The sequence below is a fragment of the Leucoraja erinacea genome, chromosome 30 (genome assembly GCF_028641065.1).
Source record: "Leucoraja erinacea ecotype New England chromosome 30, Leri_hhj_1, whole genome shotgun sequence".
In the NCBI taxonomy this organism is placed as follows: Eukaryota; Metazoa; Chordata; class Chondrichthyes; order Rajiformes; family Rajidae; genus Leucoraja; species Leucoraja erinaceus.
The window spans coordinates 8,250,883-8,395,061 of record NC_073406.1 but is presented as its reverse complement, the minus strand read 5'-3'; the positions used below and the strand labels follow the sequence as shown (position 1 = coordinate 8,395,061).

The 144,179-nt window shown below is 45.2% G+C and overlaps 5 protein-coding genes and 1 long non-coding RNA gene across 15 annotated transcripts in view; 3 read left to right on the top strand and 3 right to left on the bottom strand.

The window, feature by feature from the left end:
• Window positions 1–12,345, top strand: part of plch2a (phospholipase C, eta 2a) — a 211,684-nt gene extending 199,339 nt beyond the window's left edge. For 5 of the 7 annotated variants that reach the window (XM_055659370.1, XM_055659369.1, XM_055659367.1 and 2 more), the window contains 2 exons: window positions 824–1,160; window positions 10,439–12,345. In XM_055659370.1, the coding sequence (XP_055515345.1) occupies window positions 824–1,160; window positions 10,439–12,138 (2,037 nt within the window). In that variant the 3' untranslated portion in view covers window positions 12,139–12,345. Of the gene's footprint in view, window positions 1–823; window positions 3,811–10,438 lie in introns of all 7 variants that reach the window. The other 2 variants (XR_008725873.1, XR_008725872.1) reach the window with 1 other exon arrangement.
• A 16,072-nt stretch (window positions 12,346–28,417) lies between these two features.
• si:ch211-251b21.1 (uncharacterized protein LOC571720 homolog) lies at window positions 28,418–56,943 on the top strand. The gene is made up of 11 exons (XM_055659365.1): window positions 28,418–28,580; window positions 32,126–32,202; window positions 38,266–38,297; window positions 41,572–41,631; window positions 44,010–44,192; window positions 45,481–45,707; window positions 46,846–46,943; window positions 49,272–49,489; window positions 52,891–53,116; window positions 54,048–54,295; window positions 56,393–56,943. Exons 2-11 carry the CDS (start codon window positions 32,136–32,138, stop codon window positions 56,474–56,476), a joined length of 1,443 nt encoding a protein of 480 aa, XP_055515340.1. The 5' UTR covers window positions 28,418–28,580; window positions 32,126–32,135; the 3' UTR covers window positions 56,477–56,943.
• Window positions 56,944–64,460: 7,517 nt separating this feature from the next.
• Window positions 64,461–97,464, bottom strand: pank4 (pantothenate kinase 4 (inactive)). Of its 4 annotated transcripts, none has more exons than XM_055659362.1 (19): window positions 97,281–97,464; window positions 95,644–95,726; window positions 93,878–94,086; window positions 91,719–91,902; window positions 90,394–90,486; window positions 89,400–89,553; window positions 88,856–89,037; window positions 88,528–88,627; window positions 87,793–87,893; window positions 82,666–82,821; window positions 79,239–79,351; window positions 77,764–77,851; window positions 74,005–74,156; window positions 73,724–73,779; window positions 73,062–73,111; window positions 71,115–71,219; window positions 69,033–69,133; window positions 67,150–67,218; window positions 64,461–64,926 (listed from the first exon to the last, which is right to left on the bottom strand). In XM_055659362.1, the coding sequence occupies exons 1-19, from the start codon at window positions 97,420–97,422 to the stop codon at window positions 64,713–64,715; spliced, it is 2,352 nt and encodes a 783-aa protein (XP_055515337.1). In that variant the 5' UTR covers window positions 97,423–97,464; the 3' UTR covers window positions 64,461–64,712. The 4 variants fall into 4 exon arrangements, 3 of the variants coding, with proteins under 3 accessions (XP_055515337.1, XP_055515338.1, XP_055515339.1); XM_055659363.1 differs by having other exon boundaries at window positions 88,546–88,627; XM_055659364.1 differs by having other exon boundaries at window positions 64,788–64,926; window positions 68,999–69,133.
• A 24,273-nt stretch (window positions 97,465–121,737) lies between these two features.
• LOC129711421 (transcription factor HES-3-like) lies at window positions 121,738–124,843 on the bottom strand. The gene is made up of 4 exons (XM_055659030.1): window positions 124,153–124,843; window positions 123,719–123,814; window positions 123,130–123,211; window positions 121,738–122,397 (listed from the first exon to the last, which is right to left on the bottom strand). The coding sequence occupies exons 1-4, from the start codon at window positions 124,402–124,404 to the stop codon at window positions 121,940–121,942; spliced, it is 888 nt and encodes a 295-aa protein (XP_055515005.1). The 5' UTR covers window positions 124,405–124,843; the 3' UTR covers window positions 121,738–121,939.
• Window positions 124,844–128,931: 4,088 nt separating this feature from the next.
• vamp3 (vesicle-associated membrane protein 3 (cellubrevin)) lies at window positions 128,932–143,075 on the bottom strand. The gene is made up of 5 exons (XM_055659361.1): window positions 142,917–143,075; window positions 134,465–134,558; window positions 132,372–132,530; window positions 131,828–131,879; window positions 128,932–131,302 (listed from the first exon to the last, which is right to left on the bottom strand). Coding segments are annotated over exons 1-5 (324 nt in total). The 5' UTR covers window positions 142,919–143,075; the 3' UTR covers window positions 128,932–131,285.
• Window positions 143,076–143,548: 473 nt separating this feature from the next.
• LOC129711603 (uncharacterized) overlaps window positions 143,549–144,179 on the top strand; it is a 4,220-nt gene continuing 3,589 nt past the window's right edge. The window contains exon 1 of the long non-coding RNA XR_008725870.1: window positions 143,549–143,746. This is a non-coding gene — a long non-coding RNA (uncharacterized LOC129711603). The remainder of the gene's footprint in view (window positions 143,747–144,179) is intronic.

Here is a 144,179-nt window from a genome sequence, read left to right as displayed (position 1 = left end):
CTTTAGCCACAAGGGCCACATCTAACTCCCTCTTAAATATAGCCAATGAACTGGCCTCAAGTACCTTCTGTGGCAGAGAATTCCACAGATTCACCACTCATTGGCATAGCTGATCCTTGAAACCTGTTGAAGACCCCCCCCCCATTCAATGGACTTAAGACCGCATCAAATGCTTGACTTCCCACGTCCCACCGGAGGATGAGATGAGCAAAATTAGGATGCGTTTTGATAGTGGAATATAGCAGAGGGCGTTTCCAATGCAGGAAGATCAGTAAAGAGGAGACGTGGCTAACAAAATTGATTAGGTATTTAAAGAACTAGAGTTCTTGCAAGGGAAATGGATTAAATTGGACAATGCCAATGAAAGCATTGTAGACAGATAAATGAATTGGAAGGCGTAGGAAGGAACTGCAGATGCTGGTTTATATTGAAGAGAGGCACAAAATGTTGGGGTAACTCAGCGTGTCAGGCAGCATCTCTGGTGAAAAGGAACAGGTGACATTTTGGGTTGGAACCCTTTCTCAAACTGCAATAGGAAGAGTTTGGCTATGGGGCAAATGCAGGCAAATGGGACCTGCCCAATATGCCAACTTAGTCAGCATGGGCAAGGTGGGCCGAAGGGCTTGTTTCCGTGCCATACAGCTTCATGACCCTTAAGAGGCAGGTATGTATAAAATGGTTGCAAATCCCTTTCAATGTTGTGTGAATCATTGACTCAATGGGCATAACTTCAGATAGATCTACTGTTAGATTTGCAGCCACATTGGGGCCTAAGATTAATCCTCAAAATGAGTCTTTTGTTTTGTTTTCTCTCTTCCCGCAGATCAAGCAAGTCATGGGATTAAAGGGGCTTTTCCACAGAAATCCAAAGCAGTCTTCGCTGGACAGTCATGTTGCTGTAATGCTCACCCGCAAACACTCTTTTAGTAGTCACATCCTGCGCCGGACAGCGAGCGCTCCCACCAAAGGGCAGCAGAAGGGCAAGAAGGGCTTCCCGCACATTGTTCTAGACACCAAGGATTGCAGCTCGGAGGGAGCAAGTGAGTCTGACGACACCTCGCAGCCCCGCTTCGAGCAGGAGGCAGAAGGCGTGGAGGCAGCTCCAGAAGGTGGTGACAGGGCCGGCCCCCATAGGGAGGTGCCGACGGAGGCCGTCAAAGGTAAGGGGTCAGGCCGGGGGTCGGGGGAAGGTCAGAAGCAACGTGTGACTAATGTGCCAGCGGGTGTGGTGTTTAGCGAGCCCTTAAGGCGGGCAAACCGAGTGCGCATTGTGGAGCCCGAGGAGCAGAGGCAAGGAGTGTTCACCAGGTGTGCCATAAATGGCTGCGGTAGGATTGGCGTGGCCACCAGTTGCATGAAATGCGTCATTGGTTCCCGGGAGAGCCCTGACCTAGAACGCAAGTGGAGAGATCACCTGCACAAGCCGGCCTCCCTGGCGGCGCCAAAGCGGGTACGTCAGTGTGCCTCCTCTGAGGGCGAGTGGCTGATTTCCTCTGGGCAGGCCGTCCAGTGCCAACCCCAGCAGAGGTGGCGACGCCAGGTTGCTCGCAGTGTCGGCTGCAGCGGCGGAGAAGTCCAGCGGTCGAAGGTCACCACCAAGGGCTGTGACTCGCCCGGGTCTGCACGCCCGGAGGGTGTGGGTGATCTGGAGCACTCTCACCACTTGGCACGGGACCCAGCAAAGTGTCCAGGCACCCTGCAACGCGAAATGAACTCTTTGTTTGTACAAAAGATGGAGGAAATCCGAAGCAAGTCTCCAATCTTTTCCACGGGTAAGACCTGAATGGACCATTTTGTTGACCTGTCTTTTGCTTTGTAGATCGACTTGTTCCTCTGGCTAGCAACTCCTTGCCCAGCCAAAGCCTGAACCCACTGCCCAACACTGAACACCTTGCCTAGTGTAGATCCCCCATCTCCTTCACTTTGAGCAAATTGTCACAAGGAGGATATGGGACTGTTTGCTCTCTAGTTTCTCATTCCCTGCCCACCTAATGTTTCAAAGCTCATTTCTTTCTCCCTCTAAGACGTCGAAATGGTTCATAGCAGCAAATGCATGAGTTCAGAAGGATGAGGGAGGGTCTCATTGAAACTTACCAAATAGTGAAAGGCCTGGATAGAGTGGATGTGGAGAGGATGTTTCAACCAGTGGGAGAGTCAAGGACCAGAGGGCATAGCATCGCAATAAAAGGACGTACCTTTAGAAAGGAGATGAGGAGGAAGTTCTTTAGTCAGAAGGTGTAAATCTGTGGAATTCATTGCCACAGACAGCTGTGGGGGCCAAGTCATTGGGTATTGTGCAAGGAGAGATTGACAGGGTCTTGATTAGCAAGGGGCTCAAAGATTATGGGGAGAAGGCAGGAGAATAGGTTGAGGAGGAAAAATGGATCAGCCATGATTGATTGATTGATGAAGAAGACTTGATGGGCCAAATGGCCTGATTCTGCTCATATGACTTACCTGCAGTTGGGTTTGAGGGCTTAACATACCTCACGGTTTGAGTGAGTGGAGATTGAAATAATTTCCGTAAAACTGACCTGGGTACCAGCACATTTAGCAATGGCAAACCAACCACTCTGAACTAGTAACGGCAAACCAACTGCTCCCAGTGAGAGATGGCAAAGCAACCATTACCAGCTAGTAATGGTAAGCCAACCGCTCCCAACTAGTGATGACAAACCAACCGCTCCCAACTAGTGATGCCAAACCAACCGCTCCCAACTAGTATTGGCAAACTGACCATTACCAACTAGCAATGAAATGCCAAACACCACCAACTAATGGCAAACCAATCACTCCCAACAGATTCCCATATGACAAGAAGGAAGTATTTACATTTTAAGGCCGGGTTTAACACTTGCTTCAGTTTCCCAATGTTCGCCCACTGTTATGCACAGATCAGTAATGGGTCAATCTCCACATCCAACTGTGAGAGGGGAGGGGGTGGTGTAAAGCGGGGGATTCTAATTCTCAGGCCACATTGTCACGTATCCCCCTCACCCCTGACAAAGCCTTCCTCTGTCAGTGTGGGACAGAGACCCTCAGACTAAAGGAACTAGAGTAGCTGCAAGTGCTGGCCTGAGGGGAGGGGTGACCACAGTGGTGCCTCGCCCTGCCCCTTGCACGCTCCAGAGACACATCTACTCCGTCTGACCCACAGGAAGTCTCAGCTTGGCATCCTCTGCGCACAATGTGCCTGTAACTGGCTTCCTGCAGCAGGACACGGCTTGGCAAGTCTCTGTCAGCCAAGCATAAATACACAAGCAAGTTCCCCATCATGTCACCACACGGGCCACAGCTTTATTATGTAACTGGCCCAGCACTCTCACAGGAGATGACCATCCCAAAATGGCCAGTTAAAAATCCGAAGAGCCGTGAGCTATTCTGACCTCGACAGAGTTAAAATGATGTTGAACATCTGCAATGGACCCATGGAGGGTGAATCGGAACAAAATAGGAGAAGCTTTAACGTGGCTCTGAAATGGGGGGTAACCAGGAGATGGTGGTGGTGGAGACGGAGCTAAGGTTTGACGCCCGATCAACATTGCAGCCAGGTCAGGTGGGATGTAGAAGCAAAGTAGTTTCCCAGCCAACAGGTTGAGTTACAGATGCCTTTACCGTCCCACCTGTCACCACGGGAAGAACACGTGGCAATCTGATCTGTCAGCGACTGCCTCCTTAGATTAGCGTGTGACATGTCTGCCTTCCCCTGTGTCTCTCCTCTCTCTTCTCTCTCACTGAGTTTAACTGTTTGCAATGTTCTGCCCTTGCTGCCACACGCAGTGGACAACTGATCTGGAGAGCAACACCAAGGTAAACATCCGTTCCCCTCCGACCTCCGACCTCCGCCCCCGACCCCAACATCCCGCAGGGAATGCCCTGCTTCATTGAACCTGTTGCCCATGCCTTCCACACAAGGAGTTATGCAAAGATGTCCCAGCCCCGGGCAGATTCAGGGGGAGGGCTGGAAAGCGAGAGCTCTACACACACACACACATCTTTCTGTGGATTTGTGTTACTTGCTGATGAGGAGAAGGACACCCCCTGGGTACAGCATTTATTAGGGCATACTGTATGCTTGACTGGTAAATAATATAACTCAATCAAAAAGATGTGCCCAGCAAGGGTTTATATACTAATAATAAATACCAGGGCCCCTGGAGGCTTAGTTACTCTATTTAGTTGGTTGCACTCTGATTTGTGTGTGGGACCATTCTGTGTGTAGGGGGCCGTTCTGTGTGGGGGGCCGTTCTGTGTGGGGGGGGCTGTTCTGTGTGGGGGGCCGTTCTGTGTGTGGGGCCGTTCTGTGTGGAGGACCGTTCTGTGTGGGGGGCCGTTCTGTGTGGAGGACGCCGTTCTGTGTGGGGGGCCGTTCTGTGTGAGGCCGTTCTGTGTGGGGGGCCGTTCTGTGTGTGGGGGGCCGTTCTGTGTGGGGGACCGTTCTGTGTGGTGGACCGTTCTGTGTGGGACTTCTCTGTTTGTTGTTTCAAACAGAATCACCACAATAAAGAACACTCTGTCGGGTGTAAAGTTCTTTGAAGCACCTTGAGATTGTGGAAAACACGACCAAAAGAAGATTAGTCGGAGGAGCAGATGCAGGACTGTCAAAATCTGTGCCCACAGTTACAGCCTTGATATCCCACCAAGCATCGGAGGAGTAGAATTCTGACGATCCACACCCTCCAAGTGCAGAGCTTTCCCCTTCCCCTGTCCTAAAGGACTGACCTGACCGTCTATTCCCAACTGCAATGCCCCCTCATACTGCACATGCTGCAAATCTGACTAAAAGCAGAAAAAATAGACAAGGCAGGACAGGCAGCATCTGTGGACAGACGTGGATGACTTCTGATCCATGTTGTTGTTTGGTGCAAATGTTTAACCTTGTCTCAGCCCAACTGCTGAGTTTTCCCATTCCCAGCATTCCCATTTATTTCGGAAGCTCATAGCCAATCCACGCCGGTCACGGGGAGAACGTACAGACAAGCTCCCGTAGTCAGGATCGAACTCGGGTCTCTGACGCCGTAAAGCAGCAACTCTACCGCTGGGCCTGACCTATGAAAGAACTTGGATTCACAGAAGGCAGCCATTCAGCCCATCGAATCGATGCCGTGCAAACCCACCAGCCCTATTCCCTGCCCTTTCCCATGGGCCCACAAACTATCCCCCCCCCTTCTCAGTGCCTTTCCCATTTCCTTTCAGTCAATGAAGCCAGAATCGTAAACATATTTAGGTTTACAAAGTATTTCAGACCTCATCAGCTAAATGCAGTAAAGAATGGCTTGCCTTCGCATTTTTTCTGTCCCAAACTCAGCAAGGCACAAATTGCCTTATCCGTGTCAGACTGTGGGAGCTCCCAGCAACCACGGTGAGCAGAGAAAGTTCCCAAGAGTCGCATTGTGATGGAGGGTCTGTGGAGAGTTAGTGACAGATCTGTGTCGACTATGTAATACAGTCTCATTGCAACGTGTGATATATTCAGGCCCTCAGCCTGCACAGTACACCATTGTGTTCCCCACAACTGACACCCCTTTGTCTGAGCCCAGGGTCGGGTGCTGTTCGACGTGTTTGTCGTGTTCAGTGCTGTCCGGGCTGTCCGTGATACAGTAATTATGATGTTACTTTCAGAGTGGAGTGGCTTCCCGCAATCATTGGCCACAGCTTCCTCTCCCATCATCTGTTAGGCCCCAGGATCAGGTTACCAGTACAAGCACGATGGACAGAATGGACTCCCTACTTTATTGCAAGATTCTATGACTGGGACATCTTTGCTGAAACTCACTTCTACTTTTATTCCAACAATATGTGTCCAAATATTCGGATTGAAATCCATCTGATTTGAAACATTGGATTTTATTGTGGATGACATCTTCAATGAAGCATTTGAATTGGACTGCATGTTCCAAGTTTCTGTGTGTGCTTATTGACATTTCACCAATCACAATAATGTTGTTACTCAGTGAATCAAAGAGTCAAAGGAATCCTATGGGTAGAGGCCAGATCGTTGTTGCTGTTGATGAACGTTTCTGTGTAGAGAACGCTGCAGTAATATGAGGCGGTTACACAGACCACAAACCATCAGTAACCTAGTCCCTGGCTTAACTCAATAGTGTTGGATCAGTTGAAGCTGTTCCATGTAGATAAAGAGAGATACAATATTGCCTCTGTGTGGAAGGTTTCGTTCAACTGCACCGTTATGTTTAATGGGGGAGAACGTGCTGTGTTTGTTTGTGCATGGTCGCATATGAGCACAAGTGTGTGTGTGTGTGTGTGTCTGCATTCCCTTTAACTATTGAGCTGTAGTGCATCCTGTTAAAATTCAAAAGTTTGGGATGCTGTTTTAGTGCATTATGATGCCTTAATTCCACTAGTTGCCAGCTTGGCCCTGGGGTGATGCTTGCTGGGATACGTGTCATCGAGCCTTACAGCGTGGAAACAGGCCCCTCAGCCCAACTTGCCCACACCGGCCAACATGTCCCATCTACGATCATCCCACCTTCTTGCTTTTGGCCCACATCTCTCTAAACCTGTCGTATCCACGTACCTATCTAAATGTTTCTTAAAAGTTCCGATAGTACCTGCCTCATCTACCTCCTCCGGCAGCTCGTTCCATACACCCACCACACTTTGTGTGAAAAGGTTACCCCTCAAATCTTTCCCTCCCCCCCTCACCTTCAATCTATATCCTCTGGTTCTCAATCCCCCTACTCTGGGCAAGAGACTCTGGGCATCTAGCTGAGTGTTCTGAGCTAAAGCACTGCTGTACTATGCTGTAGACTGATTCAATTCCATTCAAAGCACTTTATTCGGCCCCGAGGGGCAATTTAAAAGGGCGCATTACAGTAGCTTTTTTAAAAGGGACACAATCAACAAACATAAGCAGCACGCATACTGCACAATCAACCAGCACACGCATTTCACAGACACACTGCACAATCACACAACACACACCGCACCTCAACATTCAACGCATGAGCCTCCTCCAGATAGATCCAACCATATTATGCGCATGCACCACTGATCACCGTGATCCTCATTGTAGGTGAGAGTCTGATTTATCCACGTGTCCAGAATAGCCAAGCACAGTCAACATCCACAATAGTGTTGGAACGTCATGAAATCCTCAGCAATAAAGGTCAGAACAATAATGCAAAGGACATGCACACAAAACAAACACCCTTCAATCGATTCTATCTGAATCACCCCAAGGCAAGCAGCAGGCAAACTTCAAGATTATATCTTCACAAAAAGGTCACGCGTGGGGGACATAGTTCTACATATCAGTCAAAATACTAATGTGCCCCAGTCACATTGAAGATTTAGAATATCTAGTGCCCAGACAGTCATAGAGTCGTACAGTAAGGAAACAGATCCATCCATTCCATGAAAACCGAGGTGCCCCATCTAAACTGTTCCCGTTTGCCTGCATTTGGCCCATATCCCTCTAAACCTGTCCTATCCACATATCGCTCCAAGTGTCTGATAAGGCGATACAACAGAAATGTTGAGGAGCCACCGCGTGTATGTGTTGGACAAATGGAAGTTCCAGCTTCAAGACATCTGGTGTAGATACAGCAGACACGTCTAATATACATGGCCTTTGTGTTGACCTGAGGCCAAGCCATTTGAATAATAGTCAATGCAGAGTAAACTTAATCAAAGGAGGCTCAGTCTACTGCACAGCAGAGCAGTGGTTTAGCTCAGAACACTCAGCTTCGATGCACAGAGCATATCAATTGTTAAACGCATGACAATTGCCATCTGGGCTGTTCCGTGTTGGGGTGAATCTTACAGGAAGATGCCCTGGTATATCTTGCAACGGACTACTTTGATGATGGTGTGCATAGGGCATGGCTAGGACACTCATTATCAGTAAGCCCAAGAGATGAGTAGTAAGAACCAAGTTGCAAATCTCCAGGGTGTAGCTGCCTGCTTCCAACAAGCAACATTCCCCCTTGGTCTCAGTGGTGCTTTTAAATAGCTGCTGGATTTGTACATTACTCGCTCATGTTATACACTGCAAAATGTTGGAGTTCTAATGTGTTCCTTTTCTGGCCTGATAATTCTTCAGAATAACCAACTATTCCACTGGTCCAGTGAAAAAAATGAAACCGCTGATGTAATTCTGCATTTCCTTTCCATTTTCCTCATAATCCAAGCTCCCCTTTCTTCCCCGTTTCAATTCATTCGGGAATACCTGACCTGAATTTAATTATCCTCCAGTTCCATCGTTCTGTTTTCCTTCTCGGTTCCGAGCTCACATTGGTCATCATTTGGGGTCCTCATTCACTGAGATCCCATTTGCCCAGTTTCCATTGGGATCAGCCCGTGCATCATCTCGTCATGGCGCTGAGCAATTTCAGGGGAAAGCTTCAATGAACAGTGCACATGTTGACCTGCTCGATCGCAACACGATGTGCTGTGCTGCATTGCACCATTGCTTGCTGCATTGCACCATTGCTTGCTGCATTGCACCATTGTTTGCTGCATTGCACCATTGTTTGCTGCATTGCACCATTCTTGCTGCATTATACCATTGCTTGCTGCATTATACCATTGCTTGCTGCATTGCACAATTGCTTGCTGCATTGCACCATTGCTTGCTGCATTGCACCATTGCTTGCTGCATTGCATTGCACCATTGCTTGCTGCATTGCACACTGCATTGCACCATTCTTGCTGCATTATACCATTGCTTACTGCATTGCACCAAGCTGTGTTGCACAGTACCATGCTTGCTGAATTGTACCACGCTGTGCCGCATGGCACTGCCGTGCGATTTCCAGTTGATACAGAACGAGGTCAATGCTGGGCCTTGGAGCATTTCCAACAGTCCCGTTCCACACCTAATTCCCTGCAGATTGCTCTTTAACCCCCTGGTTCTGTCACTGTCCATTTGCACCAAGGATGATTTACCATTATCTTTGCTGCCTATGCTGTGCGGGCTGTGCAATGCTGAACCATGCCACAGCGAGAGTGGTGTATTCCCTCCCGTTTGACCGTGTCGGAGAGTGTTGCAGTGCAGTGTTGCATGGGTGCATGGTGTTGTGTCGCTGTGTGACTGCAATATGCGGTGTCACCGTGTGCTGTGCAGCGTTAGTTTGTGTCTGGTTTGCGGGTGGCACACTGCCAGTGTTGGGATACGTTGAGTTCGTGCTGGGACTGTACTCCGCTCCAGCGTGTGTGTTGAGGTTGCAGTGCACGGCGTTGGGGGCATATAACGATGAGTTGGTGTAGAATGTGTGCAGTGTGTGCTATTTAAATGTGCTACTGGAGCGCTCTGTGTTCTCCATTCTGGGAGCCGCGACCAACGTTAAATTAAGTCTCAATTTCTCCGGAGCCCAATTGTGGTTACTAATCATTAGTGGCTGTGTCTATAGCTTGCTGGTTTATTGAAAGTTCATTAACTACCTTGAGGGGAAGACTTCTCCAGATCAATGACATTTTCAAATTGAAAGAGACAACGTAATTGATTTAGGAACGATCCTTAACAGAGCCAATATCTTTCAAAAATAACACGGCGTTTTTTCAACGGTGTGTGTAATTTAAGCCACAAAGGAACAACTCTTTTTGATGTCGAGGTTTATTGGGTAGGGAGGCAGTGAATTGTCGAGGAAGTGGATGTGTGGTCCGCCAGGGGGTGTAGGGAGGTTAACACCGCTGTCAATTCTCTGACAAGATAAGATGGACACAAAATGCTGGAGTAACTCAGCGGGACAGGCAGCAAGCATCTCCGGAGAGGAGGAATGGGTCAATAAGTGACCTTTCGGGTCGAAGAAGGGTCTCGGCCCAAAACGTCACCCATTCCTTCCATCCAGAGATGCTGCCTGTCCCGCTGAGTTACTCCAGCATTTTGTGTCTATCTTCAATGTAAACCAGCATTTGCAGTTCCTTCCTGACAAAGTAAAGGTGCATGTCTCCCTCTGCCACTTTCAGAGACGTGGGCCGGTGGCACTGGCATTCCCAGCGAATGGCCCACCTCTGCCTGGTTACACTCTCGCTCGCAGAACTCTATAAGACAGGAGGGAGGGAATACTTGCCCTCCCACACTTGTGCCCGCGGTTAGGCACTCATCCTGCCCGGATTAGCGGGCACTGGGTGGTCCATCAGCTGATGCTGAACCCACCTCCTCCCTGGTGTCAAAGCCCGAAGACAGACACATGATGCTGGGGTAACGCGGTGGGTCAGGCAGCTCTATGTAGTGCCGCTCTTTGCTCTGTGACTTTGGCTGCCTTCCATTCCTTGTTTTGACCCCACACTCCGGCTGTAGAATGGGGGTGGGGGTCTCCACTCCCGATATGTAGTGGGGGGGGACTTTGGGCCTTCCATTCCTTGTTTTGACCCCACACTCCGGGGATGGGGGTGGGGGGGGGGAAGGGGGGGGGGGGGGGGGGGAGAGGGTCAGTCGATAGTTTCTGATGGTCTCCTCCTCTTCCTCCTGCAGGCGCCCAGCCATTCTCACATCCACTTCCAAGCGTTCCCATGCACAGTCTTGCAACCATCACTGAAGAATCTATGCATTCCGAGGATAAACCTTGCACTGACTCCCCGTTGACCCCCTCATCTACTGCGAGCAGCTCAAGCGAAGAAACCGCCGACTCAGCACAACATCCACTTCCAGGAAGCCCAGGATCCCAGAAGGTCCAGGCCGCTGACAACGGAACGATAAAGGCCCCGAGTGAGGAGCGGACGGGAGACGGAGCCGTTGTCACCAGCGTGGATGCCTCCAAGCCAGTGGCCGCTCCGGCTCTCACTCACGCTGCTCCTACATCAAGTCTGCCCCCGGACTCTGAGGACGGCGCCGCCAATCTCTCCTCCAACACGACCAGTCCTTCCCCAAATGCTGGTAGCCGGAAGAAGGAGAGGGCCGGACAGGCCAGTGGTGGCCCGGGCCAAGCTGGGGCTTTGCCCACTGCCCAGTCTCCGCTACTGGGAGCACTTTGTGAAAAGCCGGACAACACAGAGGCGGCTAAACCCACAACGGGACCTGCTGGTCCAATGGCCGGAGTAACACAAGGCGGTGATCACGGCAGCGTTGCCGGCTGCTTCATCCAGAGGGATATCGCTGCCCAGGACGTGGTGCGAAGTGTGAGTTGTGACGGGCGCCTCATTCTAGGTTCACAGCCGTTGTTGCTGCTCCGCGCATCGCCAGTGCCGGCGGTGACATCGGATGTGACCATTAACGACAGGATCTGGTGCAAGCTGGAAGGCGAGAGCCACCGGGACAGCATGTCCTCGTCCTCCAGCATGTCCTCCAACGACACGGTCATTGACCTGTCCCTGCCCAACCTGGCGCGGAACAGCCTGTCCGACCTGAGCGCCGGCCAGGGCGACCCCGGGGACAATCGCACACGGACCCGGCCTCGGTCGGCCACCACCGGACACGAGATGTTGGCTAAAGTCAACACGAGCAAGTCCAACCCAAACCTGAGACGCGACGGCGACCAGCAACCCGTGGATGAGTTGCAGCCCAAGCCCTTGACCAAGTCATCGCCGCCTCCTGTCCACGCCAGTCCCAGGAGACACAGTTGGTGCAGGCTGTACATTGAGAGCCTCCAGCGGGCATCTTCACCCGTGCAGCCCAGGGCCAATACTCAGAGCACAAAGGCGGCGCTGAACAGCGACAAGTCCAAGAGTCTGGGCGACCTGACCTCCGAGGACATCGTGGCCAGCTTCGACAGCAAGTACAAGAGCATCAGCCGAACCTTCATCTCCAGACCCATGAGGGAGCAGCGCCGGGCCAACGCCACCGCCGCCGGTAGGAGAGTGTCCGCTCACGACAACCTGACCGAGCAGCTGAAGAGGATCACCAGCTTCGAGCGGGAGGACGACATCAGCTCTCCCACGGCTGAGGTGCAGCGGGAGGGGGAGGATGGGGAGAGCAGTCCCGTGGTCCTGCGCCGCTGCTCGTCCAGGAGTCAGAGCCGAGTGCGGTACATCGCCAACCGGGCGAGGCAGGCGGAGGCTCGGCGGCGGCTGAGTGAGCAGGGACATGCCGGGGGGGGCAGCCAGCTGGGGGAGAGGGGCAACCCAGAGGGGGCATGTTCCGTCCCCAAAAGCATCTGCACCGACTCAACCCCAATGGACAAAGTCCCAGCCGCCAATGGCAACGACGCCGAGGTCTTCTTCATGTTGAAACTATAACGCTCATCTTCAAACGAGCAAATCCCACCGGCGTTAAACCCACTCACTGCCTTGTCAGTAGATTTCAAACGAGTTGTTTCACTCCTAAAGACCAGGACCAGAGCGATGGGTCCAAGTTTTCAAAGCTGCAATTCGTGCTCTCGTTTTGTTGCACCTTTTTTTTAACGTGCCAAACTTTGCACAAGTCACACCGTTTGCACTGGAAATTGGAACAGAGAGAGAGAGAGAGAGAGAGGGAGAGAGAGAAAGAGAGGAAGGAAGAAAGAGAGAGAGAGAGAGAGAGAGAGAGAGAGAGAAAGAGAGAGAGAGAGAGAGAGAGAGAGAGAGAGAGAGAGAGAGAGAGAGAAAAAAAGAGAGAGAAACTGAGAGAAAGAAAGAGAATGAAAGAAAGAATGTTAAAAATATATACATAGCAAGAAACTAAGAAGGAGAGAAAGTGAGAGATAAATAAAGAAAGAAAAAGACAGACACTCGGAGATAGAAAGATAGAGGACAGACAGACAGACAGGAAGACAGGAGAGGAATAAGAAAGAGAGAAAATAAATGTGGCTTTTAAGAACAAATCCAGCATGAGGTCTTTCATTGGGGCCGTGGGTCCTGTGACTGTAGGTGCTCAGTCTTGAGTCAGAGGTCAGGCACAATGTCTTAAATACCCCAAAGCTCATCCTGCTCAAAAACCACCCCTACCCCAACCACCCACATCCCCTCCCCACCCCACCACCTCAATTTGATCACTGACAAAAGTTTCCAATTATCTTTTTAAATTGTGTACACTTATGTGAATAGAATTCTGCACGATATTACTGTTTATATTTAAAATATAATTCTTGAGATTGTTCTTAACAAAACACCACCAAAAAACCTTGAAAAGTTAATAAATGTGCGGTCGTGTTTATGAAGAATACTTCCAAAAACGAAAATATTTTTAATGTTGCATGTTTTCTCCGTGTTTGATTTGTGGTTTTAACACACAGTGGAGATTTGGTTTAAAGCAGCGCTGGCTCCAGCTGTGCTGGTTAGTGCATTCACCTCTCTGTTTGCAGCTGTGGCTGGACTGATGTTTCCATGGACACTCTGGTTAACATTCAGCTGCTGATGCTTCCTGGAAGCTGATGCATGAAGGCTGCTTAGAGATATCTGGTGGAGCTCACCAAGAATCCAATCCAAGTCAGCCGTGGAGTCAGCTGATGGGAAATTAAGGTGCTGGTTTGGGGAAAAGAGACGAGAGAGAGAGTCCTTCTCATCTGTTCTGCTGCATTCAGAGTTCTACCTGTGGACATTCAGAGTAAGGGATGGGCATTCAGCCCATTCAGCCTGTACTGTCACCCAATTACATTTTGTTCCTCTAGTAACCTCTAGTTACCTGCTATTTCTGTATCAAAAAAAACTCCATCGATCCGGCATTGTGAAAGTTTCACTTGATCCACCCCAATCTCCGCAGAGGTTCCTGAATCCTTTACATGAAGCGATGCTTCTTGGTCTAACCTGCGGACAATTTTAAGGTTGCCCCCTTTTCCAGAACACAACCTGCCACCAGGCAAAATCATTTCTACTTACTGCATTGACTCCTGTTCATTCAGCATCATCAACAATTGCCCGAGAGTTGACAATTTCCAATGGAATAAAAGTGATGAAAATGTGGAAATCAGCCATCATTCCCGGGTCAAATGTCAGCCATCCCGAACCAGGCAGAGAAAGCCCACTATAAATACCGGCACCTGACATTGCCTGGCATCAGATCCTTCAGTGGAAGCCTCAGATGTTAGTGGAAATCAATTCCTGGAGAACTTGTTGTCCTAACATGTAGAGAAAGATGCAACGTTGGTACAAGTATTTTTAAGAGCTTTGTTCTGGTGTCCAATCGACATTCTATAAAGAGGGTAGGTGATCCCAAGCTCAACCATGTCTCACTCTGGATCAATGGGCGTGGGGAACCAGAACCTGGAAGTACAACAGATACTGTCTACCTCCTCCTGGAGGTGAAGCGAGGCTCCTCTGGACCTCTCGCTTGGATCAGGGACGTTCTGTCTGAGCCACGCTTAGTTGCTCATTGCTGCATGGTGGGGAGATGGTCAAGTCCAGGAGATCCCTGTGCCTCTGTCCCAATGTATGGGGCCCAGCACAAGCTGAGGAGATGCAGCAATCACGCAGCCCTTGTTGAAGAGGCTTTCAGATAGGAAATGGGTGTGCAGGGAATGAAGGAATATGGATCAGGTGGAGGCAGAGGTGATTAGTTTTGGCATCATGTTCAACACGGATATTATGGGCCAAAGGGCCTGTTCCTATACCGTACTGTTCCATGTTCAATGACTCAGCCACTCCCTATCAACGGATACATTACCACAGGTTACTGGCTTTCAACCTCCTTTGCCTCTCTGTGGCCAGTGATCAGCTGCTATGTCAGTTATCATCAACGTATCCATTCCTATCTGCTGGACCCAGTAACCATGGCTACACCAGGCTTCATTGATGGAGGTTCCATCACATTTAGTAAGGGTGTCAAGGGTTATGGGGAGTAGGCGGGAGAATAGGGTTGAGAGGGTAAGATAGATCAGACGATTGAATGGCGGAGTAGACTCGATGGGCCGAATGGCCTAATCTTCTCCTATGACTCATGAAGTTATGAACAAGGCAAGGCATTTTACCTGAAGATGAGCAGATGACAGTCAGACGTACAAAGCTAGGCCAACAAGGCCGTGGGCAGGTTAACGAAGGAAATCCCGGGAATTTGAAGGCCCAGCCACTGGTAGGAGCCAATGGGATTGTCTCGGAAGAGAGTAGAGGTCTCGGAACATTGCGAACATTAGCTGGGGAGACTGGCAAAGATGGAGAAATCCTGCGAAGAATATATGAGGCATGAATCAGGCTTCCTAGACTCTGGTGGGGGCCCTCCTGCTAATCCCACCCACCCTGCTCTCCCCCATCTACCCATCCAGCTGACCAGCAACATTCCAACCCAAACTCCCTCCATTCAGTGTAAGAAAGAACTGCAGATGTTGGTTTAAATCGAAGGAAGACACAAAATGCTGGAGTAACTCAGCGGGACAAGCAACATCTCTGGAGATTCCTCTGCCTGCCTCTGCTGCCTGTCCCGCTGAGTTACTCCAGTGTCTTCCTCCCTCCATTCAGTCTGCTTCCATTTCACACACATTCCTCTTGATTTTTTTAAAGGATATTTTCCCATTAATTCCCCTTTGGATTTATTACTTGCAATAAGGCAGGACTCGTGATTCCTGCAAATAGTTTCTCCGATTCATAATATTAAAATATTTTGTCTGGTCACCCCTCATCCTCTCTCCTGGGACAATACCTTATGGCTTTGCTGTACCTTCCAGTGTACCTTCCTGTTGCTCATCCGGCCACCATCCAGCAAGAAGGGATGATGTTCTCAATCAATGCTCACCTCATCTGCACCTCCAAAGATCTCACAGATACCCAAGGTCCCTAGGGGATGCCTCAGTGTACATGTCACATTTCCTCCACCTCACTGATGTCAATGATTCACATATGGTGGGTTTAATCTTGCTCTACAGGAATGAGCAAAATCTCAGAGCCCAGAAATTGATGAATGTTTTAATTCAGTAACCAATTCCAACAAAAATGTCCACCTTTTCAATTGTTCGAGTTTAGTTTGCTGCTGTGACCTTCAGTAACTCAGTGACTGGCCCCATGCATGAGATTTCGTTTCAACCAGAGGTTTTACATATTGTTAATATTTAAGCTTTTCACACAAAAACAAATGGTTGAAGGAACCATTTTAGGACTGAAATGTACACTGGAAATATTTTTAATTTTATTTGTTTGTTTATAATGTGTCTATTCAAAAGTAATAATTGAATGTTTCAGCAAATGAAATGAGAATGTTTTGTTTCCAGATATCTTGGATGTAATATTTCATATGAAACACAGTATCTTCCATGTACATTAATGAGGGATGTGAATGTCAAATGTCCACATTGCAAAAAACTACAAGATAAAAATATGTATCTACTTTGATAATTCTGCAGCATCCGAGATTTTGAACACTATTTGTAATTGAAATATTATATCAATCTAATAAAATGTATTGGTTTGCTGTAATTGTCCTTGTTTAAGGTTGGTTGTGGAGATGCCCCACACTCACCCAACAACACAGACTTAACGTGTAGGAAGGAACCGCAGATGCTGGTTTACACCGAAGATAGACATAAAATGCTGGAGTAACTCAGCGGGTCAGGCAGCATCTCTAGGGAAAAGGAATAGGTGATGTTTCAGGTCAAGACCCTTCTTCTGACTGAGAGTCAGGGGAGAGGGAGACTAGAGGCATGAAAAGGTTCAAACCAAATCGGAGCCGGCACTGATCACCAAGGAATGGTGGAGCCCACAATGATCCATTGTTGACTGTGAAAGAGGTGATAACGAAGGGATATATAAACAGTGGAACTAGCAGGACAACAAGGGTGGGGGGAGAGAGAGAGAGGTAATGCAAGGGTTACTTGAAGTTAGAGAAGACAATGTTCATACTGCCCAATGTAAGCTGCCCAAGCAAAATCTGCGGTGCTGTTCTTCCAATTTGTGTTGGCCTCACTCTGACAGTGGAGGAGGCCCAGGACTGAAAGGTCAGTGTGGGAATGGGAAGGGGAGTTTAAATATTTGGCAACTGGGAGATCGTGTAGGCCAAGACGGACTGGGCATTGGTGTCTACCTAAACAATCACCCACGCTGCACATACTTAACATGGGACAGCCGTAGCTTTTAGAAGCAAGAGGATGTGAAGATTAAAAAAGCATCAACAGAGGTAACAGATAACACAAAATCAGATGTACTGCAAAGCCCATCGAAACTGGCAAGAAATACCACAGATTTAAATATAAATGGCAGCTTGCAATGAATATCAAAATCGGAACAAAAATCTTTAATAGACTAAATTAGGAAAATGTGGTTTGAAGCAAGTGGAACTGATAATGTTAATAATATCGTCAGGGAATTATAGTTCAACTAGATACATGAATGGAATTAAAGACAGTGAATACTGTGGGAATTGATCAGATGTAAGCATATTAGATTTGCAAAGGGATGGTCATGCCTAATGAAATGGATAGAATTTTTTGAGGAGGTGATAGAGGATAGGCACTTGTATGAACCTCCCAAAGGCATTTAATAGGAGGCATTGACCAAAGTTAATGCTCATGTGCAGAGGCAAACTAGTTGTAGGCCAGGGCGCAGAAAAAACTGAAGAGGGGTTTTGCATTTACCTATGTTTCTTATGGCACCCGACTGGTGCTTCATAAGATATAGGAGCAGAATGACCCAGTTTGGCCCCATCAAGTCAACTCCACCATTCAATCGTGGCTCCTCCATCTTTCCATCAAGGACTGATCTCGTCATTTCTCGTGAAGTTTTAACGGGTCACCACATTCTGAAAAAGGATTCCTGGCTAGATAGTCGTCAACACAAAAGGACACAAAGTGCTTGTGTAACTCAGCAGGTCAGGCAGCAGCGCCGGAGAACATGGATAGGTGAGGCTTAGGGTCAGGACCGTTCTTCAGAAACACAACCTATCCATGTTCTCCAGAGATGCTGCCGGACCCGCTGAGTTACTCCAGCACTTTGTGTCATTTTGTGTGAAGCAACATCTAATGCTCCTTGTTTTTACTCCTCATAAGTTCATAAGATACAGGAGCAGAATTAGGCCATTCGGCCCATCAAGTCTATGCCATCATTCAATCATGGTTGATCTGTCTTTCCCTCTCAACCTCATTCTCCTACCTTCTCCCCATAACCCCTAACATCCGTACTTGGCTTGTATACTCTAGAGTTTAGAAGGATGAGAGGGAATCTTATTGAAACATATAAGATTATTAAGGGTTTGGACATGCTAGAGGCAGGAAACATGTTCCCGATGTTGGGGGAGTCCAGAACCAGGGGACACAGTTTAAGAATAAGGGGTAAGCCATTTAGAACGGAGACGAGGAACCACTTTTTCTCACGGAGAGTTGTAAGTCTGTGGAATTCTCTGCCTCAGAGGGCGGTGGAGGCCGATCCTCTGGATACTTTCAAGCGAGAGCTAGATAGGGCTCTTAAAGATAGCGGAGTCAGGGTGTATGGGGAGAAGGCAGGAACGGAATACTGAGTGGGGATGATCAGCCATGATGATCACATTGAATGGTAGTGCTGGCTCGAAGGGCCGAATGGCCTACTCCTGCACCTATTGTCCATTGTCTATTGTCTATAATCAAGAATCTATCAATCTCCACCTTAAAAATATCCATTGACAGCCTCCCTAGCCGAATTTCTTCTGGGCTGTCACCTTTCACAACAAATGGCTTAGATCAAGGCACAGTAAGTTATATGTTTTCCTCCTCTTTCCAAATTTGAAGGTGACATAAAGGAAGGTGGAATTATAAGTGGCATAGGTAGCAATAAATTATGTATTAACCAGTTAAATGAATGGGTAGAATTACAGTAAAATGATTCAATATGTAAGGAAATGTTGGTCAGGTACAAGGTGTTTAATTAGAATGCTTAAGTGCTCACGAGTGCAATGTTGGAAGCGTTGGCGGGGGCTACAGGGGGTCCATGTATACTGTATATATCATTAAAATTTAATGGATAGGTGTAAATATTTAATATGACAATGGCATGTTGCTCTTTATAACTAGAGGATTGGAATCAAACGTTTGGAAGTTCTGTTGCATTTGTACAATGCCTGATTTGGCTCCACATTGAAGACTCTAATTAAAATAGGAAATGCGGGAAATACTTGGTCATTCAGGGAAGCATCTTTGGAAACACAAACTTCAAGCATGAGGTTATTCATCTTTGGAAGATAGAAAAATCAGGAGTTTATTTTTAAAACAAGGAAAAATCAGGGGCTGGAAAAGTTGATCTTCAGGAGCGTAGACTCCAGAAAATACACAAGATACAGCAAGCAATAAAGGGTGGCAGGATGGCACAGCGGTAGAGTTGCTGCCTTAAGGGCCTGTCCCACTGTGATTTTATGGGCAACGACGTCAAGGTACGTCACTCTGCGTCACCATGCGTCACCAATTTCCACGTGTCACCGTGCATCACCATGGGTCAGGACACGCATCACCATAGGACAGCGACTGTGACGTCATATCCGTCACGCGGCGTCAATGTACGGCCACTCGCGATACGATACCGCAAGATACGACAGGTTGCGTCATCTGTGGCGCGTGACGTCATTTGATTAACCAGGTTCCCTATAATGGGACGTGCCGCGACGCATCGTGACGCATCATGACGTGGTGATGCACAGTGACGCAAAATAAATGAGCATAGGGAATGACCGTGTGTCACCGTGTGTCACCGTCACCATACGTCATTGTGCGAAAGGGCGCACGACATGAAAAGACACGCAGATGTCTCGTGAGGATTTTGAACATTCCAAAATCCTGGGGCGGCAGGGAGACACCGCACGTTACCGCGCGTCACGACCGCGTCACGACCCGACCACGACGCGACCACCTCTTTTTAGGCTGTTGCCTAAAATGTCGCCTAAGTGGGACAGGCCATGCTGCCTTACCACGCATGCAGCTCCGGAGACCCGGGTTCCATCCCAACTACGGGTGTTGTTTGTACGGAGTTTGTACATTCTCCCACCGCATGGGTTTTCTCCGAGATCTTCGGTTTCCTCCAACACTCCACAGGTTGTTTGTAGGTTAATTGGCTTGGTATAAATGTAAATTGTCCCCAGGGTGTGTAAGATAGTGTTGGTGTGTGGGGGTCGCTGGTCGGGTCGTACTCGGTGGGCAGAAGGGCCTGTTTCCGCGCTGTATCTTTAAAGTAAACTAAGCAATCAGGTGATAATTTGGTTTTTATTATAAGGAGAGTTAGAGTAGGCAAATCTTTCAATACTCTGCAGAGAGTTGATGAGGCTGCATGTGTGCAGTTCTGGTCTTTGCAACTTAGATAGGAAGGAAGTCCTTGCCTGGGCGATGGGCAGAGTTGAGATGAAGACTGGAGTGATTCCACAGACACAGGCGGCCTGGAGTTTAAGTGTGGCAGCTAACTTCAGTGTCAAACTCTTTACCAGATACTGAGTGGGATTAACAGGTAGAAACTGGGAGATCCACAGGACAAGGAATCCAGAACTAGGAGGGAGGCTAGTTGCAGAATAAGGGGTCGTTGCTTTAGGGTGTCTTCATTCAGATGGTGGAGGGTCTTTGGAATTATTGACTCTCTCAGTGATGCCCCATCACTGTCCATTGTCAAGGCTGAGATGGGCAGTTTAAGACACTGCAGGAAACAAAGGGATGCGGGGATCGGGTATAAAGTGGGCTTTAGGTAGAAGGTCAGCCATGAATTTATCAAATGGCAATGCAAGTTCAGGTGGATTCATGGTCTGCTGACGCCCGGATGTCTTAAATTCTCAACACAGATGTCGGATTATCCTGTTCAATCACCCCTTGTAGATCAGGCCCTTATCTCAACAATCCCCATCATGAATGCTCACTGCCCTGTCATCCAGGTTAAGGATTTCCTCCCGAGTTGCATAGACTAGAACTGCACAGATTGCTCCAGATGGCAACTTTTGCACTCGGATCCCCTCGTGATACAACCCAAGCTAACATGTGCTTTGTTAAATATTTGCCGGGTCCTTGTGTAGGGTGTCGGAGGCACTCAGCAAGTCAGGCAGCTTCTGTGGACAGAGAAACAGAGTTAATGTTTCTGGACACAGATCCTCGTGTGGCCAAGGGGAATAGCGCGTCGGAGCACTGATGTAAAAATGTGCGTTCGCAGAGTGCTCAGGACAAAACGCAGCTGTTGTTTATACAAAGGGTTGTAACATCTGTAGCTCATATTGAGGCAGAGATCTTGTCAACACCAAGAGCCAAGAGTGTTCAATTGTCCTGTGTACTGACAACGGAATAAGAAATTCGAGCAACTTGGACGTACATGATGTGTCGAATCTTGTTAGGTTCAGGGCAATTATTATCACGTGTGCCGAGATACAGTGAAAAGCTTTTGTTTGCTTGCTCTCCGATGAAAAACAGATGGTACTGTACGTGAATACAAAAAGACCACAAAAAGATGGGGTAACTCAGTGGGTCAGGCAGCATCTCTGGAGAAAAGGAATTGGTGACATTTTGGGCGAGACCCTTCATCAGACTGATTCAGATCGGATTAACACGAAGATGGACACAAAAAGCTGGAGTAAGTCAGTAGGTCATGCCAACATCTCTGGAGACAAGGAATAGATGATGTTTCAGGTCGAGACTCTTCTTCAGACTGAGGAAAGACCTCGACCGGAAACCTGTTCATTTTCTCCAGAGATGCTGCCTGACCCGCTGAGTTACTCTAACTTTTTATGTATGTCTTCGAGTTAAACCCTCACCTGCAGTTCCTCCCCACACTATACACGATTCTATATATATATCAGGCCAAACACAAGTACAAAAGGGAGAGTGAAGAGAAGGTAGAGAAGAGAAGGATAACATGCAAATTACAGTTGCTCAGCATTGTAGAGTCACAGTCCCAGTGAAAAAGTCCAATTTCTGCAATGAGATTGGGTTGGAATATCAGGACCGTGTCCTAGTTTACTGCATGGAAATACCGTTCAGACGTCTTTCATCATTTTATTCCATTGGGGTTGGAAATCGAAAGTAAATGAGGGGTTAGATAGATAGTGGAAAGATAAGGGGTAAGAAAGAGGTATGGGAGTCTGTGTGCTTGTGATGCCGCTGTAAGCAAGATATTCGTTATACCTGCTGTACATCTGAAAATAAACACAATCCCAACTTGCAATATGGAATGAGAACTCGTGTGGAAGGGAATCCAAGATTAGTTAATGTTCCACCATCAGCACTGCGTTAACATTCCTTCAAGGAGATATGTTTGCCCCTAAATCTCCAGCAACGAACATTTGCAAAAGCAATTTTAACGAACGGCCATAACCTGTAAAGTAATCTCAATGTCTCTCCACGCTGCGGGATTCCACGGTCTCCAGCAGTTTTTAATCATTGCCCCTTCCTGTTTCTGTTTCATTTTACTTTGATATAAATTGTCTAGTTTGATGCTGCTTTTTATGAGTGCGAACAGTGAGTGGCCATTTCAGAATCAGGGAGGTCCATGGTTGGTCTGGCACCACTGAAGACACGAGGGATTATAGCGCATCTTTCCCAGCTGCAGAGAGCGAGGGAAGTGGAGGAGGAGGAGCCGGTTGGGGGATGAGGTGGAAACTTGCCAACAAAAAAGAGAAAGAATGCTTGAAAAGAGAAATCTCCAGTGAAACGCTGCACCATAATGACCCTAGCCTGAACAAATCCAACTCATTGGATGAGAGCGAGGCAAAGTTCACAAAGCTGCCACAGGCCACAAATGGTGGTTGGCATGGGAACCATGAGCAGAGGACACTGAGCATCTCATGATTGATCACAGAGGGTCTATTCGACCCAGCGTCTCAACTTTGTCAACAGGAAAGATATCCTCTTCTTGCCGACACAGAGTCTCATTCATTGCACTTTCCACAGCATTCTGGCGCAAAAGAAATGGGCAACTGTTGAAAAGAAAAACCACCAATCTTCTCTCAACAGCTGCTCCTGAGATGCAGTTCATTTTCTGGGATTTACAACTGTTTCCTCTATTTATTTTTCTTTTCCCTGAAGTGTTTCTGGATTGGATGATCAGCCATGATCATATTGAATGGTGGTGCAGGCTCGAAGGGCCGAATGGCCTATTTTCTATGTTTCTATGTTTCCATTCCCTCCTGGAGTACTTCTTCTGTTTGACAAGCTAAGCACGTCAGGGAAAAAAGGTGAATGTTAAAAGAAGTAATAGTTCTTTAATTGTTTTTTAAGCGCTGTTCAAAAACAGCTTGTACTAAACTTTGCTTTCAGGACTTCAAGCGGATCAGGTTTCAATCACAAAACAAACTACATGGTTCCATCTGGTGTTAAAATCTCATTGATCACACCAGGGGACCTGGCAACCTCGACTGAGCTGGGTCAACGACCGACTTCAGTCCTGCAGCAACGTTGGCAGTAACTCCACACCATCACCAGATGATCCAATGAGTGACTTGGGGCAGTGACAATGTGAGGGGGGTCCAACAAACAGGGCAACCCCATCTCAGGGCAACTATCAACACGGACAAAGTCCAGAGAACTAGCATTTACGAATATTCCGTGTAGGAAGTCAAGTCAAGTCAAGTCAAGTCAAGTTTATTTGTCACATACACATACGAGAAGGGACTGCAGGTGCTGGTTTACACTAAAGATAGACACAAAATGCTCAGCGGGTCAGGCAGCATCTCTGGAGAGAAGGGAATGTGGGTGATCTTTCAGGTTGGAATCCTTCTTCAGACTGAACAAGCTGCTGATGAGGGAGGATTCCAACACAAAACCTATGCCTTCTCTCCAGAGATGCTGCCTGACCCACTGATCTAGTCTATCATATTGTGTTTATTGTCAGAGTGAGGCTATACGCAAATTGGAGGAACAGCATCTCATATTTCGCTTGGACAGATTCGTACCAGTGGTATGAATATTGATTTCCCTCACTTCAGATAGCCCCGGCATACCCTCCCTCTCTATCCCTCCCCCACCCAAGCTTCTAATTTTCACCCTACAAACAGCTTACAATGGCCTTTTCCCTTCATCATCGTTACTTTTTTTTGGATATCTTTCATTTATTGTTCTTTATCTCTCCACATGGGGGTCAAGGAAAGAGTGTTCACATCGCGGCCCTGTTTCCACCATTCATTTCCACCACAAGAAGTGCGACCACAGGTTCCATAGGATGACAGGGAGGGGGATGGAGGGTGGGGATATCCCAGTCACTGGTGCCCAGAACTAGACTCCACCAGGTCAAGTTCCCCAACTCAAAGGGGGGTCCGGATCAGAGTCGCCCCCTCCTTCGAAGGCGGAGACTTATGGCCCTGTCTCATGGTGCGAGTTCACCCACGAGTGATCCTGAGAAAAGAAAAAATCAAACTCGTGGTTGTCTACGAGATTCCAAGTTAATGTTCACGAGTTTAAACGAGTTCCCACGTGTGTGTCTAAGTTTGCCGTTTACTTCTCATTTCTGCGATGTACCAGGTTCCTCTCCCGAGTTACCAAGTTCCCCTCCCAAGTTACTCTTGAACCAACAACGACCACCGACGTGTGGAAAAATCATCACATGGATAAAACTGATGTCATGCATCATGCACGCTCCGTTTCGCTGGCCCGGGGCAGCCGGCAGCCTGAAGTCGCGGCCTGAAGTCTCGGTCTGCAGAGCTCCAGCTGGTGCGGCGTCTACAGCCCGGGATCCCTCGTGGGGGACCCAGGGGAAGAAGAAGCCATCACTGCCGGCCCGCGGCCAACTTCTACCGCGGGGCCGGCATGGACTTACCATCACCCCTGGAGGGGAGCTTCAACCGCCGGCCCTGCAGTCTACGGTGCTTCTGGCTGCGGCGGAGACTTTAAATCTCGACCGCCGGCCTGTGGCCTACAACAACTTAAAGCCGCAGTCTCCGGTGAGCAAGAGCCTATCCTGGACTGACTCTGGACTCTGGTCCTGTCCACGGGGGGGGAAATGGAGGAGGACTGGCCAAATGTTTGTGCCTTCCACCACAGTGATGAATGCTGTGGTGGATGTTTGTGTTACATTTTTTATTGTGGTTGTGTGTTCTTTATTATTGTATCGCTGCTGACAACCCAAATTCCACCAGCCTGGCTTGTGGTCATTAAAATACAATACAAAAAAAAAATACCATACAATGATATCTGAGCTCAGGGTCAGGTTCGAACCCAACCAGCGATCATTATTTTTCATCAGTGCCTTTGACTGACACAGTTGATGTGTTTGCGGCGATTGCCAGCTACTTAAGTCTCTGAACACTGTCTGTGGCCATTGTCCAGCCAGCTGGCACAAACAAGCAGAGTGACATTCTTCCACACGGCCTGCCAGCAGGAGGCCATCAGCTCTGACATGGTTACAAGCAAGGCTGAGGGAGCTCAGTGTACGCCAAGCCGCACTGGGGGAAGGGCTGCCTCTAATTGGGGTGAAGTGTTGTACTGAGGCTTGTGACGGGGAGGATGAGGGTCAGGTTGCAAAGACAACCAACCGCTCGACATGTTCCCGAGACATCCCAGGTCACCTGTGTTCAGCAAACCTTGGTGCGGTGTAGAGGATCAGGGTGTCTGCGTGTGAAATTGTCACAGCATGGCCTGATAGTCTTTGTGCACTCATTAACGAGTCTTCAGTCGACTTGTCAGTGGGGGGCCCAGCACAATAACCCTCTGTTTAGAATGTTTGAGAGCGATGAATAATCACAGTTATTCTGATCCAGAGTCATCTACACTCAACATGCCCACAATGTGTAGATGGGAGAACCTTCACCAGACTGTGCACACTTTCCTCCCGGAGATCTGAAGAAGGGTCTGAAGAAGGGTTTCGTGGGTGGATATTAATGGGAAAGTTCAGTGGGTTAGCAGGGATGGGGGTGGACACAGAGCTTGCATGGGGAAAGGTGAAGTGAGTGGACAGGATGTGGCAAACAGACTGATATGTGAAATGTGAGGTTATTCACTTTGGAAGGAAGAAAGGGAAAATAAATTCATATTTAAATGTGGTTCAATGAAATATTGCAGTACAAAGCGATCTCGGATTCCTAGTGGATAAAATAGAAAGGGTAGAACTTGTACTTGTGAAGGAGAGTGTAACGTTGGCCATTATTGCCTGGGTGTGCGTTTGAGAGAAGGTTCACAGGATAGACTTCCGTGATGAAGGGGATGAAATGTGAGGACAGGATATGGTAGGTTGGACTTCTCTCAATGGAGTTAAGAAAAAAGAGATCTAATCAAAACGTATATGTTTTTGAAGTGGATGTGTAAATTGCTCGTTCTAACCTTCCCCCCAGTCCAGTTTCTGTCAAAAATCACTTGTGCATCCAAACTTTATTTTGACAAAACACAATCCACTGTACCTAACCACCGCGGGTTTGATCCTCGTACCTGCCTGATCAAGCCCTCCTTGCCTCGCTCAAACAGAGACACTCCAGAAGGTCACGCAGTTCTAAGCGTTCTCCCAGAAGGTCGACACAGGACCTCGTGGGAGCGGACTTTTATAGGTCCCCGAACCTCAAGGGGCCGAACCACATGGGGGTGGTCTCATTACAGTCCAATAACAGATATCGATTAACTCCGTACATGACAGGTATTTACCCAACCCACTAATACAATGGCTAATACATTGTATTCAAATAGTGTTTCTCAAAGTTAACAAACATCGCAACATGTGCCCTGATATGCAAGAAAACCAGACAGGGCTCAATACTTAATCCAATCAACATCCAGCAAAGTAAAGGGCCTGTCCCACTTTCCCAAGTCCTCTGCCGAGTTGAAAGGACCTTAAAAAAAAATCAAGATTTTTGTGATCTACAAAAGTTGCAATTTTTCTCCTCCCGCCTATCTTTTTACTCGTGGACTTTTTTGTCATGCTGGAAAAAACGTCCCGACTTACCTGATGTCCCGAGTACCTACGACTGACATAACAAGCCGCTGCGGTATATCTACGGACTCCTACGGACTCGCTACGGACATTATCCGAGTTTGAATGAAGGGGAAAACTCGGGAGAATTCGTGAGTAACTCGGGAAAGTGGGACAGGCCCTTAAAGCTTTGCAACTTTATTTACAACGTGTGTGCCTGGTTTGCATTCATCCAATCCAATCTATGCATTTTGCACCTAATTGTGTCACAGTCTGCCCTCTCCTCATTCTCATCCACTTCACCTCCCAGTACTTTTCCACCGGTCCCTCCTTCTCCTCACCTGCCTGCCTGCTACTCCCCTCTCATCAGCCCAACTCTCCTTACCTGTTGCACTCAGTTGCCTCTGATTACCAATTAACCCGGTATATAGACTCTCCTCACCGTTCACACAGTGCCAGATTGTTCTCAGCATTCATGCAAGACTCTCCAGCGATTTCCCGACTGCCTACATGGATTCGAACCTGCCTGCCCGCCCCTGACCATTCCGTCCTGTCGTCTTCCCGGATATCACCTCAGCCTTCTGTCCCCGACCACGGCCTTCGTCCCGTACCTCCTGGTTTCTGTCTGCCTCTCTCCTGGGCTGTTTGGTGTATCCCTGCAACGGCTCCTCGACTTCCTGCCTGGCTTCGACTCTCCTTTCGTCTGTCCCTCGCTGGTTTGTTTGCATCGTGTGTTGGATCTCCTGGTTACCGGACCTTCCGCTACCCCGACTACGTCTCCTGCCTGCCCCTCTTCGGAACCCTCGCTCAATCCTGAGCCTCTGTGTGAGTACGGTGTACCCATTCCTGTGTTACTACTCTGTGCTACAGTATCGTAATATAGTTCATGACCAATTATACCTGCCTGATTCTGTGCTGCTATTGGGTCCAAGCTATAGCCGTTACAAATTGTCAGGATCTGCAGATGTTCCCATTCTCTTTCTACAGCTCTGATCTAGGCTCCAGACAAACTGGTACCATTCAGCAGCTTGTCCCATTTCTGCAGAAGGCACATTGAAATTGACCAAATGGCCTAGCAGCCCAGTAGCCTTTACTCAATGTTAGTGTCCTGGCATCTCCAATTCGGACAGGACTATCAGATGGACAAGGTTAACACCAAGAGGGTGTTTCTCTGAGTAGTTCTAGACACCAGGGAGTGGTGCATGGTTGGGTGTTCAATGAGGGAGCAAGCACAAGAGGACAATTGAAATTTAATACTGATCCACTCTGGACCTCAACATACGTTCCCACTCTATCCTCATATCTCTCAGCTCAATCGAAATTTAAGTCAACCTGCACCTGGAATATATTCAATGACTCTAACTCCGCATCTGTCTGGGGTGGAGAATTTCAAGGAGTCACAACCCTCTGAGATATTCTTTCTCCCTTCCATCTGTATTGGGCAATCCGTTATTCTGAACCTATAACTCCTGTTTCCAGATCTCCCCATGACAAGATAATGAAATTCAAAACATCTTATTGAAGTGGGGAGGGGGGGAGGAGAGAGAAAGAAAACGAGAGAGAAAGGGAGAGAATGAGAGAGAGAGAAAGTGGAAACAAGTGGGGGGAGGGAAGGCAAAGGAGGAGAGAGAAAGAACTAGAGAGAAGGAATGAGAGAACGAGAGAGAGAGAGAGAGAGCAAGTGAGGGAGAGAGTGCTTGCAAGCTTTGGGAAAACAAAGTTAGGATCTAATCCAAGTCAGGTCTCCTTGCAGGGGACATCTACAAAGTGGCTCTCAAACTAATTTAGCATTCAGTAGTCTGTGCATGCACAGTCCTCTCGTTGCTAGAAAGTTCTTCCCCTGGCTCCTCCCCGGCAACTGGGACCCTCCCTCACCCCAAACCCCCTATGTCCGTATCTCAGACATTTGTAGTTTGGGCGGCATCAACACAGACAGACAGACAGACAGGGTGATGCACAGCGGCCGCTCACAAAAAGAAAACCGTGGATGAAAGAGGAATTCACAAACTCTTCCCCTCGACATCTGAGTAAGTTGCTGCTGATTCTGGGTAGCCAGAGTTAGTTTGGGAGCTGGGACATCGGAGACTATTGAGCTTTAGTGAAGTTCGAGTGGAAAAATCCTCACTCCTTTGGATACATATGTTGGAAAAATCACAGTATTGTGCAATTCACTGGGCGAGAAAACAGAGAGGGGCCATGATGATAAAAGGGGGAGGCGAGAGAGGGAGGGAGGGGAGCGAGAAAGGGGGGAAGAGTGAGAAAGAGAGACAGTGAGAAAGAAAGGCAGAGTGGGGGGGGTTGGAGAGAGGATTAGAGAAGGGGGAGTGAATCGGGAAGAGAGAAAGATGAAGGTATGCAAAAATGCTGGAGAAACTCAGCCGGTGCAGCAGCATCTATGGAGCGAAGGAACTTCGCTCCATAGATGCTGCTGCACCCGCTGAGTTTCTCCAGCATTTTTGTACCTTCGATTTTCCAGCATCTGCAGTTCCTTCTAAAGGAACTTCGCTCCACTGATGCTGCTGCACCCGCTGAGTTTCTCCAGCATTTTTGTGTCTCTTCGATTTTCAGGCATCTGCAGTTCCTTCTTAAACAGAGAGAAAGATGAGACTCGTGGAATGAGAGGGGGGGGGAGGTGAAGAGAGGGGAGAAGAGGCAGAGAGAGTGGAGGGGAGAGAGTGGGTGTGAGGGGGAGAGAAACGAGAAAGAGAGAAAACGAGAGAGTGGAAAAGAGCAAGAGAGAAAAGAGAGACAACTGTAATCTATTCTACCTCCCCCTCTCATCTATTTTCGTGCCTTTTGGCTTTCACTAAAATTTTGGTGAATCACTTTTGAAGTCGGAGGATGTCAGCCTGCAGCGTGCATGTTTCAGCAGCGACATCTGGATGTGTGCAGCGCTCCGAGCTTTGGAATCAATTCACTGGTGTGTCTGAGTGTAGCTAATGTCAGGAGCAAAGACTTTTGTTAAATTAACTGAGCGCTGCAACCCTAGATGTAATGTATCTCAATGATTTTCCTGCAAGATCACGGATGGAACTGAAACGTTGGGCTTCGGCAGCCTGTTGTTGTCAGTGTGACCCAGAGGACGGATCGAGATGTTTTCTGGCACACAAGCCCCACGAGTAATAATTGGTTTCTCAGCCCTGCCAGAGGGGAGAGGAGAGCAGAACGCGCGCGCACACACACACACACACACACACTAGAGGTTGGAGAGAGTGTTGGACAAATCAGTTCAGATCAGTTTCGTTAATGGCCACACTAAAGTTCAATGGTCTCCGATGTCCCATTAAAGGATAAAGCAGAAATCCTTTAGAGTCGAGATGAGAAAAACATTTTTCACACAGAGAGTAGTGAATCTCTGGAACTCTCTGCCACAGAAGGTAGTTGAGGCCAGTTCATTGGCTATATTTAAGAGGGAGTTAGATGTGGCCCTTGTGGCTAAAGGGATCCTTGTGGAGAGAAGGCAGGTACAGGATACTGAGTTGGATGATCAGCCATGATCATATTGAATGGCGGTGCAGGCTCGAAGGGCCGAATGGCCTACCCCTGCACCTATTTTCTATGTTTCTATGTTCTGTGTAAGAGGACATGACTTCAGAATTAAGGGACAGAAGTTTAGGGGTAATATGAGGGGGAACTTCTTTACTCAGAGAGTGGTAGCGGTGTGGAATGAGCTTCCAGTGGAAGTGGTGGAGGCAGGTTCATTGGTATCATTTAAAAATAAATTGGATAGGCATATGGATGAGAAGGGAATGGAGGGTTATGGTATGAGTGCAGGCAGGTGGGACTAAGGGGGGAAAAAGGTTGTTCGGCACGGACTTGTAGGGCCGAGATGGCCTGTTTCCGTGCTGTAATTGTTATATGGTTATATGTGCCGAGGTACAGTAAAAAGCTTTTGTTGCGTGCTAACCAGTCAGTGGACTACAATTTAATACAGTCGAGCCATTCGCAGTGTACAGATACATGATAAAGGAAACACGTACAGTGCAAGATAAAAGCCGGTAACATCCGATCAAACATAGTCCGAGGGTCACCAATGAGAGATAGTAATTCAGGACAGTAGGATGCTTCAGTTGCCTGCAAACAGCTGGGAAGAAACTGTCCCTGAATCCGGGGAGCTGCGCGTTTTCATATTTTTATACCTGTTGCCCGATAGGAGAGGGGAGGTATGCTTGGTTATGCTGCTGGCCTTGCCGAGGCTGCGTGAGGTATAAATGGAGTATCACAGTCGCGATGGTGAAGCCTCTTTTATGTTGAAACTGAAAGCAAACTTTCAAACTGTCCTCCGAGGTATTATACACTTGCCGTGCTGAATAGCGGGCTGAGGTCACCGGACTGCGCTCCACTAAGACCAACAGATATCGGACCAGAATGTTTAGGCCATTCACCCCCAAAGAATCTCCTATGCCATTCGGTCATGGCTGATCCATTATCCCCTCTCTCAGACCCATTATCCTGCCTTCTACCCACAATCTTTACCTTCCTTACTAATCAAGAACCTTACAGTCGCGGCTGTACATATTTGGTCTCCACAGCCGTCTGCGGCAATGGATTCCTCAGATTCACCCACCGCCTTCTGGCTAAAAAAAATATTCCTCGTCTCCATTCTATAGGTACCTCCTTTTATTCTGAGGCTGTGTCCTCTGCCTCTAGACTCTCCCACTACTGCAAACACCCTCTCCCCAGTCACACTATCCAGGCATTTCATTATTCGGTTGGTTAACACAGCCATTCCAACAGTCTTATAGCTGCAGATATTCGCCTAGCGATTCTAAACACGTTGCCCCATTCTCAGCAGAAGTTCCTACAGATGCGGACGCACATCTGGAGCAGTGCAGAAACTCTGAATCAGGGTCCCACAACGTCGGAAGTCTTTAGACTTTTACAGATACCTCGTGGAAACAGGCCATTCGGCCCACCGAGTCCGTGCCGACTAGCGATCACCCCGTACACTAGCACTAACTACCCTATTAGGGACAATTTACAATCTGTACAGAAGCCAATTAACCTACAAACCTGCACGTCCTTGGAGTGTGGGAAGAAACCGGAGACCCTGGAGAAAACCCCACGCGGTCACACACACAACGTGAATGTACAAAGTGCTGATGTAAGCAGCATCTCTGCCCGACACATCCATTTTCTCCAGAGATGCTGCCTGACCCGCTGAGTTACTCCAGCACTCTGTGTCTACCTTCAGTGTACACCAGTATCTCTAGTTTATTTCTGCACGCGGGAACGGGCAAACTCCGCACAGAGAGCGCCCGTAGTCAGGGTCGAACCCGGGTCTCTGCAAGGCAGTAACTCTACCGCTTTCTCCCCCTCGGCTGCCTGACTTGCCGCTCACACCCTCTTGACCTGCGGCGAGGAGAATGTTGTTGAGCTTTGTGCTAATTCTTCACATCAGAGCAGACGATGAGCATTGATAGACAGACACAGAGTGCTGGAGTAACTCGGCATCTCTGGAGAGAAGGAAGGAATGGGTGCTGTTTCGGGTCGAGACCCTTCTTCAAACCAATGACCAGCCAAGTCCACGCCGCCCTGAGCCGGGGTCATAATTCACTTTGTCTATTTGCAGGCTTGTTGCGATGGGGAACTGCGTGAATTTGCTGCTGACTCTGGGTCTCCTACTGACACTCTTCACGGCCAGAGCAGGTATGAAGACAACACTCTTGCAAATGGGAAATTACTGACCTCAAAATGTTAAACTAAACATGAATGTGTGGGAAATCAGGGTTAATAACTAAAACTGCCTCGCTCATCTTCAAGGAAGGGTTAGGGATTCCCAGTACCGTCTGATAGGGCTGAATGGCCTCACCCAACGGATGCATTTGCGGCAGAGCGACGCCCCTACACACGCTCACTGGCCGGGTGGATGTGTGTGTGAGGCGGTGGGAGAGGCGCTGAGCTGTGTCCCTCTTTCCCTCTCGATTAATACATTGCCACCACAGTTGTTAGCGAGACCGCGCTGTGCAGCGAGTGACTGCTGGGCTCCCTGCTTGATAATAGCAACGTAGAGAAGTGTGTAGGAAGCAACTGCAGACGCTGGTTTACACCGAAGATAGACACAAATTGCTGGAGTAACTCAGCGGGACAGGCAGGATTGGGTGACGTTTCGGGTCAAGACCCTTCTTCAGATCTTCGGGATGTTTTGGGAAAGGTGCTCCATAAATGCAATCCTTTTCTTTAAGGTGGGCGCAATTGCTGTTCATGTCTTTGAGCTTTGAGGGGGGGGGAGAACGCACGGAGATCATTGTAAGTTACTGGTTCAGAACCTCATTCAGTGGAACCACTGGACCACTTATCATTGCACCCAGGATGAAAACTGGCGAAGTTCAATTCAAGTCATTAAATAAATTAGGAAATTAAAAAAAACAAAACTATCTCAATAAGTCTATTACCTAGAGTTGGGGAATCGAAAACCAGAGGACTTGTGTTTAAGGTGAGAGGGGCCAGATATGACCCTGAGGGACAACTTATTCACACCGAGTAAATGGAACGAGCTGCCAGAGGAGGTAGTTGAGGCAGTTACTATAATGGCATTTTGACAGGTACATGGTTAGGAAAGGTTTAGAGGGCTATGGGCCAAACGCGGGGCAAAGGGAATCATCTTAGATAGGGCATCTTGGTCAGCATGGATGAGTTGGGCCGAAGGTCCTGTTTCCGTGCTCCACAACTCTATAACAGGAAGCATGAAACTAAAGGGTCATAGCAACAATTCTGGGGGGGGGGGGGGGGGGTGGGGGGGGGGGGGGGGGGGGGGGGGGGGGGGGGGGGGGGGGGGGGGGGGGGGGGGGGGGGGGGACCTGCCAATCTTCCCCAGTCTGTCTCAGAAAGGCCACAAACTTTGTTGACTTTGAACCGTCTCATTAGTTCAGAGACGATGGGAGATGCGAAACAAACGCTGGCATTGTCAGCCCTGTGAACAAAGACTGCCAGTGACTGCGGTGAGGTCGGGAATGGTCGGGGTCTCGACCCGAATCGTCACCCATTCCTTCTCTCCAGAGATGTAATGGAATACTTTATTGTCCCATGTGACAAGGCACAGTGAGAGTCTTTGCTTGTGTACAAATAGTGGCCACAAACGGCGCAGGCAAAGTTACAAATTACGCCGGCTCCTCTCGTGTTCTCCCCCCCTCCCGCCCCTCCCACAGCGGTTCCCCCACGCTGAGATGTTTCCTGTCCCGCTTAGTTACTCCAGCATTAAGTGGTTGGTGGGGTGGGGGGACAAAAATTGGAAATGCAAGGATGGAGTTTAAGGGAGTTAAAGAGATTTTAGGAAAAGTTAAAGACGTCAGAATTAACTGGACAGAAAGCTCGCAAAGGGATAGAGGAGTATGGCCAAGTGAAATAGGAATCGATGTAAAAGGTGAGGTGAGTAATGGATTAAAAGTGTTAAATATCAATGCGCAAAGTATAAGAAGTAAAGTGGATGAGCTTGAGGCTTAGTTAAAGAGTGGTAGATATGACATTGTGGGAATTACGGAGACGTGGCTGCATGAGGATCGGGCCTGGGAACTGAATATTCAGGGTTTTACATCCTGTAGAAAGGACAGGCAGGTGGGCAGAGGAGGTGGGGTAGCTCTGTTGGTGAGGGATGAAATTCAGTCCCTTGCGAGGGGTGACATGGGGACTGAGGATGTAGAGTCGCTGTGGATAGAATTGAAGAATTGTAAAGCAAGAAAGACACTAATGGGAGTTATCTACAGGCCCTCAAACAGTAGCATGGATATAGGGGACAAGTTGCAGCAGGAGTTCAAATTGGCATGTAACAAAGGTTATGCCACTGTGGTTATGGGAGATTTCAACGTGCAGATAGACTGGAAAAATCAGGTTGGTTCTGGACCCCAAGAAAGGGAGTTTGTAGAGTTCCTCCGAGATGTGTTCTTAGAGCAGCTTGTACTGGAGGCTACCAGAGAGAAGGCAATTCTGGATTTACTATTGTCTAATGAACCAGATTTAATAAGGGAACTCAAGTAAAAGGAACTGCTAGGAGGTAGTGACCATAATATGATACATTTTAATCTGCAATTTTAGAGGGAGAAGGTTAAATCAGAAGTGTCGCTGTTGCAATTGAACAAAGGGGACCATGAAGGCACGAGAGAGGAGCTGGACAAAGTCGACTGGAAAAGGATCCCAGCAGGAATGATGGTGGAACAGCAATGGCAGGAATTTCTGGGCATAATCCAGGAGATGCAGGATCATTTCATTCCAAAGAGGAAGAAAGATTCTAAGGGGAGTAAGAGGCAACCGTGGCTGACAAGGGAAGTTAGGGATGGAATAAAAATAAAAAAAGGTGTATACCACAGCAAAGAGTAGCGGGAAGCCAGACGATTGGGAAACTGTCAAAGATACAACAGAATGTAACAAACAGGGCAATACCGGCTGAAAAGATGAAGTACAAGGGTAAGCCGGCCAAGAATATAAAGAAGGATAGCAATAGCTTCTTTAGGTATGTTAAGAGAAAAAGATTAATAAAGACAAATGTAGGTCCCTTGAAGGCAGAAACAGGTGAAATTATTATTGGGAACAAGGAAATGGCAGACTTGAAATGGTTCTGCATTCACTAAGGAAGCCACAAACAATCTCCCAGATGTACTGGAGGACACAGGATCTATGGAGACAGAGGAACTGAAAGAAATTAGCATTAGACGAGAAATAATATTGTGTAGACTGATAGGACTGAAGGCTTATAAATCCCCAGGGCCTGATGATCTGCATCCCAGGGTACTCGAGGAGGTGGCTCGTGAACGCATTGGCGATCATTTTCCAATGTTCTATAGATTCAGGATCAGTTCATGTGGATTGGAGGGTAGATAATGTTATCCCACTTTTCAAGAAAGGAGCGAGAGAGAAAACAGGGAATTATAGACCACTTAGCCTGACATCGGTGGTGGGGAAGATGCTGGAGTCAATTATTAAAGAAGTAATAACGGCTTTGGAGAGCAGTAAAAGGATTGGTCCAGGTTAGCATGGATTTATGAAGGGGAAATCCTGCTTGACTAATCTTCTGGAATTTTTTGAGAATGTGATTAGTAAAATGGATGAAGGAGAGCCAGTGGATGTGGTGTATCTAGACTTTCAGAAAGCCTTTGATAAGGTCCCACATCAGAGATTAGTGGGAAAAATTAGACCACATGGTATTGGAGGTTAGGGTATTGACATGGATAGAGAATTGGTTGGCAGACAGGAAACAGAGAGTAGGAATAAAGGGGTCCCTGTCAGAATGGTAGGCAGTGGCGAGTGGAGTGCCGCAAGGCTCGGTGCTGGGGCCACAACTATATAAATGATTTAGATGATGGAATAAAAAATAACACTAGCAAATTTGCAGATGACACAAAGCTGGGTGGCAGTGTGAACTGTGAAGAGGATGCTAGGAGGTTGCAGATTGACTTGGACAGGTTGAGTGAGTGGTCAGATGCATGGCAGATGCCGTATAATGTAGATAAATGTGAGGTTATCCACTTTGGTAGCAAGAACAAGGAGGCAGATTATTATCTCATTGGTGTCAGATTAGGAAAAAGGGAAGTGCAACGAGACCTGGGTGTCCCTTGTACACCAGTCACTGAAAGTAACATGCAGGTACAGCAGGCCGTGTAGAAGGCTGATGGCAAGTTGGCCTTCATAACGAGAGGATTTGAGTTTAGGAGTAAAGAGGTCCTTCTGCAGTTATACAGGGCCCTGGTGAGACCTCATCTGGAGTATTGTGTGCAGTTTTGGTCCCCTAATTTGAGGAAGGACATCCTTGCTATTGAGGCAGTGCAGCGTAGGTTCATGAGGTTAATCCCCGGGATGGCGGGACTGTCATATGAGGAAAGATTGGAAAGACTGGGCTTCTATTCACTGGAATTTAGGAAGAGTGAGGATCTTATAGAAACATATAAAATTATAAAAGGACTGGACAAGCTGGATGCGGGAAAAATGGTCCCAATGTTGGGTTAGTCTAGAACCAGGGACCACAGTCTAAGAATAAAGGGGAGGACATTTAAAATTGAGATGAGAAAAAATGTTTTCACTCAGAGAGTTGTGAATTTGTGGCATTCTCTGCCACAGAAGGCAGTAGAGGCCAATTCACTGGATGAATTTAAAAGAGAGTTTGATAGAGCTCTAGGGGCTAGTGGAAATGGGGAGAAGGCAGGCACGGGTTACTGATTGGGGATGATCAGCCATGATCGCAATGAATGTTGCTGGTTCGAAGGGCCAAATGGCCTCCACCTGCACCTATTTTCTATGTTTCTATGTGTCTATTTTCGGTGTGTAAACCAGCATCTGCAATTTCTTCTTACACACGTAGTCTGGTACGATGTCTTATGGTGGAACAGGCTCTTGGTGAATCATAGCACATTAGTATCCATGTACCCTCTGTGTAGTATTCCCTTGGGATCTGCCAGGAGCGGAGGGAAGAAGGATGGAATATGAGTTATAAACCATGCTTCAGATATGCGTCTTTTTTATTGTGTTTCCAGCTCCATCCATTGCGAGTTTTCTTGGTGATCCCCGGCACCCAATATGGTTACACTGTTATTATCTCCCTGAACTGAACCAAATACATCGCCAACCACACCAACCTCATGAAATGTCCATCTCCAGCCATTCCTTACCCATAGACTTGCTCCTCACTGAAATGCATGAAGATAAAATGTCTCAGAGATTCTCAACATAATCTGATTCAGGAAACGAGGAAGCTACTAAAAAGCTGTTGTTTTGTTTTAAAGCCTATTTTTCTTGAATGGTGATTAATTATTCAGAGTCTCAGCATGCTCCCTTCCTTTCTGCTCCTCATTTAATTGTATCCTTCCTCTTGGACTGGTGTAAAAGGCCTCCCTTGTTCCGTCTGAGCTGTTTTATCTGTTTCATTGTGAGCAATTCTGAAGTGGGAGAGGGAGGGAGCACGAGAAGGGAAAGATTTGACGAGTGCCGCTGGGGAATGCTTGCAAATGAACAGTTCACACACAAGAGATCCTTTAGGACCAGCCTTTCATCTCCTGGGCTTCACAGGCCTGAGAGTGGTGCCTCTTCATCAACTCTCGTCTGGCACTGTGGATACAGAGGGGGTCAGAAAACAATCTCCACTGGCCAAGGGCTGTGGGAAGGGATGGAATCTCCTCGCTCAATGCAAATCAACAGCGGATTTCTTTATTCCCCACATTCAGTGCATTCTCAGAAATCGCATTTCTACATCGAACTTGTCATATGATGAAAGAATGGGTCGACTGGGCTTACATTCTCTGGAATGAGAGGGGATCTTATAGAAACATATAAAATTCTTAAAGGCTAGATGCAGGGAAAATGTTCCTGATGTTGGGGGAGTACAGAACGAGGGCTCACAGTCTAAGAATAAGGGGTAGGCCATTTACGACTGAGATGAGAAACAACTTTTTCATCCAGAGAGTTGTGAATCTATGGATGGTGGTGAAGAAGGCATAAGACCTAGTCCGCACCTCAGCCTCACCGGCAACCAGCTACAGGCAGAGGTTGTGCAGTTTATGTTTGTTAAAATTAACACTATTATTCACATGGGCGAGGCAGCATCTATGGAGCGAAGGAATAGATTCCTTCACCTATTCCTTCACTCCATAGATGCTGCCTCGCCCGCTGAGTTTCTCCAGCATTTTTGTCTACCTTCGATTTTTCCAGCATTTGCAGTTCTTTGTTAAACTATTATTCATGTGTATATTTTTGCCAATTTTGATACCAGCCTGAGATTTATTTTCACAGGTGCCTTGGAAAACGACGACAACCCTCCAGAGGTTAGTGGGTTACTTTCCATTTGCGTGGCCAGTGAGATTATTAGATCTTCACTATTTACAAAATATCTATGCACGTTTAGTTATACATTATATATATATTCACGATGCATGTGCAAATGTTCCTGTTGCATATGCATATAAATTTCCTGCGATTTATCAATATCCTCTTTTTGTAAATATTCCACATCTCATACGTAGTCCACACCTAGAGATATTCTGTGTCAGCTATTCTCTGCCTGGGCAAGTACCCCAGATATGGCCCCACAAAAATTGTAGGTTGCACATGCATTGAAAGAGGACTTATCGAAGGAGAGGGACGGTGGGCTTTCTGGAGTTAATGGCAGCTTAGAAGGTCGGGCGGGTAAACATAAAGGTGAGTCTAATGTGGAGAAATGTAGCAAGGTGATTTCAGAAGAATGAACAGAGATTGTGTTCCTCCGTGCAATGCAGTGAGGCTGTAGATGGACATGAGTGGCACGAGAAGGAGGTCCAGCTCTCTGGTGTATTTGGAACCGTGGATAAAAGTGTAGATAGATGGTCTCACGATTTACATCTGATCTTTAGCCCGATGTCCCAATAAGCTTATTCGCAGCGTGTAGGAAGGAACTGCAGGTGCTGGTTTGCACCGAAGATAGACACAAAATGCTGGAGTAACCCAGCAGGTCAGGCAGGTTCATTCTGAAGATGGGTCTCGACCCGAGACATCTCCTATTCCTGTTCTCCAGAGATGCTGCCTGACCCGCTGAGTTACTCCAGCATTTTGTGTCGATCTTAAGCTTAATCGGGATCGTAAGCTTATTCACAGAATATAGTTTGATCTCAAGCCATTGGTGATTTACCCTTCATCAGGTTGGGGGACTAAAAGTGAACTGAATTGAACTGAAAAGTGGGATTAATTTTAAATATGCACATTTACAAGAATTACTGGGAAAAGGCAGAGTGCTGAGAATCAGCACAGGCTCAAAGCCTTCACACAGTGCTGGAAATTTCAATGAATATGTGAATAGCACATTTAAATATTTATATAGTTGAATTGAACGCTATCATCTCAAGCTGGATATTTGCATGTTGAACAAAATGTGAGAATCGCAAGCAGTTCACCCACTGGGCCTCCAACAACTCTTTGAAGGGGCTTTTCAATTGATCCCACTGCCCTGCCCTTGCCCCCCGCCCGCTCCCCAGTGACACTTCTCTCCCTTTTCTTTACCCAACTCGCAGTTCAAAGTCACCGTTGAATCTCTTCCAACTCCCTCTTCCGGGGGTAGCATGCCGGAAAAATATAAATATTCATGCAGACAATCTGAATATTCAAATAACTTTCTGAACATCGATACATAAGACTATAAAACATCATATTCTGTTAGTGTCACTGCGCCACCTGTGAACCAATTGACACCCTGCTGTGGAATATCTATTGGTATTTTTTGCAAACAATTTGTGTTCAAGGCAAGTCGAATTTGGCAGCTGGGCAGAGGGAATTTTCCGCAGTTTATTTCAATTCCACGGGGGGAATATGAACATAGATTTAAATCTTCAGTCTCCACGTAGCAAGCTGAGCTGTTACCCCTGTATCCACTTGATAATGAAGGTACACAAGCTGGAACCCGAGAACTTTAGTCTCTGAACCCCAACATCACCATTGGATCTCCCCAGGGCCGGATTTACCTATAAGCTAGACATAGCTTAAGCATAGAAATTAGGTGCAGGGGGAGTAGGGCCAAGGCGGACACCTTCTGAGCTCTGGGCACCCCCATTCAATATGATCATGGCTGATCATCCCCTCAGTATCCGTACCTACTCCCTCTAAAACCCTCGTGGAATGGGCCTAGCCAATGAAACTAGGCCTCAACTACATCTAAATGTGGCAGAGATCTCCAGAGATTCACCACTCTCTGTGTCAAAAAAGTTCTTTTCATCAAAAAGGCAAAGGATTTCCCCCTGATAACCAATTAAAGCTGTGACCCCTTGTCCAGGACTCATTCCCCCACATCGGGAACATGCAGGTAAGCTTAGGGCCTTGAGGTGTAGGGGGGCCTCTGGCCAAGGCAGGACACCTACTGTTCAACTCTGGGTGGGCCTTCCCTCTCTATATCTCTCTCTCTCTCTCTATCCATCTGGGGAATCTCGGAATCTCTGAATTCACTGCTGCAGACAAATGTGGAAGCCAAGTCCGTATTTTTTAAGACAAGTTCTTGATTCAGAAGGTCATCAAAGATCACAGGGAGAAGGCAGGAGAAGGGGGTTGAGAGGGAAAAATGGATCAAACATGATTGAATGGTGGGTACACAAAAATGCTGGAGAAACTCAGCGGGTGCAGCAGCATCTATGGAGCGAAGGAAATAGGCAACGTCCTTCGGGACTGCAACGTGCACAACCACGGCCAGCGCATCATGGATGCCCTGCGCATGCACACTGCCTCGGCAGTTTCTCGGCGCATTCTCGCTTTGAACCTGGGAGATTTTCCGCATCTGCAGTTCGGTCGTAAACAACTCGCCTCGCCGCCAGCGTGGAAAACCAACGTGGAGTGGGCCTCACAAGTGGAACAGCTTAGGGCCTCTCTTCATCTAAATCCGGCCCTGATCTCCCCAAATACCCTTCTTATCAGAAGTGACTTTCAACAAAAGGCAATGGTCCCGTCTGCTAACTCAATTAAAGTTTGGCAAGATGAGGGTGAATCTCATTGAAGCCAAACCAGGTAATGAAAGGTTTAGATAGAATGGACGTGTAACGGATGTTTCCAGTAATGTTAGAGTCTAGAACCAGAGGGCACAACCTCAGAATAGAAGGTTGTACCTTCAAGATGGAGATGAGCCGGGATTTCTTTAGCGGGAGGGTGGTGAATCTCTGGAATTCACTGCTGCAGACAAATGTGGAAGCCAAGACATTAGGTATTTTTTAAGACAAGTTCTTGATTCGGAAGGTCATCAAAGATCACAGGGAGAAGGCAGGAGAAGGGGGTTGAGAGGGAAAAATAGATCAAACATGATTGAATGGTGGGTACACAAAAATGCTGGAGAAACTCAGCGGGTGCAGCAGCATCTATGGAGCGAAGGAAATAGGCAACGTTTCGGGACGAAACGTTGCCTATTTCCTTCGCTCCATAGATGCTGCAGCACCCGCTGAGTTTCTCCAGCATTCTTGTGTACCTTCGATTTTCCAGCATCTGCAGTTCCTTCGTAAACAACATGATTGAATGGTGGAGTGGACTCGAGGGACTGGATGACCCACGTCTGCTCCTATGTCTGATGGTTTAACTCTTCTCATTTCTCCACAGGCTCCTGAAAGAGAGAGGCGTCAACTTTCTGAGCAGAAGCTTGTGGTCACCACCATTATGGTAAGTCTGAAGAAGGGTCTCGACCCGACCGAAACGTTGCCTATTTCCTTCGCTCCGTAGATGCTGCCACAACCGCTGAATTTCTCCAGCACTTTTGTCTACCTTGGATTTTCCAGCATCTGCAGTTCCTTCTTAACCATTCTGGCAATGTACTCGGTACTCTTCAATGGTACAACACTCTTCAATGCTGTGAACTCCAGCAATCACGGGTCACACTGAAAGAATTGTCACAGGGCAATGAACAGTGTGCGCAGCAACAGTGCATTTCACTCTCTGTCTTCCCAAATAATTTTGCTTTAGAAGAAATCTACCATAGACAGAAGATCAGAGTAGTTACATGCTGGCCTCTCACCTTTCTCAACGTTGAGGTGTAGCCCGGGATTGATGGAGGGTGATGTGCTGTATTTGGTAGCAGCTCAGTAGTAGTTTAGTGGTAGCCCAGTGAATGCCTGAGAGAAGCTCATGCTCACAAGGACCATCAGCATGAAACTGGCCTGAACAAAGGCTGGTGTGAAACAATACACACAAGGTATAGAAACATAGAAATTAGGTGCAGGAGTAGGCCATTCGGCCCTTCGAGCCTGCACCGCCATTCAATATGATCATGGCTGATCATCCAACTCAGTATCCCGTACCTGCCTTCTCTCCATACCCTCTGATCCCCTTAGCCACAAGGGCCACATCTAACTCCCTCTCAAATATAGCCAATGAACTGTGGCCTCAACTACCCTCTGTGGCAGAGAGTTCCAGAGATTCACCACTCTCTGTGTGAAAAAAGTTCTTCTCATCTTGGTTTTAAAGGATTTCCCCCTTATCCTTAATCTGTGACCCCTTGTCCTGGACTTCCCCAACATCGGGAACAATCTTCCTGCATCTAGCCTGTCCAACCCCTTAAAAATTTTGTAAGTTTCTATAAGATCCCCTCTCAATCTCCTAAATTCTAGAGAGTATAAACCAAGTCTATCCAGTCTTTCTTCATAAGACAGTCCTGACATCCCAGGAATCAGTCTGGTGAACCCGTCTCTGCACTCCCTCTATGGCAATAATGTCCTTCCTCAGATTTGGAGACCAAAACTGTACGCAATACTCCAGGTGTGGTCTCACCAAGACCCTGTACAACTGCAGTAGAACCTCCCTGCTCCTATACTCAAATCCTTTTGCTATGAAAGCTAACATACCATTCGCTTTCTTCACTGCCTGCTGCACCTGCATGCCTACTTTCAATGACTGGTGTACCATGACACCCAGGTCTCGCTGCAGATGTTGAATGGACCTTAGTGACAGAGACTGCTCCTTCAATGCATTCATTGACGAGTCTCCAGTTAGATCAGGGGCACTAACACGGCCCAATTTGAGTTGTTGTGAACTATGGGATTTCAACAACAGAATTACAAGTACCTGTACCATCTGTACCAGTGCTTTTTTGTGGACAAAAAAATGCCAGTATGCATATCATTTAAAAATATAGCGACCTTTATTAAGATTTGTTTTCCATTATTATACACCCTTCTTTTGTGTTGATGTTATGAACTATCAACTTTTAATTTAATAAACTGGTGACTAAAAAGTATAAAATCAATACAACATTTAATAAATTTAGAAAATCTCATTTTTAACTCTTTAAGGGGCCGGTATAATGTATCGCCGCCACACCATCACAAAAAGCATTCCTCTGCACAGGCCAGTAACAGAATCCAGTTTCGGCCCGAAACGTTGCCTATTTCCTCCACTCATAAATGCTGCCGCACCCGCTGAGTTTCTCCAGCACATTTGTCTACCTTTGTTTTCCCAGCATCTGCAGTCCCTTCTTAAACATCACAATAATGGAATTTATTTTGTTTATCAATAGAAGGCACTTTGGGCTGTTATTAAGAGTTTCATTCTCTGTCTTAAACTAAGAGCACATCTTTGAGGCTGACACTCACAGAGCCCAGAGAGACTGGTGCATAATTAGCATTGACACCTCACCTGAGACCAGGGGCTTCTCTCAACTGATACCGTTTCATGTTCAAAAATCATTCACAGAATCCAGCCCGCGATCTTTGCTAACCCAATGGTTGACTGATCCAATCAGTTTCACTACCCTGTTCCCTCCATACAATCCCAAACCTTCCAAGTTTCCAAATTACAATTCCGTTCCCTTTTGCCATTTATATCACGTTCCACCAACTTTTCATCTGACATTGAGTTCTCACCCAGAAGTGCTGCACACGTGTTAGGCTATGCTTCACAAAGTGGGATTGGGGTTCAACACCGAGGCAGGACGGGGAGAGGGAAGACGCCTGATGGACATGCTCTGCGCTGCTCCTATACCCACTGTTGGAGAGATGGGTTCAGTCAACACTCTGCTAAAGCTTCCTTGATATGTCCATTAATAGCAAGAACCGTTTGTAATGGCCAAAGCCACCGGAGGATACGAGGGCTTCTGCATTGACCTCCTTGAGATAGTCGCGGGAAAGCTCAACTTCCAATACGAAATCCAACTCGTGAAGGACGGGTATTATGGGTTGAAATCAGAAAACGGGAAGTGGAACGGAATGCTGGGGGAGCTGATGAGAAAGGCAAGTTTTCTATAGCTTTAATTTTTGATGCGGACTGTGCTGGGAGGTCTATGTTTATGCAGCTCCTCATTGTCCTAGCAATGTTGCGGAGGCTCTTGCTGAAGTCCTATGGTCCACATGCGCAGGTCACTTTGTAGCACAACAAATCCTGCTGGTTTTATGGGTCCTCGTACTTTCAGCAGTTTATGGATGATTTTGGAGAACTGGCCAGTAAGCCATGTTGCTTTGGGCTACAGATGCATCCAGATCAAACTGAATGAGGATTGTTAGAGTTCCTTCCCATAAAACTTTCTTCCCTTAAGTCAACACTCTCACAGTTTGCTAGACACTTTCACAGACTAAAGACTTTTACACTTCCGACGTTAGAGATACAGCGTGGAAACAAGGCCTTTGGCCCATTGAGTCCATGCCAACCAGCCATCACCCTGGACACCAGCACTATCCTGCACACTCGGGATCATTTACAGAAGCCAATTAACTTACAAACCGGTTCGCCTTTGGAGTGTGAGAGGAAAGCAGGGCACCTGGAGAAAACCCACGCCCTCCCTCACAGGAAGAATATACAAACTCCGTACAGGCAGCACCCATAGTCAGGATCGAACCTGGGTCTCTGTCGCTGTGAGGCAGCAACTCTGCCGCTGTGCCACCACAGATGCCAGGTTTTTATTTACTGATTATTTTAAAACTGAATTTTCCTTATTTTGTGGGGTCTCTACACCATACCCCCCCCCCCCCCCCCCCCCCCCCCCCCCCCCCCTAGACTGTGGTCCCCCCCCACAGAGCCTTGGCGTTGGCTGCACCGAGCTTCAGTCCGCCCCTCAGCAGGTACTCCTGTACAGACTGGCCCACTCAACCTCCACATGCCATGAACGTAGAGAGATTCAGGTACACGAAGATCTTACCTATGGCCACACAACTCCACTACCTGAGTCTGTGCCCCCGGCTTTAAGGTTAAACCAAGGGGTAGCCCAGCACCCGATCATCAGCTGCAGAGCGTTACGTTGCTAAGTGCTGTCTATTGTAAAGTAGACTCCTGCAATTAACATCCAAGACAATGAATGGGAATTTACCACAAACTTTGCCAACAAGACTAAAGGGCCATTTGCACCCCCCCCCCCCCCACCCCCCCCCCCCCCCCCCCCCCCCCCCCCCCCCCCCCCCCCCCCCCCCCCCCCCCCCCCACCACCTGTGAAATTATATGTAGCTCATGTGCCTGCTGCAGTCGCAGAGAGGGAAGGGATGAAGCTCTGGTGTCACTGTTTGTCTGGCTGACTCTCTCTCTTGGCAGGAGGCAGACCTGGCCTTTGCTCCTCTCACCATCACCAGGATGCGAGAGAATGACTTTGGCTTCACCCGCCCGTTCATGTCCGTGGGGATCAGCATCATGGTGCGCAAGGACTCCAACGCCAAGAGCAGCCGCCTCTTCCAGTTCTTGAGCCCTCTCGCCACTGAGACCTGGTTCAGTCTGCTCTTTGCCTTCCTGTTGACCAGCTTCTGCATGTTCCTGGCAGCAAGGTAATCCTCACACACTGGGCACGCATGTAATCATTGGCATCAGGTGTAATCCCACACACTGGTCAACTGTAATCCATCCCTCCAACAAATGATCCAGTGTCTTGGCAATAATGGTCCATATATGACAAGTTCACACAGTGTGATCTTTGTAACAGCTTGGAATTAGGCAGACACAATGGAGGGACCATCACCACAACTACAAACATTTCTGGCATTTCTGACAGAACAGCTTTAGACAGCTCAACTCTGCCACTGGCTGGAAAGCAGTCGCCACAGCAATGGTTTGGAAGGAACTGCAATAGGCAATAGGCAATAGATACAGGAATAGGCCATAAAGCCCTTCAAGCCAGCACCGCCTTTCACTGTGATCATGGCTGATCATTCGCAATCAGTACCCAGTTCCTGCCTTCTCCCCATATCCCTTGACTCCGCTTTCTTTCAGAGCTCTATTTCTTTGAAAGCATAAACCAAAGAAAGCTGGAGTAACTCAGCGGGACAGGCAGCAGCTCTGGAGAGAAGGAATGAGTGACGTTTCGGGTCGAGACCCTTCATCAGACGAAGAAGATGTCTGAAGAAGGGTCTCGAACCAAAACGTCATGCATTCCTTCTTCCCAGAGATGATGCCTGTCCTGCTGAGTTACTCCATCTTTTTGTGTCTAGCCACAGCAATAGTTTTCTGCTTTCACAGGTCAGATATAAAGTAGAGATTCCTCTACACGATGAGCAAAAATTAGAGAGCAGGTCCAGCACACAACAGCACATAGATATGGAGTTAGACACAAAATGCTGAAGTAACTCAGCGGGACGGGCAGCATATCTGTCCACGCATATTGTCCTCAGAGCTTCACCCATTTCCTCTCTCCAGAGATGCTGCATGTCCCGCTGAGCTACTCCAGCATTTTGTGTCTGTCTTCTGTGTAAACCAGCAGTTCCTTCCTACACATTAGATATGGAGCTAATCTGCTTCAATACTATTGCACCAAACATGCACAGCATTGGTTATATAGAAGAACCTAAATATTTCAGGTTGGCGTTTAATATATGTAAAAGTACACGGGTGAAACATTCTGCTATTATCGCAGAAATAACAGTGCATGTTATTCAAAGTACTGAGGGTGACGAGACAATTATCTTCCAGACTGAGCCCCGGTGAATGGAATGAACCTCAGGTTGAGAGGAATCGCTTTTCTCTGCTCGACAGCTTCTGGTTTGGAATTGGAGCTCTCACTTTGCAAGGTAAAGAGTGACCGAGCGCTGAGCAGAATCGCAGAGAAACCCGGAGTCCATCTTGTCTTTATCCGCTGCCTATGATCTGCCCAGCCCAATCTCACTTCCTTAATTCTTTCATGCCCAATATTCAACCTCCCTACACCAGCACACTGCACCCCCTCAACAGAACTTATTTAATTCTGCTTAGAGAAATAGATCAAAAGACAAGGTGAATTCTGAGAGGATGTATCTTGTAGTGGTGATATCTAGAACCAGGGGCTAAAGGTTCAGAATAAGGGTCTTCTTATTAAAGATGGAAGTGAGGATTATACAGAGGGCAAGAGAGTTTTACTGATGGAAAGTTGGGCGGAGAGATCAAACTCGTCGCATCAGTCCTGGGCTTTGGTGTCAGAGAGAGGACTTCATGGATATGAGGTGGTTCCAGTCATCAGTCGACTGGCATGTGTTTCCCTCCTCCGAGCTGTCTACTGTGTGAAATTCTCCATCCCAGTGAGGTGTGGAGATGGGAGTCATTGAATACATTCAAGGTGCAGGTTGACATTTAAATTTCCATTTCCATTAAGATGAGGGATATGGGAATAAGAGTGGGAAACTGGTGTTGAGCTCCAGAGTGGTTCAGTATTAAAGTTCATTTGCCATCTTGAACTTGCTCTTTCATTCAGCACCCAACAATGAACCATTCCCTACTTCCAGGCACTACCATTTGGAGAAACATCCGCTTGGCATTAACCTTGTCCATCCACTTCAGAAACATATACGTTTCAGGAAGATCTCCTTTTTCTAAACTCCTTTGAAAGTAGACCAACTTGCCTAACCTCTCCTCACACGTCACTCCCTTCCTCTTGTGAACCTTCTCTCCACCTCACACCCACGCAATAACACCCAATATTACACTCACCTTCGCAATTACCAGTTGCACCTGCACTTCCACCCTTTCTATTTCATGTTCTAGGAATCCCTGATCGCTTTGTGCTGCAATATGTTGTTGAATGATTATGTTTAAACAGCAATTTGTTTTGTCTTCCTCCTTGCTAAACTTCACATCATGAACGTGAATAGCTTCACATTCCCCACATAAGTTGATTCACCACATTCACTTCACCTTTCCCCTTGCGGGCTCTGTGTCCTTGTATGTTGCTAACCCACCTATCGTTTCCACTAAAACCTCTACATAGCTCAATTAACTGGGAAGGCTGTTTATTCCCGCAAGCATAGCTCTGTTATTCTCTAAATTAATTTTTGTGGATTAACTTCATGTATTTCCCTTTCTCCATTTCACTCGAGAGGTCTGGTGAAGAAAATTCCATATTGTTTAAATTTAACAAGTCTGTTATCAGCTCAGCAATACCTCAACCTATCCAACCTTTCCACATAACTGAGAATTTCCCACTTCAGGCATATCTTCAGAGGTTTCCTTTGTACCATCTCGCGTGCAATGTTATCCTCATTGTGCTGACCTGTGAGAAATATTATAGGGGTGAGCTAAGTAGCTTTTAGTACAGGTCGTATAGAATAGGACAACAGGTAGATGGGACTGGTGGCCGGGGTGGCAATGTGGTAGAGTTGCTGCCTTACAGCGGACAGAGACCCGCGATCGGTCCTGACCATGGGTGCTCTCTGTATGGAGTTTGTACGCTCTCCCTGGGACCACGTGGGTTTTTTGCAGGTGCTCCGGTTTCCTCCCACACTCCAATGACGTACAGGTTTATAGGTCCATTGGCTTCGGTAAAATTGTGCGTTGTCTCGTGTGTAGGATAGTGTTAGTGTACGGGGCGATCGCTGGTCGGTGCGGACTCAGTGTGGGCTGAGGGGCTTGTTTTTGAGCTGTATCATTAAAGTCTCAAACCTATTTGTAGTACCAGGCACAGTCGGGCCACTGGATTTTATCGCACAATAGTGGAGCACTGGGGAAGTTGCAGTAGATTTCTAATTTGCTGAATAGGATAACAGGTAGATGGAAGAAGCAGGTACAACGGGCCATGCTCCAGGACAGAAGGAAGGGCAAGAGCGTAAACTGAGAAATCTTTAATCATTGATAACTTAATAAGTCTTAGAAGATAACTTAATTTTTTGGGAGTAGGGATTTATCTTAAAAAAACATCAACACTAATAAATACAAAAGTAATTCAGGAGAACATTATTTTGGCTGGGAGTGGTTTGAATATAAAGTATGCTATTAGCAATAGCTGGCAAACTCAAGGATAAACCTTGATGGGTGAGGTGAAGTCTGGTGGAAGGAGCCTCATACGGACATTAACACCACAGACGAATTGGGCTGAAAGGCCTCTTCCTTTGCTGCAAATAATTGTGGATGAAATCCTTATTTTCCAACAGGTGCGGAACCACATCCCAAAGCCTTGTCCACACGTATCATTGCAGCTGTCTGGTGGATGTTTGGCATTATATTCCTGGTGACATATGCAACCAACTACGGAGCTTCATTAAACTCGGAGAAGCAGGGATCACACATCAAATCCTTCAGCGACCTTGCAAAACAAAGTAAGATTGAATATGGGACCCTCGGTGCTGGTTCCACCTTCAATTTCTTCAAGGTGCGTACTTCTGTATAGCGGGATTTCTTTCCCTCAGTCTCCATCTCGCTAGATTCAGATAGAGAGCAAGTGAGAACAGGCAGTGTCAGGGGACGGGTTACAAGCACCTTAATCCCTGATTGGACCCCGATTTAATGGGTTCGGCTGTTACCACCTCTACTGTATTTCACAATACTGAGGAGCCAGGACTCTTGAACGGAATAATGCCCCTGTCCCACTTAGGAAACCTGAACGGAAACCTCTGGAGACTTTGCGCCCCACCCAAGGTTTCCGTGCGGTTCCCGGAGGTTTTTGTCAGTCTCCCTACCTGCGTCCACTACCTGCAACCTCCGGCAACCACCTGCAACCTCCGGGAACTGCACGGAAACCTTGGGTGGGGCACAAAGTCTCCAGAGGTTTCTTTTCAGGTTTCCTAAGTGGGACAGGGGCATAAAATAAGGCTCTGGGCAGCAGCACTGTTGGAAAGAGATTTTCAGTATGTAAGTAGCGGCAATGTGGAGGACATTATAGCACTACACATGGAGGTGGTAACACAATGATTGCATTACTGGCTGAGGAGACCAGAACTAAGAACCAGGAGCACGTCCAATGTTTATGAGTAGAGATTTTTTTAAAGATGTGAAATTACCAAGCGCCCATTGATTGCCATCAAAAACCGAACCAGTTCACAAATGTACTGAGAAGATTCAATTCGTCTATGTTGTTTAATTACATTCTTACTGCCCGAATAAACCAGTGAGCTTATTCCTGACAACTTTTCACCGTCTTGCCAGAGTGACTTGGTATCAGCAACAGTGGCAGCTTTGCCTGTGGCACCCACATTTTAAGTTTGAAAAACCATATCAAGAAATCTTCAGTCCCAGTAACTTAAGAAGTAGAGGCAGCCTGGTAACTGAATAATGAAAGGCAGCTCAATGTCATCTATAAAGAATGCTCAAGGCAAAAGGAATTAAGAAGACACAAAGTGCAGGAGTAGCTCAGCGGCCCAGGCAGCATCTCAGAACATGCATTGGCAACCCATTTTGTCAGGGGGTAAGGGGCGGGGGTGGGGCGGGGGAAGGAAAGGATGGAGAAGGCCTGGCAGCTAATAGTCCGACACAGGTGAGGAGGTTTATTTGGAACACGGTTGGACAAGGGCCAAAGGCAGAAGGTGTGAGACAACAGGATTGAAGAATTGTGAAGCTAGAGGAAGGAATGTAGATGGAATGGGATGGGGGAGAAGAAACGGCAGGAGGATAGGGTGGGGCTGCGATAGAGTTGCTGCCTTACAGCGCTTGCAGCACCAGAGACCCGGGTTCGATCCCAATTGCGGGTGCTATCTGTACGGAGTTTGTACATTCTCCCCGTGACTGCGTGTGTTTTCTTAGAGATCTTTGGTTTCCTCCAATACTCCAAAGACGTATAGGTATGTATGTTAATTGGCTTGGTGTACGTGTAAATTGTCCCCAGTGTGTGTAGGATTGCGTTAATTGGTGGGGATCACTGGCTGGCGTGGACTCAGTGAGCCGAAATACCCGTTTCCGTGCTGTTTCCCTAAACAAAACTAAATAGGTGTGAGTTCAGGTGGGATAGAGGGGAAGGGGTGGAATGGGGGAGTGATATGGGAGAAGAAGGAAGAGGGGAAGGGTTATGTTTTTATGTTAAATTGAACTCAATGTTCACACTATAGAGTTGTAAGGTACCCAACCGACAGAGGATGTGTAGTTCCTCCAGTTTGCTTGTGGCTTCACTCGGGCAATGGAGAAGACCCAGGACAGAAAGGTCAGAATGGGAATGAGAAGAGGTGTTAAAATGGATAGCATCCAGGAGGTGATGTAAGACTTGGTGGACTGTTTTTGGCAAAACGGTCGCCGAGTCAATGCTTGGTCTTGCCAATGTAGAGGAGGCCGTACTGGGAACACTGGATGCAGTAGATGAGGTTCGACAAAATGCAGACCTGTCTCACCTGCTGGCGTCCCTGGATGGAGGTGAGGGATGAGGTACAAGGACAGGTGTAACATCTCCTGCAGTTACAGGGGAAAGTTTCTCGGGAGACAGGTGGTTTGGGTGGGAAGGGACGTGAAGCACTGAGGTGCGGTCTCTGCGAAAGGTGTAGAGGGGTGGGAATGGGAAGATGTAACTGGTAGTGGCATCACGGTGGTGGTGACAGAAATGTTGGAGGATGAAGTGTTAGAAGCAAAGGCTTGTGGGGTAATAGGCGAGGGCCAGGGGAACTCCATCCTGGTTCCGTCTGGTGGGAGAGGGAGCAGGAGCAGGACTACGGGACACAGAGGAGTCATGGGGGAGGAATCCATCTATGACAGCAGGGGAGACCACGTTTATTAAAGAAGGAGCACATAATGGATGAACTAGAATTGAAAGCCTCATCTTTGGTGCAGATGCAATGGGGACAGAGAAATTGAAAGTAGGGCATAGTATCTTTGCAAGAGGCTGGATGGGAGCAAGTGTAGTCCAGATATCGGTGGGAGTCAGTCAGTTTACAGTAGATGGCAGTCGATACCCTGTCCCCTACAATGGAGATCAAGAAAATGGGAGAGGGGTGGAATAGAAGCACAGAAACATAGAAAATAGGTGCAGGAGGAGGCCATTCGGCCCTTCAAGACAGCATCGCCATTCAATATTATCATGGCTGATCATCCAAAATCAGTTCCCCATTCCTGCTTATTCCCATCCCTTGATTTTGTTAGCCCCAAGAGCTAAATGCATTTTGTTGTCTCTGTACTGTACACTGACAATGACAATTAAAATTGAATCTGAATCTGAATCTAAATCTAACTATCTTGAAAACATGCAGAGAATTCCAGGTTCACAACTCTCTGGGTGAAAATGTTTTTCCTCGTCTCAGTCCTAAATGGCCTAGCCCTTATTCTTAAACTGTGACCCCTGGTTCTGGACTCCCCCAACATGGGGAATATTTCTCCTTCATCTAGCATGTCCAATCCCTTAAGAATGGTATATATTTCTTGGATCTTGGAATAGGAATTAACTCAGTTTTGTAACGAGTCAAACGCACGTACTTACCCTCACTGGAGACTAATCATCCAACAGTGATTTATAAGGCAACAGTGAACAAGCAGAAGGCCACACTTTCCACATCTCTCTCCATAGAAGCAAAATACTGACAATGCCAAAAACTGAAATTAAAATTAACAAAATGCTCAGATCAGGGAAACAAAGTTAACAGCACAAATGAATGACTTTAGCAGAACTGGAAGGAGTTCAAGATTGAACAGTTTATGCGACAAAAGCCCTGGATAAAACCAATGGTGAAAGCAGAGAATTACTAAAGATGACCAATATTGTCTTTGAATAAACAAGGAGTCATTTTTAAGTTAAAAGATTTATTGTCTAAGGCAAAAATATATAAAAATGTGACCTTTCTAACATGAATGTTCCCATAGCAATCAAAAATTCGAGTCTACCATGAAATCTATTCAGCGATGAGCAGCAAAGGTGATTCTGCTCTGGTGCGGACAATGGGGGAAGGGACGGAACGCGTTCTCACCTCCAATTACGCCCTGATTGGTGAAACGGCGACAATAGACCTGGCTGCTGCAAATAACTGCAACTTGATGAGGGTCCCAGACGTTGCTGCAATGAGGGGATATGGACTAGCCACTCGTCTCGGTGAGTTGCATCTTACTGCGAAGCCCAGCTGTTTATTTAACTCCAGTCCTATGTTCGAGCTTCTTCTGAGAATCTTTACATCAAAACCACGACTACATCAGGGGGCGGAAATCACTATCGAAACATGGGGGGGACACAATTTCCAGGTGGTTCTCCGACGACATCACAAGGCCATGAACGCGCTTCCCACTCAACGTTCCGTACCTCACCTCCAATCTCATATTTTAGTTTTGGAGATACAGCGCAGAAACAGACCCTTCGGCCCACCGTGTCCGCACAGATCAGCGATCCCCGCACATTAACACTATCCTACGCACACTAGGAACAATTTACACTTATACCAAGCCAATTAACTTACAAACCTGAAGAAGGGTTTCGACCCGAGACGTTGCCTATTTCCTTCGCTCCATAGATGCTGACGCACCCGCTGAGTTTCTCCATCATTTTTGTCTACCTTCGATTTTCCAGCATCTGCAGTTCCTTCTTAAACCTACAAGCCTGTTTGTCTTTGGAATGTGGGGGGGGGGAAACCGAAGATATCGGAGAAAACCCAGGAGAACGTACAAACTCCGTACAGAGAGCACCCGTAGTCAGGATCAAACCCTGGTCTCCGGTGCTGCAAGCGCTGTATGGCAGAAACCTTACTGCTGCGCCACCTGTCTTATGTAGGAAGGAACTGCAGATGTTAGTTTAATTCGAACATAGACACAAAAAGCTGGAGTAACTCTCAACTGGTCGAGACCCTGCTTGAGTCTAAAGAAGGGTCTCAACCCGAAACGTCACGTATTCCTTTTCTCAAGGGATGCTGCCTGACCCGTTGAATTACTCCAGCTTTTTGTGTCTATTGTCATGTTTTCTCATGTTTAGTTGACATTAATGATAAACTTTGCTTGAGTGATATATAAGGTATTTGTTCTGTTTGTGGTCCAAGGTGATCCACTCAAATATAATATGAGTCTTGTCATATTGGAACTGGAAGAGTCTGGACATTTGAATCAACTGAGGGCCAAGTGGTGGAGATCATCTTGCAGCAATGAAGATAGCTCAAATCAATGGAGTCCAGTGAAACTAAACGAGATTGGTGGCGCCTTACTCCTTCTAGCGATTGGACTGTCTTTGGCCTTGATCATCGCTGGCATTGAATTGGCCATCAAATCAAGAAAAAAGGCTGATCAAGACGTATGTATTTTCATCATTTCTCCTCGCTCCGGAAACCTTTTTCCTAATGTCACAACGTTGTGTATCACTTCAATCAAAGCTCCAACCTCCTGTTCCGTCCATGCCCCTTACCCCAGCTGCAGAGAGGTTCTGAAATAATCTATTCTCCACACAGCTATGCTTGAAAAATCAACCTGATTTGTATCCAACACACACTCAACACTCTCCCTTCCCACCCTCACAACCCATGTGGGCACTTGCGAACATCACTATGCACTCTTTCATATGATGTGCTCTTTGCCACCTTCATTTTTCACCGAGGTAAAACACTCCCGAATGCACTCACTTTCACAAGAGATCTCTGGAAGGAACAACCAAATCTCACCACAGCTGTGACTATGACTGGTTCCATACAACATTTTATTTGCTTTTCCTTGTGTTCCCTTCAACACAAACAATTGTTTGCCCACATAAGGAACTTCCATGTTCTCATTACCGGGGAGAAAGCATTGAGAAAGATGATATGGCTGGACGTGTGTTGTTAAATAGGATCAATGAAGCTACAAATACATAGAATTTAAACGGCATAATTCTGTTCTGTGGCTCATTCCCTGTAGAAATGCGTGAACTTGGAGTGACCATGTATACGTAACAATTATAATTTTGAAGCTATCGGACAAATAAAAGGGATTTTTTGAGGGAGAGGACTTATTTCTGCATTTAATTTCATGGGTTGTGGTTGGGAGACCTGGTTATTGGGCTTCCATCAAAACACCACCTGAACCTCCCCTTGCCTTTACCATGCCTTTATTTTATATAACTACTCAAATACTTGGCTTCAACACTCCAAAACCTTGAAGGTCATCCAAATCTCTACATCCCACGCCCTAGTTTGCACCAACCACCACTTACCCATGGACTTTTGCTAACGTAATCTAGCTTCTGGTTAAGTAATCTCTTGTTTCTTAAAATGATACCAATGTTCCAGTCCTCCATTGTCTTACTGTTCACAATCTCCTTGGGTTCAGATATTAGTGGGACTCCATCTCCAGCCCGCATTTAAAGGTACCAACACTGCTACGCCATCCTGACGATCCTGGAGGCCAGCGGCATTTGTTCCTCCTCTAACATACTCCTTAACAGCTTAGATGTGATTTTGTGCATCTGCCCTCGGATTGCCAACATTTAGTGTTCAGTACGAATTTCAGTGAAATGGGCCATTATGCTCTGCCAAAGGCACTACATAAATGAAAGGTGTTATTGTTGAATGATGGCGACTTTCACACACAACTGCTTCTGTCTTTAATTGTGTTGAAGCAAACCAGGTCAGAATTATTGTTTAAGAAGGATCGTCAGATGCTGGAAAATCAAAGGTAGACAAAAATGCTGGGGAAACTCAGCGGGTGAGGCAGCATCTATGGAGCGAAGGAATAGAAGGGTTTCGTCCCGAAACTTTGCCCATTTCCTTCGCTCCATAGATGCTGCCTCACCCGCTGAATTTCTCCAGCATTTTTTGTCTACCAGGTTAGAATTATCGTATCTTTGTTTTAATCTAGATTCTTCATGGTCATAAAATCAAGTTGCAGGTTGGACTTGAATAACTACCTTGATCTCCACTCTGTCCTGGGGGGGGGGAAGATGGCACAATGGTCCATTTGATGTGGAGTTGGGTGTACGGAGGGGTGGGAAGAGCCTGAAAGAGCTTGATATTTTATACAGGTGGATATGAGCTGCACGCCAAACTCATCCCACACCTTTCCCAAAATTGTGAACCAAAGTAAAGGAAATCAGGGCAGAACAAATGGAGAAAAATGGAGATGATGCAAAGGAAGAAAATGTTTTTTTTAATAAACTTCCCAAAAGGAACTTTGATGTCAGCTCAGGGTTCTGGTAAGGCGAGGTCGAAAGTCTGGCTTATGCTCCTGACTGGAGTCACAGAGAAATAAACATTTGTAGGACTCACGAAGAATTTTCCCGCACTGTACAATAAATGGGATACATTCCCAAGTTGGCTTGAAGCCTGCACTGCAGCATTCACATCTTGAAAGGTGTTAAAAGTGTGGCCGTTGTCAGGATTAATGTTCTTATTGTTTCCTTTGTCATCCTTTTCATTTACAGAAATCATGCTGCAATGTTTTCACTGAAGAAATTAATCTTCGATTTAAAGAGAGAAATGAGGTCAATAAAAAGACCAAGGCCTGAAGACTTCACCGTGGAAGACAAAAGTTGAATTTAATGATATACACAATTTTCTTCTGCTAATGTTAACCTGTAAAATTACAGCATGTAGCTGAACTCCAAACATTATGGAGACAATTATTTCATGTAACAATCCTGGTCAGGGCATTATAGGAAGGATCGGATTCTACTGCAGAAAAGATTCAGAAAGAGAGTTTGGATAATTTACTATTGTTTTCTTTTAAAAGGAAGAGGGCAAAGGATGCTTTATTTGAGGCGAGTAAAATAACGAGGGGCCTGAGAATAAATAAGATGAACCCATTCTCCTTAGCAGAAGGGTCGTAAAACATGGGGCAGAGTTATTGGTCAAAGGAATGGAGACAGAAGATGAGGAAAAACATTTATCCAGGGCATGTCAAAACACTTCTTTTTGTGTCATAAATCTTCTGTAATACAAAGCACTATAATAAATAAACAGTGATTAATTGTCACCAATTTTGTAAATTATATATTAAAAAAACATTTCTGAAAGAGATTAATTTTTCAGGTAAGATTATATTATGGCAGAAAATCCTATAAAGTGCTTCAATTTTAACACTGCAAAACAAATAATGCTGGTGGGGTCCATGGCAGGCGAGAAACCCATTCTTCCTGGCTACCAGACATAACGCCATAAGTGATAACAGAATTAGGCCATTCGGCCCATCAAGTAAACACCACCATTCAATCCTGGCTGATCTATCTCTCCCTCCTAACCCTATTCTCCTGCCTTCTCCCTGTAACCCCTGACACGCGTACTAATCAAGAATCTATCTCGGCCTTAAAAATATCCGTTGACTTGGCCTCCAGAGCCTTCTGTGGCAAAGAATTTCACAGATTCACCAACCTCTGACTAAAGAAATTCTTCCTTGTCTCCTTCCAAAAGAATGTCCTTTAATTTTGAGGCTATAACCTCTGGTCCTAGACTCTCCCACTAGTGGAAACATCCTCTCCACATCCACTCTATCCAAGCCTTTCACTTTCACTTGCATGCAGCTCAACCAAGTTCCACAAACCATTGCAATTACATGGACTCTTCACTCTGCAATGTACCACGTTTAAGGAATGTAATACAGTTAAGGAGTTTGGTTATCTTACAAGCCACATGCACCACTGTCCCAAGTTATAATTTAGTTATTACAGCCTTCTATTCTGACTGTGTGTTATATGGAAATAAAAGATGTCCATGGAAACAGGTGGACGCATTCAGGTCTGCTCACATGATCCAGCGCCTGTGAAATTGCTGAATAAGACCTTCAACATGGCGCAGGGGTAGAGTTGCTGCCTTACAGTGCCAGATACCTGGGTTCGATCCTGACTACGGGTGCTGTCTGTACAGAGTTTGTACTTTCTCCCCGTGACCGTGTGGGTTTTCTCCGAGATCTTCCGGTTCCTCCCACACGCCAGAGGTTTGTAGGTTAATTTGGCTTTGGTAAAAATTGTAAATTGTCCCCAGTCAGTAGGAATGTAGTAATGCTAACTGGTCGGGGTGGACTCGGTGGGTCGAAGGGCCTGTTTCCGCGCTAAACTAAAGCCATGGAAAGCTACATTTGAGTTACCTTCAAAACATGGTCAATAGAAGCTAGCCTTTTTTTTTTAAAAGGTGCTAAATGTTCAATTTTAAATATTGGAAAAATGTAAAGAAATCTGCTGCAAATAATTACTCAAACACTGGAAAAAAGCAGGTAAAATATCTGAAATTCTAATAGGGACCATTTGCCTGGGGAGGATTCTAATCCCCACCCCACCCTCGCCCACTCTAAAAGGAGGAATTAATGGTGCTAATCCCCTATAAATATGTTGGGTGTAGAACAGGTTCTACAATACACAACCAGAATTTATTGGCAATACAATTGAGGTGGAACTGACAACTGGCAAAACCTAGGTTTTTGTCATCTCATCAGAACACTTGAAATGTTATCCACTTGGAAAAACATGTGCCTGAATGTTCTCCACAGATACTGCCTGACCAGTACTTTGTGCACTTAGTCCCCATTGCCAGCAGTGAAAGCAATTGAAACAGTTCTGCAACCCGCAGGGCCTGACATTGGATATTACACCAGAATGTTAGTACCACAGCTTGGGAATACACTGATCTATGTAATCATGCTTTTCTCACCTCACCACCACATCTCCCATCGTCACGTTAAGTAGTTTCTACCCCCCTGGCACCAACTGCATTTAGACTGCAGAACTCAATTGCAAATATCCTCAGCAGCCTAAGTTCAAGCAGTGTAAATTTACTTCCTACCTGTCCCTGCCTTTTTTTTTCTGTTGACTCTTATACTTTAAAGCGAGTTCTCAGCCCCTGGACAGTGTTTGCTTGAGGCTTGGTGTCCACCTTCCATTGCAAATCTCTGGTGAAGCACATCAATAAAGATGTCTGAAAGAGGTCAACGTTCTTCAGTTTCATTCTATTCCTTTTAAAATTGTGCATGCCTTTGGTAATCATTGTCTTTAACTTGTAATGTACTCTGTAATAACATAGGTCTCATGCTAATGCTGATTTTAGACTAATCTGGTACTCCAATGCAGAATGGTTTTGCAAAGTGAAGCTTTCATTAAATCAATTTAATATAACATTCAGTTAGCTTTATGTTAATACTCATGATAGCCTTGCATTTGGCAGTATGAATAATTCAATAAAATGATTTAATATCAACAAGATTGATGCAGTTCGGGGTATGTTTTAAATGCTGCATTTCCAGGTCAGAAGGTGAAACTTAACATGAGATAATCCCCTGTAGTAAATAGCTGAATGTCTGAGGGTTCTTTTGGTAAATGACATAGCAACATTTCGCTGCCCAACTTTAATTATCCAATAAATTATCATGAGCACCATAGTGGGTGGCTGCAGACATTTTGGTCAAGATAACCCCATCATTTTGTTGTGAAGGGAATTCATGGCATTAGACTTAGCAATGAAGAAAACAACACTATATTTGTAAGTTGAGAGGTTGTGCCTTGGAGGGAGATCTGCAAGTGTTCGTGTGCATTTGTGACCCTGGTCTTTTTTTGGTGGCGGAGGTCACCGGTTTTGAATGTGCCGTTAAAGCAACTTTAGCTGTAGCCGCAGTGCATTGGGCAGATGTTTCTCACAGTGCAACAATTTGTTTCAAGAAAAAACAAGTAATCGATCAAGAGAATGCTAAAGCGAAAATTAACAAAATCAACTTGTACATAATGGGAATCAAAATAAACCCCAGGTGCCGGAAATCAGAGCATAGAAAATACTCGACACTCTTGGGACAGGCAGCATCTGTGCAAAGAGAACCAGAGTTAAAACCTTGTTTTCAATTAACATGACAGTTGACCAAACTCCTTTCTAGCTGAAATAACAATCTCTTCTGGAGTAAACCTATACTGATGAAAACCAAGCAAAATAGCAATAATTTCAATACAAATTGTAATGTACATATTAAGATACACTGCTCCATCAAACCTGTTCTACATCAGTGTAACATATTAAATGTGCTATAGCAATAAAGTGACTTGATTAACACCCTGATCACCATGATATTCTACACAGGCCAAACCAAAGGAGGAAAAAACAGGGCACGTGCCAAGTATATCATTTTTTTCATATCAAGGCATAAACAAAAATCACAGTACTAAATATTCCTTCCAAAATAATCTGTATTTAATTTATACACATGGTGTTACCTGGTTGATCACATAAAATACAGTAAGGTTGTTCTCTTTCCCAGCCTGTTCCCTTGGTTGAATATGTCCTGTAGACGGCATATCCGGTGCTAGTGCAGTGCAATCAGGCCATGAGGGTCAGGTTGGACTCTTGTTATGTATATAAAATCTCTCTATAAATAGGAACTGCTATTGTAACAGAATGTAAGCAATGTGGTTGCCCTGAGGTCTGCAGTCTCTAATTGGAAGGATTAACTGTGCCGTGCATTACGATTTTCTGTCCATATTACTGCAACAAACCGTAGCTCTTCTTGCAGACAATTCACATCGATGGCACATTGTGAATATACTATCTCTTGCCTGGCACATTAATAAAAAAACAGCTGTAGGCTACTGTATTGGAATCTGGTCTCAATTACTTTTCAATTAATGTTGCATAATGTGCCTCTCCAATCCCACCACAGGAAGCAATCTGTTTATGAAGCATTCTTTTCACCTCAAGCCATTGCATCTGAAGGAGAGTTTCAGCAAGGGAGCAGGGTACAGTAACGAGTATTATTTGTGCCATTTCTTATGAAGACAAATTGGGCTAACTCAGCAGAGTTTGGGCTGACTGGCCATTCTATTCGGTCACGTTAACTTTTAAGAACTTTAAAAATTGTACATATAACCGTGCCCATGGTTATAAACTGAAACTTGTACAAGATCCACGAGGTTCAGCTGTACTATTACTAGTTGAAAAGGAAGCAAGATTTTATAGATGGCAAACATATAATTGAATGGTCCATACCCAATATCCACTGTAGGTGGGTGCTGAGCTGGGAAAGCAGTACTAGAGATTTTCACAGCAGAAAATCATGGGTTCAATCCCCAATATCAGCTTCAACACGCAACTTTGCTGGCACAATTCTGAAAGAATGCTGCATATGCAAGGGTGTCTTCTTTGAGGGTTTAAACCAAAGCCTCAACAACAACTCTCAATGAATACAAATGTCACCACAGTACTATTGCAAGACTATGGGTTTTACTCAATATTCCTTTCCCAGCAAACAATTATCCAGCCAGTTACTCATTCAAATGCCAACCGTGTGACCACACCACGTGCGTATTGGCAATTGTTCAAGATGATTCTTCTGAGGCACTTTAGCAAGTCCTAAGAAAATAAAGAACAAATTTGAAACTTTTGCAAAGGCTAAGAAAGATTTATTTTATTCAGAACTTTGGTCCAATAGATGTTTGGCCAATTGTCCAATCAGAAAGACTCTCCCTTCACAAGCTTCTCAACTGAGTCCTATTCCCATGACCCAAGTTTCTTGGTTTTTGAAGTTACCTTTTGCCACTTGGAACCCAAGTAGCCACACTCAAGAGTCAACTGCAATGCAATTTCCTAAGCAACAAATGTCACCAAACCTAATCCTGAAACTTTCAGTTGATCCAGTGTTTCTATTTTGGGGAAAGAATTACCAATTTTTTTTATGGTGAAAATTTGAAGGGGTGCTGTTCATGCATCTTTTCCATACTATTAATCATATCAGATACTATTCTGCGCAGCATGTCACTTCCTGAGGACACCCGCTTGCTTCAGCAAGGGAGATCAAAGCAATAGCTAGTAGGGGCTTAAAAAGAGCAAGTGAATCTTGGCACCACCATTTCAGCAATTGAATAGAAGGCACTTTAGGATTGGGGTTTTAATGACAAACAGAGCAAAACTATACCAGACTCTCAAGGAAAGTTATTTCAACTGCAAAAGACTTTTAAAGACATTGCATATTACATGCATAAACCCAGTATGATCACCAGGCTTAGTTGTAAAGTAACAGTGGTGCATAGGTAGTGTTGCTTCCAGGTTCAATCCTGACCTCCAGTGCTGCCTCTGTGGAGTTTGCATGTCCTACATGCAACCACTTGGGCTCCCCTGCCTGCTCAGGTTGCCTCTTACATTTCAAAAACGTGCAAGTTAATAAGTTAATTGGCCGTTGTAAATTGCCCCTGGTGTTGGTAGGTGGATGGTAATGGAGTTCAGGTGATGTTGATGGCCATGTGAATGAGAATAGATCACAGAAAAATAAGCAGAGGAATGGGATTTCGCTAAGAGCCAGCATAAATTCCAACTAAATGGACTCCCTCAAAGTCGTAAGGAAATTATTCAAACCTCTCCATTTGGGCTACATTGAGGATTATTATATCCAAAGTACATTGGTAAATCAGATTGCTTGTCCGAATACCTAAGAATACTCAGGGACTCTTGTTTGAACACAAGCCTAGACTGCAAATGTTGACAGACTCCTTTAACTCTAAGCTAATTAAATTCCAACCCCGCCACCCCCATTATAATCGGCCTACAATTTATCTGACCGTAAATTCTTCATTGAAATATCAGGACCTCTTTGAAGCTTTACAGCTTCATGAGAAAACACCATATAAACATTCTACTATCTTGGCTGAACCTTCTCTCATTGCTCTGCCATCCTATTACCAGGTCCACACACACACACACACACACACACACACAAAGTAGAATTCTTGAACAGAAGGAATGGGTGACGTTTTGGGTCGAGACTTCTTCAGACTGAGATTCAGGGGAGAAGGAGATCGAGATAAGGCAGGGTAAAGTGTGAAAACACAGATCAAAGGGTACGACGATCAAGGAAATGTAGAATGGTATATTGTTAGCAGAGGGGAAAGTGACACCAATCCACACAATCAGTAATATTTAATCAGGAGGAAAATGAAACTAGTTGGAGAACTAATCCCTCCCCCCTGACTCTCAAGTCTGAAGAAAGGTCTCAACCCGAAACTTTACCCATTCCTTCTCTCCAGCGATGCTGCCTGTCCCGCTGAGTTACTCCTGCATTTAATGTCCATCTTCGGTGTAAACCGGCATCTGCAGTTCCTTCCTATTAACAGAATCTTTGCACCAAGCATTGCTTGCAATGAATTATAACGGGCAAAATTGTATGCAACACTTGCTGCCTGACAAAACCTTTGTTTACATGCCATCACACGGACAATAGGGCGAATCAATTCACGCCACACTGGTTTTTTTGTCAGGTAGAAGGTCATTCATGAAATAAGGCCTCAGGATTGCTGATGCACAGTGCAGGTTACAACAAATTATAGTGTATCCTTTGAATTACTGTTTGTAGATATTAGTTGCTTCAGATTGCAGACTTTGCCTGTGGCGCTCATGGAAATGGTACTGTGTAGGTGTGAACAGCCCATCAGTGCATATCTTTCTTGCAAGAACTGAGAGGTTACGAGCCCAATCCAAGCCCAGAAATACATTTCAAAGTCTCGGATGCCTCTCTAGCACTGTGCAAAGTGATGGAGGCTGCAGAAGATGCCATCTTTAGAGGAAAATGTAAACTCGAGAATGTAAAAGCCGATGTGGAATAATTACAGGGGGTGTGATGGGACAGTATTTTTGTTTGGTTTTTGGACACTACCCCATTGCTGTTTGAGGGGCCCTTGTAGAGTATTAATTGGCTGAAGCATTTCCCATATCACAAAGATTTAAATAACACCTCATTGATTTTAACTTATTTTGGACTATCCCCAAGTTTCTGTAAAAGCACAAGATTGCATTCTTTCATCTGGCAAGGAAACAGAATACATGACAGACTTGAAATGCCTATATCCAGAGAGCAGAAGTTTACAATAAGGAGCAGGAGGCTTAGAGGGACACGAGGAGGTCTTTATTACTGAGAGTGGTTGGAATTTGTAATTGAGTGCCTGAGAGTGTTTTAGAGGCAGATGCCCTCACAATATTTAAGTAGTCGCTGGTAAGTGGGGATCGCTGGTCGGTGCGGACTCGGTGGGCGGGAGGACCTGTATCACTAAACTAAACTAAATATTTGAATGGCCAAAGCAGAGAAGGATACAGACTAGGTGCTGATAAATGGGATTAGCACAGATGCGTTCTTTTGGTAGGCATTGCCAGGGTGAGTCAAAGAGTCTTTGTAGGGCGGGGAAAACATCTGCCACAATTCAATGTAAACCTGTTAAGACTCAAAGTGCTCCCCCTTACTAAATCCACCAGACTAATTCACTCCCACTGTACATATTAATACAGTAAACAACTTGCATTGAACACTACTATATTCTTAATTTTAAATTACTTAAATTGTTCTCTTCTGATATAATTCAAGATTTAAAGACATGTATAACTGTTTTACTGAGTGCCAATCACAGGATGTAAATCTGAGCCATGTACCAATTCATCTTAGGGGGACCCAAACCTTAGCATCTGCATTTCACACCATCCATTCTCGATTTCTTCAAGGGAACAGCTGGAGAAAGGGATAGCATTAAACCTGATTGTCTTGAGTGAACAAAAGCAAAACAATATTCATTTCCACAAATACTGTGTCTGTACAATAAATGTTTTCTTAAAACAAGTATATGGTAGCTGTACATATATAATATATATTATTGCTTCTGACACAAAAGCTTTGCAGATCCATATTAACTTTTTTTCCAATCTGCAAATATATAATCACAGAAAATATTACAATACATTCCACGGCCCTCTCAGTGTCAGTGCAACGCCAAGTCCTTCCTCAGCAAGTAGTCCACATTTTCACTTTGGTGCCATCTCATATTTAAAAACTACACTGAAGATGTTTCCACCAAGCCGCTCTGCCAACCAGGCGTTCTTGATGACAGCGAGTTTCAGGCTTTCACAACGTAATGCAGCATAATAATTTGTATGAATAGCTCGGCCCATGCCTTCAATGATCACTAAGTCAGTCTTCCTCTCCCACACCACCGTCGCCAATCCTTTGTCAAGCCGACTAAAAAAAAGAGAAATACAAGAACCATCAGACGCACCCTGCAACATCACTCTCTAACCTTGAAGGCAATTAAGGAAGGGGAGAAACAAAGTGAGAAGTTAGAAAAGCAGTAAGCGAAGTACATCAATGGCCAAAACAAATACAGGTGCAGAGAGGGTCAAAGTACAGAAAAACAGACCAAGACCTTTTAATAGCTCATTCCTTGCTGATCCTTGCGTTAAAAAAATATTTCCTTCCACTTGGGTTCTGTGGGGGCTCATGATGACAAAGTGGGAATTGCCAACTCTTCCACAGATAGATCAGGTAGTAGCTGATGGGGCTGGTGCAATAGATAGCTCCTTTCATGCAAGGCTTCTATCTGTTTCTGATGCACAGCCTCAACGCTCCCAACACTATCCACCGCCATTAGACATAAATAACTGTAAATAACCTGTTCACGAGTAGTGTAAGGAACTGCAGATGCTGGTTTAAACCGAAGTTAGACACAAAAAGCTGGAGTAACTCAGCGGGACAGGCAGCATCTCTGGAGAGAAGGAATGGGTAACATTTCAGGTTGAGACCCTTCGTCATGAATAAGTTCCGTATCATACTACTTTAAGGAATATTCCTTGACGCACAACATAGTTTGTTCAATTCAAGTTTGATTAATCCTATCAATAAAGATTAAAATTACATGATAATTGTGGGTCACTCTTACATACCTTTAATATTTACCATTTACATTTTATCCTATTGAGCAGCAACATCTAGAGGGCAGACAGAATCCCACCTGCTTTCCTATTCCAGTTATTCTTTGCACTGAAACCACTACCACCTCAGTATTCACTGCATCGATGTCACCACTCAGCACCTCACAGATTCCTTCCTTAATTAACAATGTTTTTCACCTATTCCTTTGGACTCTTATATGACGGCATGGTGGTGCAGCGATAGAGTTGCTGATTTACAGCATTTGCAGCGCCGGAGACCCAGCTTCATTCCCGAATAAGGGTGTTGCCTGTTCGGAGTTTGTACGTTCTCCCCGTGACAGCATGGGTTTTCTCCGAGATCTTTGGTTTCCCGCCACATTCCAAAGACGTGCTGGTATGTAGGTAAATTGGCTCGGTATATGTAAAAATTGTTGTGTGGGTGTGTGTGTTAATGTTAATATGCAGGGATCGCAGGTCGGCGCGGACCCAGTGGGCCGAAGGGCTTGTTTCCGCACTGTGTCTCTAAACCCCCTACTAATGAATTCCCAGTCTTGTCATCCTACAACCAAGTAGCTGTTCTAGCAACTAGATCAGATGCAAAAGCAATGTCAGTTTGCTTGTTAGAGGTTCCTGCACACCTCTGCTTTAAATGTCCAACCCCTAATCTTGTAACTACCAGTGGAAGCATCTCAAAAACTACCCATGGCGTTAATGAATGGAGCAGCCTGCTCAGAGGGCAGAATGGCCTCCTTCTGCCACTGTCTCTGGTGCTCTGGCTAATTGTTGGGGAGCTGGGGTGGGGGGGGCACGGTTTCAATTAGCAGTCCACTGAGCTCTGGCTGACAGAGATGTGAAATAAGTGGAAGAATACTAGAAAAATGTTGATGGACATCACACAGACAAACACAGGCTACACTCCTCCTGCCAGATATTGGCAGAACTGATGCCAGATTACTCAGCCCATGGAGCACATGCATAGCAACCGAACAGGACAACACCTCCCCAATGGTTTAGTTGCTACAGGCAACTTAGCAGCAAAGACCGGAACGTTCCAGAACCCTTGCCAGACTTCTGTTGTCAATCAGGACTGCAGTGCGGTCATTATAAGTGGCCAGTAATTATACTTCATGAGGAAGGATGAATAACCACCACTTGAATTTTGAGTTACCCAATCATCCACATGCCTGACAGATGATTCAATGGGTAGATGAAGGAGGAGCGAGAATGAAAAATGTCTTAAAATGTGAATGAGTCTGGCATTGTCAGCATGACGGGATAGGATTCAGACCAAGAAATTGAATTGCAGTTGACCAACTTGACTTTTTCTTGCACTGTTGAACAAAATTAATTTGTACATTCAAGATCTTACAAAACAAAGGAGCTGGAAAATAAAAAGTAACAGGAAAAGGATAAGATGACAGAACGCAATGTAATGTGTCCGCATTTGAAGAAAGAAATGAGGCCCAACAGAGACAAATAAAATTAAATTAAGTTAAATTAAGAAAAAAAGATTGGGCAATTGGGGTAAACGTACCTCAGATCGAGACATGGTGAACTGGAGCCACTCTGAACTAGCAATAATTTATCTTTTTCTAAAGCTGTCCTGTAAAAATTAAAGGGAGCAAAGTTAAATGGTTATCACTTGCAATGTTTCAGACAGACTTGAACGGAATGATTACAAGGCCATGGAAGGATTAGCAACAGCCTCAACAAACAAGATTACAGGAACCAAATCTATATTACTAAAAGTCTATTCTTGACCGGTTTTGGCCATCTGTGCTGCGATTTCCGAGAGAACGCCGCCATCTACGGCCGTCACCTTGCTCAGAGCCCCCCTCCACCGTATGTGTACCAAGGATTTTTCCCGTCGATGAAAAATGACAGAGATATTAATGATTTTACAAAATTCCCCATTCTCTCTGCTGCCCCTGCTGGCGGCAGGGGGGAGGGACTATAAAACCAGGAAGTGGTGTGCCTCAATCACTGTCTGCAAGCTGGAGGAAGGCAGAGGGTCACGTTTCTCTGAGCTGTGAATAACACTGAACACATGTCTACTCAAATGTAAGTGTCCTTCGTGGTTCTAAAACGCTTGCAGAATGTGTCTATTGGTTCTAAAATGTTTGCAAAAAGTGTCTCTTTTGGTTCTACAATGCTTGGAGAATGTGTATTTTTTGGTTCTAAAATGTTTTTTTAGGTTCTCCCCCCCCCTTTCCTCTCCTTCTCCCCCCCCCTTTCCTCTCCTTCTCCCCCCCCCTTTCCTCTCCTCTCCCCCCCCCTCTCCTCCTCCCCCCCCCCCCCTCTTCCCCCCCCCCCCCTCCCCCTCCCCCTTCCCCCCCCTCCCTCCCTCCTCCCCCCCTCCCCTCCCCCCCCACCTCCACCCCTCTCCCCCCCCCCCCCCCCCCTCCTCCTCTCCTCTCCCCCCCTCTCCTCCTCCCTCCTCCCACCCCCCCTCCTCCCCCTCCCCCCTCCCCTCCTCCATCCCCTCCACACACCCCCCTCCACCCTCCACCCCACCTCACCCCCTCACTCTCTCTCTCCCCTCCCTTTCCCCCCTCACCCACCCTCCCTCTTATCCTCCTCTCCACCCCCTATCCCTCTTGCCCCTCTCTCTGTGTCTCTGTCTCTCTCTCTGCCTCTGCCCCTTCTCTCTCTGCCCTCACTCTCTCTACGCCCCCCCCCCTCTAGATGTGACTGGGGGCTATGCGTCAGTAGATAGGGTGGTTATGGGGTAAAAGGAGCAAATTAATAATATTAATATAATATCAAGGGGGTAATTAGCGTGAGTGGGGGGGGGGGGGGGATAGTTAGTGTGTGTGACGCTGCCTCCCCCCCCCCCCCCCCCCCCCACAACCGCACATTGGGGGAACAGACCCAACTGGTCTGCACTTGGTCTAGTAACTATTAAAAATATGGCAGAAAATCATCAGATCCCTGGAGAAAGACCAAGCCCTCATATACAATTTCTTCTGTTGAGAGAAACAGTGTAAAATGTTGTGTGGCTTTTTTTCGCTCAATTAAAGTGGGAATCAATAAGCACAAAGGTCCTGTTCCTAGGTAAATCTTTCACAAGTGAGCTTAGTTGGTTGCCTGTATCAGGAAGTTATTTGATGGAAGAGGGCATCATCATTGGAACTGGCCTTGTCTTCACTCTCTGAGCAAGATCAGTTCCTGAACTAAGACTGGCTAAACTCAAGACGATGCAAGCAGCTTATCTATAGCTATTCCAAGATCCACAGAATCTTACAGCATCAAAGGAAACATTTCAGCCCATAGTCCCACTGTTTCGTTAGCCGTGTAAATTCAATGAAATTCAACAAGAAAACAAAACTGCAAAGTGGTCCATGTTATCAGAATTCTTCTGACAAGTAAGTGGTTTAATTTACCTGAACCAAAGGTGGATGAAGTTCAGTTCCATACCTGATGACTGAATCCATTGCTGCAATCCTCTCCGTAACTATTGTCAACTCACAGCAAGTAACATCATTTAATGCTGGTCCTGAGTTACTGGCTAAAATAACCTGCATTGGAAAACAATAATGTCAGAAAGCTCGGAGTGAAATTAAACAAATCCACTTCCGTGCTGTAAAAGCCGCATGGCAAAATAAGACTCAAATTTCTCCCATTGCATCAAATGCATCTACAGCAATGATCCAGAAGTTCCAGCACATTGTCCAAGCACTGTCACTGCCTATCCACTCTCCATATAGTATTAGTCCCAGCTGCTTGGACTGCTCATAAAGGAGGGAAAATGGATGATAGACAGAGAAAGATGATCAGGCACCAAATTGGCAACATCTACACAAAGTTCTTCTGCACAACAGCTAGCTGGCAAAGTGAAGATGTGGGAAGGGGAGAAGTTGTGAACAAGGTAATCTTTGACACACTTATAACTCAGGAGGTGATGTTTATCATGAATAAATATAGTTTTCAAAATGATTTATTCCTCTCCAACATGTCAACTTACTGTTACTGCAATGTGAAAACCCATCCTACACGTAGCAAAAACACTTGATGAAACTAGCATGGCGAGTGAAATTACATGAGATGTATCTAACTGACATTTCTCCATGTGAAAAGTCTTAAGTGAAACACAGATTTCCTCCAATGTTTGTTGCGAACCATGTCATCCAAGGGAGGAAAAGGAAGATGTATGAACAGCCAGACATCCTATTATTAGCTCTTTCTCCCTCCCAGCCCTTGAATATACAGAGTGTGGAGGGATATAGATTATGTGTTGGCACATAAAGAATTTGTTTTGCCATCATATTCAGCAGACATTGTAGGCCAAAGGCCCTTTCCTATGTTGACTGTTCTATGTTCTAATTTAAAGGGCTCAGCTGGATCTGTACAGATGGATCATGTATGATAGAATTCTACAGCACAGATACAGGCCCTTCAGCCCAGCTTGTCCACGCTCACCAAGATGCCCCATCTTAAAGTAATTGTGTTCTGCACCTCTATTCCACCTAACTTTGCATGGCACACGGATAAAACATCCATATTAATATAGTGTACACATAAAATAGATATGAGCATTTTAATTTATTATTATAGAAGTTCAAACATGGTAAATGCTCTCTGCTTAAACAAATGCAGCAAAGAGCACACAATTACACCATCGCACCAGAACAAAATTTGAAACTAAATTACATTTTTATATCTTTAACATTTGTTCAATTTGTAGCCAAGCCTACAGCAAGAACACTTCAAACTTAGAATAAAACATTAATGGCACCAGGCAGCTGTGCAGTAGCTTCAGTGTGTGAAGCCTATAGTCAATGACCTAAAGCTCACACAGGGTTGGGAGTGGGGAAGGATTAACAGCTGACCTCCTGAGCGACACTAATGAAAGAACATCTCCCTAATAGATGGAAAATAAGTTATCATCCTCCCAATTCTCATCTCTTCTGTACTTCTGCTTTCCTGGAGTCACCATTGAATATCAGGGCACCCTTGAGGCTAATCTGGTCAAACATTCACACATGTAGAGCAGGTTTTAGCTGGTGTTGGAGCAAAAATGGAAAGGCCACGTGAAGTTGATGTTATTTAAGGCTGAGCTCCTGGTGCACGAGCACCAGTTTTGATAAATCACCTGTTACAAAGTAACGGGAGACTTATTTAAGACTGGTACTCGCACACCAGGAGGTCAGCTTTAAGTAACCGCGCGGCCTTTCCATTTTTTCTCCCACAAAACCTCCTACACTGGTACCTTAATTTTTAAGGCCTGTCCTCTCTGCACACTGGTACCCAGTTGTTATTGGATAAGGTTCATTGGTGTGATGCATTTAACTCCCAAGTAGCTCAGTGTATTACCGGCAGTTGTGGGGCCCACTGCCACCAAGTCCAGCACAATGGCTCAGACAGTGAAGCCTCAGCGCTCACAAACAAACAAATTCACTAGTTAAGCAATTTGGGGTAGCACAAGGAATAGAACAAGAGGAGGGGTCGGTAGGTGGTTCATTATTTCACAATGAAATGAAGCAATGTGCGATACCTTACCTCAGTGCCTTTGGACAGCAGCTCCCTGACAAATGGGAAAACTCCAAGAATTATGTCTATCCCACTATTATCTACGAAAAATAAGGCACATTTGTGAGGAGGACCCTGCAAGAGAAAGCCAGTAGCGTTTGGTATTTGATCACTAAGTAAATCTCATCTCAGCTTTTTAATCTCTAATCATTCAATTGGTCATGTCTTGAAGAAATGTGCTGAATTTCTTGCAGAGTCTGTTTTCATAAAACAGAACTATCCAGAGAACTTAATGGCATTGCGAATAGTTATTACTGACATATGATAGGAATAGAATAGAACTACGAACATCAGATTGATATATATATATTCTGGATATAAAAACTTCTACCTCCCCATTAGATTGAAATTGCTGCAATTGGTTTTCCAGGTGCTTTGTTCACAATCGCTTAGAAGCAAAATGTCAATTGAAAACAATTTTAAAGAGAAAACTAGAAAGAAACATTAGCTTTCTGCACACATTTTCTAACACATTTATCCCGAATAAGGCACTTACAGAACTCAGTATTCAACAGCTTCAATCTTACTAGCAGCATAGACAAGGAAGGCAAGCTCCTGTGAGAGCCGTCATTTGAGAGGGGCTGTCTCAAAATCACAGTGTAGGCTTTGGGGAACTTTGGGCTTTGGTGTGGAGGACAAGCCGAATTAGGCAAGATAAGGTCCTTCCTTTCTTGATCTCATCGTCTCCTTCACAGGCGATAGATTATCGATTGACATCTATTACAAACCCACCGACTCCCACAACTATCTCGACTACACTTCTTCCCACCCAGCTTCCTGCAAAGACTCTATCCCCTTCTCCCAATTCCTTCATCTACGACGCATCTGCGCCCAAGATGAGGTGTTCCTTACCCGGACATCAGAGGTGTCCTCATTCTTTAGGGAACATGGGTTCCCCTCTTCCATCATAGATAAGATCCTCACACGTGTCTCCTCGGTACCCCGCAGCTCCGCCCTTGTTCCCCCTCCCCTAGTCGCAATAGGGACAGAGTCCCCCTAGTCCTTACCTTTCATCCCATTAGCCGTCGCATACAAAACATAATCCTCCGACATTTTCGACACATCCAACGGGATCACATCTAGTGGCATCTTCCCATCTTCACCCCTTTCCGCCTTCTTCAGAGACTGTTTCCACCACATCTCCCTGGTTAACACATCCCTTCCCACCCAATCCACACCCTCCCCAGGTACCTTCTCATGCAACTGCAGGAGATGCAACACCTGCCCCTATACCTCCTCCCTCAACTCTGCCCAGGGACCCCGACAGTCCTTTCAGGTTTGACAGAATTTTCATTTGCATCTCCCCCAACCTCATCTACTGTATCCGTTGTTCAAGATGTGGACTCTTATGTATCGGCAGGACCAAACGTAGACTGGGCAATCGTTTTGCTGAACACCTTCACTCAACCTGCCTGGACCTACCTGATCTCCCGGTTGCTAAACACTCTAATTCCCCTTTCCATTTTCACACACTGTCCTAGGCGTCCTCCTTTGTCAGAGTGAAGCTAAACGCAAAATGGAGGAACAGCATCTTTTATTTCGCTTTGGCAGCTTTCAATTGACTTTCAGTCTGAAGAAGGGTCTCGACCCAAACGTCACCCATTACTTCTCTCCAGATGCTGCCTATCCCGCTGAGTTACTCCAGCATTTTGTATCTACCTTGGATAAATATTTATCAGATGATGAGATCCAATAATACTATTTTACAAATTTGTTTCATGTATACAGCTATGGCATCATATGATTCCACACAACCAACAAATCACTTTTAAGGAACCATCTTGTGGCTCACTCCCACGTTTTACACCCATATCTAAAATTAAAGCTTTGACCACTATTTCTCAGATCATCCTGGTGGAATAACCTGACCTGCAAACAGTGCAAATGCAAACAGTGGCCATGCATGAAAATTCCTACCTTAAGTCGCTCGATCCAGTCATTATATGCATCGACCAGCCAAGGGCGTGCTGAGAAATACAAAAGCATGCAAGAGTTAATCATTCACACCAAATCCATCAGGGATGGACTCTGACAAAGTCTGAAACCCTCGGAGAAGAAACATTTCAGTATTAGACCAATACTGTGTCTATGCTGGGACACGTCAATATCTGACTCAGTAACAAAAAGTAATATTGTCACTGCCATGTGCAGACAACAGGACATGCGAGTGCAGAAAATGTTAACGATTCAAACAAACATGTAGAGGCTTCAGAGTTCAGGAGATATTCTTGAAGCATTAATCTGACATCGCACTCTCTTTTTGTTTGCTGCATTTTTGATGCGGTTGTGGTCCTTTGATTTTGAAGTGAATTAGTTGGTGCAAAATCTTCCATCTTATCAGATCTGTCTTCTTTCCTGGATTATGTAGTGAGCACAATAATGAACCACTATCGCTGAAAGTATCATATCCGAGCATGTTGCACCAGGGTCAGGGTTTGGGGAGAGGGGAATTGTGTACCGCTGTTGATGTGGAATATTTAATATTAAGTTATAGCACCAACTGGGAATTGTCCTTCTTATTGTAGAGTTGAATTACTTTAAATTCTTACGACGACACAAGACGCAACACGGCTCCTTACCTTGCAGTCGTTTCATCGCTTCTTCAAAACCAAACGCTGAATTTGTTTCAAGAACACTAAATGTGACAACAGAAAGACATGATCAAAGACAGGCAGGTCCAGGACGTTGCAAAGGATACTGAAATAAGCTCACTTTGCTAAATGTTATTACAACAGTTAAACCGTGTTTCAAAAACCAGTTGCCCCTTTAGTCTGTAAATGCACTATTTTCCCCTGAGATTTCACCAACCCAGCAAGATATCATAGTATTAAACAGTTTATTGAGTTTCTGTCAAACTTACTCTGAAACAGCTTTGGCTCCCCAGTCAAAGACATTTCCTGCTAAGAGACCTTTCACTAATGCAAACTGGCGCTCCTCCATGCTCAGGGAGTCCAAGTTCTCCACCACCTTCTGAAAGTGTTTCAATGCAACGTCATTTTCCCTTTGCTTCACCTGGAAAACAGTGAATGCACAAGGCTCCAGTCAAATTTCAGAAAATGACAAAAAACTAACACATGAATGTTATACATGGATCACAAACTGATGCTCATCTTCTAATGTCGTGCAAGTAACCAAAGTGGGGTATAAATGTCTGTTGCAATTTCAGGGTTGTTTATACTCTGTGCAACAGACCATGTGCCACAGACTAGTCTCGACAAACTTAGGTTCAAGTTCGAGTTCAAGTTTGCGTTTATTGTCACTTAACCAATTAATGTACAGTGAAATTTGCAACCAAATGTCCATCTGCACACAACATAATACTGATTGCATTGACTCACATGTGCAAAAATTAACCGAATGCTACAATTAGCATAAGCTCCTGGGCGTGAAAAGAAATACACAAAAGAGGTTCAGCAGGTTGTGGAATGAGATTTGGGCAACAGTACACAGGTCAGATTTCTTAAAAGGATAAATGAATCTATCATATAAAATATAATGCATTCACATTTAACTTACCCCTCCTAAAATACAATATCCCCTGGCTGAGGAATCACTGGCACAATTTCAGAATAAATGGCACTCAATTTAGAACCGATACAAGGATAAATTTCTCCAAGTCAAGTCAAGTCAAGTTTATTCGTCACATACACATACGAAATGTGCAGTGAAATTCAGGGGATGGCGAATCCTCGGGCTTGTCTATCCAGGAGGGTGGTAGAGGCTCAGTCACTGCATTCAGTCAATTTAGATCAATAGATTTCTGAACATTAAAGGGAATAATACTGGAAAATGGAGCTGAGATTGATCAGCTATGATCATAATGACTGTTGCTGCAGCCCCAAGGGCCAGATGATCTATTGCTCCCATTTCTTATGTTCTTATTACAGGGTCTCAACACTATTAATCTGCTAGTAATGCCAACCCCAGACTAATATAAGCATTGCAAAATTTATGGGGAAAATCTTTCTCTACTACATACAGATGTTTACCCCAACACTGGTGAAATCTTAAAGATACAAAGTTCCTTTCATTGCACCTTTTCTGATCCCAAGAGGTCCCAGAACAATACATGATTAATATATAAAACATAGAACAATACAGCACAGGAACAGGCCCTTCGGCCCACAATGTTTGCGCCGAACATGATGCCAAGTTAAACTGATCTCATCTGCCTGCACATGAACCATATCCGTATATTTCCTGCATTTCCATGTGCCTATCTAAAAGCCTCTTAAATGCCATCATGGTATCTGCCTCCGCCATCACTCCTGCTAATGCGTTCCAGATCCACCACTGTGTAAAAAACATGTTCTGCACATCTCCATTAAACTTTCCCCCTCTCACCTTACCTCCATGCTCTTTAGTGTTGGACAGATCCACCCTGGGAAAAGGGTTCTGACAGCCTACCCTATCTATCTATGCCACTCTGAAATACTTGTGAAATACTTGTGAAATTAATCACTGGTAGGAGACACAGCAGCCAATGTGTACTCAGCCCTTAAACATAGCAATGCGTCGTTGACCTGAAATTCTGTTTTTATAGCAAGAAGATAAATTACTCAATAATCTATTTCACCAATGATGCTTAATGAGTAAATCTGGGCCAGGACACAAGGAGAAGATACCTGCTTGTTGTCAAGCTGGTTCATAAGATCTTTTTTGACTGTGAGGGGCAAGTAGAACCTTAATTTATCATCTGCTAGATACTACTCGTTCAGCATTGTATTAAAGCATCAAGTCCCTGGAGCAGGAAGTTGAAGCAACAATCAGAATGAAAAAGAAGCTCCATGAAAACTCAATGCTAGAAATATGAAAGATATGAAATTAGAACAGAAAATGCTGAGAACACGCCGCAGGTTAGGCAGCAGTGGTGGACTGTGAAGCTGAGTTACATTTCAAGATTGAAACCTTTTGTCAAATTGACCTCTGATGTTTAAATCCAGGTTTTCTGAAGTATAAGCCAGAAAGGAAATGAGATAGCGGCACGGTGGTGCAGCGGTTGCGTTGCTGCCTTACAGCGCCAGTGACCCGGGTTCGATCCTGAGCACGGGTGCTGTCTGTATGGAACTTGTACATTCGCCCTGTGACCACGTAACTTTTTACCGACCGGCTAGTCCGGATTCCTCCCACATTCAAAAGACCCACAGGTTTGTAGGTTAATTGGCTTCTGTAAACTGTTCATAGAATGTAAGATTGTGCTAGTATATGGGGAGATCACTGGTCGGCACAGTCTAGGTGAGCCAAAGGGCCTGCTACTTTATCAAAGGTGAAGTTGTTAAACTGTAGGATCCTCATCAACATTAAGGGACACTGCAGTTTGTGGGATTCTGCTGTGCACAAATTGGCTGCCATGTTTCCTGCATATCAAAAATCATGATTTGTCTATGTAGAACTTTGAGAGACATCTGAGGAGCGACACAAAAATAAACTATATAAATGCAGGAGTTTACTTTTCTTGCAGGACAAAGCAACTCAATTAATTGGCACCCCACTGATCACCCAAAACACTTATGTACACTATATGTCCAGCATGAAGCATCAACAGCTGGTTAAGGCTAACTTGATAGCATAACCTAAATTTACAATTCAAAAAGACGAGGGCAGCAAATTACATGCATTTAAAAAAATCTCATCTTTGTTACTGCAAGTCCTGCCGCAAATCTGTTTCCAATGCGCAAATCCCTTCAACATACTCTTCGCCCCCCACCCCCCAAAAACATAACCCCCATCTCATCCTGGGGTTAATTTCTAACATATGTTTTCGCAGAAAACATAAGCAAAAACTAAATAAAGATGTAAGAAAACCAGTTGCATTTTTCCAGTATTTTGTAGCTGCCTCAACCCATGGGACACTTCCTCTGGCCATAAGTTCAACTTGCAATGCAAGTGTTACATTAATTTAAAGAACCCATTTTAAGTTCAAATATTACAAAGGGGAAGAAAGGAAAAATAATTATTCACCCCAGTGTCTCTTATCAGTATATTAAATAAATCAAACAATTATCTAGATTTTTTTGTTCCTCATTTCCTTGTCATTTTGCTTGAAAATCACACCTTTGTAAAAAGAAAGTATTTGCAACTGTTCCAAATCAACTCAGTCATTGCTCACTTTTACCTGTGTATTACTGTGCATTAGTATGGCATGATTTTATTGGAATGTACGCAAGACAAGGCTGTATCACTGTACATGTGACAATAACGCAACTACAACTTACAAAAATCTAGCATTATTGATTTTTAATTATTAGGTGTTTATTTAGTTTAGTAACACAGTAAAATTGGAAGTAGTTTAAAATAAAGAATCTCCTTCAAAGTCTTTTCTACAAAAAGAGTTAGTGGTGAACTAGCGCGGTGAGTAGGCTGCACACATTTCTGGTGATACCGGAGAGCATTGTTTGCACAACAGCACCCCCTAGCAGCCAACTCTTCATCGTACAATCCCTAAAATAGTTCAAACGCTCTTTCATTGTCAACCACACAGTACTGTCAGCACAGGTCACTGTTTTCTATCATCAACGCAACATAAAAGTCAAAGACACTCAGCCAACCCTTTGTTTTGCATGTAAATGAATGCCATTTCTTTTTTCGAGATAAAGTAAAGGAAAGCAGGAGTGCCTACTTTTGAGTAAGGATCTGGAAAGTTGAATTCATTCAGACAGTGCTCCCGCGTGTCCAGCAAGCTTCTGACTGTTAGGGATCCATATGCACTGAGAGAAAATGGAAGTGAAAAGCATTTTCAGGATATACCAGGACAGCTAAAGATGTATAAAAATTTATGTGATCAACAATCATAATGCTGCCTAAGATCACATTCCCCAATGGAAAGTGAAGGAAGTGAGAATATTAGATTGAACTTGGCTTTGATAATTTCCATACTAAAAAGTTTATTAACACGCATGTCATTCCTTGTGAAGTACTGCAGGGTTCCAATTATTTTCAGGGAAGGGCTCTAAGCAAGTAGTTGAGACTTCAGGATTGAAGAAAATAGGGAGGATGGAAATAAAACTGATATATACAAGTCTGGGTATTTTTTTTTTTAATTATTTATTTTTAACTATAAATTCACCATTACGGATTTCCCAAGTCAAGCATTTTTGTTCAAGTATCTCTCCGCCTCTTTGGCAACTGTATACTTTATATTTGTGAAATACCAAACCTTTTTCATAAAACCTGCCACAATGGCCATGGATCTTTGAATTCACCTTCTACAAGCTTGCTGGTCACACAATAATACAAGGTTTTATGTACTCACAACAGCAATCCCAATCAATTACTTTACAATAAATCCAGGCAGGAGACCAGTACTGGACATGTTTTAAATCGACAAATCCAAACTGCTCTCTTCCTTTCAGCCACGCTACAATAAACTATATCACTCTCAAATAACGTGCAACAGATTCCAAAAATATTTCCCCCTAATGAATCTGTGTTAAACTGCTTCCACTGTCTTCTTGGAGTACCTAGCCCATATCATTACTACTACTCTCAATAATATAATGTGTCTGCAAATTAGTTTTGAATTTACCTCCTTAAATTGCAGGCTGTCTCGTCTGGTGCTACTGTTCTGGACAAGATGCATTAGTCCCTTTAGAATCCTAAGAACAGCAATCATTAACTTCTCAACCTTTTCTTTTCCAATAACAACATTCCCAATGTATCCCCCAACACCCAATCCCCCTATCACCTTACAGTCCCGTGGCAACCAGAACTGTGATCAGTATCAGAAGCACTTGCATCAATGAGTATTACACCTGCAAGGTTATGTGACATGTCCATACAATTACACAGACCAGGCAGCACTGAAATGAGCTACTGAGTTCAGCTAGCATTTATGCACCCCCATCCCAGGTCATCCCATCCTAGCTGCATTCTATCTTAATACCATTGCTATTTGCCTCGGCTATTCCTGGTGAGGGAGCTGCAGTTCAACTTTGATTTATAACAAACCAAACATTAGAATTTAATCAATTAAATATTTATATTCACAATCTCATCATATTCAATATTTGAAGTGATCAACACATTGGGATTGGGTGTTTTGTGGATCAATCTACATGTAATCGCGATCTATTTTAAAAAAAAGTCAAAACTCACAATGGTTGATGCCTCAATGTCTGAAGTTTGTGCCTATATTTCTGGCGAAATTTCTCTGCTCGCTCTGGGGCATCCAGTGACTGTGGCTGACTGACGACTGCCCGCTTTACTACCTGAAACAAAGGAAATGAAACAGGTTCATATTGCATCGACCAATCTTGGCTGAATTTTCTGCAGTTTTAAAGAACAACAAGCAGGAACCGTGATGAGGAACTTGCATTGACGTTGTTCTTTAGCATTTCCTCAGAGCAACTCAAAGCATTTCACAACCAACTAATTACTTCTCACACGGTTCTAATAAAGGCCAGCCTTGCCGGCAACTATTCCAGAGCAATAGACATCAAAGACCATTAAAATTTGATTTTGAAAGTGTTGGTTGGGGACAATTTAGAACTGAAAAAAAAGTGAACATAACTCGTTCCATAATGCAGATTCATTGTCAGGATATCATACTCTTGCCTGAGGCAGGGTAGCCAATCAGCTCATATTCCACCCAGGGAACCACACAACTTCCACAATTCCCTCCTTAACCACTAAGGGGCGGTGAGGAGCCATTCATATTCTGACTCTCCTCAGTGCTATGAACACATTGTAGTATTGATCACACAGGTTATCACACAAACATCTGGTGACACGGTTCCAAGCTCATAATTATCTCCAACCTACAACCACAATTGTACTGTCATCCATCATCAGCAGGCTCAATTCTTCCCAATACTTTCCTGACCATTTAAAAACTTTCTTCCTCTTGCTCTAGCCCGTCATGCATTCCCAATCAGAGATGAGCTCGGGTGTAAGATTTATACACCACCCAAACACAGCTCCCACCCGAGGACTTATCTTCTCAATACCAGCTGTATCCTCAGTTTCTTTGTCTCCACCACTGAATAGCAGTGCCTTCCGCTACCTCAGCCCCAAGCTCTTGAATTTTCTCGTTTAAGAATCTCATTAAAACCTAACTATTCAATCAATCATTGTCATGCACCATTTCTTTGACTCAGTTTTACATTTTATCATGATCACATAACTACGAAGCACCTCGAGACACATATAAATGCAGAATACAGATAGACAGCTAGCTGAGCTCCTGTTTTGTGTATTTAAGCTCCATAATACTGTTTTACAAATCTCAGATAATAGCATACCAAGTCATATTGAAGTGCAATAGCATACCAAGTCATATTGAAGTGCAACCAACAGGTAGCATTTCTAAATGCAAAGTGACAACTGTGTTATGTCCTATATGAGAATGTATTCCCATGATGCTTTCAAGAGAGAGCTAGATCGGGCTCTTAAAAATAGCAGAGTCAGGGGATATGGGGAGAAGGCAGGAACGGGGTACTGATTGGGGATAATCAGCCATGATCATATTGAATGGCGGTGCTGGCTCGAAGAGCCCAATGGCCTACTCCTGCACCTGTTGTCCATTGAAGCAAGAAGTTTGATAGAATGTTTGCTGTACTCGGGGGGGGGGACAGGCATTCTTAGCAGCAAATAAGAGGCTTGTATATAATTTTTCTAAGAGTAGGGCAGTCTGTGGAGTTCTGCCAAGAATGCCCTTTTTTTGCCAGTTAAAAAAACATTATCTCAAAGCTCAGCTTCCACAATGTCTCGTGGCAGCTGCTGCATCTTCATCACCAGCACCTCGAGATCAAGAATCACATGCTTTCATTCCAGATCTGAGGGAGGAAAGATCTCAATTCTTTTAGCTCTGTTTTCTTTTGCACACCAGTAACAAGAGGGGTATGGCAGGGTGAGACTTAATGGAGCAGTTTCTTATATTCTCTTTAAACTAACCAGGGCTCCACTTCCCATGCTCCTGTGAAACGCACTGGGACCCAGTTTCGATTGCGCCCTTTTTAGTCACCAGTGCCCCCATTTCCCAGTTCCACCAGATACCATTTCCTGCACTCCTTTTAAACTCACAAAAGCCTCATTTCCCACACAAGGGGCAGGTGGCCATCTATTTGATGGAAAATAAAACTCCCTTCAAACTTGCTGGAGCTTTGCTTACTGTGCTGCCCTGAGACTTGCTGGGGCACTACTTGCCGTGCTCCACTGGAACTCACTGGGCTCACTGAAAACCTATCACATTATGTGTAATATTTTAAAAAGTGAATTAAAAGTGTGGTGTATTAATAGGAATAACATCCGATAGCAAGGGAAAATTTGATTAGTGGGAAAAATTGATAATTTCCATCAATGGGAACAGTTTTTCTCTATTGTTCAGGATTCTAAATAGAACAAGTCCCCTCTAGTTCACGGAGAACCTAATTCTATCCAGAAAATTGAAGTCTCTATGTTTTGAATAATTTTAAGAAATCCTTTCCATGCACTCAGAGCCTTTACACTTAAGTATGGCATACAGAACTGGTTAAATTCTCCGTCTTTTTATGGACATTCTCAAAGTGCCCTGCCTAAGGTGACTAAGCCATACAACAATTCTCAGAGATGGGGAATGTGCCTCCATCCTCTTGTCTGTTACATGGTAAACCAATGTTGCTGAGATGTGACCAAATTTCCAGCACAGTCCAGAGCTCCTGGATGTGCAACTTAGAGCAAACTGGGCGGAGAGGTTAGCACAGTAAAAATTGTGCAGCATTAATTCAGTGCTGAATGTCAGAGGTGAAAGTGCAACGCAGAGAAATGTTCGTCAATACTAAGCTACGTATTCAGACTGATTATTGGGCTTAAAATCTGTAAATTGAATTTCTCCTGGTTTAGGGAATAAAAAGTACCATAAAACATACATCTTGTTCAATTCCAGATTCGTCTGATCTTAGTCAGTGCCATTACTGAGAATTTGCACTTTTAGCTTTGTTAAAGAAGAAAAGACAAAAGCTGGGCTTTCCTTATCTGATCATTACTCAGGAAATATTCATGGAAAAGCTAGGTGTGCAACTTAATAGAGATTCAGTCTACTTTCATGGAACTGCCAGATTGGATGATTTTCTCTACTTGCTCACAGTGAATGTTCAGTTGAACAAGATATTGAGAAGATGTCACACCTTCAATGGCCAGCAGTTGGAAAAGGGTGGGGGGGAGAGAGAGAAAGAGACATAATTGCCAAATAAAACTTGCAAAGAATATTGTATAGGAAGGAACTGCAGATGCTGGTTTAAACCAAACATAGACACAAAAAGCTGGAGTAACTCAGCGGGTCAGACAGCATCTCTGGCAAATTGGAATAAGTGACATTTCAGGTTAATACCCTTCAATATTATCTGCTTCATCCTAGGAAGATGAAGTAGCGTGTTTCTATCACAGCAGCAGCAACTTCCAAGGCCATGGAGAATATCACAATTGTATTTAGGAGGAGATTTGATAACCACACAAGGGAAAAAAAGAGGCCAGCAGAGACCAGTTGCATCGAAATGCCTGTTCTGGCAATATAGATTGTAAGCAATTCTACGTATATGTAACTTACACCATCTAAAGCATCTTCGAAGCAGCTCAGCCAATATTCCCTTGCCATGGCATCTTCAGTGAGGTCAACGGTATCTGGGACGTACGATGATGCATCGTGTAGGAGGGGAAGATTCACCAGCTGCCGATCCAGACGATCCATCTCCAACATGTCAAACTGCCAATGAACCAAACCTTGAATTTACTGTCCAAAGAAACATTTACTTTTAAATTCCCACTTGGCATGTATGCGCGCTCAAAATTCTGAATGTATGGTCATACGCACAAAGATTCTATCTGATTATTTTTGTGTCGACAATAATTAGCGCTTCCATTTCACACCGACAATAATAATAATGAGCTAAAAATAAGCTAGAAGGCTTCAAAAGCATTGTAGCCACAAAAAGCAGGAAAACAGAATTAATTCTACTTCTAGTTCTATAAAAGCCAAAAACTGGTCATAATGTAGAAAAAACATAGATAAAAGCTATGCCACCAGCACCTCACTTAGCACACAATGTGCTACTAGGAACAAGCAGTACGGGAATCAGCGTTGAAAGAGGTCAATGTGGCAATATATTGGAAAGATGCGTTACTGATAGACGGTGGGGCAGGGAGCCTGCAGCAAACCAGAGCCTCCAGCAGAGTGCATGCTAGGGCAAGCCAGAGCATGTGACATCGTCACTGAGTTTGGACGTGTAGGGCTTAGGGCAGGGGTTGGCAACCTTGTTCTGCATAGGGGCCAGGACCCATGTCTGTGAGTGGATGGCAGGCCACATCTATCGCCATAATGTGACACTTGGTGTTGCTTTTCGCTTTAGTTTTCACATGTTTTTCAATTAGTTTTCTGCAGTTTCCAGGTCCCTCGCCTGCCCCGGGACTGGCGGTAGCGCCCAGGGACGAGCTGCAGTTCCCAGATCAGCTCGCATCCCCGGGACTGGCTGCAGTACCCAGGTCGCGAAAACGAAATGAAAAAATACGCGCCTGCGGGCCGGATGATTTTGGGTTACGGGCCGGTTCTGGCCCGTGGGCCGCAGGTTGCCGACCCCCGTCTTAGGGCTTACCCTTGTCATCACCATTGGCTCACACTCACCATGCTAGCCAGCCTGCAGCCTTGAACTCTACAACCTAGCAGCAGGTGGCCTCACTGCTTACTCCTGGTTACCAAATATCATCATCACCAGAAACTTGCACCAAGCCAAGGGTCAGTTCATTGCTGGAGGAAACCCAGTGGTGAGCAGGGATTCGCACTAGGTCCCTGGCACCCAAATCCTCAGAGAATGCAGAGGAAATGTTTGGGAATTACATCTAGGAGGGACTATATGTCAGTCAAGAGAAACTTTAGACGATCTCCTTGTAAAGAGAAAAGTTAAGGGAGCCACTCTGAATCAGTTTCTATGCTGAAAGATTGGAAAACTAAATGCCACAGACAAACATTTACACAAGTTGTTCTGACCCTGAAAGGAGAATGCAAACATTCCTGAAAGGGTGATGCTCACTTAGAAGCAATGTAAAAATCTACTGGCCAATGGGGAAAATACAAGGGAGTGGGGCTCGGTGGATAACTCTTTAAAATGGCTGAATCTGCTTCATCAGTGTACAGTTTGATTATGTAATTAAAATTAAAGCTAATCAATAGCACAGATACATGTCCAATTTAGCAGTCAGCTACTGGAGGCATTTAAACTGCATAAAGGTTGAAAACCCTTTGAATCCTTACAATCTATCACCAATGCACACAATGTACTGCTTTCAATCTAACTATCCATTCGCAGGTGGATTTAGTATATTTTCAATTGACAACTTTGGAAAGACCGTGGGACATGCAAGGAAATAAAACAGATGGGCTTATAAAGTGCCAGTATTGCATTTCAAGTGTGACCAAGCACAGATTAGTAAATTGAGCATGCCATCCAGCAATTCCCTCTAAGGAATATGCAAACAGTAGCTGTAATCAACAATAATAGACTCCTCACAACACAGCAGAGACAAATTATGACTGCAGCTAAAGACATGGCTAATCAACCTATTCACCTTCAATGCTGATTGTCCATTAAACTGCTGATTACTATTTTTCACTCCTTCTCTAAAGGGATAAGAGTTACACAGGGGAGCTAAGACAATCAAGCAAAGCTGGGGGAGTGCAAAATAAAGAGGATCACTTACTGAAAACTGCAGGAGGATTATCAGAACATGGAAGAGACCAGAAAGGAGTGAAAGATGCACGTTAGAATGTACAGTGCCCTCTATAATGTTTGGGACAAAGACCCATCATTTATTCATTTGCCTCTGTATCCACAATTTGAGATTTGTAATAGAAAAAAAAGTCACATGTGGTTAAAGTGCACATTGTCAGATTTTAATAAAGGCCATTTGTATACATTTTGGTTTCACCATGTAAAAATTGCAGCAGTGTTTATACATAGTCTCCCCCCACCCCTCCCCTTTCAGGGCACCATAATGATTGGGACACAGCAATGTCATGTAAATGAAAGTAGTCATGTTTAGTATTTTGTTGCATATCTTTGTATGCAATGGCTGCTTGAAGTGTGTGATTCATGGACATCATCAGTTGCTGGGTGTCTTCTCTGGTGATGCTCTCTGCCAGGCTTGTATTCGCAGCCATCTTTAGCTTATGCTTGTTTTGGGGGCTAGTTTTCTCTTCAGCATATAAAAGGCATGCTCAATTGGGTTCAGATTGGTTGATTGACTTGACCACTCAATAATTTACCCTTTTTTAGCTTTGAAAAATTCCTTTGTTGCTTTAGCAGTATGTTTGGGATCATTGTCTGACTGTAGAATGAACCGCCGGCCAATGAGTTTTGAGTGATTTGTTTGGACTTGAGCAGATAGGATGTGTCCATACACTTCAGAATTAATTATGCTATTACCATCAGCAGGTGTGTCATCAATGAAGATAAGTGAGCCAGTACCTTCAGCAGCCATACATTCCCAGGCTATAACACCCCCACCACTGTGTTTCACAGATGCGTGGTATACTTTGGATCTTGGGCAGTTCCTTCTCTCCTCTATGCTTTGCTCTTGCCATCACTCGGTTAAATCACTTGCCATTAATCTTCATCTCATCTGTCCACAATACTTTTTTCCAGAACTGTGGTGCTCTTTTGAGTACTTCTTGGCAAACTGGAACCTGGCAATCCTAATTCTGCAGCTAACTAGTGGTTTTCATCTTGCAGTGTAGCCTCTGTATTTCTGTTCATGAAGTCTACTGTGGACAGTGGTCATTGACAAATCCACACCTGACTCCTGAAGAGTGTTTCTGATCTGTTGGACAGTGTTTGGGGATTTTTCTTTATCATAGAGATAATTCTTCTGTCATCAGCTGTGGAGATCTTCCTTGGCCTGCCAGTCCCTTTGCGATTAGTAAGCTCACCAGTGTTCTCTTTCTTCTTATTGATGTTCCAAACAGTTGATTTTGGTAAGACTAAGGTTTGGCTGATGTCTCTAACAGTTTTATTCTTGTTTCTCAGTCTCATAATGGCTTATTTGACTTTCATTGGCACAACTTTGGTCCTCATGTTGATAAACAGCAATAAAAGTTTCCAAATGTGATGGAAAGACTGATGGAAAGACTAGGTGCTGAGAGCTCTCTTATTGCATTAAGAAGGCAATTAAACCCATCTGAGCAATTACAAACGCCTGTGAAGCCATGTGTCCCAAACATTATGTTGCCCTGAAATGCAGGGGACTATGTATACACACCGCAGTAATTTCACATGGTGAAACCAAAATGTATAAAAATGTAATTTAATAAAATCTGACAATGTGTACTTTAACCACATGTGATTTTTTTCCATTACAAATGTCAAATTGTGGAGCACAGAGGCAAATAAATAAATGGCGGGTCTTTGTCCCAAACATTATGGAGGGCACTGTAAATGTGCAAAATGAGAGAGATAACTAAACCATATACCCTGCATACCCCAACAAGCAACAGGTGGATGTCTTTCACCAACTCTCCAGAAATCCTATCCAGACTTATAGGTAGATAATAGGGAGATTATAGGGTGGATACAAGAGGGTGGATTTAAAAAAAAATGTCAAGCCTTAAACAGATTATGGCTACATTATGCAGGCTGGCTCTGCCGAAGAATTCTTAAACTGACAGCTGAAATTCTACTTGCTTTGGATTGGAAATGAGCTAATAAATCTTAAATTAGTAGCTAGTTGTAGTGTAATTTAATGCAAAAATACAAAAAAATAATGTATGATACAGTATAAACAATGTATGATACAGTCTGAGACATTTGAAATAACACCTTTGTGTTAACAATTATCCTTGTAATTCATCCTTTTGCATGAAGTAACCAAATATTTCCTTCAGTATGAGGTAGTAAAGATTCTGCTTTTGCAAATCTCCACCTGGCAGCACTGGTATCAGTCCAGTGACGCGACAAAGATACCCAGAAAACGTCTACAAAAAGTACTGTCTAAACTCACAATCCCCCTATACACATTTACATTGGTGCATCAATAAAACTGCAATTTATAAAAATGATGTAAACAAAACCCCAAAATAATTACGACCATGGGCCTGTTTGGAAATCCTCTCAGATGGCTATCAAAAGTGCAAAAATTATGTATGGCGATTTCAAGCAAAGGTCTTTATCCATACCTTTCATTAAATGAAAGCATCACTTCTTTTTACACAAGAGACCCAGTGCGTAAATTAACTCAATAAAAAGCTTTTTATTTCCAGACTGCGTTATCATTTCAAATGTAGCCCCTACTGTGGAGGACACCGTTACAAAACTTTGCCATTGTCAACCTGAGGCTCAATCCTGCACTGATGGCCACATGTATTGATCAACAAATAGCACATATTAATCTGCAAAACCACATTAAGCATAATTAAGGACTTTTTAGCAAATCATTTGGAACAAATTACATTACATGACATTTGAAAACACCTAAATATAATCTGTGCCATCTTAGACAAAAATGTATGTTCAACAACTCCTTGGTATCTACAAGCCTGCTTGCTACTCACTATTCTAAGAGAAGATTTACAGATGAATGCAGGAGTATGTTGCCCACTGTATTGACTGCTGTCAACAGTTTCAATAAAACAGATTTTATACAACTTTTGGTGCAATAACAAAACACAATTCGCATTAGAGAGGCATACCGTTCCACTCCGTGTCCGCTGCATTGGATGTACTTCAGGAGAACTGCTCATTAAACCTGAACTGCCAGCATAGTTCTCCCCCCAACTATACTGATTAGGATCTGAAAGGTAAAAGATAGGGTAAAAAGTAATAAGATGAGATGGCCATGGAAGGGTTACAGTTTTGATAGCAGTGAAAATTTACACATTACTAAAATGAAATAGATTTACCAAAAATCAATGCACACCCAGTAACTCTACACAAATTCTACCATGGAGAGCAATTACCATGAATGCCATAATTTGGACAAGTTGCAAGTATTCTACTCAAATGAATCAAGTTGATCGACTTTACATTCTGAAGATAGCCTGCATTATGATACTGTACATTCTTTAAATAAGAATTAAGAGCACAGAGAATCGAAGATGAACACAGGGGTTCATGTGCATTGATGTAGAGATACTGTTACCGTTGGTGAAGAGTCATAACTAAATCAGAGCTAGTCCACTCAGTGGAGTTATCAGGAAACACTTCTTCACATTAAGGATCATGGAAAATTTGGAGTCCTTGCTCCCAGAATTGCTGCGATTTCTAAGTTTCTAAGAAAAAATGCTAAGTAGACGACCGATGTTTCAGGTAATTTTTCACTTTGAATCTATAACATTAAGATACAGATTGGAAGTGATCTAAATGAGAGACAGATCAGAATCAAATGTGAAAAATAATCTTCCAAATATTAACCATAACTGAATTACATTGAAATAAGTGCTTACTGTCCTCTTCTGCTCCCTTCAGGAAGGCGCCGATGGCACCAAGATATCCTTCATGTCTCAGAAAGAGTGCCTGGACTTCACCCTAACCACCAAATAAGATAAAACCAGCAATAAACAACAATAAATGTGTAATTCCACTGAATTTCACATTTGTAAAGAAATTAATAAGGTTGAATTGATGGGAGAAGTTAACTGTTAAACAATTTAGCTGAATGACTGTTGAGATTAATTGGAACAAGCAACTCGCATGGTCCCCACTTCCCAACCATTGCCACCCGCCTTCACCCACAACATTCGCCACAATTGGTACCTTTGTGAAGTAGTTGATACTGTAGGTAATTGTGTGCATGGTAACAGGATGTCCTCGGATAAAAAAACCACCAAAGTAAACTCTGCTAAGGTTATGCAGTTTGGCATACAGGCAAGCCAGTTGGCCGATGTCATTGCTGATCATGTGAAGTAAACTTTTGGCCATGTCCTCTTTAGTGAATTCTGCGTACAGAAAAACAACACAGATTGAATGCTGTATAAGGTTAGGGGAAGTAAACAGGGGTTACACATGGATGAGATATTAATGTTTTTTGCAAAGCAACACAAATCTCAAACATCACCTTTCTTAATAACTATTACAGAGGAAAAGAATGCAGATGAACATCTGATTCTATTCATCATACACCAAGTGGTAAACTTCAGTTATACCACATTAAATTGTGCGGTCCACAATTTTACAGTGAAAAATTCAAAAACAGAAATGAAAAGATGGAGGTGAAATGAGTGAAATTAGACTTTGTGTCATTGTGGCCACCTTGCCTCAAACAACAAGCCAACGGCCAAATATCTACCGGCGCACCTACCTTTATCTGTAGTTGCAGATTTTCCAAAGCTACTAGCAATAAGGTCCCCAGTCAAGCCAAAGGATTCATATGCCCCTCCGTAAATGTCACGAACTAACATGTCTACATTAGTATGCTGCCCTCTTGATGCAAGTTGTAACAATTCATCAAAACGCTGGAAAGAAAAAAATGAATGTCAATAGTCAATCTTGACTGATGGATGCAGAAAAGCAAACTTCAGGAAATCGTTTTTAATTGAAAATGCAGAATTGTGGCTAATTATTTTATTAATTTAGTTAATGGAGCACAACGATAATATACTTTCACGAAGAATAACACACGAAAGAGCGCACAATTTCTCTGAGCAAGTATTTTGGGGAACAAGGCAGCATTTTAACTGAAATCTTCAACAGAATGATGCACCTGCCATTCTTATCATTGTTGTGGAAGAACTCTTAAAACTGATTAAAGGTGTCAGCCAGAATAATAGGGGCGAGGCAAAGCAGAAGGTCATGTTCTCAGGTACTGCTTCAGAAAGACATGCACAATATCTACATTGACACACATATGAGCAATTTGGAAGGGCCTGCTGCACTGTTAGGGGTGCTGCCTTTTGAGTAACATAAACGAGGCCCCCCCATCCATCCTTTTCGATGTATCTAAAATTCCATAGCACTTTCAAACAGAAGCAAGAACGTTTGCCTTTGTGCCTAACCAATATTTCTCCCTCAATCAATATCATCGATTAAACTTGCTGTGGCCAAATCAGCTACTGCACATTATAATACGGTTGGCTACAATCCAAAAGTGTACGATACTTCGGAAGTTTTGAAATTATGAAATATGCTCCATAAATGCATGCCATTTTATTTTGTTTAAATCTCATTTGGGCAGAGGACTGCCATGCCAATCCTAGAAGTTCTCTACTTTAAAACAGAATCAAAGACTGCTTCAAGCCTGCACTTCTGGCTATGGTTAGGCATATAAGAACAAGAGATGGAACAACCATAAATACCTTTGTTTGTGTCAGCAAAGCTCCGAGTCCCCAAAATGTACCACCTCCTATTGAGCTTCCTCCTATTCGCTCAAATTGGTCTTCAGATTCCACCTGATGGACAAGAGGAATCACAACAAGAGAAAATGTGTTAATTAGCATTTTATGATGCCCCATTTTCAAGGAGAAGTTGTGTGCAAGCAACTCTCTCAAACACATCAACATATATTCAAACATATAGATTAAGTACAGGAATAGGCCACTTTGGCTGGCAATCCTGCTCTTCTGCTTCATAGCATTACAGCTGGTCTGGTTGTAACCAGAGACACAAAGGATTGCAGGTACTGAAATCTCAAGCAAAAACAAAGTGCTGGAAGAACTCAGCAGGTCGGGCATCATGGGTCGGGTCAGGTAGATAACGGGCGGTCTGAAGGGCCCCAACCCAAAATGTTGTCCGTCCATTTCCTTCCTCCAATGCCGTCTGACCTGCTGAGTTCCTCCAGTACTTTGATGGTCTGTAGGCTCGTCTTTGTATTCCTGTCTACCCTTGGTAACTGATCACTCCTTGCTTATCTGGTAACTTTCGCCTTAACCTGGTCACTGCCAAGTTTTTTTTTTCCACTATTGGCCATGACCCGAGTATACTCGAGGATGGCAATGAACAGGTTAAAAAAAGGTGCTGAGTCCAGCACCCTTTAAGGTAGAGGGTTCCAAAGATTCATTTTCTTAAAAGAACAAATGCCTTACTTTTAAACTTTCAATTCTCACACAAACTGAAATATCCTCTCCACCCTACAAAGACTACTTAGGAATGTATCCATTTCACTCTCACCTTTTCAAATCCATACAAATCGAGTCTGTTCATAGTTTCTTTACAAGACAACCTGTTCCAGCTACTACACAAGCAGATGTTCTGTGAAAAGTACAATCAAAACATCTGACAACCTATATTAGCTTCCCATTCCGATTCTATCAGGTAAAACCCCACTTCACTTTAAGCTTGGCACTCATGATGCAAGTCAGCATACTTTGAAAAATTGATTGCTAGGACAAATAACTTCAAAGCTGCAAATAAAACTGTACTTTGACAAATGGATTAATTTTAAAAGATTGTAACCAAGCTTCTGGATCAATTCAGTATGCTGTCTTTGAAAAGCTAAGGAGTCAACACATAGCAATAAGACATTGAAACACAATGTGTAGCTGAATTTATAGATATCCCTTACTTTTGAGAGATAACCGAGTGGCACAATCCTCTCAATTTTCTAAAACGGCCAAAGCAGAACACAGCCACACTGCATTATTGTCGATCATTGACAGGGCTAAGGTAGACAGGTCCTACTTACCCGGACTATAGATACCCCTGACCCAATGTTGACCAGCAGGTAGGGAAAGATGTCTGGGTGTGTTGTCTGAAATCGGAATTCAGGCTCTGCATGCTTCACGTACACAAAAGCCTCATGTGGAATATTTCGCAGAACAAAGTTGCAACCTTTGATTAAGCAAGTCATTTCATCTTCCTTATCCACTCTGCAAAGATATTGAAAGGTAAGCCTCAGTCAGAAAGCTGTGACAAAATCACTATATTGACTGAAGCAACAGAATTAAATTATAAAATGAATTGTTCACATTAAGCATAAACTATGAAGAACCTAACCTGAATTCTGTTCTAACAAGAGAATCAAGTTAAAATGAATTAAGACTGAAATTGTTCAGTTCCAGTGTATGAAGAGCACAGCAACAGCAGAACAGCATGTTCTCCTGTATTCTCCTGAAAACAGACTAAATCATGCAACAGAAATTATATGTGATTTCCAACCGACATGGCATGTATCTATCATTACCTGAAACACCGTTCCTGCCTTTAAAATTTTCACTAATTCCTTTATCTTTTGACCAGTATTTACTTCAACTCTCCTAACAGTGAGGTGTATATTAAATACACAACACATACTGCGCCACATTCAGGAGTACCATGTATGGCCTGGTCTGACCGAGGGAGCAGTACAAATTATTCTCATCATTCACCAGCGTTGAAAGCATTAGCGACAATTGGTGCTGGTTTCCAATGGGAAAATTAACCAAAATATTATTAAGGATTGCAGAGGTATAACAGCAGAAGGAAGAAACAATTGAAGATTTTGAATGAAATTGCCAGGACAGAGAAATTCACTCACACTGGTAGGGATTTATTAATAGGGTGTTGCATTAAAAAAAACACTCACAAAAGTAGTTGATCTATAACTTTTAAATCTGAAATAACAAAACTTTGTCAGCTAAGACACATAATTGGAATAAAGATATGCACAAGGCATTTCATTTCACTGAACTGCTTATTTCAGTGACATTCAATATTGTTATGTCTCCCACACAACATCTCCCAAAAGAACAACATTTAGTCAAACAGGGAGGTTAAAAGAACATAGCGTTCAATCACTATTCAAACAGCATAAGATTGAATTATTCGATGTATAAAATGAAGGCAGTAAAATTTCAGTATGATCATTATATCCAAGGACATCGATAAAAAGGCTATTATTTATTCAGTAACCTACAGTTTTATTCATAATAGCAGCATATTAAAAAAAATGAAACTAGACTCCAAATGCCCAATTTCCATAAAACAGCATTTTCCTCCATAGCAATAGTTAACAATGTTTATTTAACAATAAAAAGCTGGCAGTTCAACCAGATACAAGAGAAGGGTCATAAAATAAAGCAGAAACAAGGAGCTGCAGATGCTGGTTTAAAAAACAAAAATACACAAAGTGCTGGAGCAAATCAGTAGGTCAGGCAGCATCAGTCTCGAGATGGGTCCCAACCAGAAACTTCACCTGCCCATGTTCTCCCGGGGTGCTGCCTGACCCGCTGAGTTACACCAGCACTTTGTGTCTTTACTTGGTCACAATATAAACCTTGGCCACTGTGAACAACATGAGAGGAGTATTGTAGCATAGCACAGAAGGTATTAACCAGCTGCAATATATGCCCAGCTCACTGTACCTGACATCTCCCAGATTTACCCCACCACCTTTCTGATTCCTAATCTGCCTCTTCATTTTTCAGTATTAATAATCAATGGGAACATCAAGGCCATATTTTTTGCTAATGCTGTTGCTAAAGTTAGGACCATGGTTAAACAAACACTGGTCCTTCAGACCACTGATTAATGCACAGGATAAATGACCTAGTTCATCCAAAAGTTAGCCGGCATGTTTAATTAGGCATTCCAATTATTATCACACCCATAATTTACAATGTTTCGGGGAGTTTTCTGATTACATACACCAGCATCTGCAGTACAATATTCCTCATCACTTACAGTAACCTCCACAATGTTTGAGACAAAGGCCCATCATTTATTTATTGCCTCTGTACTCCACATTCCCCCCCCCCCCATTGCGCCCCCACCCACACCCCCCCCCCCCCCCACCCATACCCCCCCCACCCCCCCCCCTCATCATCGTCACCAATGATTATCACTAACTTTGAAGCTTTCACTTACTTCAGTCCTAGTTTCTTCTCAATCAGGTTCTTGAACTTGTGAGCACCACCTCCCGTAGCTTTAATTACTTTGGTCTCGGTGTTGACCAGATGGGCTTTGATGAAGTCCAAACACGTTTCTATGTAAGCATTTTCAAATTTAACAAAATGAAGTCTGGCAGTGATCTCTTCCTGAACTGAGATCTCATACAATGGCTCGTCATCATGACCCTTGGAAAAACACAAACACAAGGTCACGATCTGAAACATGGAATGCAAACACCGATAATTATTTTGGAGAGGTATGTCACTGTGAAATTTGACAGCATAGAAATTCAATATACTGGCCCCCAATGGAACCTCAGGCAGTTTGTAATCAGTCTTCTGAAATAAGTTGATTAGCATGGTTTCATGTCCTGACTTCAAATAATTGAATCCATAAGAGAACAATATTAAAAACAAACCTCTCCAAATATTAAGCGACAGAAAATTCAAATAGGAAGAAACAAAAGCATAAGTTGCCCAGACTTGATGGACTAAACTAGATTATATTCTTAGTTTAGACATTAAGACACATGAAGGCTTGGCCCAATTAAAAATTAATTTCAATCAAAGTTTTCATAACTATTTAGACATTATGGTTTATGCTTATCAGCCAATCAGATTAAATCATGAACCTTCTTTCAGTTTGTGCAGGAACAATTAGTTTTAGGAACTTTTCATCGTTTCATTAACAGAAAGTTCCATCACCAGAGAAGTTATTAAAAATTATTGTGCTTATGTATTCCACCAGCTCATGAGTATCTTGTTGCCCAGGACTTCATTCCCTTCAAGATACAAGTACACTTTCTACAGGGGTCCAAGTGTACAGACCATTCTCAAACTCTATTGCTGCAGCCGTCGGACACTTTGTCCATCTGGACACTGAAACATCTTCAGTGTTTTCCATGATCATCAATCCTGTAGCAAGCTATTGTTGCAAAATTAATTAGATTAAATACAAACGAGAACCAGGGGTCCCAATTTAGGAGTACGGGATAGGCTATTTACGACTGAGATGAGGAAAAACGTTTCACCCAGGGAGTTGTGAGTCTGTGGAATTCTGCCACAGAAGGCAGTGGAGGCCAATTCGCTGGATGTTTTCAAGAGGGAGTTAGATTTAGCTCTTATGGCTAAGGGAATCAAGGGATATGGGGAAAAAGTCGGAATGGGGTACTGATTTTGGACGCTCAGCCATAATCATATTGAATGACGGTGCTGGCTCGAAGGGCTGAATGGCCTACTCCTACATCTATTTCCTATGTTTGCATGTTAATCCCACCATCCAATTATTGCCTAGATTCAAAAATGTTCCTTCTCCATCAGAGATCATTAAATTCGACTCCATCATAGTGTCCTTCACTAGCTCTATCACAATATCAGTAGATTCCTCTCACCATATTCAGCCATTAAATTAATCTAGGAGATAAGCATACTTGAGGGCCGATTTACCTACTTCCCTTCTTTCCAAATATACCACAAGCATCGACATATTTTGTAAAATTGAGAGCCTGACCATTCAGTAAGACACCAGACACACTGTGGAGTTAACAACAAAATACCCATGGTGAAATACCAGAATTACAGGTAAAAGTATATTTTTGTTAACGATGGGGCAGGACAAGGGAGTAAAAAAGACGACTTGGCTGGAAAGATAAAACGTTCAGGCCCTCAATTACAGCTATAACAATTTTAGACTGATAATGGCTCCAGGGAATAGGTGGATTTGTAGACTCTTCACATACTTACTCTGCCATAATGATCGAATGATCGCACTTTGGCGACCTTGTGCTGCACCGTTGAGTAGTAGGCCAGCTTTGTCAAAGAGCCACCTGTTAACAAAGAACATGCTGCTAATTCTGTAGCTCAGACAGGGCAACACAAGTCAAATACCTCTATAATGCGCAGCTGTCACACCAACCCGACATACGGCCCATAAGATAGATAGTGAGGGTACAATTACGTCAGACTGGAGTATGCAACTACGTGCAATCAAAGTCGATGATCTACCTCAGCGGAGACCCCCAACTTCACGGAAACCAGGTTTAAACTAATTTGATTTATTCCATTGGACATTAAGAAATGACTGATAACCAGATACAACAAAGAACATGGTAGGAGACAACATCTTTGTTCTAAAACTAAAGATATGCACTTTGGAGCTAATCTCAAGTCAAGCTGTACTGTTAAGTTATTATCTGGTATTGTAAATCACATCCATAAAGAACAGGAGGAATCAAATTTGGCTTACTACCTAAACACTCTCAAATATCAGCACTGTAAATATAGATATAATCCACTATGTTATTTGGTAGCATTTGCTCACATGATTCTGCTGTTAGGATTTCCCCAGATCTCATCATGAGTTAGACCAAAAGCAGAACAAAGTATAATTCCAGAAGCAAAAGGAAAGCTGCTGTCCCTGACATTGAGGCTGTGCAACAGAACCAAGGCATCAAGAAACCTTGTAGGACTTAACTCCATGGGCTTCAAAAGATAAACAATTTTTTTCTGGAGATGCTGCATGATATGCCCGAGTTACTCCAGCTTTTTGTGTCTATCTTCGGTATAAACTGGCATCTGTAGTTCTTTCCAACGCAATCTAATGGCTGGAGTCATTAGCATAAAAAATGTGTGGGAAGGAACTGCAGATGCTGGTTTATACCGAAGATAGACACAAAAAGCTGGGAGTGACTCAGTGGATCAGGCAGCATCTCTAGAGAAAAGGAATAGATAGGTTTTGGGTCAAGACCCTTCTTCAGACTCAGTCACGAGAGAAGGAAATGAGAGAAAGGTACATAGAACAAATGAACAAATGAACGAAAGACAAATTATAGGCAGCAACGATGACCAAAGAAAGAAGGTGACCACAATAGTCCATTGTTGGCTGCGACGAGTGACACAAACAGCGAAACTCTGCATCTCTGGAGAGAAGGAGTGGGTGACGTTTCGGTTGAGGCCTTTCTTCAGGTAATGTAGATAATGTAGGTAACGGAGGGATACGAATCACGTGCAATCAGAATGGATTAAATTGGCATCCTATTCGTTAAAGACGCCGAATTCCTGTGCTACACTGCTATGTGTAATTAAAAAGTCCAACACATACGTGTTCTGCACTGGCTGCTTGCACTAATCCACAAGTTCCACTTGTTTATGTATTGCTGAGAGGTGAGCGGTGCGTTATGGGAGTTGTAGTTTGCCCCAGCTCCCTGGACATCGTCATCAAACCAGCGGCGGGACCTGTATGAACGACAAGTCCCAGAGGGCAGCGCGGTGGGCCGAGCGTCCACTTGGCGGCCCAGTCCTTCCATCTCCCCCCCAACCTCCCTCCCCATCCCCAGGCCTCTGCTCCTCTCCCCACTACCGCTCCAGCCGCCTCCCCTGACCTATGTCGATGGCGAAACTCTTGGCGTTCTCCAGGTTGCGGAATATCTCGTCGGGCGGCAGGGTGATGCTTTTGTCCAGGCCGTCCCGCGCCGAGCGCGCCGTCCACACGCCCGCGGCCACTTTCGTGCAGTCCGCCGCCATTGCCGTTTCCACAGCACCCGACGTCGTGCGTAACACGTACGCGACGTGCTCCTGACCAAAGATCTTATAGCGGAGCGATCTTTGCTCCTGACGTTTTGTTCAAGAAGGAACTGCAGATGCTGCAAAATCAAAAGTAAAGTACAATACAATACAATCAGTTCTATTCGTCACATTGCACATAAAGTGCAAGTGAAATGAATTTGTCAGCAGCGGTACAATGATAAAGAACACACAATACACAATAAAAATTGTGCTGGAGTAACTCAGCGGGTGCAGCAGCATCTATCTATGGAGCAAAGGAGATAGGCAACGTTTCGGGCTGAAACCCTTCTTCAGACTGTTCAAGAAGGAACTGCAGATGCTGCAAAATCAAAAGTGCTGGAGTAACTCAGCGGGTGCAGGGCACGGGTGGGGGACATTATTTGTGGAAGTGAAAAAGTCAAATGGAATTTTCGCACTGTAAACACTGTATATATTTATTACTTGGACAGGGGCCACAGAGTGGCACGGGTGGGGGGACTGTTTGGTGAAATTTGAAAAATGTAAAAAATTGTACTGAAAAAACTTGTATAGTCTCCGAAAATGTCGGATGAATTTGTTTGTTTGAATGGTTCAGGAATTGTATATATTTATCAATGAATAAAGTCTATTTTGAAATAAATAAAAAAAACTCAGCGGGTGCAGCAGCATCTATCTATGGAGCGAAGGAAATAGGCAACGTCTCGGGCCGAAACCCTTCTTCAGACTGTTCAAGAAGGAACTGCAGATGCTGCAAAATCAAAAGTGCTGGAGTAACTCAGCGGGTGCAGCAGCATCTATCTATGGAGCGAAGGAAATAGGCAACGTTTCGGGCCGAAACCCTTCTTCAGACTGTTCATGAAGGAACTGCAGATGCTGGAAAATCGAAGGTACACAAAAATGCTGGAGAAACTCAGCGGGTGCAGCAACATCCGCTGAGTTTCTCCAGCATTTTTGTGTACCTTCCCTTCTTAGGACTGATGGAGGGGGCGGGGGGAAAAAAGGAAAAAGGAGGAGGGCTGAGGGAGAGCTAGGAAGGGGAGGAGACAGCTAGGGCTAAGGGAATTGGGAGAATTCAATGTTTATAGGGTAATTTCACGTAAGGTCACTAGATCATAGATCATCAGATATAAAGATAGAAAATATCGGGAATTATCGCGTTTGCTCACTGCATTTCATCAAAACTAAGGCATTATTGATGTTTTGATGAAATGCAGTGAGCAAACGCGATAAAATCCCGATATTTTCTATCTTTATATCTGCACGGCCAACAACTTCCGCTGTTATTTTCCCTTCAGCGCTCTCTTGTCTTTACCTTCGTTTTTTCTTTATCTTCTGGACTCTAAAGTAAGATAGCTGTGTCTCACGGTCACCCCGACTGGCACAGTTATTTACAGCGCAGACAGGTTTGAAAGTTCGCGTTTCTAGCATCAATAACATGTACTGGAAGTGACGTTTGTACCTCAGTTGGATTTTGCGGTCACGCGGGTGAGGATCTATGATCCAGTGACCTTTCGTGAAATCACCCTATACCACTAGGGTGCAGACTGCCCAAGCAGAATATGAGGTGCTGTTCCTCCAGTTTTCTGGTGGTCCTCACTCTGGCCATAGAGGAGGCCCAGGATGGAAAGATCAGATACGGAATGGGAGGGGGAGTTGAAGTGCTGAGCCACCGGGAGGTCAGGTTGGTTAATGCGGACCGAACTGAGGTGTTCGGCGAAACGATCGCCAAGCCTACGCTTGGTTTCACCGATGTAGATCAGCTACATCGACTGAGGTTCACCTGCATCTCCTCCAACCTCATCTATTGTATCCGCTGCTCTAGATGTCAGCTGATCTACATCGCCTCCAGTGTACAGACAAGGTCATGAAACATTCTGAGGAACTGCATGGCTGTTCTCTCAGTGCCTTGGCCAACACTTAAGGGCCTGTCCCACCTGGGGCGTCATTTGCGCGTTATTTACGCGTCACGACGCACGACGCGCACGTCGTGATGCGTGCATGGTGCGTGGTGACATAAGTAGTGACGCGCGGTCGCGCGCGGCGCCCCACCTGTGTGACCCGCAAATGACGCCCAAGTGGGACAGGCCCTTAACTCTCAGTTCTTTGCTGTAAACCAGTTCCTTCCACTACCAACTCTCAGTTATTGTCAACAACAAATGCTGTGCTCGTTTATTTCCTGGAACATTGCTGCGACGGCTACCTATCAATATGGTTAACAAAGCACTTTGGAACAAGTTGCTTTCATGAAATGAAGGCAGTAAAATTTGTCTAAATATCCTGCTTAATATCTTACTTTAGTTCAGCCCCTCTGTCAGTCTGATTATAGATTTGTGAAGATAGACACAAACAGCTGGAGTAACTCAGCGGGACAGGCAGCATCTCTGGAGAGAAGTAATGGGTGACGTTTCGGGTCAGCCCCTTCTTCAGATTGGTGATTTGTGATTGCAATTTGGAGCATTTTCCTAAATGAAAGATGCTGCATGAACTAAGATGTTTAAGAAAGAACTGCAGATGCTGGAAAAGTCGAAGGTAGACAAAAATGCGGGAGAAACTCAGCGGGTAATGCAGCATCTATGGATCGAAGGAATAGGTGGCGTTTCGGGTCGAGACCCTTCTTCTGGCTGATGTGGGGGTGGGGGGGGGGGAGAAACGTAGGTTAATTGTTCTTGATGTAAGTCTCACATCTGATTCCTTTGAATGTTACTCTTGCACAAAGCTAACCTTTGCAAGAGCTCTGTGTGGAAAGAAACTGCAGATGCTGGTTTAAACCGAAGATAGACACGAGAAGCTGGAATAACTCAGCGGGTCAGACACATCTCTGGAGAAAGGGAATAGGTGACGTTTCGGATCGAGACAGTCTCTTCGAGGCGATACTGATGAAGGGTCTCGACACGAAACCTCACCTATTCCCTTGCAAAAGTTATATTAGTTTTGCGAAGTACTTTGAAATACTTTGTCACACTGCACTGATCTTAAAATAATTCCGGGAAGATCTAGCTATGGAATCAGATAGACACTGCGACAAGAAGGTGTGAGATAGTGAAGGGGCGGCGGGCGGGGAGGGGGTGAGGGGGAGACGGTGGATGGAAGTTGGTGCTAGAACGCTGGTTGAATGGCATGACCCTTCACTCTACTGAGGTCCTGATGCGAGTGTGAGGGAATAGCAGCGAAGGCATGATAACGTTCCATTTGGGATCCATGCCCCATGGGGTAGAACTCCAATCCAACGACAAGCCGTTTGATAAAGGTGAGAATCTCATGAGGCTATTACAAATACAGACAGGAAATTACTTCACACAAACTCGGGGGGAATAATGTCGATTTCCAGCCTGTAATTAAATAGGAATTAATGGCTGACGAAGTACCATGCTGCATCTGATCCATTGTAAAAGGGGGCAGTCATTGAACGAGACCTGTCTCCGAACAACACTGCAATTTATTCGGGATTAACAAGATTAGAATCCGGCCTCTTCATCTGTCCACAAATTGTGTTAATTATATTTTTAAAACCTTCCTTTAATTGTGAATCATTGGAACGGAGAAGGGGAAGAGCGTTTCAGCTACATTGTAAAGATTCTTCAAGAGCTGCTTTTAATTGTCTCCAGCAGCTGTTTGATGAAAATTAAAACCACGGCCCAATGACGGAGTTTAGGGCGAGGACCGAGTAACTGCTTTTGTCACCTCCGGCAGTCGGTGTGGACTGTACCGGGCCGGCTACAACCTCGCTGCTGCCTCTTCACAGCCCCTTTCACTCTTTGCCCGCATCCAGTGTGATGTTAATGCGGCTCGTTGGGGCTTCCTCGCCCATTCACACCCCGACCCACCCTTTATGCCTCTAATCAAACTCGAGTGACTTAAACAAGCTCCGACAGAGAGAGTCCATCGAGCGTGTGTTTGGTCTCCACTTTGGGCCAAAGGTCTGACGCGTGGCAACACGCTCCCGTTCCCCACTCGCCACTTTCCTCGCGGTATCCAGTGGATCGGTGGCGCGATGCAGCCGCGTTGATTGCGCGTCCCGGGTGGCGACTTGTCCCTCCCCGTGGCCGCGGGGTTGGGGGCTGTGGGAGCTCAATGGCACGGAGGCGTTGCTGCGATTTTCCTCGCTGCGAGGCGCCGTCCGCGCTGGAGGCTGTTGTCAGGGAACTGGGTCACATTTAATATGGGCAACGGGGCCCCCGCCGATTCGCTCCGGATCAGCAAATTGCTCCTTTCAGTAAAAAAAAAAGATTTTTACGCGGCGTAGAAAACATTCCCTGTGGTTATACTATAGGTGTGTGTGTGTCTGTGTCTGAGTGAGTGAGTGTGTCTGATAAAACAATGTCACTTCATCCGAAATAAAAGTTATCGGATGTTTTCGGATTATTCGGCAGGAGGCGTGTGACACCGGTTTGGTGGACCCTCTGTTGTTATATATTTTTATTTCCTTATTCAATCACGGCTGGTGACCGGTGCCTCCGCACTCAACGCTCCCAGCTGTAGAGGTCCTTCCATTACTGTCTTCCCTGCTTTCCTTTTTTCATCTTTAAGACGCATCTTCAAGCCTCTTTCTTTGACCAAACTTTGGGCCATCTCCCAATGTGACTCGTTGTCCATTGCATTTTGTTAGACGTTTCCTCGAGGGCCCCTGTTGTGTTAAAGGCGCCATATAAAGACACAGTTGCGTTGTTTTTCCACTGGCTGCAACCTCGGGATATATGGATCTGTAATCTCTCCACATTCTAAATGCACCGGCATGAAAAAACTCCCAATGTGAAGCGACGGGAAGAGTGACAAGGAAACGTGCCATCACATACCCGCTGGTCTGTCAACAAACAAACTTGCTAATTTAAACAAGGCCATATAAAGGTGGCAGGGGAAGAAGAAGGTGTATCATTATCTTCACAAATAAAACCATGTCCTAGTTTGAAAATATTGAAGAGGCTATTGAATAATATATATATATATACTATATATATATATACACACAAACACACACACACACACATATATATATATATATATATATATATATATATATAAAATATTCAATTATATATATTATATCTTCAATAGCGTCTATATATATATATACACATGTATATGGTAGACAAAAGTGCTGGAGAAACTCAGCGGGTGCAGCAGCATCTATGGAGCGAAGGAAATGGGCAACATTTCAGGCCGAAACCCTTCTTCAGACATATATATACGTGTGTGTGTGTATATATATATATGTGTGTGTGTGTGTGTGGGTGTGTGTGTGTGTGTGTGTGTGTGTGTGTGTGTGTGTGTGTGTGTGTGTGTGTGTGTGTGTGTGTGTGTGTGTGTAATACATATATATATATTTATATACACACATATATATATACACAAATACATACTGTACATACATTCCTAATCTTCATAGATGCTGCCTGGCCCGCTGAGTCACTCCAGCATTTTGTGCCTACCTTCAATTTAAACGAGCATCTGCAGTTCTTTCCTATGCAAACCCACATACGAAAATATATATATTATATACACATTATTTCCTAAAAATCTCAATCAACCAGTGCACTGAACTGATGATTATTTCCCCCTTGGCCAACTGATTTGTACAAAAATAGACACAAAGTGCTGGAGTAACTCAGCGGGTCAGGCAGCATCTCTGGAGAAGAAGGGTGGCTGCCGTGTTTCGGGTCCGAATCATTCTTCAGACTCTTTGTACAAAGACACACTTTTCAGAATGAGAAGTCTCCAAGCTAACTGATTGGGAAATGTACACGAGCATAGTTTCAGTAGCTCTGTGGAGCAATGCACGCTCTTCGTACGTAGATAGTCCCCACTTAGCAAGGTCAGAGAACCCAAGACAGGTTGGCAAAAAACAGAGGCTTATGGAGACCGAAGTTCGAATAGAATATGGATAGGAATACTTTATTGTCACGTGTGACTAGGCACAGTGAGATTCTCTGCTTGCATACACAATGTATACAAATAGCAGCCACCTACGGCGCTGACAAAGTTAGCGGCAGTCTGACAAACTGTTGCATTGCCTCTAAGAAGAGTCATCGCTTTTTCACGGTGTAATGGAGGGAGCTGCTTGATGGTGTAAAGTGGGAAGGCCGGAGAGAGCTGGAGACCGCTGTGAGATTTCCGAGCAGAAAATTGTGATTGTGTCAGGACATGGAGATGATTAGCACGGCGCTGGCTTTGAGGGTGGAGCATGAAATGGATTTGCCATTTACTACAGAGCGAGAAATAAGCGTTGAATAGCATCCCCACTATGACACTGGCCGCCAGCCCCGACCGCCCTGACACCCGCACACACTCAGCACCACCAATTCCTCGCTTCATTTTTGTTGTGTTGTTTTGTTATGATGGGAATGAATCGACAAGTAGGACGTGGTCGCACTTGGCATTCGCATGGAATGAGAGGATATCTCACTCCCCCGGCTATTCATGCGGACCGTGGCGGATCTCAAGCAAACCCCCTTTACTACCCCCAGTTGTATACTCTTTAAAGCCTTACAAATTCATCATTTCCTTTCGCCTGTTGACCAGACGCCCCTCCCCCCTCCCCATCCCAACCATATAGCATAGAGCAGTGGTTCCCAACCTTTTTAGCTCATGGCCCCCTTGGGATCGTTTAATTTTTCTGTGCCCCCCCCCCCCCCCCCCGCTGACATTATTAGCGGAAAAAAGGTACTTCAATATATATACCTTCTATAAAAATATCAGTGTCTATTAATTGCACATATATTCTCTTTTATTCTATTCCACAAACATTAACAATATTTCAACTACATAGATTTACATTCATTAGAACTGAAATTTAGGAGGCAACAGGGTGGTAGCTCTGTGGCCCCCTTCATTGAACCTGTGCCCCCCTAAATCCCCCAAAGTGTCTGTGGCCTCCCTGAAATTTGCCATGACCCCAAGGGGCCCCAGGTTGGGAACCACTGGCGTAGAGCATAGACTCAACATAGAGGAGATCACTAAATTTCATCTGCGCTTTGTGCGTGGTGTTTATGTCTTATCCCGAGTGGCCGAGTTTCACGATTAGTTTATTTTATTTTATTATTGTCACGTGTATCGAGGTACAGTGAAAGGTTGTTTGCATGCTGTTGTCAAAGAAAACACTGTCCATGAATGAAATGTATAAGCCATTCAACAGCGCACAGACGGAAATGAAGGATAAAGGGGACCACATATAGCGCAAAAATAAAACACTGAATTGCAATAAAATCCGACCAAAAAAAGGTTTAGAGGTCGCCAATGAGGTAGATGGGAGATAGGCACAAAAAGCCGGGTTAACTCAGCGGGAAAGGCAGCATCATTGGACAGAATGAATGGGTGACGTTTCGGGTCGAGACCCTTCTTCATGTTGATATGAGGTCAGGAGGGCACTCTAACTGATGAGGTTCTAAGGTTCGGGGGGGGGGGGGGGGGGGGTGGAGAGACTCTGCGGGTGAGGCAGCAACTATGGAGCGAAGGAATGGGTGCCATTCCTTCGCTCCATAGATGCTGCCTCACCCGCTGAGTTTCTCCAGCATTATTGCCTTCCTTCGATTGTCCTAGCATCTGCAGTTCCTTCTTAAACATGTTCTACGGTGAAGGTTATGTCTTTGCTGTGGACTTCCTCCAAACCAGAATTAGCATTTCTCCACCTACTCCCCCAGATCCAGAAAGACTACAAAACATCAGTCGGTATCCTGGTCTTTATTTACTAAAAGTGTAGACCACGTAACCACGGGTAAGAGAGAAAAACAAAAGCATCGTTTTGATAGACAGTTTAACCACTCGAATATCTTTGATGTAACACTGGGAACAATTAACAGTGATACCAATGTGCAGTGTACCTGGAGACCGAGTCACAGCCAACACTTCGATTCTCAAGGAGAACACATGGCCGGTCACTGTAGCGCATGGGATGGGAGGCAGTGTCCCTAGCAACAGTTAAAGGCCGCAGTGTCCCGAACAGCACTTGACGGTCCCAACGTCTAACTTACAGACCAAGACATGCGAAGCGGATGGATCTGGCTGAGAACGAACACCTCCAGGTTCCAGAGCAGCTTCTTCTCGCCAACAACAAGCTCTAGAACACTGCACAACACTAACCTCAGCAACTCTGACCTTCCACGGACTCTGTCTTTGGTTGCACTATGGACCTCGGTGTAGTGCTATTATGATTGTCTAGAATTACTGTTATTCGCTTGTTGTATTATTGATCATTATGTATTTATAATGTGTGTTATTATGTTAAGGGCCCCGTTAACAATACAATATACAATATTTTATTACATGTCATTTGAACCTCAGTGAGACTCAAACGAAACTCCGTTTCCACAGCCATATAAAGACAATTCCTACAAGACACACAAACAATTCAATTTACGCAAACATCCATCAAAGTGAACCTCCTCCTCACTGTGATGGAAGGCAAAGTCTTTTCTCTCTGCAGCAATGAACAATTTCATAATTCCGCTGTCGGTGCATGAGACAATTAAACATTCTTGACTTTGACGGCACATTATGAGCCGAATGGCCACTTTGCTCAGCAGGAACCTCTATCACCCTGTCATTCTATAAACATCGAACAAGGGCTGCGGTCGCCAACTCACTCCTGTGTGAAAAACTGGCAAAATGCACCAAGTTTCAGCATAGATGTGAATCTTTGAATCTAACACATTTTCAATTCTCCAACGATTTATTTTCTATTAAAGTTTGATCCCAACTTTGCTCGGTATCTTTAATCTCCCGGGCCAGATGTTCGCAACATCAGCCCACAACAACTGAAGGCAGCTCATGTTTAAGAATGAAGGCCGCTCGCTTGATTTTAACTGCGCCTCAAAGACAATGAAGTGTTTGTACCGGGCCGGCTACAACCTCGCTGCTGCCTCTTCACAGCCCCTTTCACTCTGTGCCCGCACCCAGTGTGATGTTAATGCGGCTCGTTGGGGCTTCCTCGCCCATTCACAACCCGACCCACCCTTTATGCCTCTTATCAAACTCGAGTGACTTAAACAAGCTCCGGGAGAGTCCATCGAGCTTGTGTTTGGTCTCCACTTTGTGTCAAAGGCCTGACGCGTGGCAACACGCTCCCGTTCCCCACTCGCCACTTTCCTCGCGGTATCCAGTGGATCGGTGGCGAGATGCAGCCGCGTTGATTGCGCGTCCCGGGTGGCGACTTGTCCCTCCCCGTGGCCGCGGGGTTGGGGGCTGTGGGAGCTCAATGGCACGGAGGCGTTGCTGCGATTTTCCTCGCTGCGAGGCGCCGTCCGCGCTGGAGGCTGTTGTCAGGGAACTGGGTCACATTTAATATGGGCAACGGGGCCCCGCCGATTCGCTCCGGATCAGCAAATTGTTCCTTTTGATAATGACAATAAAAGGAGCAAAAGTCCGTGGTAAGAGAAAGTGTTGAAAAGCCACAAAGGAGACTGGATCGGCAGAAGTGTTGAGTGAAGTGAGCATACACATTCACCACTGACTGACCGAAATTAAATGGTAGGATGGATGCTGCAAGGTCAGGTGGGAGAAGTCAATGCGGGATATTTAGGCGTACACTTCATTCAATATAAAGTGCAGAATATTCCCCTAAATACAATTCCACTGTAACTTCTAACGAGATAATATGAATGTTCTGTATCGGAAGGAACTGCAGATGCTGGTTTACACCGACGATAGACACGGAGGGAAGGATTCGGTGATATTTAGGCTTGACGCCCTTCTTCAGGTTGAGAGCCAGGGGAGAGAGAACACAGAGGTGTGAAAGGGTACAGAACAAATCAGAGCCGGCGGCAATGCCCCGGGAAAGGTAGAGCCCACAATGGCCCGTTGTTGGTTGTGGAAGAGGTGGGATAACGAAGGGATGCAAACAGTGCAACTAGCAGGACGACAAGAGTGGAGAAGAGACGGAGAGAGAGGGAATGCAAGGATTACTTGACATAAATCAATGTTCATACCGCTGGGTTGTATTCCTACTATTCTAATATCTAATATTCTAATATTTATTTTCTATTCTGTGCTGCAGTTGCATTGTCTTTTTTTGGGGGGGTTATCAGAAAGTTATTGGCCTCCTTAACATAGTCCACCGCTCACTGAGATTGCCGTAGTTTCATCCCAAACACAGAGAGGCTTCCAGAGAGTAGTTATTCCATCGGGAAAATGATCCCCCCCAAATCTAAATATATATATATATATATAATCTTGAAAACACCTGGTAAATCTCATGACATTCCGTTGTATCAGACTCAGTGTGAAATACCAAAGAGAACTTTAGACAGAAAACCCGAGAGGATTCCCTTGTGCACAATTAGCACGATTGGATGGAGCTCACAGTGGGGCGAGTGAGTGCATCTATTCATCCGCTGCTCAATGTACTGAGTGCGGGGTGATGATAAATGGAGACGTTGGTTCATCAGCAAACCCGGGGCCTGGCTGGGAGCGCTGCCATTTAGTGGTGTGGGAAAGGTAGAAATCGCTAATGACCGTAACGCGGAGTGTCTAAACGGTTGCGTCTTCCAGAGACAGCTGGCGTCTCTCCATTCACTGCATCCCGACCAACACACCCTCCTCCATCCCCCAACCCCTCCCTCTCCGTCAGAAGAAACTCTCAGAGTCTGTGAACAATCTAAGCGATGTAACACCGGCCTTTACGCTTGAAACTCTACCCACGGTCTCACCGAGGGCCGATGAATGAAAAACTACCCCTCACCCGCCAGACTTACTTCTCGAAGTTAGTTCTATAATCATAACATTAGCATTGGAAAACTTTACAGAATATTGGAAAGTTCACACGTTAGTAACATCGCTTTCTTTCCCCTATGGTTTAGGAGATTTTCATTTATCTTTGTCGTGTGCGCCGAGGTAATGAAAGGCTTTGTTTAGCAAGCTATCAAAACAGCTCAGATATATAGCATACACCAATGCAATCAGTTCATACTCCAATACCATAAATAGAGCAGAGGGGAAGATACACGGTGCAGGATTTGGTTCTCAGCATTGTAGCATGTTGGTTTGCATCAATTCCTCAGACAAAAGTCCATTGTCCTCAGTAGGGTAGTGGTGAATTGGACAATACCAAGCTTGACTTCGTGTATTATTGTTGATTGAATTACCTGCGAAGGCAATTCTCTTCAACGCTCTGGATAGGTGAATTGTGGCGAGGTTGCCCCGTGACCAAGGTTGCTGAGCCAGTCCATTGTAGGGCTAATGTTACAGAGCTGGGGGGATCATCAATCACGGCAAAGCGTGGTTAATAACACACACCCGAATGACAATTGCAGGCATCAGTCACCACAAACATGTAGAAAGTAACTTCAAAGCGTTCCCCGGCCCAGGCTTTTCCAGATGAGGAGCGGAGAATGTTGGAGGACGTTTGTTCTGCTAACACGGGCGACCAGTTCGCGGTGGGAAACTGGAGGGTGGCGAGGAGGAGGGAGAGAGAGTGCGGGTGCAGTGAGATTTTTGACCTTTCATTGAGCGATTCTCGCTTTTTGAAAGCTTCAAAAGGGAATACAGATTTAAAATACTAAGAAAGCGAAGGCGATTCAATCAAGTTAGGCCAACCTAATTATTAAAACGTGTCTAACCTAACTCAATCCAACACCAAAATGCTTTCCCAATGAGGAGCGGAGACTTGTGCGGGAACTTATGCCGGCTGTTGCCGGGCGGGAGGTGCTGTGAGATTCCTGAGCAGAAAATTGTGATTGTGTCAGGACATGGAGATGATTAGCACGGCGCTGGCTTTGAGCGCGGAGCGTGAAACGGATTTGCCATTTACTACAGAGCGAGAAATGAGCGTTGAATAGCATCCCCACTATGACACTGGCCGCCAGCCCCGACCGCCCTGACACCCGCACACACTCAGCACCACCAATTTATCGCTTCATTTTCCGCTGCGGGAGGGTCACCGCCGCCCAAGATGCGGATCTTGACGATGCGTTTCATTTGTCGGCGCAGAAGCGAAACTGATCAAAGTTACACACAAGTATCTAACTGGAGACGGGCGGCGCTTTGGAGAAAGCAACATTCCGATATTGTTTCATGGAATCTTTCCACATCCAGGGTGGAGTCATAGAAACATAGAAACATAGAAAATTGGTGCAGTAGTAGGCCATTCGGCCCTTCGAGCCTGCACCGCCATTCAATATGATCATGGCTGATCATCCAACTCAGTATCCTGTACCTGCCTTCTCTCCATACACCCTGATCCCTTTAGTCACAGGGGCCACATCTAACTCCCTCTTAAATATAGCCAATGAACTTGCCTCAACTACCTTCTGTGGCAGAAAATTCCACAGATTCACCACTCTCTGTGTGAAAAATGTTTTTCTCCTCTCAGTCCTAAAAGATTTCCCCCTTATCCTTAAACTGTGACCCCTTATTCTGGACTTCCCCAACATCGGGAACAATCTTCCTGCATCTAGCCTTTCCAACCCCTTAAGAATTTTGCAAGTTTCGATAAGATCCCCCCTCAATCCTCTAAATTCTAGCGAGTACAAGCCGAGTCTATCCTGTCTAGCGAGTACAAGCCGAGTCTATCCAGCCGAGTCAACAATGTAATCTCCTACGTGTCCGGGAAAACTAACTTTATGGTTGCAAACTCATGCAGACTCAATCCGCCCCTAACCCGAAGCTTGATCAAGAAGCCGAAACACCAAATGGTCTAGGGGCAGAAAGAGGCCATTCCGCCCATCAAGTATACATGCAATCAAGGCTGATCTATCTTTCCCTGTCAACCCCATTCTCCTGCCTTCTCGCCATAACCTCTGACACGCTTACTAATCAAGAATCTATCAATCTCCGTCTAAAATAATATCCATCGACTCTCCATATAACCATATAAACCATATAACAATTACAGCACGGAAACAGGCCATCTCTGCCCTACAAGTCCGTGCCGAACAACTTTTTTCCCTTAGTCCCACCTGCCTGCACTCATACCATAACTCTCCATTCCCTTCTCATCCATATGCCTATCCAATTTATTTTTAAATGATACCAATGAACCTGCCGACACCACTTCCACTGGAAGCTCATTCCACACCGCTACCACTCTCTGAGTAAAGAAGTTCCCCCTCATGTTACGCCTAAACTTCTGTCCCTTAATTCTGAAGTCATGTCCTCCTCCGACTTGCAATGAATTCCACAGATCCACCCCCCTCGGACTAAAGAAATTCCTCCTCATCTCCTTTGTAAAGGTACGTCCTTTTATTCCCAGGCTATGGCCTCTGGTCCTAGACTCTCCAGCTAGTGGAACCATCCTCCCCACATCCACTCTATCTAGGACTTTCACGATTCGGTAAGTTGCATTGAGGTCTCCCCTCATCCTTTTAATGAGAACAGGCCCAGCGCCGTGAAACTCTCACCCTACGTTAACGCAATGAGCCTGGGATCATTCACGGAAACCTCCCCTGGACCCTTTCATAAAGCACCATGGTCGCAAACTCAACCCCCCCCCCCCCCCCTCCTCTTTACCCCCACCGTCAACAATATCCCAGAAGTAGAGAAGTTGAAACCTTCCTGCCCTATTACTACACACCATTGGCACCCACCATCCTCTCAGTCTGCGAGCGGGCAGCGTTCCCTCAAACCTATGTGGTCTCCCGGTCAAATCAAAAGGATCACATTTTTTACACGCCAGGCCAACGAGTAATAAAATAAGGTTTAGAAACACAACTTTCTGGGAGTAACGAATTTCAGCCTCGTTCAGAATCGAATGCAGGCATCAGAGGTTGGAAGGGGTGGAAGATTGCAACCTTCACGTGGTCCGCCCTGTTTCGACTAATGCAATCAACTCGACGTGCACAAACGGAAGATCAAATAGAACAAGTTGTTCAACGACTTTAGGCTGTGCACGCACGCCACACGAAAGAAGAAGAAAAGGTTGGAAAACAAGCAGCATTTGTTGAATCTTTAATTCAATCTATTGGAAAGATCCTGGCATGCTTGCATCTATTCTGCAAAGGTGGTGCCACACACTGTATAGATTCCCACTGGCTCTGTATCACCACCTGTATCATACAGTAGGCGACTACCCCGACCGCTCTGCCTCTTTCCCCTACCTCCTCCCGCGTTTACACCCAAGGCCTGGACTCAACTGGCCTCTGCCTCCCGACTTGAGGTCACACAGTCACGGAGTTAGATAATTCGGAGACGGTTTACCGGTCCTTTCCCGCCATCTCCTCCAAACTTGGCATCATTTTCTCCCCATTCACTTCACTTCCTTCTTTTTCCTTTTCATCACCAAAATATAAATCACAACGAAGTCAATCACAAGAAACTCGTTAATATCCATCCTATCATTTAACAAAAGCGAGGCATCTCTCGTAAATGCTGCTTGTTTCGCGTTTTATGAAAGCGCTACTCCCATAATAACCCACCGAATGATGCTCAGGAATCGCGTTCGATGCGAATCCGCGACTCCCGTTTGCTGCGTTTAAATGAAAAAACACTATAATCCGGCGCCGAATTCTATACTCCGCAATCTCTTTCCCGCTCTCAAAATGTACAACCTCACCACGTTTATCAAATGTGATGTTTTTTTTATTTGCTAAAGCGACCTTCTTTCTGGCATATCCCACACTAACATTTACACATATCCCTGCTTTTCCTCTCTCCCCCCCACCTTACTCCTAATTAAATGTTATCTTTATCTGCTTCGTTGTCAACTTTCCCCAGCTAAAAGTGATCTTTTCTACATTTTCCTTGATCTCTGTCCACCTTGATGTGTCGATTTCACACCTTACACTTCCATGTCTCGGTGTCTCCCTCTCCCCTGACTCTCCGTCTGAAGAAGGAGCTCGACCCGAAACCTCACCCATTCCTTCTATCCAGAGATGTCTATCCTTCGGTGTAAACCAGTGTAAACTGTCCCCTCGCGCTTGCAATTTATGTCGCTTTATTTCTCCCAACCAGCTCAGAATTACCCTGTAGCGTTTACTCTTTTTCTCTTCCCACAAATGCTGAGGATTTACAATCTTTACTTTTTTTTATTTCCGAATTCCAGCATCTACATAATTGTAAAACATGTTTAGGAGATATTGTTAACGACAGTGCAGTTAACGCATTTAGTAAATTGGCATTTGGTCCCTAAATTGGTGGTACAGTGGGGTGCGAGGAATACGCTGTAATTTACAGAAGGACCTGGACCAATTTGTTGAGTGTAAGATATTAAATTTTAGTAAGTTAAACCAGGGTTGGACTTGCACAGTACATGGCAGAGCCCGGAGAATGTTACAGAGCAGAGAGGTACATGGTCCCCTGAAAGTGGTGACATAGGTAAACAATGTGTTGAATGATGCGACTGGCCTGCTTGCCTTCATCAGTAAAAGATCTAAAGAAAGGCCTCAACCGGAAACCTCACCCACTCCTTTTCTCCGGAGATGCCACATGACCCGCTGAGTTACTCCAGCATTTTCTTGTCTCTCTATTGAGTACAGAAGTTGGGATTTCATGCTGTGGCTGTACAAGGTGTTGAAGAGACCACACTTGGAGCACTGGGTGCAGTTCTGGTCGCCCAGCTATAGGGAGGAAATCATTAATCTGGAAAGGATGCAGATAGGATTCATCAAGATGTTACCGGGACTGGATGGCGTGAGGCTGGAGAGACCGGGACATCGGGATATGTAACGACCCGAAACATCGCCTATCTATGTTCCAGAGAGATGCTGCCTGATCCACCGAGTTAGTGCAGCACCTTGTGTATTTTTCTTTTTGCATGAACGAGCAAGGCCAGTTCCTCGTATCTCCTCGGGTTTTATAACTGGGTAATCCCATTTGCCCACTTGCTTACTGAGTTACTCCAGTACATTGTGCCTTTCCCAGCTATAAACCCTGGTCGGCGTGGGCGAGTGGGGGACGGCAGAATCCATTATAACTCAATAACTTTCCTGATCGAGAAATTGATATCAAACATTAAATAGATAATTTGCTGGAACCACGAGCAGATAGAGAGGGGGAGTTTCCACGACTTTCGAAATTCCAGTATCTGTAATAATTTACCATTGTTCATCGCCACCGAACAGGTTATGTGAAGTGGCTCGGTAACATGCAGCGATAGTTACTGGGCCCGCGATTCAGAAGACTCCGAGGCAGTCTGGGAATATGAGCCCACATTGTTTAAAGCGCCACAAATAAAGAGCAGGTGTCAGTAAAAGTGACCATAAAGCTGTTGGGTTATTGAATCCCCAGACGCGAGGTTCGATAGTGGTAACACTAAAGGACTATTCATCTGGAGATCATGAGTTCAAATCCTCATTTGAATTCACATTCACTCTGGTCAAGAGAGAATCTAATTACCTTTGGTTAATGGCAACTAATTCACTTCTGAAAGGGGCGATTCAGTCTAGAAGGTGTTATTAGGCGAGAGATAAATGGCCTTTGATTCTCAATTGGAGTTCAGGTCTCGTCAAGCGAGCGTGGGCTTGTCAGTTTCACTGTGAGACCCTGTCAGTTACAAGGAGATCCTTCTGATCAGAGCTCGGGTCTCATTTGTCTGCCAAATGACTAACCGGACCCTGTTTAAAATGAACTGGAGAGGTCAGGATGGAGGGAGACTTGGGGTTAGGTTGAGTCAAGGACAGGATAGAATAAAATATAACCGAACTTTATCTGACCAATAACAGTATCGGAGGAAAGCAGCCAAATTATCCACTCCCGAAACTATCTATATCGTATCTGGGGTGGCTTTCAAAGAAGTATTGTTTCAATTTAGAAATCAGACATCAATTAATAAAATCATTTATCCGACTTTGTTTTTGGTTGGAAAATCCCCAAACTGCACTCGATGAACTATTACCGGCTCCAACAACCTCGTTTAAGGAGCAGAGTCACACTGTGTCGCAGTCTAGTGCCTCTTCCTGGCCCAAACTTCCTAGGAAGATCTAGAATTTACCCTAAACAAATTCTAACTGTCAGTACCAAGAACTGTTGCCGTCTGCACGTGGGATAGAAACCGCCAATACGGGTTTAAATCAGAGCCCATGGCAAGATATATATTTTAAAATCAATATTAAAAGTAGATTGATTACCTGAGTATAATGTCTATTTTTTTCTGAGAGAGCAACACGGCTTTGGGACGCCGTGATGTATTTCAATGCCTTCAATACACATGACTTTCTTTCCAATCACTGGATATGTACAATATCCTATGTAACCCCGGAGTTGGTATTTCACCATCCTTGCCTTAGCAACTTTTCACCTGACCTCCCCCCGTTTCCCAGAAGGACGCTATCTATTCACCCCCCCCCCCTTCTGAAATGAAAATGAAATGAAATGAAATGAAATGAAATGAAATGAAATGAAATGATTCAATTTATTGTCATTGTCAGTGTACAGTACAGAGACAACGAAATGTCTCCACCACCACACTCTCAGAGAAATATAAAGAGTTGCCCACATATGAAAATCAACTTCGAATTCAACGCATGCTACCCCACTTAGATGGGGCATCTTGGTGTAAGCAAACTTCAAATCTTGTCAAACTCCAGGACTATAGCAACATTGATACTGGAGTAAAACCGAAAACCAATAACTCGGGCAACTTTGCACAACAAAGAACATCCTCCATAAATGAACAAATGCATGGAGAATATATTCGCATTTGGTTTTAAGTTGCAAGGTGATTGCCCGATATCACCTTGTCGATAAATCTAAACAAAACCCTGATGCAGACACGTGTTAAATTGTGGCCAAGAACTAAAATCACAGCATCGCGCAGAATTAGGCCATTCGGCCCATCAAGCCTACTCCGCCATTCAAACATGGCTGATCCATCTTTCTCTCCCAATCCCATTCTCCTGCCTTCTCCCCCATAATACTGACACCCACACTCAACCTGTGTACTGTTCTCCTCTCCCATCCCAATCACCCTATAAAACCACAACCCGTTACCCTTCAGATATTTCCTCCTGGTTTCGCGCCTACGCCAGCACCACTTTCTCCTTTTGATTATACCCAGAGACTAATTTTGGAGTAACTCAGCGAGTCAGACAGCATCTCTGGTGAAAAGGAATAGGCGATGTTTCGGATCGAGAATTCTTCTTCAGCCAAAATGCTGGAGTGAATCAGTGGGGCAGGCGGCATCAGACTGAAGACGGGTATCGACCCGAAACGTTACCTATTCCTTTTCTCCATAGATGCTGTCTGATCGGCTGAGGTTTAACCTCGGTATAAACCAACATCTGGAGTTCCTTCCTACACAAGATAATATTGTTCCTCATTTAAACAATATTTTGGAGGGATTTAGAGATGGGACATCTCAACCAGAGTTCTCGGCCGGAACTTTGCTCGGTATCTTTAATCTCCCGGGCCAGATGTTCGCAACATCAGCCCACAACAACTGAAGGCAGCTCATGTTTAAGAATGAAGGCCGCTCGCTTGATTTTAACTGCGCCTCAAAGACAATGAAGTGTTTGTACCGGGCCGGCTACAACCTCGCTGCTGCCTCTTCACAGCCCCTTTCACTCTGTGCCCGCACCCAGTGTGATGTTAATGCGGCTCGTTGGGGCTTCCTCGCCCATTCACAACCCGACCCACCCTTTATGCCTCTAATCAAACTCGAGTGACTTAAACAAGCTCCGGGAGAGTCCATCGAGCTTGTGTTTGGTCTCCACTTTGTGTCAAAGGCCTGACGCGTGGCAACACGCTCCCGTTCCCCACTCGCCACTTTCCTCGCGGTATCCAGTGGATCGGTGGCGAGATGCTGCCGCGTTGATTGCGCGTCCCGGGTGGCGACTTGTCCCTCCCCGTGGCCGCGGGGTTGGGGGCTGTGGGAGCTCAATGGCACGGAGGCGTTGCTGCGATTTTCCTCGCTGCGAGGCGCCGTCCGCGCTGGAGGCTGTTGTCAGGGAACTGGGTCACATATAATATAGGCAACGGGGCCCCGCCGATTCGCTGCGGATCAGCAAATTGTTCCTTTTGTTCTGGGGGTTTCTTGCGGGAAAAAGAGCAAGAAGGGAAACTGTTCTTTTGAATTGGGTAGAAGGCGAAAGTGACTCAGGTCTCAGCTAAATCACAACCGGTAGGGGTGGGTGTGGGGGTGGAATATAGAGAAATCTGACGTTACTGTCTGGGTTACTGATAGTGTCCACGCATTAATCGGGAGTTGGTTGGAGGCATAATGAATATTCATCACCTTAGAATATTGTTATAACGCCTAATTCCCTGCAAGGTCATTTCACCGAATCTACAGTTGATTATTTTTGAACAATATTGCCCATATTGCATTGATTAAATGGAGGGACGTTGCTTACTAAAGGAATCCCCCCTGTACTAATGGAGGAAGCATAGAACAACGTTTGGAAGAATGCGAGGGACCTCATTGAAACTTATCCAATAGTGAAACGCCTGGATACAGTGAATGCCAAAGAGTCATAAAGTGATACAGCGTGGAAACAGGCCCTTCGGCCCAACTTGCCCACACCGGCCAACATGCCCCAACTACCTTAGTCCAACCTACCCGCGTTTGGTCCATACTCCTCTAAACGTGTCCTAACAATATACTTGCCTAACTGTTTCTTTAACATTGGGATAGTCCCAGCCTCAATTCCCATCTATGGCAGCTTGTTCCATACACCCACTACCCTTTGTGTGAAAAGTTATCTCTTGGTGGGCGAGGGGGAGGGGGAGGGGGTGGGGAGGGGGGGGGTTGGGGAGGGTAGGATGTGTTGCAGGGGAGAGGAAAGTGAGTTGGGTGATCTTGTTGTTGTTGTTGTTGTTGTTGAAGGGATCCCATACGGCTCCACAATACTCCAATTTGGGGCTGGCCAAGGACTTGTGGGCATTCTCTTCAATGGATGTAATACATGCGTGAACATTTCTCTTGATAAGGCCGATATCTATTTGGCTTGTTAGACACTTGATTAATAGGCGTCGCCCAACTTAAATCTTTGCTTAATTCGACTACTAGACTACTATGGGCGATGGTCGACAGCAAGAAACGTATAGCTGCCCATGTTGTATTCTGATAAAGGTGGTTTGATCTTGTGTGAGACATGCATGGTATGACATTTGGTTGTATTGAATGATATCTGCCAGGTTTTCCCCACTCACAGAGAGCATCCCGATCGAGGTTTGAGAGGAGGGGATGGGGGGATGGGGAGTGGGGGAGTGGGGGAGATGGGGGAGAGGAGGGGGGGAGAGGGGAGGGGGAGAGGGTAGAGGGAGGGGAGAGGGGGAGGGGGGAGTGGGGAGAGGGGAGAGGGGGAGAGAGGGGGAGTGGGGGAGGGGGAGGGGGAGAGGGGAGAGGGGAGAGGGGGGGGGTGGGGGAGAGGGGGGAGGGGGGAGGAGAGGGGGGGGAGAGAGGGGGGAGGGGGGAGAGAAGGGGGGGGGAGGGGGAGAGGGGGAGAGGGGGAGGGGGAGAGGGGGAGAGGGGAGAGGGGGGGGAGAGAGGGGGAGAGGGGGGAGAGGGGGAGTGGGGGAGAGGGAGGGGGAGGGGGTGAGAGGGGGGAGGGAGGGAGAGGGAGGGAGGGAGGGAGAGAGGGAGGGGGAGGGGGAGGGGGAGAGAGGGGGAAGGGGGGGAGAGGGGGGGAGAGGGGGGAAGAGGGGAGAGGGGGGGGGGGAGGGGGAAGCGGGGGGAGAGGGGGAGTGGGGAAGAGGGGGGTGGGGAGAGGGGGGGGGAGATAGGGTCTGCGAGAGAGGCGACGACGGGGGGGAGGGGGGGGCAGCGACGGCCCAGGTGTAGTGCACCATCCCCGGGAGATGGAGCCCCCGACGAGAGGTGACCACTGGCCAGTTGCACTGAACTGCAGCGTGCGGTGCTCTCTGGGCTGCGGCCCGTCACTAAATCACAGCAATGACTGCACTTCAAGAGTACTTGACTGGTTGTAAAGGACGTCCAGGCGTTGTGAAGGGGGCTATAGACATGCTAATTATTTCTCTATTAACATGTGTAGATATAAACAAGTGTCTTTTGACAGAAGTCAGCTATCGTGCACAGTGAAGCTTTCCACCGCATTTCGTCTCGTCTGCTGCTACCCCGATAAAAACAAGCCCTGGCGGCGGCTCTGCCATTCTAGGGGAGATCACCCCTTAGAAAGTTCACACGTGATAGGATCAGAATTAGGCAATTCGGCCCATCAGGTCCACTCCGCCATTCAATCATGGGCGATGTATCTCTTCCTCCTTCACCCCATTTCGCTGCCTTCCACCCATAACCACCGACACCTGTACTAATCAAGAGTCTGCATATATATAAATATCCATTGACTTGGCCCCCACAGCCTCCTGTGGCAACGAATTCCACAGGTTTACCACCATAATGTGAATGTGACCTTGCTTATTGATTGGTATCACAAACCATCTCCATTCTCGAAGATAGCCACAACGTGCTGCTGTAATTCAGCGGGTCAGGCAGCATCTGTGGAGAAAAGAGATCTGTAGATATGCTGCCCGACCCGCTGAGTTGCTCCAACATTTTACTGAATTTGCTGAGTAAGCAGAGCTTTTTGTGTCCATATTGTAAACCAGCATCTGCAGTTCTCCGTCCTCGCCTTTGTTAATAGCAATGGCCTCACGTCTTCATTAAATGCAGTGGAACTTTGCGATACCACCTGCGATACCCGGAGTTCAGGCATTTCGCCAGACGAGGGGGGGAGGGGGGTGCAGGTGGGGTACATAAGCGCACAACCCAGCGCCAACGGTATAGCTTCGAGGAGCAGTGCTAAATGTTTTCAAACAGCGAGAGCTGCTGCCGGGTGGCGCGGGGGCACTGTGAGATTCCTGAGCAGAAAATTGTGATTGTGTCAGGACATGGAGATGATTAGCACGGCGCTGGCTTTGAGCGCGGAGCGTGAAACGGATTTGCCATTTACTACAGAGCGAGAAATGAGCGTTGAATAGCATCCCCACTATGACACTGGCCGCCAGCCCCGACCGCCCTGAGACCCGCACACACTCAGCACCACCAATTTATCGCTTCATTTTCCGCTGCGGGAGGGTCACCGCCGCCCAAGATGCGTTTCATTTGTCGGCGCAGAAGCGAAACTGATCAAAGTTACACACAAGTATCTGACTAGAGACGGGCGGCGCTTTGGAGAAAGCAACATTCCGCCAATATTCTGGTGAACCTCCACTGTGGCCTTTCCAAATCCTCCACGTCCTTCCTGTATTAATACTCCAAGTAAAACCGGAATAATACGACCATCGTGAGATTTGTGCTGTTGTTGTTGTATTGAGTGAGATCCCTTTGATCTAGTGATGACTGCGGTGAAGGGGAGAGGAAGCAGGGATTGGCGATTAATGACTATTATCGTGTCAATGATTAACCGGACTCACCAATTATTCCCCTTCAGACAGTTTATGAAATGACACAATTGCCCAACAGGGGTGTCCACGATCAATGCATTACAAAGGCTATTGGTGCTTTGTCCGTTTTATTGTTCGCACCTGACCCCGAACATTAAGTGTAACATAATGTGAGTCCACTGACGCTAGAATCCCCCCAATCATTGCCCTTTATGTGGAGGATACTTCATGCAGACAGAGACCCGCCCTATAAAATACACAACCATCCGGTGAAACTCAGTGGCCCCAGAGAATATCGATTACAAAGTCATATACAAACATGAATTGTGAAGAAGGGTCTCGACCCGAAACGTCATCCATTCCTTATTTCCAGAGATGCTGCCTGTCCCACTGTGTACTCCAGTTATTTGTGTTTATCTTCCATATACAGACATGTTGCTCTGTGTCAGCTCAGCTTCTCATCTACAACCATTGTCACGTTATCACCCCCCCCCCCCCCCCCCCCCCCCCCCCCCCCCCCGGAACACTCAGTGTTTGACATCAGCTACCGTGGTTATCTGGGACTAGGGGCGTTTTCTATTGTGGCCACTGAGCCAATGTGACGCTGGAATTCGAAAGCGTGAAAAATAATAATTTATTTTTCAGACTCACCAAAGGCGATGCAGCTTTCTGTAACCTACCTTCAATCCCGCGGTTCTCTCCCGAAACGTATCCATGTGTCTCTTCCTGCTGGGAACACCGGCTAAATTCAACAAGGATTCGGACCCCGTCCCAATGTCTCGTCCCCGGTTCGCTGTGTGTTGTGGTTCACGCTGCTCCCGGGAGGCCCTTGAAATACTGGGCAACTTTGGAAGAGCGGTGTGCGTGGGGCCCTGGTCCAGAACCAGGGGCCACGGTCTTAGAATAAAGGGGAGGTCATTGAAGACTGAGGTGAGAAAAAAACGTTTTCATCCAGAGAGTTGTGAATTTATGGAATTCCCTGCCACAGAGGGCAGTGGAGGCCAAATCACTGGATGGATTTAAGCGAGAGTTAGATAGAGCTCTAGGAGCTAGTGGAGTCATGGGATATGGGGAGAAGGCAGGCACGGGTTATTGATTGGGGCCGATCAGCCATGATCACAATGAATGGCGGTGCTGGCTCGAAGGGCCGGAATGGCCTCTTCGTCCACCTATTTTCTATTTTCTATGTTTCTATGATCTTCGTTTTTCGTGTAAAAAAATGCACTGTTTCGAAATTGTCTTTAGCTTTCTCTCGCTAAAAGATGCAGGGATGCCAGGTGAATTTTAGCAGCACGTGCGGCATTAAACACAGGGACCTAATAGCACTAATCTGATAACTATCTGATTTTAACCTGTAGCCAGATTATTAATTGAGGTCGGTGGGTTACTTACACTGCGAGTGCGTCCTCTGATCGTGGAGAATATTAAATCACACACGTTGCTGGGGGAACTCAGCGGTTCAGGCGTCAAATGTAGAGGGAATGGACTGAGGTCGTTTCGGGTCGCGACCCTTCTTCAGTCTGCCCATTCCCTCCAGAGATGCTGCCTGACCCGCTGAGTTCCTCCGGAACTTCGTGTTTTGCTCAAGATTCCAACATCTTCTTGGTTTCCAAAAAGCTTTTGGAAATATATATTTAAGAGGGAGTTAGATGTGGCCCTTGTGGCTAAGGGGATCAGGGGGTATGGAGAGAAGGCAGGTACGGGATACTGAGTTGGATGATCAGCCATGATCATATTGAATGGCGGTGCAGGCTCGAAGGGCCGAATGGCCGACTCCTGCACCTATTTTCCATGTTTCTATAAGGATCTTAAGATAGGAAGGTTACAAAAGGCTTGAGACGGAATCTAAAGAAAAATCCTTTATTCCTTCTAGATATAGAATTAATATTCCAACAATTTTCTTACAAAGCAGTTACATACACTTATATACAAAGAAGGGTCTCGACCCGAAACTTCACCCGTTCCTTCTATCCAGAGAAGGTACACAAAAAATGCTGGAGAAACTCAGCGGGTGCAGCAGCATCTATGGAGCGAAGGAAATAGGCAACGTTTCGGGACGAAACGTTGCCTATTTCCTTCGCTCCATAGATACTGCTGCACCCGCTGAGTTTCTCCAGCATTTTTGTGTACCTTCGATTTTCCAGCATCTGCAGTTCCTTCTTAAACACTTCTATCCAGAGATGCTGCCTGTCCCGCCGAGCTACTCCAGCATTCTGGATCTATCTTCAGCATCTGCAGTTCATCCCCTCACTAGTTCAGCACACGCTATGCACAGCGCAGGGGGGTGAGAGAGCTACCAAGGCCGCCACAGCTGTTCCAAGTCAGGGGAGGCTACACGGTTGGCGGGGGGTTTAGTTTGGGCAGCGACGGGCGCTGCGTCCTGTTCTTGTGCGGGGGTCTCTGGGCTGGAATTTTCAGTCGCCGAGATGTCAGCTACTTGCTGCTGGATGCTGTGTCGAAGCGCGGAGGCGGCGGTGGCTTTGGCCGCGGGCCCACACAGCTCGCCTTGGGGCTGCGCCGCCGGATTGACTAGAAGCCGGCCTTCGTTTCGGCTGCCGCCGTCCACCGCGCCGAAGCCGGAGCCGGAGCCGGAGAAGACGGGGAAAGCGGTGACCAGGTGGTTGAGTACGCCCAGCCGCAGGTGCTCCTCCGTGCCCTTGCTCCGCAGCAGGTACTGGCTGACTGCGTTCAGGCAGCTCCTGAATCCCGCCTGGTACTGCGCCGCTCCGTCTCTCGACATCCGCACCGCCCCTAAACACACACACACACACACACAGTCAGGGCCACCGCGCCAACACCTCCACTTATACCCTGCGCATAACACGTCCCAACTTCAGAAGATAGACACAAGGTGCGAGTAACTAACTCATCGGGTCGGACAAGCATGTTTCTATCTCTGGAGAAAAGGAATAGGTGACGTTTCGGATCGAAACCGTTCGAAGACTTCTCCAGAGATGCTGCCCGTCCCGCTGAGCTACCCCAGCTTTGTGTGTCCATCTTCGGTTTAAACCAGCATCTACAGTACCTTCCTACACCAACTTCGCTAGGGGTGTCCGAGGTACACACACACTCTCTCCCCCCTCGGCTCTACCCACGTCCGCTCACGGGAAAGTTGAACATCCCAGATGCGTTAACACTCCTCCTGAAATCCTCTCTTCAAATCCAGGTTATTCTGTTGGGACCATTCGGCCCAACTGCCCAACCCTCTCCCCATTACTCCGCCACCCCAGCCCCCTGCTGACAATTCCATTCCCTCCCCGCTCCGCTTCCCCGGTTAATCCAGGCACTCGCTGATCCGACCCCCTCTCTTTTTCTCCATCAGCGATTAATCCGGGCAGCCCCCTTTCGCCCTGCCGTGAATTTTCTTTAATCCCATTCAAAGAACCATTCACCCAGTCCTCTCCTCCGACCCTCCACTGGCCGTATACACCGCCAACACATATCACCACCCCGCGCCAATGTCTGTGCTGAGATAACACTCACCCTGTCGAGAACTCTGCAAATCCCTCAGATGTTTCACGGTTAATTCCAGGATGTCGGCCTTTTCCAGTTTGCGTTTCCTAATCTGTAGCGTAAAAACGTGAAGGGAATAAATGAGAGGGGCAGGGGTACTGAGAAGGAAAGCACTCGAGAAAAAAAAAACTCAACACAAAACACTGGCGGCGCAGCGGTAGAACTGCTGCCTTACAGTGCCAGAGATCCGGGTTCGATCCTGAGTAAGGGTCTGGACACATCCCTTCTTTCCAGAGAATCTGCCTGTCCCGCTGAGTTACTCCAGCGTGTTGTGTCTATCTTCTGACTACGGGTGCTGTCTGTGCGGAGTTCGCACGTTCTCCCTGTGACCCGCATGGGTTTTCTCCAATATTTTCGGTATCCTCCCACACTCCAAAGTCTTGGAGGTTAATTGCCTTGGTGTAAATCTAACTGGCCCCTAGTGTGTGTCAGATGGGGGTCGCTGGGCTGTGCGGAATCGATGGGCCGAAGGGCCTGTTTCCGCGCTGTATCTCTAAACTAAACCAAACTAAACACTTGGGCAGAGTTGGCGCGGCGGCGGGAGGGTTTGGGTCCTCACGTTATTAGAGTAGTGGTCTTCCAGCAACGACTTCAGCTGTTCCAGGCACTCGTTGATCCGAGCCCTTCTTTTTTTCTCCATCAGCGGCTTTGAAATCTGCAAACAACAAACACGTTACTTTCTTTGCAATTTCCACAAATCAACACGTCACAAATCGAAGACAGACTCGACCCGAAACGTCGCCTATTTCCTTCGCTCCACAGATGCTGCCTCGCCCGCTGAGTTTCTCCAGCATTTTTATCTACCTCCAAAATAAGGCCGAATGAAGTAACTCAGTTGGAGTTACTCCAGCTCATTGTGTCATTCTTTGGCACAAACCAGCATTTGCGGTTTATCTGCCCGTCTCGCTGAGTTACTCCAGCATTTTGTGCCTATCCGCAGTTCCTCCCGACACACTTCATATATCGGCTAGATTCCAGCAATCTCTCACCCACCTTCCTGTGGCCGCAGGTTTGTGTGGCGACTGGGAGCAAGAACCGACCCGCCGGCTTGTTGGTATTTTTCATTTCACACTCTTTTTTGATTCCCCTTATAGTTATGTGTTTTTTTTCCTGGGTGTGCTTGCTCCGCAAGAACAGGTGAGCGGTGAAATAGCCGGGAGCGCCGTTGGCGAGGGGTTTATAAAGTATCGCCACTTTGCATGTGAATGCAAGGAGTCGCCGCTCCCCGCAGCTGCCCGCGCCCATTGTAACGCGGCAGAGAGAGAGAGAGAGATTCCTTCATCATTATTCCTCCCCACTGGATTTGAAACACGGAGCTGATCTGCCAATGGTCAGTTGGTCAACTCTTTGCATTAAGTGTTCCTTCCTTAAGGCATTTGATAGGATTATTCTCCATTAATCAACGTCCAGCAAAACAAACAAGTCATAACCAATTATTAATTGAAACACCAACTGATCAAAGACAACGGGAGATTCTGTCCCCACCGTTAGAGGCGGAAAGAAGTGCGATTTAAAAAAATATTGGATTCAAATTCCCATAAGATTACTAAAATGGAAATTGGTGATTCTTGGTGCATGGAGTTTTGCAAATACTTTTAGGAGAAGTGGGGAAGATTTAATAGGAATCCGAGGGGTAACTTTTTCACACAAAGGGTGGTTGGTGGGTGTATGGAACGAAATGCCAGAGGAGGTAGTTGAAGCGTATTGCAATGTTTAAGAAACAGTTAGACACGTATGTGGAAAGTACATGTTTAGAGGGATATGGACAAGTTGGCAGAAGGGTTTGTTTCCACGCTGTATGCTAAACGAGGTGCATCATTAGAGGCAAAGATTCCATGAAACAATATCGGAATGTTGTTGCGCCGCCCGTCTCCAGTTAGATACTTGTGTGTAACTTTGATCAGTTTCGCTTCTGCGCCGACAAATGAAACGCATCGTCAGGATCAGCATCTTGGGCGGCGGTGACCCTCCCGCAGCGGAAAATGAAGCGATAAATTGGTGGTGCTGAGTGTGTGCGGGTGTCAGGGCGGTCGGGGCTGGCGGCCAGTGTCATAGTGGGGATGCTATTCAACGCTCATTTCTCGCTCTGTAGTAAATGGCAAATCCGTTTCACGCTCCGCGCTCAAAGCCAGCGCCGTGCTAATCATCTCCATGTCCTGACACAATCACAATTTTCTGCTCAGGAATCTCACAGCACCTCCCGTCCGGCAACGGCCGGCATAAGTCCCCTCTCAACTCAGTTAACTGTCTCCGCTCCTCATTGGGAACGCGTTTTGGTGTTGGATTGGACACGTTTTAATAATTAGGTTGTCCTCATTTGATCGAATCACCCTGGCCCGGACCCGCATGACTCGTCTTCTGGCCCGGGCAGTTTAGAAGTCTTTTAAATCTGACATAAACAGAATTGTGAAGCAACTCCGCCACGATCGGATAATTGGCATTTCCGAAGGGGTTCATTTACTGTCCACACAATTAGACATTCTTCTGTTTATCGATAGTTTCCTGCGGGCGCTCTCGCTGCCGGAGAGAGACTTCCATCATCATGCACTGGAGCGCCGACATGTCCGGAGATGAAGATAGACACAACATGTTGGCGTAACTCAGTGAGTCAGGCAGCATCTCCAGAGAAAAGGAATAGATGACGTTTCGGGTCGAGACGCTTCATCAGACTGAAGAAGGGTCTCCATCTGAAAGTCACCCATTCCTTTTTTTACAGATGCAGCCTGGCGCTCTGAGTTACTCCAGCATTTTGTGTCTATCTTCGAATCAAAGCAGCATCTGTAGTTTCTTCCTGTCCAGTGTTGAAAATGCATTCGCCTCGCTCCCCCAATAGTTAGAAACTCCCTTCTTTGCCAATCCCCTGGTTCATTGATCCCCTCAGAGGCGATCACTGATGTATCTCGGCTTTGTGTTGGACCGACTGCCCACAAGATCCCCCCCCCCCCCCCCCCCCCCCCCCCCCCCCCCCCCCCCCCCCCCCCCCCCCCCCCCCACCCCACTCCAGCCTCTGAATGATACCCCAGTCGCCTTCCTCTCGCCGGCAAAGGCAGAGGATAACGCGTTGAGACAGTTCTCTCTCTTGTCATTTTCCACTTTCCAGTTAAATACCGAATTACTCTCGAATCTATCAACTCTCTTCTACGCCCCATCCCTGACTGATGAAGCCCAGCGTGCCCTCCATCGCCTTCAGGTGTCTTGAATCTTGAGTAAAACACAAGATTGTGCTGGAGGAACTCGGCTCTGAGTGTATAGGTTGTGGCGTGAGGAAGTGCGTGCTCCAACGCTCAAAGTTTGGAACGAAGATCGGCACAAAATGTTGGAGTCACTCCGCGGGACAGGCAGCATCTCTGGAGAGAAGGAATGAGTAACGAATCAGGTCGAGATCCTTCTCATGGTACTTAGTATTGTACCATTACCCCACAGATGGGTCTCCAGAGATGCTGCCTCTGCCTCTGAGTTACTCCAGCGTTTTGTGTCAATTTTCGGTGCAAACCAGCAGTTCCTTTCGACAACACATAGTTTTTTGAAACGGTTGTATTGAACTCGCTGGAAGGTGAAAGTGACTCTTGGGCTGTCAAAGAACAGTTTCCCTTCTTGCTCTTTTTTTCGCGCAAGAAACCCCCAGAACAAAAGAAGCAATTTGCTGATCCGCAGCGAATCGGCGGGGCCCCGTTGCCCATATTAAATGTGACCCAGTTCCCTGACAACAGCCTCCAGCGCGGACGGCGCCTCGCAGCGAGGAAAATCGCAGCAACGCCTCCGTGCCATTGAGCTCCCACAGCCCCCAACCCCGCGGCCACGGGGAGGGACAAGTCGCCACCCGCGACGCGCAATCAACGCGGCAGCATCTCGCCACCGATCCACTGGATACCGCGAGGAAAGTGGCGAGTGGGGAACGGGAGCGTGTTGCCACGCGTCAGGCCTTTGACACAAAGTGGAGACCAAACACAAGCTCGATGGACTCTCCCGGAGCTTGTTTAAGTCACTCGAGTTTGATTAGAGGCATAAAGGGTGGGTCGGGTTGTGAATGGGCGAGGAAGCCCCAACGAGCCGCATTAACATCACACTGGGTGCGGGCACAGAGTGAAAGGGGCTGTGAAGAGGCAGCAGCGAGGTTGTAGCCGGCCCGGTACAAACACTTCATTGTCTTTGAGGCGCAGTTAAAATCAAGCGAGCGGCCTTCATTCTTAAACATGAGCTGCCTTCAGTTGTTGTGGGCTGATGTTGCGAACATCTGGCCCGGGAGATTAAAGATACCGAGCAAAGTTCCGGGAGAGGGCCATGTCCGCGGTCACTCGGCGCCGGGCGCTGGAGGCAACATCCGCCCACATGCAGAAGTGCTGGAGAAACTCAGCGGGTCCGGCAGCATCCACGGAGGGAATGGATCTTCGGTGTCCATGCCCTTCCCAGATGCCACGCACCCGCTGAGTTCCTCCAGCAGTTTGTTTTTTACTCAAGATTGCAGCATGCGAATGAATGAACGACATAATCTTTAAGGTCACATCTGACAAGGCACAATTAGATTCTTTGCTTATATACCCAAGGTATGCAAATAGTCGCCAGCTAAGGGCACTGACACGCTAGGCCCCCCACTTGTTCTCCCCCCAGCCGCGGGTCTACACTACACGTGGCCCATTGTTTGGCACCACCCCATCCACTACCGGGTCCTCTCCAGACCACTCCGTGGCACTGACCCAGGCCCCAGCTGCATGGTTCTGTCGACTTGCAGGCTCTGACCTCCATTGATTTCTGCGCTTCATATTAAATCTGCTTGTGATCTGATCAGCAGCCTCACCCACTCCATGGCTCGCCGGGAAGCCTTCCGAACCCTCAATACAAATTAAGGTTCTCCAAGTGCTTACTGAAAAAAAATGACCATTCGACCAATGACTATTGGTGCCCTCTGAAAGAATTACCCAATTCTTCCTGCAGTGGCATTTATCGAAGTTGAGACGTTGTGTTGTAGTTGTACAAGATTGGCGAGGCTGCACTTGTATTGTGGTCGGCTTTGGTTACCCTGCTTCGGGAAAGATGCCATTATGCTGGAAAGAGTGCAGAGAAGATTTACGATAGTGCCAGGACCAAGGGCCTGAGCTACAGGGAAAGTTGTGGGCAGGCCAGGACTCTATTCAATGCAGCACAGGAGGCCGAGGGATGATCTTACATAGCTGTATAAAACAGCAAATCTTTTTTCCCAGGGTACGGGAAAAATCCCATCATAGGAAAACGATCTGCAATATAAGAAAGGCCTTGGGTTTAAGTATAACAGGAATTTAGTCTTTCCCTTCAAATGTTCTCCCTACATACTCATATTGAGTTCAATCATTCACATAGTGTTGGTAGATATTAGTAAATATCATATGACCCATCTCCTGCAACATCTCGCCATGTTTACAAAATCCACCCATATCCATACTGCCAGTCTATAATTTTCCTTCTGTTCAATATTGGCATTTCTCATTGCCCAGAAGCAGGAGGGAAAATTCAGAAAGGAGAGAACCATCCCGGCTTCTTTCATGGTTATATGGTTATGATCTGCAAAACCACCACTGGGGCAACACTTCAACAAGATCACTTGCGTTACACGACCAACACCTTCAGGGCATTGGGTTTGTGATGCAATAAATGCCAGCCTTGTTCTGGAGAAAGACAACTAGTTTCTTAATCCTGACACCAGATGACTGCTCATTTAAAATGAAATTTCCTTGCATTTTCTTCCTCCAGCATTTCAAACCCAGTGTAGTGTGCACGCAACCTCATGAACGACAAGCCTTCAGATTGTGAAATATTTTATTAAATTTTTCATGTCGTAAAATGCAATTGAACAGGCCTAGCCACATTGCTACCCTGGACAAGCTTTGTAATAGTGTAATTAAGTGGGGCACTCTCGGCAAGAGGCACTTGTTTGGGTTTTGGTAACGGTTGGGATCAAGTCCCAGTGGCAGTAACTACTGCACAAGGCAACAAGAACCAAGCTCAATAAAACATCAAACTTGCTGGCTGAAGCCATTAAGGCACCTGCTCAAGTTTACAATTATCATCTCAATTTACAAATCCCAACTGCTGATTAAGTGAATTCCATTAAAAAGTTAGAAAAAAAAAAAAAATTGGCAGACCAATATTGAACCCGAGGTGATGGTTCATTCAAATTCTGATTTTAAACCAAAGCCTAAATTGTAACAAACAATCATCAAGAATCAATTCATCCACATTGCACACACTTTGGGTCAATTCTGCAGTTCAGCAGCAGAGTTGGTAAAGGCAAGTTATCAGTTCTGCCTGACCCTTTATATGGAAAGATGCAAAATGAAGGAGCATCTCACAAAGCATAAAAACTGTCACTCAGGTCACTAAAACTGCAGTCGCAAGCTGAATCCCCATCACTAATGTACTGTTCAGTGTCCCAAAGTGCAATGCAAAGGCAAGTGCTGGACAAATTTTAACCAAAACTATCACTACGAAATTGAATGGCAAGTGCAGTGAACCGACCCAACTGGCACACAGGTCTACAGTGCAGCTCATTTGCTGTTTGGTGTAGCCATCAAGATGTGCAGGAGTTCGCACTTCAAGATCGATTAGATGTCAAGGACTTTAGGACAAGGTCAACAAGGATTTAAAAACGAAAACTTGTGCAGAAAGAATACGGATTTGTGAACCCACGTCAACGATGCAGTAATTAATTTAAGGGCTTATAGTGGAAAAAGATATTTAGCAAAGTCTAGAGCCAAATCTACTTCTGTAGTAACCACATAGTGTACATGACCAAACATTTCTCCCCTTTGTGCTCGGAGTAAACTGTACCAAAAACACTACCTTGTCACGTAGCAAGCTTTGTACATGGTTCAAGAAAGTCTATTTCAAGTTAGAAAGGCACAGATTTCCAGTGGCGATCCAGTAAATCACAACATCAAACCAGGATGAAGACCAGTTAAGGCACAAGATAATCAAACGGTTCTTGGCTATTTTATAGAAAAGCTCTCAAGGTAAATCAGGCAACTGGCATATCTTAAAAAAACATGGTTGCTAAAACCTAGCACTGCAAATTTAAGGAGTCTTTGAATTTTCCTGTTGAGATTGGAAGGATGGATTTTAACTAGACCACACCCATCACTAATTAGTGGTGTAGATCTTCCATTCTCCTCTAATCCAGCAATTTGGAGGTACAGCGTGAAATCCAAACAAATCTCCACGAGATAAGAGTTGGCAAATAGTTCATTCAACCTTTTAAAAGAACCCATCTGGAAAAGGAGAGTTCTAAACTAATAATGCTCAAGTGTCAAATGAAACAGGAATAGGGCAAAGGTCTTCATATACAGGCCACTCTGCTTCAATGGAGAGTTATAAAACATCTAGACAAGGAAATACCATTTTGGTGAAGAATCCTCCCTTTCTACAATAACACAGATGCAGCAGGCAACACTATAATTGGTGGCAAGCTGTGTATTCTGTGCAATCAGACTGAGGTAATCACGTGCACCCCTTGTCCAGCGTATTCTTCAAGGTTTGAGGTACAGAGAAACCATGTCTCCATTTAGCACTCATGATCCTTTGCTCAATCATTACTCGAGCAGAAGCCAATTCAAATGTTGGCATGACACAATCTGACTTCATCTAATAACCCTCAACTTGATGAACCGTTTACTCAAATAAAAAATTTGAGTTAGGGCATTACTTGGAAGTGGGGGAGGGGGGGGGGGGGGGGGGAAAGAAAAAAAAAAAAGTTCAGCAAGACAAATACAGACAATTACGTTGAAGTTTGGCCGTGATCAGGAGTTGATTCTTGAGGTAACTTCAGGCCAGGATAACGAGGCACTAGATTAAAGCATTAAGACTTGAAGTTGCCCAAAGAAATTTGGTCCCATCCAAGTCCAAGAAGATGGTGCTATTATCAATTAACAGATTGAGAAACTATGCCGCTGAAGTTCAGTGTGTGATGGACACGTTTCAGGTGACAAGATCAATACTTAATTTACAACATTCTAAACTCCTGATTATACTCAATAATTCCCTCCAATGTTTAATCATGTTAAGCCGAGACAAAAATGAACTATTTTAAAAACAGTAGATGTAGAGCTGAAATCTTAAAGTCCACCTCCAATTTCCAACAGGCAAGAATTTGGTCAGTCTTACGAGGTCTGCCAAACTGCAAAGAAAGCAAAGAATAGATCAGCCACGCGATTACTCACATTGTGGACTACAGTGATTGCATGTTTGTTGTGGAAGTTATAACAAAAGGCAGCTTTAACAGCAGGAAACCAAGTCACACAAGTGACCAAAGCGTCACAATCTGGCCACTTTTGCGGTACAAGTACATAGTAGTCTCCAATCTAAACCCAGTAGTTCTTTGCTGGAATGAGACAAGTTTTGCCGGCAGCATTTACTGAGGGTTCCTAAACAGCTCCAATTTGACACAAGCTCAGAGGTCACCAGCAAGCGGCTTGGTTAAATGAACCACACCTGCGGCATGGACCGAGAGTCGAGGTGGTAGGAACTTGTACATTGGCAAATTTGTCCTGACAGTCTGAGCATCCATCACAAGTACTTTCACCATCTTCTGAATTGAGTTTCCATAAACAGAGGTTATTGGATTAGTACTCAAGGGGCAGATTAAGAATTGGAGACAGGTGCAGAAGATGGAAAGGAAAGTAAAGCAAGAAGGAATACTCACCAACTATGATAATTATGATGATCAGGATGACCGCTATTAAGATTGCCCACATCTGTTGGAATAAAAGCCTGAATATTATATTTCAATGCAGGAAATGCCACTTCTGCAGATGCAGCGATAACAAAAAAACATTAATTTTGGATATGCAGCGTTCCAATCTGATGTAGCAAATATCACTCATTCCAACTTTCAGCGGGGGAGCCTTCTTTTCATTACCCAGAGGATGTGTTTTGACAGCTCCACATCTGCTCATTGCATAAAAAGCCCAGGAAGAATGTGGCCAGCTCACCACAAGAATAACTTATGCCAGCAGTTTAAGGAACTAGACTCAATCAAATTGACTCATCTTGAACAGTCACTTCAGTCACTTCCAGCCTGCATGTTCAAATGAGACTCAATTGCAAGTCAGGATACTTCCATACAGAAACATGTGATAAAAAAGTTTACGAAAAGCACTTAAGCAACCGATTTATTTTTGTTATAAATATTCCTGATCAGGAACGATGGCTGAAGCTAACTGCCAAGTAATAAATCACGATCTTACCTTACAGTTCTTCCACCAATATTTGCGTTTTAGTTTTGCAGCACTGGTCTCAAACTGCGACGCCCCTGCTTGCAGTGCATCAGCCCGGTCATCCAGCTCTGTCAGCTTCTGGTCTCGTTCAAGAACTCTGTCTACATTCACTCTCATGATATCCACAACCTGAAGGTGGCAAAATAGAACGGAGTGTACAGGAAAAGTCTTGACGATGAATAGGAAGTAAAAGGCGCCCGGAATTTTTTTATCTGAACTGTAGCAGAGATGCAAGAGTGTAGTTTAGTTGAGAGACACAGCAGGGAAACAGGCCCTTTGGTCCACACCAACCAACATTCACCCAAGCACAAGTTCTATCGCGAGGGGGCAATTTACCGAACCATTTAACCTACAAACCCACATGTCTTTGGGATTATTTATTATTTATTTTTATGTTACTTGACTAAGGAAAATTCATTTTGTTGTCTCTAATATGATATAATGACAATAAATTGAATACAATACAATGTGGGAGGAAACCGGAGCACGAGGTCACAGGGAGAATGCGCAAACTCCACAAAGACAGCATGCAAAGTCAGGATCGAACCCGGGTCTCTGGCGCTGTAAGGCAGCAACTCGACAGCTGCACAACCTAGTGTGAAGAAAACCCATGAGTATTTTCCTCTGGAATTAGGGGTGGGAGGAGTATGAAGGCAAGTAGTTAATCAGTCCTTTTGTCAAGTAAAACAGTTATTCAAAAGAATCAGGGTGGAAACAAAGAACTGTTTCTAATGACTGCAAGTAGCCAAAGGATATTGATTTTGAGTCTCTGGCAAGAATTTGGGGAAAGTGCAGAGATTAAAACCTTCATGGCTTGAAATGTATAACCCGAGAAGGTAAGGGGCTGGATTTACTTCAGGGTCTCAAATGTACCCATTAGAAACACCCAGCAGGGCTATCAGCAAGGGGGGTGGGGGGGGGAAAGAGTGAATAGCTCAAAAACACATGGGCTAGTCATTCTGTTCTGTGCAAACCTAATATCAAGCCGAGATAGGTGGGAGGAACTTCAAACTTGTTATTGAAAGTGTGTTCTACTGGTCTTGTTGTGAAGGACATGCACCTTGAGTGTCTGGAGAAATACTTCAATAAAGAATAAAGTAGCAACAGAAATTAAATTAGATGATTGGATTAGCGTCTGCAGAGCAGATGGTTCTAATGATGTTCAATGTAATTTCTACCTATTATGGGTACAACTGTAGGTAGAAGTCATTTGGACAGTTTCTGATATAGTAAATGTCAGAAGATGCAAGGTGAAATCTAGTAACCCAACCCCCCTTTGCTGGAAACTGTATGCATGACTACCAAGTCTCCACAAAATCCTTCAAGTTTGGAGTTGTAAACAAGCAAGTTTAGAACTAGAACAACTACTCTAAGCAGGCTGAATGCCACAGGCTGCATTAAAAAAAAAACTGAAACAAAGTGGACAAGGGATAGCCCTAATTCAGCAGCTGCTGCTGCTGCAGCATGGTGCTTAAATATATGCAATAGATACCAGGTTCCACTGTAGGTCACCACAAGTCCTGTGCAACCTGCAAGTGATTCTTGACCATCGCTGGTCAACAAGGTCAGCTCCAGGAGCACCAGCAGCCTGGTTCACTTGAAGATGGAAATCAAATCTTTTGTCTAAAACAGCCAAAGGCAGATCGACATTAAAGATCTGCTCAATCAAATAAACTGTAGCACGACCCAAATGAATAACTGTTTTAGGTAGCACAAGGGTGATCAGCCTGTATCCTTTATGACTATGAGAATGTTGAGCAGTCAACATCAAACCAGGTTTCACAAGTTCCCAACATTTATTTATTTCAGGACAAATTTGCACTTTTGAAAGTAAACTTGGTTTGCAATCACTGAGCATTTCAGGTTTACTAACCAAAGGAGATGACAATCATCTTTGGTTTGTGACTCTTAAGCGTTCATTCATCGTAAAGCAGACTTGATTTCAAAAGTACAAATTTTGGGGCTCTTCTCTAGCTCGAGTGCTTAGTGGATGAAAATAGTCTTCTGTAGACTTCTATATTCCAACCATTAAACATATCTGTGCATTGAGACATGGTTCTTACCTCATCCACTTGTGCCTGGGTCTGCTGCAATTTCCTGTTGCTGCCATAGGGTCCTGGAGCAGTTGGCGGAGTGTCTGGGGGACATGGTGCAGACCTGCAATAGAAGCAACAGCATAGTCCTTCAGATCACAAATGCCTACCATTTTAGTTTCAATTATAAATGTTGAGATTGGGGGGTCAAGTTCATTTCTTCTATCGATCTGTTATACTACAGTTAGCCTACAGAGCAATGGCTCAGCAACATTGACCCACACAAGCATACACTCTGCACATTTGTCAACATGAAGAAAGGCCACCTACGAAATAATACTGAACTTAGTCCACAAGACATGAACAAGGAATCCAGCGCCTCTAGGTCAGCTGCAGGAGGTTGCCCCCAGACCACAAGATGGCTGGCCAGAAGAAGAGGGACAACAGTTTGCAGGCCGAGCCGGCCGTGGGCAACGGAGGGGATCGGGAGACGTTCCAGTGGAATGAACACGTGGGAATGCGATAAAATTTCACCACACGGGGTGTCACCGGTATTATAAGCAAAATTAATTTCTCTGTGTAATGTTTAATTGCATCTATGACAATAAATATCCATGGAGAATGTTAATTTCAACAAGAATGTTTATCTCTGGAATCTGTGCATCACTAGTTACAAGGATCATTAGTTCCATTAAAACAGTATAGAAGTACCATAAGGTGCTCCATTTATACAACACTGTAAAGAGTTTGGTCTGGCACACTGAACATTGAGAATTTCAGTTTGAATCGCAGCACCTTGTGGTGACATACAGGAAACAATTTCATATGATTGCAATTCAATGTTGCATCACTAGAGGGAGAGGTTATCTGGAGCACGTTCTTCTCAGGTTACGTCAGGGTTCCACACCAGAGAAATGATCATAAACCGAATGGCCAGAAACACAGCTGCCAGACAATATTTAAATAAAAACAGGCCAACCAGGGGCTGTGTAGCTAAACCAGGGTGTTTAACTCCAGACTTAGAAGAAAGGAAGAGGCGGAGAGAGTGGACTGAGGGAGAGCTGAGAAGGGGAGGTGAAAGCAGGGACTACCTGAAATTAGAGAAGTCAATGTTCATACCGCTGGGGTGTAAACTGCCCAAACGAAATATGAGGTGCTGCTCCTTCAATTTATGGCGGTCCTCACTCTGGCCATGGAGGAGGCCCTGGACAGAAAGGTCAGATTCGGAATGGGAGGGGGCGTTGTGCCACCGGGTAGGTTTATCGCATCAGGTAGGTTTATGTGAACCGAGTGGAGGTGTTGGGCGAAGCGATCGCCAAGCCTACGTTTGGTCTCACTGATGTAGAGTAGCTGACACCTAGAGCAGCGAATGCAATAGATGAGGTTGGAGTAGTTGCAGGTGAACCTCTGCATCTGGAAAGGCTGCTTATGTCCTTGAATGGAGTCAAGAGGGGAGGTAAAGCGACAAGTGTAGCGTTTCCTGCGGTTGCAAGAGAAAGTGCCAGGAGAGGGTGATTTGGGTTGGGTGGGACGATTATTATTAAGTGGATCAAGTGATATGATGCTGTAAGCCACTAAAATAAGTGTTATCTTGATTTCAACCTGGGAGAAAAGCAGGTAACGAATAAACGTGGCTACGATCCCAGGAAAAATCCCATTCAGACTGCACTGGGATTGTTCAGGGAATTAGTTTAGTGCCTCAGCTGCAATAATGCTACATTGAGTATATTCAGTTTAACAGTAGATTTCTCAGTGTACAACAAATATAGAAATCAGTGAGAAGCAGAGGCATCCTAACCTTAAATGGTCCTGACGTCATGGCCACATAGTCCAATTTTTTGGATGCGTGATTTGTGGCTATGATACTGGTTGCCAATACTCCATTACACTCCAAACATCTTGAACATCTTGCATTGGGGCACTCAAAATGCAATTTTTTAAATTAAGTAGAGCAATAAATACATAGCAAAATAAACATGCAACTTCTTTGAAAAATAATGGCTAACATTTAGTTGGTCTACCTTCATATCGTTACAGCCATTAAGGCAGAATTTTTTTTATTTTATGTTTTTTATAAAGTAAAGAGTTGCAGAGCCAGCTATTAAATACCAAGGATCCCCAGACAGTTGACAGCAACAGATGGTCAAAAGGGAAGTGCTTGGCACAGATCACTACACACGAGGAAGTCTGTGGTAATCATTCACGCTTTGCTGTTAACCACAAACTCTGGGCCACAACTGTTTGTTTTGTGCTCCTCTCTCTGTCGGTCTTGAGCACACATACCAGACAATTAGAAGAGTCACAGGTGGAACATTTCAATAGTTTAATTAGCTATTTCTGTTCCCTAACTCCATGCATTTAGTGCCAAGTAATATCAGCTAGTGTAAGAGATCGCTGGCAAACAGACTGAATGCACTTGAGTGGATAGATTGAAGATTGAATGTTAGAAGAAAAAGCCAAGTTCAACCTAGCCCCAACCAATGAAGTTCCATTATTAAACCAAGATGGGACTGAATGAATTTTAACACCAACTTCTCTTATTCAATGTATAGTGATAGAGATTTCACCCATAGCATATTGCTAAGTTAATTTTGAACTAACTTAAAATGTATTAAAGCTTTGCCTGCAACTTACAGCACATTTAACCTAACAAGTCTGAGGCGGTATACACAGTGAACTTAACTCCACTGCATCCATCTCTTCCCATTTCCAGACATACAGCTTTCTGATCCAATCATGCATTCCACTAACGCTTAGCTCAAAACAAATCTAGTCATATATCCACAATTCCTTGTACTTAACCATTCAACTGAACAAATGTTGCCTCACAATTAACTATAGGTGAATCAGACACCATTGCATTTAGCCGCATCGGGCAAATGTACACAGAATCCTACCTTTATCAAATATCGTCTCAAGTGCAGACTGAAAAAAATGCCAACATGTCAACCTATGTATTACCTGGTACCCACAGGATATAATGTGGTGAACACGCCCACAAAAGGCTTATGACATTTTGAATTAAAAAAAAAACAAATCCTTACCCACAGGGGGAAGAGCTGAGCAGAATAATTTCTTAAGCTACCAGCCTGTGAGTAAAAACCAGGACAAAAGAGGTCACGTTGATGGGAGACAATAATGAAAAATGAACAATGAGCGTTTGATGGCACTGGTGTTTAGAAGGATGAGGGGAGACCTCATTGAAACTAAACAAATAGTGAAAGGCCTGGATAGAGTGGATGTGGAAAGGATGTTTCCACTAGTGGAAGAGTCATGGACCAGAGGTTATTGCCTCAGAATTGAAGGAAGTTCTTTTAGGAAGGAGATGAGGGGGAATTTATTTAGTCAGAGTGGTAAATCTGTGGAATTCATTGCCACAGGAGGCAGTCAATAGATATTTTTACTGCAGAGATAGATTCTTCATTAGTACGGGGGGGGAAGAAGGTAGGAGAATGAGGCCAGGAAGGAGAGATAGATCAGCAATGATTGAATGGCATTGATGGGCCAAATGGCCAAATTCTACTCTATCACTTATGAAAGTGTTTCCCAATTAATGCATCTACACACACATGCTAGTAACACTATTAGTTCAGTGGATAAGTTCATCTTGTCTTCAAATTAATGAAGAGCATACATTAAAGATTGGAGCAGAGAGATGGAAAGTTGCGATTGCTGCTTTTCAGTGCACACAAATTTAAGCGCATCACATTCGACAAAAAGCTCAGGATTGAATTAACCGGTTAAAAGCTTTAATCAATTTTTATGCAACAACTGTGAGATCATTGGAAAAAAGTTATGAAGGGGTTTACTGATGTACACAGTGAAGGAATTGACATTTGTTAGGTTGGAATCCAGAAACAATGAAGCTCCTCATCCGTTTGCAATGCTGCTTTTGGAGTCAGTCTCCAACATCTCCTGCTCTCACATCTGCATGGACAACAGACCAAGTGAAAGATGTCAAATTATTTACATTAGTTTAATATCCAAAGAAAGATGCTCAAGTGAAAGACAAATTTAATTTATATGGAGAAAAAACATGCAAAATCAAACGACACTCTCTAGTGCATACCTAGAGGCAACAATTGCCATCACTATCCTGCAGCCAGTGTTTACCCAAAGCTCACAGGCCTCTTCAGAGAAATACCATCTCAAAGCAATGTGTAATTGTTGCTGTCTGTAATCAAGCCTTGTCATTGGGGGACTCATTACTAAAAACAAAGACCAACAGACCAGGAGCTTCTAATTTAAATCATTCAGTGAACTGTGTAGGAAGGAACTGCAGGCGCTGGTTTACACCGAAGATCGACACAATATGCTGGAGTAACTTAGAGCGACAGACAGCATATCTAGAGAGAAGGAATGGGTGATGTTTCAGGCCGAGAACATTCTTCAGTGAACTGAGCAGCAATCTTCCTCCATATGACAGCCAAGATTCGAAGAATGGAGAAAAGTGACAAACTACCATGACACCTATGAATGAATAATTCAAACTGGTTTTGTATCTTTTTCCAACTTTGATGTTTCTGAGTGCCTCATAATAAAAGATGAGTGCAGTTCAAAATGAAATTAAATGCAGAAGATTTACAGGGTATGTTACAATGTGAAAGGCAAGCAGAATAAAATCTCACCCAATGCCTGAATACAGTATGTTGCTCTAATGTCTCTGTATTAAAAAGGAACACACAGCATTAAAAAAAACCCAATGAGTTCAAAGTGAGCAAGAGGTACTTATGCCTGCGTGAGAAAGATTTTCCCAAGCAAGAGAATGCTTCCAATGCTTCCTAGTCAGCACTTCCTTGCTGGTGAAAGATATAAACCAAACGACTTCTTGTATTTCACTCCCCACCATTGTTCATTTTTCACTCCCCACCACAAGCTGTTTACACAAATTGTAGCACAAAGCCCAGGTCTAGCTGAAACTTATTCCAAAACTACCCAAGTGTAAGCAAAAAATTACCATGGCTGACGAATCAATGTGAAAACTAGAAGTCATAGATAAAACTGTCCTTAAGATCAGACGGGAAAATCCATATTGTGGTTCCAGCAGGGTGGGGATAGTGGAGGTGGAGGAAGAAGAAGCGAGATTTTCTTTCAGACAAGTCACCATCATCAGCTTGATTAGATCCCCCATAATACATTGCAAAAGTCAAGAAAACTCTTCCGGTGCTCCAAGATCTATTTATGCTTTGCCATAATTACCAGAAAAAGATTTATGTTCATATCACATTACTGCAGTTTTTTTGGGGGGAGAATTTCCACATAAATTTGCTTCATGTTACTAAGTACCTGATGTGTGACTATCATTGTGAAAGTAGGCGTTCTGAAATCCTGGAGTTGTAAAAGGGCATGAAATTAGAACGCATTGATGAAAATGTTTTGTCCCAACCAAAAGAAAATTGTTACAATGCTTACAGTGGTTGAGAGGGCGGGGTGCTTAAATTCCAAAATTAAACTAATACAGGGCTTTGGAATCTTCCATATTTACATGCTGGAACGCAACGTACAAGCAGCTATGCTATTGCATGATAGCATCAGTCCCAAGAAAGCAACATTATAAAAATTCTAGTCCAGACAATGATAATTGGATAAGACGATAAGAATTCTGGCAGAAATATACACCAAATAGCTGAGTTGCATCTCAAAATGAGAACTACTAATGGGTCAAAAGACAACTGGCCTCTCTCTCTCCCTCTCATACTCTCTTTACGCCACCACAAGCAACCCAAGTATTTGGGAATTCTCAACCAATAATTCATCAATTTGTAAATCGATTAGTCTGTACTCACTGCAGCACTTTGCAATATATTTATAACTGGGGAAGTAAAAGTAGGAAAAATAACCTCAGACAAGCTAGAAACAATTAAAGCTACAGACATACTAACAATCAGCCCAAGAGCAAGCCCCCAGTATACAGACTGATGTTGAGATCTAGGGGCTTCAAATCCATTTCGGAAAAACTAACATGTATGCTGTCTTCACAGGAAAAAACATTTTCCTCAAACTCAGAAGGGCCACAATAATAATCTGAAACAAGCAGTTAGATCATGGAAGTCAGCTGCTCAAGAAACAACAAAGACAACTTTATATAAAACATTCCATGTAAAGTGCTCAGTGTCAAACTGAGGCAGGTTCTCGGGACTAGTGACTAATAGATTGTTCAGGCTCAGTTCTAAAGTTTAGAGCCTTGACAGCACAAAACCAGCTATACCCTCTTTTTCATCCTTTTTATTCCACTCACTGGCAGCTTTGCTTTCATGTTCTAAAGTTCTCATCTCTAAAACTCGCAATTCGTCTCATCCCATAACATAATTAAGCAAATATAATTAACTATCCCATCTCCCCTCATCAGTGTCAGGCCTTGCACTGCTTGATGATGCTCTTGTGAAGCTCTTAACATTGCTGTTTGAGGAAAAAAAAGATTCAAATACTGGGACCAATGAATCAACTAACCACACCCCAATCAACATTGCATGCGCTGACGTCAATTCTACACGATTTTACAATCACTCTCTTAGTCCCAGAGGGTGGATGGCATGCAACCCCAGATATTTATTGGATTAAAAAAAACTAGGTACCACAGTTTCAATGAACATTTGAAAGGATAAGTTAACAGAGCCTTCTTTTATCGGCACTCCAAGATGTTTTATGCAAGACCTTCAAAAGCCCCGATTAATTTTTTTTGGATTTGATTAATTTGATTCAACAAATTCAAATAGAGATAAATAACTATTGGAGAGAAAAAAAAATGGTCAATGACTAAGTATATATTTCACCAAAATGGGAGAAGGCACAGAGGAATTGAGAGGTGGGAACAGAAATTGATTATGACCAGCATGCATACTGCCACATTTGTTTAATGCAATCTTAACATTGGAGCAAATTCTGGGAAATCCCATGATGATCATTGTAAGTATCAATTGGCACTATCTTTACTTAGCTTCCCAACAACACTATTTAAGAGGATATAAGAGACTGTAGATGCTGGAATCACAAGCAAAAAAACTACCAGAGGAACTCAGCATCTGTGGAGGGAAATGGGCAGACTGCATTTTGGGCGAGGACTCTTCAAGACTGTCAATTTAATTCATGCCCTATAGTCACTGTTCTGAATTATGCTGCCAGATGGCTCAGTTAATAGATGCAAATCACCAACGAGTTGCAAATCAAAATTGACATTAAATATTCCCTTAGAAAGAGCAATCCAAATCTAAGGAATGCCAATGCCAATCTGAAAATAGTCAAGCCCAGCTGGGAATGTCTAACAAATCAACTCCTCAGAGCTACATGTAATCTAATTTTGATCAACTTTTGACACACGACACAGTTTCACTGGCAAGACCTACAGTCACTGTCCAAGCCCAAATGCCACAAATTGCATTTTGGGCCAGTTTGGAGACCTATTAATCAACTACCATGCCACTAATTTCAATACAAGCCAAAGTAGTCAATTTTCCTAACTGTTCAGCAACAAGGCATATTCACTTATGACAATGACAATTAATCTATTGACTTTTTGACAACGTTTTTACACTAATCGAGTTTTAAATTCTCATTTAATCTGCTGAGATTTGAACTCAACCAAATTTAGTACAAAGTTTTGGAAGTAGTGTCAACAACAAACAATATGAAGCATTAGCTTTAAGAATTGGGAAGTACACCTTGACATATCCAACCACATATTAATAAAACCATTCCTTCAAACATGTGGTCAGGAGCCATCACTAAATATATGAATAGAAAAATGCCACGAGAGCTTTAATCAGATGAATCTGAATTTATATAACATTATTCTCCGACATTTTGCCAACACGGCATTCATTATAGTTTAAATGGGTTTTGCATCGGAGCATTCCTCAATTTGTACACCCCGTCTTGAATAGGTCAGGTGATTCACTAAATTTCCGAGGAACTTTGCGCTTGGACCAAACCCAAAACAATAAAGAAGAAACACGACAATTTTCCATTAAATAAAAAAAAAGCATGATTAGATAACTACTAATCTTTCAGTTTTCAGTAAGGGTTAACACTACTTGTTGCATTTTCATTATCTATGATTGAAAACAGCAGCCAATAAATCTTCTGGGAAAAGCAAGCTTGATATATTCCAAAATAGTCAGCAACTTTGAATTACGAAAAGTACAATAATGTATCTCTCCCTTCAAAACCAGGCCTCAAGGAAGGCAACTTCAACTTGTTGAACCTCAGAGACACTGACAGCAAAGACTGCAACAAGTTTCCGACAAACTCCAGCATTTGGAACAATTTCTCATAATACTCTGCTACCAACTGAAGGTGGGGAGTTTTCTTTAATAAATGAACATTCACTGAGAGAGTGACCGGCGGCCCGGTTCTACAATCCCCCGCCCGCGGCCTTGCTTCAGCACAAGCCTGGGATTGCGCCGGGGAGTGGGAGAAAGAGATCAATAAAATGTGCGGTACTGGATGGGGGCGACTGCTGAGAGGCCCCGGGGTAAGAACTTACATGTCTTCTCACAAGGAGCCGTCGACGCAGCGGCCGGGAGTCGGGTGTTGTCCTCAGCGGCTCGGAGACGTCACGGCACCAGCGCGGCCTCCACCAAATATACTGGAGCTTTATCCTGCACTGCCAGCGACCTGTTTGCCCCTCCCTCGGCCTCTGCTCGTCCCCGCCCTCGGCCTCTGCTCGTCCCCGCCCTCGGCCTCTGCTCGTCCCCGTCCCCTGCTCGTCCCCGCCCTCGGCCTCTGCTCGTCCCCGCCCTCGGCCTCTGCTCGTCCCCGCCCTCGGCCTCTGCTCGTCCCCGCCCTCGGCCTCTGCTCGTCCCCGCCCCCGCCCTCGGCCTCTGCTCGTCCCCGTCCCTGCTCGTCCCCGCCCTCGGCCTCTGCTCGTCCCCGCCCTCGGCCTCTGCTCGTCCCCGCCCTCGGCCTCTGCTCGTCCCCGCCCTCGGCCTCTGCTCGTCCCCGTCCTCGGCCCCGTCGGCCGTCCCCTGCTCGTCCCCGCCCTCGGCCTCTGCTCGTCCCCGTCCTCGGCCTCTGCTCGTCCCCGTCCCCTGCTCGTCCCCGTCGGCCTCTGCTCGTCCCCGTCCCCTGCGTCCCCGTCCCCGTCCCCCCTCGGCCTCTGCTCGTCCCCGCCCTCGGCCTCTGCTCGTCCCCGCCCTCGGCCTCTGCCCACCTCGGGCCTGGCCTGTCCTGCCCTCTCCCTGCTCCTCCCTCTCCCCCCCCCCCCACAGCATACTCGGGTGCTCCTGATCTTTGCTCCAGACAACGTCCAGCAAGGCAGGGGGAGGAATGTTGTCAGAGTTGGAAGGGGAAAGATAAAACATCTGTAGAAATGAGGTAAGACATTTGGATACCTGTGTTTGTGAACATGTAGTGCTGAGGGGAAAGAGTGGGAGATTTGGGTATTGCTCTTACTGACACAAATACAATCTAATGAGCACTACACACATTCAACAGGTGAGGCAGCATCTGTAAAAAAAAAATGTTTAAGAATTAACGTTACACGTCAAAGAACCTTCACCAGAACTTGCTGCTTTATTTCAGATCAACACGGTCTGTAGCAAAGATTATAGAGGAGCACCTCTATAATCTTTGGTCTGTAGATTTAGGATTTTTTTAATTCTTGACATTCCACATGACTGAGGTGTGCCACCTGTCGTGATAGACACTGCCATGATCATATTCAGTTAACTGGTCAACCCTCTCCTCCCCAATAGGAACAAAACATCTCTACAGGTTTACTCAACAGGATGTTTCCACCTAAAATTCG

Excerpts from the sequence above, each read along its gene's own strand:
- si:ch211-251b21.1 (XM_055659365.1), top strand. The coding sequence starts at position 32,136 with ATGGGGAACTGCGTGAATTTGCTGCTGACTCTGGGTCTCCTACTGACA. Across the intron at positions 32,203-38,265 it reads ACTCTTCACGGCCAGAGCAG|GTGCCTTGGAAAACGACGAC; the intron begins GTATGAAGACAA and ends TTATTTTCACAG. Across the intron at positions 41,632-44,009 it reads TTGTGGTCACCACCATTATG|CAAGAACCGTTTGTAATGGC; the intron begins GTAAGTCTGAAG and ends GTCCATTAATAG.
- pank4 (XM_055659362.1), bottom strand. The coding sequence starts at position 97,422 with ATGGCGGCGGACTGCACGAAAGTGGCCGCGGGCGTGTGGACGGCGCGC. Across the intron at positions 82,822-87,792 it reads AGCGGACACGGAGTGGAACG|TTTGACATGTTGGAGATGGA; the intron begins GTATGCCTCTCT and ends GTTCATTGGCAG. Across the intron at positions 67,219-69,032 it reads GCAATGGATTCAGTCATCAG|GACAGCTTTAGAAAAAGATA; the intron begins GTATGGAACTGA and ends TAATTTTTACAG.
- vamp3 (XM_055659361.1), bottom strand. Across the intron at positions 132,531-134,464 it reads CCCAGGCACAAGTGGATGAG|GTTGTGGATATCATGAGAGT; the intron begins GTAAGAACCATG and ends TGCCACCTTCAG. Across the intron at positions 131,880-132,371 it reads ATTGGTGGAAGAACTGTAAG|ATGTGGGCAATCTTAATAGC; the intron begins GTAAGATCGTGA and ends TTATTCCAACAG.
- LOC129711421 (XM_055659030.1), bottom strand. The coding sequence starts at position 124,404 with ATGGGCGCGGGCAGCTGCGGGGAGCGGCGACTCCTTGCATTCACATGC. Across the intron at positions 123,815-124,152 it reads AAACCTGCGGCCACAGGAAG|ATTTCAAAGCCGCTGATGGA; the intron begins GTGGGTGAGAGA and ends TGTTGTTTGCAG. Across the intron at positions 122,398-123,129 it reads TTTGCAGAGTTCTCGACAGG|GGGCGGTGCGGATGTCGAGA; the intron begins GTGAGTGTTATC and ends GTGTGTGTTTAG.